The 123,673-nt window shown below is 46.4% G+C and overlaps 1 pseudogene; it reads right to left on the reverse strand.

Moving 5' to 3' along the window:
• Positions 1-14,815: 14,815 nt before the first annotated feature.
• On the reverse strand, positions 14,816-120,874 carry LOC141052985 (uncharacterized; annotated as a pseudogene).
• Between the last annotated feature and the right edge of the window lie 2,799 nt (positions 120,875-123,673).

The following is a 123,673-nucleotide window of genomic DNA, read 5'->3' on the forward strand; positions in this document are numbered from 1 at the left end:
GGCCAAGTATGACCAAACTGGGGGTCCTTATCTCCTATAGTACACTTATCCTCCCAGGGGTCTGTCAGGATCACAGGCGTGGCCGCGTAGAGGTCGCTGATGCGGCTGCCTTGACGCCTCGATACTCCGGGATGAAACAGGGCTCGACAGGCCCTTGAAGAAACGATGATGGTGTGGCGCAACAGGCCCTAAGAAGCGATGCTGGTGGGGCGCAACAGGCCCTGAAGAAACGATGACGGTGGGGCGCAACAGGCCCTGAAGAAATGATGCCGGTGGGGCGCAACAGGCCCTGAAGAAACGATGTCGGTGGGGTGCAACAGGCCCTGAAGAAGCGATGCTGGTGGGGCGCAACAGGCCCTGAAGAAATGGTGTCTGTGGGGCGCAACAGGCCCTGAAGAAGCGATGCCGGTGGGGCACAACAGGCCCTGAAGAAACGGTGCTGATGGGGCGCGGTGATGACGCAGTCTCTAAATATAACCATTCACCAACCTCTGCTCAGGGTCCCTTAGCAAACCGGACGGGGGCCTCTACTACCGCCTGTAGCGAGGTGGCGCCCCCTGGGGCTGGTGATGACAGGGCCGCAGCTGTGGGAGAAGGCAGGGGGGCAGTGTCCTGACCGCTGTAAAGGAATAGTCTGTCGTCGCAGCGGTCGCCCGAGGTAGCCGCCTTGTCACAACATGGTGGGAAACAGCGGGAGTCGCTGTATGGGACCGTATGCGGGGAGCGGCCGCCGGTGCAAGTCTCTCACGTGTCACTAGTCGGTGAGTCTGCAGCTTTCCTTTCACAGGCCCCTGTCGGTCTCTCCACAACACACCATCTGCTCCCTCGGTCCTCTCTGTCTCACACGGCTTCCTGTCTGTTGTCCTGCTCTCTGTCAACTGCCACTTCAGCGTGCCCCCTGCTCCTTTTAAGCTTGCCCCGCCCCCTGTTTCCCTGACAACTTCAGTCAAGTCTCTCCCTTTATTGTCCTCCCAGTATCGTTCCCTCAGGAACCCTGATGGCGGTACCCTGGGTACCTGTCTTTTCACTGTCTGGGAGTCCTCCCCACACTCCCCAACCCTGTAAGCTCGCCAGTCCTCGGGCGAGGGCCTTAGTCTACTGAGCTCGGTCTGTAGAGGTTTCAATGTTCGATGCCATATGAATTGATCTTGCTCATATCGTTCAGGAGGTTTACCGGCTGTTGACCGCTAGGAGCGTCTAAGTTCGACTGAGGTAGAGTCGTCTGGGGTGGTGGACATCGGTGGGCTGGTTGGTGCGGGCGGGCTAATTGTGTCAGATGATTCATTACTGAGTGGAGGGCCTCTGGGTCCTGGGAGACAATCTTCGTCGTCGTCCGGGTCCCAACATACGGAAGACGGTTCAGATGTCGACGGGATAGGCTCCGGTTGCTTCAGGTCGGAGGAAGTACATGGGCGTAACATATTACGATGCACAACACGAGTGGGCAGTGTTTCATCCTCCTCGGGTCGTATTTCGCACACCGGTCCGTCCGGATGGATATGGCGTAAGACCCGATAAGAACTTTCTTTCCAACGCGGCTCCAGTTTGTTCTGGGGGCGTTGATCTTGTACAAGCACCCGGTCCCCGCTTTGGAGGTGAGGAGGCGGGGTTGCATTTTTCTCTGGGTGCTCCCAGTCTCGGAACTTCGTGAGTACAATTCGGTGAAGAGTTTGCAGCCGATGGCGATGATTTCGGACCCAAGACGACACTCCAGTCCAGGACTGAGGCTCTTCGGGGTCTAACTCCACCTCCGTGATTCCTTTTCCTTCTCGCCCAAACAACAGGGAATAAGGGGTATAGCCAGTCACTCGATGTACCCTATTATTATAGACCCAAACTAATTTGGAAACATATTCGAGCTAACGGGCCTTCTTGTCACTCTCCAGAGTGCGCAACATCTGAATCAATGTCCGATTAAATTGTTCACAAGCCCCATTCCCTTGCGGGTGATACGGTGTGGTCCGGGATTTGTCAATTCCATAGAGGTGATGTAGTTCTTCCATGACTTTTCCCAAAAAACATGCTCCCTGATCAGAATGTATTCATTGAGGACAGCCGTATACTTGTATAAAGTTTCTACAAATGGCGGAGGCAGCTGACTCTGCGGTCTGATCCCGAGTGGGGGTGACCACAGTGAACTTGGTGAAATGATCTAACATAACGAGACAGTGTTCGAATCCCTGAAATGCGGGCCCAGTGGTCAGATAATCCACCGTCAGGAGTTCAAGGGGCGCTGAGGTCACAATAGTCTGTGTTGCGGCTCGCTGAGAGGGTGGTTTGGCTAGTTCACACAAGCGGCAGGTCTGGCAAATTTCGTCCACAACAGCCAGCAAACGCGGGTGGTAAGCTTTCTGTTGCAGCCATTGCAAAGTTTTTTTGTTTCGAAATGGGCCCCTTTTTCGTGAGCCTCCCGAGCCAGTACGTGAAGTTGGGCTTTTGGCGTAACCACCTGCCAAACCGTCATTGAGGTTGTTTGTGATGTTATTTTACGATACAATAATCCCTTTCGGATAACCAACCTCTCCCATTGTCGCAGCATAAGCAACAGGTCAAATTTTGCTATTGAGAGTCAGGGGGTAATTGCCCAGCGGCGACCCATGTCCTGAGAAGGCCAACCTCTTCTTCTTCTTGTTGCTGTTGTATCCACTTATCTCAGGATTGTTCTAATATGCCCCTTGGGGTCTCAGAGGAAGATATTTTTTTATTGTCAGTTGTGAGCACGGCAGCAGTGAGAGCAAACGGTATTTCCTCTCCTTCTAATTCTTCATCTCGATTCTGTCCTGGAGTTGTATGTCGTATCCTGGAGAGGGCGTCTGCATGGACATTCTCGGCCTCTCTTTTGTAGATAATCTTATAATTGTACTTCACCATCCGGGCTACCCATCGCTGTTCCAGAGCCCCCAATTTGGCGTTTTCCAAATGAGCCAGCGGGTTGTCAGTTTGCACTACCACCTTGGAGCCCGCTAGGTACTCTGCGAATCTCTCCATCATAGCCCACACCACTGCGAGGAGCTCGAGCTTAAAAGAACTGTAATTGTCAGGGTTACGCTCGGAGTCATGGAGTGAGCGACTTCCATATGCGATCACTCTCTCCCGGCCATCCTGAACCTGTGACAACACAGCCCCCAGCCCGTGAAGACTCCCGTCAGTGTGCAGGATGAACGGTTGGGAGAAATCCGCATAAGCCAACACTGGGGCATCTGAGAGCGCAGCCTTGAGGTCTTGGAAGGCCTCTTCCTGAGGGTGTTGCCACTGGATTTTTCGCCCATTGGCCCCAGTGGGAGCCCCCTTCAGCAGGTTGTGCAGGGCTCGAGCTCGACATGCAAAATTCTTTACGAAGCGACGGTAATATCCGGCTAACCCCAGAAAAGCCCGCACATCTTTCACCGTCTCAGGGGTAGGCCATTCCTGGATAGCAGCAACCTTCTCCCGGGATGGCCTCACACCCTCTGCCGAAATGACATGACCCAGATACTCAATCTGAGAGCCAAATAGGTGGCATTTCTGAGGCTTCACCTTCAACCCGTACTTTTGCAACCGGCTGAGTACCTGTCCCAACCGCTTCAGGTGGTCCTCAAAGGTGGCGGCATAGACGATGATGTCGTCCAGATGTTCAACGTAGCCTCAAAACTGAGATCTCCCAGACACCACAGTCCCATGGGCAATATGAACGCCGTCTTGGCTCTACCTTCTTCTGACATGGGCACCTGTCAGTACCCACTGGCCTAGTCCAGGGTTGAAAAATATGTTGCTTTTCCCAAGGCGGACAGGGATTCTTCTATGCGGGGCAGTGGATATGAGTCTTTAATAGTGCAAGCATTCCGTTTACGATAATCCACACAGAATCGTAGTGTACCATCTTTCTTCCGGACCAATACGATTGGGGCCGCCCAGGGACTATGACTTTCCCGTATCACCCCTTTTCGCAGCATTTGGGCCAGCAAAGTTTTCACCTCTTGATAGAGTTGTGGCGGAATCTGCGATATCGTTCCCGGATAGGGGCCGCTTCTGCTGTAGGGATTTCATGATTGATGGCGGTGGTACACCCAAAATCGTCCTCTTGACTAGCAAATACTTCATGGTACTGTCCCAGCAATGTTTTTGTCTGTGAGAGTTGGGCTGCAGTTAATCCAGAAAGCTCAGCCCGCATCTTCTCCAAAATCTTTTGGCCCTTCTCTTGTGCCGAGACTTCATGGGCCTGTAAGGTTCATATTGTTACTTCCCAAGGATCCTCGGGGTGTACTTGTAATTGAACCGCAGGAGCAGGCAGCACTTCTTCTAAAGGCCTTACTAATTTGGCCAGCACAGTCCGTGCTTTCAGAACGGTGTCTTGGTCTTCAAGGTTAACGCAGCGCACCAGGACGGCTCCTTTTTGCACGGTAGCCAGGGAACGGGCCACCAGTATGCCAGGAGGTAAGCGCTCCGAGTGACACGGCTCCACCTGCACCTCCATGCCCTCCAAGGGTATCGGGGCTCGAATGGGCAGGGCCACCACAGTCTGTCCAGGAGGTAACATGAGCAGGGGAGTCGCTGGCGTGATGACCTTACCCAGAGCCTCGCCTTCCTGGCAGTCATGATGTACCCGTGCTCCCCGCACCAGCTGCTGGAATACCTGTCCCTGGGCTGTGCGAGAACCCCACTGCTTCAGAATCCTCTGTGTAGGGTCATTAAGCAGTAGGTTGCTGAACTCTCGTAGAACATTCATGCCTAGGGTGACGGGGTGTTGCTTATCAGCTTCTCCTTGAGTCAGTACCACCCCTCTGCGACCAAGGGATTTACCTCACAGCGACACTTGCACCCACACCACCCCGGCAACTGGGACCGGCAGTTGGTTGGCAGCTACTAGTCTGATCACGGGCCCCCACTGAGGCCTTGCTGCTTCCAGGAAGTTCTGTTGAAAATACGTGGCGGGCATAGTGGTTACTTGTGACCCCGTGTCTACCAGGCACCGGACGGCCCGGCCCTCCACTTCTGCCCAAACCACCGGGCATTTTGCTGCCAAATCTTTGGGACTTCCACCACCCCTAGTTGTGGTTTTCGGCTCCGAGTGGCGTCCCCCCAGCCCGGAGTCCTTTAGTTTAATGGCGGCCGGGGTGGGTATCTCCCACGCTGCGGACACTCTCGGGCAAAGTGGCCTGGTTCTCCACACTCAAAACACCGGGCCTGTGTAGGTTGATCACCCCACGGGGAGCGTGATCCCCAGAAGCCGGAGTTAAAGCCAGGTCGTCCAGTCCCGGTCTCGGTTCTTCTCTTTACTTCGGCCAAATCGCCCTTGTGGAGGAACACACCCAGACCCGTTCCTCCCACGTCACCACCGTGATGTAACTACACAGGCACAGCTCTCCGGCGCCCCCTTTGTCTCTCAGGTCAGTAAGGGAACTGCACCTAGAGCAAATGGTCGCCGGGGAGGAGGTCCTGTTACCCGCTGGGGGTTGTAAGATTCGTGATCAGAGTAAAAGCATCAGCCCAAGATTAAGTTTATAGTTTATTTGCCTTAAGGGCGCACTAGATAATTACAGAAATATACAGTAAATTTGCAGTCAGAGTAAAATATAACAAAAAGGGTACAAGACTTAGAGATATTAAGCTGGAGGTCAATTTACCAGATTGTAGGGTCATGTGGGTGCTGGGGAGCTCTGCAGTCAACAGGGACAAGAATCTTAGTTGCCGGACAGACCCCCAAAGCATGGGCCGCTGCTCCCCTCGGCAGGTCTGTCCCCAGGTCCTTCTTAGATCGTCATCGTCTGGATCTTCTGTGTGAAAGAATGACTGTCTGCCTGGGGCTGCTAGTCATTAAACACGCTAGGTTCCTCCCCCTGTGTCAGAGGGTGGGCTAATAATCTCCACCCCTTTAGCCCTCTGCAGAACTTATTTCCAATATCTAAGAAAGGGGATAACTTTCTACAGCATGATGGGATCAGAACATGAGAGGTACCAGTGAAAGCGGTTTGTTTTGCCTGTCATGTGGAGTGCAAACATGGCCCCATTGGGCCACTGTAGAGGGCCAATCTCTATATCTCAGGAATCAGTGCTCTAATCGACTCGGTAGTCACACTGCCAGATGCACGATTTCCTCAGGGTCACCCGGATATTTTCATGTGTCCATAACTCGAAAGATGAGTTCATAATCCATGCTCCTAGGATGGAGCCAAATCATCTGGGACACACAAGGGACGTATATTCCTGCGTCTGCTAGCAGGTACATTCTAATTGAAGCTCTAGGTTTTTTTCTGGCCCCCTGCTGGCACGGCTCCATACCTGAGCTTTGAAGCTCTCTTTTGGGCCTATCCTCATTATCACACTAATGGCCCTGGCTATTTAGCATTGGAACACTAAATCCTGCTTGTATTTACTAAGTACACAGCACCTGGGGGTATAGAAGCCGTTAGCTGCCTGTAATTCCTGAACTTAGACCAAAATGGATGCCAAGCTGTTATGAATGAGTCACCGTAGGAGGCAAAAACAGAAATGCTAGCTAAGTCCAGAAAACCAGAGAAGTTGGCAGCTATCGGATTGCAGACCCCTGAACCTATCAACAACAACTAGCAGTAGCCGTGGGGGGTTCCTACGATGCCCTAGACCCCTCGATCACAGCCGGAGAACTGCCTAGCCTAAAGACAGAAAGGGAAATCTAAACTGCCCCAGAGCAGACCCCAAAGCAATAGGCAGCCCCCAACATATAATGACGGTGAAGCAAGAAGAAAAAACACTAACACAGATAGAAAGATAGACTGAGCAAATGATGGGGCCCAAGCTAACTAGGTAGGACAGGATAGGGAAGCTGCTGTCTGCAATCCGCGAAAAACCCTATCAAAATAAGAGCCAACAGACTGACAGGGAAAAAGGCCCTGAAGACGCTAGGCTTCAAAAAGACTATGTCAGTACTCAGGTATTTTCTGAAGACAGAGCAAAGCGACAAAAAGGAATTCAGCTCACCCCAGCAGGGAATGGCAGAATCCAGAAAAGCAAGGCAAACTAAAACCAAGACACAAATGCAAAAAGGCAAAGCAGAAAACTTAGCTTTTGAGGAGCAGGAATCAGACTGGTCTCCTAGAATTCCACAGAGAAATCACCAGCGAGGCAGAAGGGCGTCGACTGCCTTATATCCAGTCAGAGATCCCTGTCGCCCAGTCATCCTCTCCCAGCTCAGGTGCTTGGTAATCAGCCTCACTACCTTCCTTCACCAGAAGAGGGAGTTCATCAGACCTCAATGGTGAAGGGGAAAATGAACTCATAACACCAAGCTCAGACATGTGGCCCCATATCTAAGATGGCGGCTGCTCCTTCATCACAGCCCTTAATACTTTTCAGCTCTTGCTTCATCTCTTCCACCTACTGAGGCTCCTTGACCACATTCGCGGAGGCCTCCACACCTCGGACTTTCCCCACGGGGACCGCCATCCCCTGCTCTCGAGCACGTGCCTGACTTCCCACCTCTGAAAAATCTATTTGGGGATTCATCCTTATCTGTCCCCGCAGTGCCTGTTTGACTAATGGATCTCGCAAACCAGTCACCAGTAGGTCACGTAGGGTAATGTCAACAGGTCCTGCCCCTACCCCGTCCTTTCTTTCTATAGCCGTATGCAATTCTGGGAGTACATTCATATACTCTGTGATCGTCTCCCCCTCTACTTGCATCCGACTAAACAAACGGGTTCTTAACTCTCCCACATCAGTAGGGTCCCCATGGGTCTGTTCTACTATCTGTAACACTTTTTCAAAAGTGATGCGGTGACCCAAAGGTTTCAACATCACTGACCTCCGCGCCTCCCCGTCCAGTGCCATGAGGGCCACCTCAGCCTCTAGATCAGGGGTCATTGGGTGCATCCGAAAGAGCCCCCGCATCCGCTCTGTCCAGCTCCATAACATAGTATTGGAGCCGGAAAATCTAGACAGGTTGTTCAGCATGGCCCCCAATGATATGCTGGTACGAGGACCCTCATCATTTGTAGAGTTAACAGCTCTACCCTGATCTGGGGCACCACTGTCTGTGCTCGGAGACTGCATCCTGCCGACTACGCCAAGTGTAGGGTTCTAGCAGGTTCGCAGGATGCAGTGACGAGACATGAGACTGGGTGTGGTTTGAGAAAATAACTTTTATAAACTGTAGCCGCTCGGGCTATATTGAGCAAACAAAAAGTATGAACAAAACACCAGTCCACGCAGGGATTCAACAAACCTAACAACACTTCCTTGTGGTAAATGCGACTAACCCGGTGGGCCCGGGTGCTATAGGCCACGTATGACCAAACTGGGGGTCCTTATCTCCTATAGTACACTTATCCTTCCAGGGGTCTGTCAGGATCACAGGCGTGGCCGTGTAGAGGTCGCTGATGTGGCTGCCTTGACGCCTCGATACTCCGGGATGAAACTGGGCTCGACAGGCCCTTGAAGAAACGCTGACGGTGGGGCGCAACAGGCCCTAAAGAAATGATGCCGGTGGGGCACAACAGACCCTGAAGAAAGGATGACGGTGGGGTGCAACAGGCCCTGAAGAAACGATGCCGGTGGGGCACAACAGGCCCTGAAGAAACGATGTTGGTGGGGCGCAATAGGCCCTGAAGAAGCGATGCCGGTGGGGCACAACAGGCCCTGAAGAAACGGTGCTGATGGGGCGCGGTGATGATGCAGTCTCTAAATATAACCATTCACCAACCTCTGCTCAGGGTCCCTTAGCAAACCGGACGGGGGCCTCTACTACCGCCTGTAGCGAGGTGGTGCCCCCTAGGGCAGGTGATGACAGGGCCGCAGCTGTGGGAGAAGGCAGGGGGGCAGTGTCCTGACCGCTGTAAAGGAATGGTCTGTCGTCGCAACGGTTGCCCGAGGTAGCCGCCTTGTCACAACATGGTGGGAAACAGCGGGAGTCGCTGTATGGGACCGTATGCGGGCAGCTTTCCTTTCACAGGCCCCTGTCGGTCTCTCCACAACACACCGTCTGCTCCCTCGGTCCTCTCTGTCTCACACGGCTTCCTGTCTGTTGTCCTGCTCTCTGTCAACTGCCACTTCAGCGCACCCCTGCTCCTTTTAAGCTTGCCCCGCCCCCTGTTTCCCTGACAACTTCAGTCAAGTCTCTCCCTTTATTGTCCTCCCAGTATCGTTTCCTCAGGAACCCTGAAGGCGGTCCCCTGGGTACCTGTCCTTTCACTGTCTGGGAGTACTCCTCCCCACATCCCCACCCCCATGACTAAGCGTTTCTCAAGCCCTAAGCTGCTGTTGAGTCCTGAACTACTCCCCCTGCCATCTTGTGGTCATTTCTAGGTACTGCACTCTCTTGTCTACCTTTCCCAGCTGTCACCCTTCTATCCTGTCACTCTCCATCTCTAGTGCACAAACTGTTCCCTCCTACTACCAGTCATGTCTGTCCGTCAAGTCACCTTCCCCACATGTGGACAGGGTGGAGAATTATTACTGTGATGTGGATAAGGCAGAGTCATGTGTGTATGCGGTGATAAGATAGAGCCATGTATGAATGATTTGGATGGGGCAAAGCCAATTGGGTATGAGCTTGCGGGGCAGTGTGTGCGGGGTGGCACCATGTGAATACTGGTGTAACAACCCTGCTGGCATCACTGCATGGCCTCCCATCCCCTGCACACCAACTTACTTTCTGCTTCAAGCCATGCTGTGAATTCTGTCTGTTGCCAGCTCTGTGCCTCTGCTCTCCATGTTTCCAGACTGTGTGTATAGGGGGTGGCGCCTGAACTCTCTGGTTCTTATGCAGTCAGGGTGCACCTGTGTAATCTGTCCCTGACCAATCACCTGGAGGCCTTGACTATTTAGTTTCGCCACTCCCACTGAAACATTGCCTGTGCAATGTCTAAACTCAGTTAGCTCCTTGCTGCTGAGCTAGCCAGGCCCTGTCCTATGTCTTGCCTTCTCTGAAGGCTCTTAGTCTGTATTCCTGTGTCTCGGTACCTTGCCTAGCATTTCTCTGTCCGCCTGCCAGGAGGCAAAATATCCTGGTCCTTGAGTCTTGTTCCTAGTGCCTTGTCTGTTCTCTGCCCGCCTGCCAGGAGGCTGAATATCCTGGTCCTTGTGTCTTTGTCCCTGTCTCTCTGTCTGAACTCTGTCTTACCTTTGTCTATCAGTCTCCCTTTCTCCTTGTCCGTGGCTCCCTTCCTTGCTGTGTCTTTCCTTGTGTCCTCCCTGTCTGTGCATCTGCACTCTCGCAGCTATATCTGTGCATCTGCACTCTCGCAGCTATATCGGTGCATCTGCACCCTCGCAGCTTTATCTGTGCATCTGCACCCTCGCAGCTTTATCTGTGCATCTGCACCCTCGCAGCTTTATCTGTGCATCTGCACCCTCGCAGCTCTGTCTGCACGGCTCCCTAGCCGCTCTGCCTGCTCCGCACTCCTGCGGCTCTGCCTACCTGCACCTCCTGTGTGAACAGGTCCAAACCTGTTCCTTCATATTCCACTCCTTCCTGCCTATATTCATACCTGCACCTCCTGTGTGAACTGGTCCAGATCCTGTTCCAGCATACACCACTCCCTCCTGCCTACACCTGCTGTGTGAACAGGTCCCTACCTGCTCCTTCTCATACCACACCAATCCGTCCTGTGTCTCCAAGCCGTGCCCGCCTGTCCTGTGTCTCCAAGCCGTGCCCGCCTGTCCTGTGTCTCCAAGCCGTGCCCGCCAGTCCTGTGTCTCCAAGCCGTGCCCGCCTGTCCTGTGTCTCCAAGCCGTGCCTGCCTGCCCTGTGTCTCAGCCGTGCCTGTCGTGTCTACCTGCCTGCCTGTCTATAGGCTCTGTCAAAGTGACTTGTCCCCGAGTGGGACCAGCAGCCACAGCCAGACACCACCCTGGAGTGGCACCCGACAGCTATCTGACGCACAAGCCTGACCTCACCATCAGAGGCTCCAGTGAAGACCGAGGTAGCTGTTGTAGTCACGCCCCTTCCAGGGTAGTCTGGTTTGTGGCACAGTGGGGCCACAACTCCCCGGCTCGCGCCATTCAGCCAAGGCGCGAGCGTGACAACTGGGCAAGGTTTTATGTTTTTTTATCCTCTCTCTGACAAGAGAATTTCTTTGACTGGGACAAATTTCCTTTATTGATTTGAGTAAGTATAACCTGGAAAGGGGGGAGGAGAAGCAGCACTATCTATGTGTAGTAAATGTGATGAAAATTTATCAAAGGGTCACATCCTGTAAGATTTGTATGTATATTGTATGTATATTGGAGAAATTACTGTTCTTAGTTGGATATTTTAATTTTTCTAGACAAACAGTAAAATGTTATGATGTTCATCAGTTGAGTTATATTTACATGTATTTTTGTCCACTCTGAATGTTAATTACCCACCACATGAATACATAAGAGGATAACAATGATCGGATCCTCTTCTTGGGAAACTCCACTTATGTGAAATATGAGCAGGTATAAGTAGGTTATATGGGGCATTATTTTGTAGACACCTGATGAAGGCTTATCTAGCCGAAACGTGCTGTTAAATCTTATGTAACTATTGCACTTTTTAAATAAAATACTTTTACACGGCCCACATTGAGATATAAGACTCCATGATGATTATATTTCGCTATTCCTTGTATCTGGAGACCTCAAACAACCATCGGAAGCCCCTCTCTGGATCACCACTTACTCTCTTTATTGATGTGACGCAGAGATTTCTGGTCTCATAATAAAACCATTTCTCTGCTAGCTCCATAGATTGTAAGCTTGCGAGCAGGACCCTCACTCCTCTTGGTTTCTATTGATTTATGTGATTATTGTTATTCTGTAATGTCTTTCATTATCTGTACAAGTCCCCTCTAAAATGTTAAGCGCTGTGAAATATGTTGGCACTATAGAAATAAAATTATTTATTATTATTAGTGTGGGACCTCAAACTCAATCTCGAGGCACCAAGTACTTATCTGGTGAGCAACGTTTGTTTTCCAGCCTAGCTGGCTGCATTCTGGGCCAAGAGTATTTATTGTGGCAGCCTTCCATCAGGTGAAGAAGAGTTTGCCTCCTTATTTGGCATCATATCACAGTAAGAGATCTAAGCATATCTGACCGTTGGGTGTGTAGCTGTAAGGAGGACATATTGCCTGCGTTTACGCCTTGAAGAACAAGTGGTATTGTAATGTGAACTGTGACTTGCCTAAGTAATGCCGATAATGTGTGTTCTTTGACTGTAGGGACAGCAAGAGTTATTGATTGCTATTAGCCCACAGTGGGAAGGGGCTAAACTCAAGGAACAAATGACAGTTCCTGTCAGGAAGGCCGAAAGATCTAAGGTCTAATATGAGCAGTGCTGCATGACGTGGGTGTTCATAATGAGAGAGGAGACATGGGATAGTGAGATCCTGAGCAGTATAGCAAAACAGTGATCGATCAGACATGGGTCCTGGATAAGGACACCTATCAGTGTGGTCTAGGGTTTATAACTTAGAAAATGGGACACAGCAGGTGAGATGAGAAGAGATAAGCACCGGCCATATTGACAAAGTAGCTTTCCTAATGGGAAAAGGATGCGGAACCATGGGTTGAGCATAGACTCTTACAATCTGATCTGTAATACTAAGCTGGGCTGTGGTGAAGTGAAGGGGAATGGTAGAAATAGAGAATAAATGAGTAAAGATGAAGGAATTGAAACTGTGGAAAATGCTCTGTATTGTGAAGAAAACGTTAAAATTGTTGTGTACCCGCTGTCTATGCTATATATTGCCTACCAAGGTCCTGTTCAGTAAAATGTTTATTTTTGAATTATGGTCTCCGTCATTGAAATGTCAAACATCTGGTCCTGGCAAATCATTATCATTTGTTACATGTGGTCTGCACGGGCTACACAGCACAAGTCCACACACCGAGCCAGGACCCCCCACCTTCATGTAATGATCTGGGGTGCAAGAGACTAGTATCTTCCCAATGGCTACCACCCTGCACCACATGCACGGTGAAAGATGCTTGTTGATGGGTTTAGGAAGCGACTGCAGTTATTTATACCAAAGGGTGTGACACGAAATATTAAGTAGAGGGTGCCAACAATTTTGTCCAGCTAATCTCCCAGGTTATGTCCAAATTGTCTTTTTTTTGCTATGATGATTTTGTTGTTTGTTCCAATACACACAATAGGAAATTAACACGTGTATAACAAAATATGTCATTGCAAAAATTTTTAGGGAGAAACACCATTTTCTAGAATGTGCAAATTGCCTCTTCAGAAAGAAAGAGGACTTTTGCGATCCTACTACCAATAGGTGGCGCTGTAGAGTAAAAGTCCTCTTTCTTTCTGAAGAGGCAATTTGCATATTATTTTCCTAGAGGAGCATTGCACGGCGAATAAGTCTCCTTACCTTGACAAGCCACAGCTGGCATGTCACTCTCCGCAAGGAGAAACCTTACCTCTTAGACCATTTTCTAGAACAATTTTAAGGGCATCAATACTTTCGGCCATGGCTTCATGTTGAAACGTCTGATTTTCTGTGTACTGAATCTTTTTTAGTAGAATTGTTACTAGGTCCTACTCAGTAGATTAAAGTTAGGTGATTTATTACAGGTAGGCGATTTTGCCTTTGCGTTATGTTCTAACAACAGGTGCTGAAGTAATCATGGAACTACAGATTAATGTCCTGATATGTCGTAAAATAATAACTTACAAGGATACTGGATCATTGAAAATTTCCATATCCATACATAGTATTGGCCTTCTTTCTGGAACATTGTCAGATCACTCTTCTAATCGTAGTCCTCAGTTTCCGAGATATATGGGGTTATGATACCTAAACTTTGGAAATTAAACCTTTTTTGGTTACCAGTGATTGATAGTGGGGAGCAATAGGGAGTCCACCTTCTGAATGCTTTCGGATGCATGAGGGGAAGGCCTCGATGCATAGAGCATGTGGCACAGTGAAAGAAGATTTTAGGGGATCCCTTAAAGAATATAAATAAGACAAATGTGAGCCCTTAGATAATGGATTGCACCAGACACTGAGGGAGGCTTAAGACAGATTTGTACAAGACCCTTTAGTGAGAACCTAGGACAGATTACACAGAGCACAGACTAAACTAAAACTAGATGGTCATGGCCGATAAGTAGTAATTCTTCTTTAAACATTTTGAAGAATGGGAAAATGTAACTCATCTCCAACAAGGAGTTGTACATATCAGCTCAACTACATGATTCACCTTCCATACTGAAAATATACTTCTACAGTATCGCAAACAATGAACGAGATCACGTAATTTCTCCATCAGGCCAATCTGGCAACACCATCTACGGAATCAAGAGACTTTCCTAATGTGGCTCTAAGCTTGGAAACATTGAAACTATAGGATCTATGACCACTGAAAAGCCTCCTTGGGTGGATGGCCTTTCAAGGAAAATATACAAAAGAAATAAAGATATTTTGCACCCAAGCTAGTGGACGTGTTTAATAAATCTCTGGTTCGGGAATCTTTGCCACCATCAGTGCAGTACACCATTGTTGTCTTGCCAAAGTCTGGGAAAGATGCCTTCTTACCAGGTTCATACTGGCCTGTCTCTCTTTAAACAGCTTATGTCTAGATATTGGGCAAAGTACTGGCCAATAGATTGGATATAGTATTATCCACTATCATACATCAGTAGAAAACCATATTTATGTCTGATAATTCCACCTCCATAAATATTAGGCATCTCTTAAGCCTTCAGATCCCATCAGATAATTACAGAGGAGGAACCATATTCTCATTGGATGCCGCACAAAGCAGCTGACAGTGTTGAGTGGCCCAACCTAGAGTTGTAAATATACCATAATCAGCAGGTTTGGTCGGAGACCCCAAGCTTTGTTTGTTAGGGTTTGTAAAAGAAATGACACTACACACACGGTAAAACTGCGGAAGGACGTTTATTGTTTCTTGCACATAAATTGATAACATTTAGTTGGATTCAGATTAACCCTCTTACAAAAACGTGATTAACATAGTTATTACTACAGGACTGTATGAGAAAGGGATTTATTCTACAAGAAATGCTAGAGCCAAAAATGAGAGAATCCGGGTCCCGTGGCTGGATACTCCGGGCCTGGCCTCCAGTGTATAAGACCGGGATGGGGTCATTGTTTCTAGAGCTTCTCTGCTCGGTATAATAAGACTCACCGATCTTATTCATATAAAGAGCGATTGAGAATAATAGAAACTGCCTGAATATGAGGACCTTGTCTGATCTTTATGTCCTTGTATAAAGAACCATGGAGATAGCGCTATAGCTCTGTATAACATATGATGTTGCTGTAGCCCAATACTTCTATGCAGGTGGTCTCTTTATAGATAGTTGTATCCTAGCATTCCAGGTAGGGAGAAAGGAAAGGTATGGAAGTTGTCTTATTGTAATTTCTCATTAAAATTTGTAATAAAAATATCCAATTAAAAAAAACTCTTCCCAGCATTTTGTTTGTGCTTTCAGATAGCCCAATAGGGATACCAAATAAGTATTTAAAAAAAATAAAATTACAAAATTTATTCCAAAACCGTATTTGGAGAAGCATACAGCGTACGCTGATGCAGATATATTTCCAAAAGAGGGGAAATTGCTAATTCCAAATTCCTTTGTGTTTTTCATAGCTATAATTGCAGTTGCAGGGCTCTTTAGTTGTTGTCCCCTGGACAAAGTATATTTTAATCAAGAGAATTTGGAGTAATAAAGTTCCACAGTTGAACATGTTAAAATAAATATATATATATAGCTGAGCTGAGATAATTGTATAAATGTGCCCATGCTGTGCACTGTGTAATGTCTGTGTCTGACCATGGAGGAAAATTATCTCAACAGATCACAGCTCCTGGGCAGGTGAGGAAGTAAAAGCGTATACAGACAGGACAGTATGGGATCACCGCTGATTTTGTTAGGTCAAACATTTCCATTCCTGTTAAATACATATTTTACCTCACAGAAAGAATCCGCTGTGATCCCACCCTGTCCTGTCTGTATCCTCTCGCCATTACACAATACACAGCAGGGACACATTTTTAAGATTATCTCAGCAGTGGGGTATTTTTTTAAACCTTCAATTGTGGAAATTATTTTTATTCCAAGATCTATTGATTCAAATGCACTTTGTTCACGAGACAGACAACCCCTTTATGGAAAGAAATATATGAAAAAAAACTGTTACTGAGTAATTGTAGAAGTAAGATAATATTATCCTGGCTATTTAATGTCATAATGAGGGAACAGGAAAAGGTAACTGGGAGAATGTAGTTGGATCAATGAATGAATCACATTCATCTTGTGTACTTTGGCAAAGTATAACATTTTGCAAATGTTCATTATACATAGGCTTTGATAGCAAAATTAATTGTCAAATTTGGCCAACAAAAGGGACCCTAGATGTAGTATTAAGTTAGCAACACCTATCATATGATATGAATATGCTGTATTGCGGTATAGTCAGCATGGAACATTCTCATCTGTCTGTCATCTCATGTCTTACAAGACTTAATTTAGAGCTAAAATCTTTCCCACATTCTGAGCATGAATATTACTTCTCCCCTCTGTGAATTATCTGGTGTGCAATAAGATGTGATTTCTGCTTAAAATATTTCCCACATTCTGAGCATGAATATGACTTCTCCCCTGTGTGAATTCTCAGGTGTTTAATAAGATTTGATTTCTGGTTAAAATATTTCCCACATTCTGAGCATGAATATGGCTTCTCTCCTGTGTGAATTATCTGGTGTATAACAAGAGAAGATTTCCGTTTAAAATCTTTCCCACATTCTGAGCATGAATATGGTTTCTCCAATGTGAGAATTCTCTGGTGTTTATCAAGATAAGATTTCTGCTTAAAATCTTTCCCACATTCTGAGCATGAATATGGTTTCTCCAATGTGTGAATTCTCTGGTGTTTATCAAGATAAGATTTCTGCTTAAAATCTTTCCCACATTGTGAGCAGGAATACGGCTTCTCCTCTGTGTGAATTGTTTCGTGTGCAACAAGATGTGATTTATACTTAAAATCTTTCCCACATTCTGAGCATGAATATGGCCTCTCCTCTGTGTGAATTCGCTCATGTCTAACAAGAGTTGATTTCTGGTTAAAATATGTTCCACATTCTGAGCAGGAATATGGCTTCTCCCCTGTGTGAATTCTTTCATGTGTAACAAGACGTGATTTATATTTAAAATCATTCCCACATTCTGAGCATGAATATGGCTTCTTTTTTGTGTCAGTGCTCTCCTGTCTAACAAGATTTGATTTCTGTTTAAAATATTTCCTGTGTTCCGAGCAGGAATATGGCTTTTCCCCTGTGTGAATTTTCTTGTGTACAGTAAGATGTGACTCAGATGCAAAACTTTTCCCACATTCTGAGCAGGAATATGGCTTTTCCAGTGTGTGAGTTCTCATCTGTTTAACAAGAAATGTTTTGTTGTTAAAATATTTCCGTGATGAATCAGAAGATAGGACCTTTTTAACAGAATCAGGTGATAGATCATTACTGTGACAAGATGAAGTACTATCTGGAAAATTCTCTCTCTCTTCAATTGCATCTTGTGTGCGATCAAGGTCCTCTGATTTAATAAATGAATTTGTCAGATGTCCCTGTGAGCTCCTGCTACAGTCATCTGCCAAAAAATAACAAAACATTTTTGAATAAAATATTGTTAATTATAATTTTACAACATTTGTACATAAAATGTTGATAGCAAATCTCAATTCAAATTATTCAGTAAGACAATAATAGTTTACAATTAAACAGTAGACCTTAAGCCATGAGCCAGTAGACCATGATGTTCCACTGTCTTTGCTCATTCTGCCTCCAAAATATTGGAATAAAAAGCCATAAAAACAAACACATGATGTAGCCAAAAATGATACCAATTAAAACTTCTACTCATCCAGCAAAAAGCAAGCCTACCACTTAGGACCATGATGGAAAGTCTTAGTCACTCACCGGTTAACGATATTTTTTGGAGTCCATGACAGCACCACATGAGAGAGGGGATCCGCCCTTCTGGAACAGGAAATCCTACAGATACATAAGGGTGGCACCTCTCCCACGCATCAGTTGGTTTACAGAGCACAAGAAGACCACCAAGGTTAATAGCATGGTTTATGTACAATACTCTACTTAACTATTTATTACCTGTGTACATATAAGAGGAAGAAGTGCACACCCAAACTAAAAGAAAGGGAGTAAATCTACGGGTGCTGTCATGGACTCCGAAAAATACCGTTAACCGGTGAGTAACTAAGACTTTATTCAATCGTCCATGACAGCACCACATGAGAGAATTACAGAGAGTAATAATTACTTAGGGAGGGATTACAGCCTGCAGAACCCTGACACCAAAAGAGGTCTGAGGAAGCACCCAGGTCTAGCCTATAGTGGTTGTAAAAGGTGCTCGGAGAGGACCAGGTAGCTGCCTTACATATTTGGTCGATCGAGACTTCCAATCTCTCCGCCCACGAGGTTGCCATGGCTCAGGTGGAATGCGCCCTCAGTTTGCCAGGAGCCGACCTGCCCTTCGAGGTGTATGCTAACGAAATGGCCTCCCTAATCCACCTAGCTAGCGAGCTTTTTGAAGCCCTAAGGCCTTTCCTAGTGCCCTGATAGGAGATAAACAAGGCATTATCTTTTTTCCAGGGATCGGTAACTGTCAGGCATTCCAGGAGGCATCTCCTAACGTCTAGAGTGTGTAGTTTCCTTTCCTTTTCATTCACTGGATAAGGAAGGAAGGATGGAAGGACTATTTCCTGCGTTCTATGGAAACTGGAGGCTACCTTAGTCAGGTATGTTGGATCAAGTGTAAGTATTACCCTGTCATCCCTGAATTGTATGCAAGGAGGAAGTCTAGATAACACCTGGATGTCACTTACTCTGCGGGCCGACGTCAGTGCTACCAGAAAGGCTGCCTTGAGGGTCACATTTTTTTGTAGAGGCTGATGAAATAGGTTCAAACGGGGCCTCTGTCATGGCCGAGAGGACTAGGTTAAGATCCCATAACATAAACCTATCTTTCACTACCGGACTGGACCTGCCTGCTGCTTTAAAAAAATCTATTGATCCAGTAGTTACTGGCGATGTTGCAGTTAAAAAGGGCACCCAAGGCTGACACTTGTACTTTAAGGGTACTGGTGGAAAGCCCCATGTCCAGACCTCTTTGTAAGAACTCTAGAATCTGCGCTATCAGTGTCGACTGTACAGCTACTACCCCTGAGTTCTCAAGGAATCTTTTCAAGATCCTAACGTAGATTTTGGTTGTGATTGGCTTTCTGCTCTTAAGCAGGGTGTTAATCAAGGCTGGGGAGAAACCTTTCTCTTTCAGCAGTGACCATTCAAAATCCATGCCATCAGATGTAGGCCAGCCACCTGAGGATGGTAAACTGGGCCCTGGGATAGGAGATCCGGGATGTCTGGTAGGACTCATGGTTCGGACACCGACATGGTCCTGAGGCATGAGAACCCATGGCCTCCTGGGCCAAAACGGGGCGATCACTATAATCTTCGCCTTGTCCTTCCTGACTTTCCTCATCACCGGGGGTAGTAGAGACAGGGGAGGGAAGGCGTATGCTAGCCTGAAGTCCCACTTTATCAGAAGGGCCTCTACTGCCAGAGGGCCTTCTCTGGGATTTAGAGAACAAAACTGAGGCACCTTCCTGTTCTCCCTGGTGGCGAAAAGGTCCACTTCTGGCGCCCCCCCCATTTTTGTACAATCAGGTCGAAGATGGAGGTTTTTAGGGACCATTCCCCTTGTTTTAGCAGGTTGCGACTTAAGAAGTCTGCCATGGTGTTTTCTCTTCCTTTTATATGCAGAGTTGTTAAAGACAGAAAATGCTGCTCTGCCAGTTGGAACAGCCGCTCTGCTACATTCATCAGGGGTCTGGAACGAGTCCCACCTTGGTGATTGACATAAGCCACGGCGACCTGATTGTCGGAGAATATTTGAACATGATGAACCTGTAGATACACAAGAAGGCTTTTAACTGCCTGCTCTACTGCTGTTAGTTCTTTCAGGTTAGAAGACATTTCTTTTTTTTTTTTAAATTCGTTTATTAAGCACAGGATACAAAGAATGTACAACGTACACAATGACTTTATACAAAGCACATGTCCATAAAAAAATGTAATACAAAAAAATTGCACATTCTTATAGATAAACAAGGTAACATGTATATTTCCTTCTCAGCATATGTAAAGGACAATTGCTTATGTATTTTCCCACATGTGTATCAACCCAGTTTCACAAACCTTGTCATATCATGCAACCGTAGGAACTAACTAAAACTCCTAAACTACAACTACTGCTACATCAACTAATATCTACTATTTCCGCAGCCTGGCTTCCTATATCACACTATGTCACATGTGACGTCTCAGTCTTGCAAAGTGAGGCGAGAGGAATTCCACCTCTCCCAGATTTTTTAAAATTTACCCGGGCATCCCCTGTTTTGGTATAACGTGCGCTCATATGGGACAATTGAGTTCACCAGCTTGATCCAAAACCCAAGGGAAGGACATGAGCCGCCCATCCACCGCAGTGCCAACACCTTTCGTGCCATAAACAGCGTCTCGCACAGGAAGACCTCAGTATAGCGATCCCAGATCTCCTCCTCCCACACCCCAAACAAACAGACCAATGGCTCTAGAGGGACAGGGGCTTGAACCAGGGATGTCAGCAGTGCAGTCACCTCTTTCCAGTAATGCAGGATAGTGAGACATTGCCACACCATATGAATAAAGTCAGCATCTGGCGAGTGACATCGCATACATTCTGACGACTGAAGCCGACCCATCCTAAAAAGTCGCACCGGAGTTAAATATGATTGATTAATTATACACAGTTGTATCATTCTGTTGTTAACCGATGGTGATACTCCAATCGGAGACTCCAGAATCTCCTCCAACTCCTCTCCTTGCACTTCAGGAATGAGTCGTTCCCACTTCGTCTTAATAGAGCTTATGACTGATTCTGCCCCTACTGACAGCATATATGGGTACAGGGAGGATATGAGACCCTGGGGACCCTGCGAATTAAGAATTCCTATTAGAGGTAACGATGAAATAGTATGGTCCACACCCCCATCCCTCATGTGTGACTGAAGAGCCGATCTCAGCTGCAGATAGCGAAAAAATTGAGATCTCGGAATATCATGTGTGGTCTGCAATTGTTCATAAGACTTTAAGGTCCCCTGATCATACAAGTCTCCCACTGAAGAGACGCCACACTGGGTCTAAAAAAAAAACAGCGGACGGGTGATTCAGCAGCTCGGGAAAATAGTTATTACTCCACAGGGGCATTTCAGCTATAACATCTTTAAACCCTATTACATTCTTTATTTGTCTCCATATCAATCGAGCCACCCGGAGCCGGGGTAATAGACGTGGAGCATTAGTTCTTTCCATCTCAAGGAAACCTAATGGGCAATCCGCTTGTGCAGCGTGAAGCAGGTGGCTTTCAGAATTAGGGAGGCAATTACCAGGCATCCAGTTATTTAAAGCTTTAGCCTGCCTAGCTAAGTAGTATAGGAAAAAAAATCTGGTAACGCCGCCCCACCTCCCCTCTTTGGTCTTTGTAAAGTGGACAATTTAAGTTTGGGCCTAGTTTTCCCCCAAATAAAGGACGTGACTAGAGAATTAAGAGTAGCAAAAAAGGACTTGGGCACCGCTACCGCACTGTGTTGAAGCGAATAGCTAAATCTAGGGAGTAATATCATTTTAATCAGATTAATGCGTCCAGCCACAGATAATGGGAGCCTACTCCAAGACGCAAACTTAGCTTTAATTAGTTCTAACAACGGGTGGACATTAAGTTGTAGATCAAGCGTACTATTATTAGAAATATGGATGCCCAAATATTTAAAACTAGACACAATGGGCAGCGTGGAGAGAGCATCCAACTGGGGCATCGGGGTATGGGAAAGGGGTAACAGGGCAGACTTCTCCCAATTTATATGTAAACCTGAATATTTACTAAATCCATCTATAAGGGATATCACCTGCGGCAAAGTTTCTTCCACGTCACTCAAGAATATCGCCATGTCATCGGCATATAGGCCTATGGTATCTACCCGACCTGCTATATCTATACCTCGGATATTAGGGAAGGACCTTATACATATTGCTAGTGCCTCTATCGCAAGAGCGAAGAGAGTCGGGGAAAGAGGGCAACCCTGACGGGTTCCTCCATGCAATGCGAAAGACTCAGATATAGAATTATTTATTATAATACGGGCCATAGGTTTCATATATAATTTTTTGATCCATGTTATAATTTTAGTACCAAAACCATATCTTTGCAAACATGCGGAGAGGAAAGGCCATTCAAGGGAGTCAAAAGCCTTGGCAGCATCTAACGATGCTAATGCCCATTTATTATCTGGCACTAGGGAGCTATACTGGACTCTTCTGATGTTAATGGAAGTACTTTTATCAGGCATAAAGCCCGTTTGATCAGGATGTATGAGATTCAATATATTGGAGTTCAACCTGGTGGCTAGAATCTTGGTAAAAATGTTATAATCCACATTCACTAGTGAAATGGGACGGTAGGATCCACATTCTAAAGGGTCCTTCCCCTCCTTCCGAAGCACTATGATATTAGCCCCGTAAAAGGATTCAGGCATAGAGTTCCCTTCCCATAGTCCCCGAAATACCTTCACCAAGAGTGGCATCAATATATCCCGATACTTCCTATAAAGTTCAATAGGGAACCCATCAGGCCCAGGTGCCTTCCCAGAGGCCATGTCTGTTATAGCCTTATCCATCTCCTCTGCGGTGAACTCAGCGTCCATAAGGGCCCGTTGTTCCAACTCTAATGTGGGGAATGATATATCTGACAGTCTAGACAGTCCAAAACGTCAAAGTCACTTTTAGATTCGTATGGCGACCTGTAGTAATCCTGAAAACAGCCAAGAATATCCTCTGTCGAAGACACCTGTATACCATCCGCCCTACGAATCTGTAATATCGTATTTGAGGTGCTGTGCTGGCGTACCAGATAAGCCAGGAATTTGCCAGTCTGGTTCCCCAATTCGAAATAGGATTGACGGGTGAAGAATAGCTTGTGTTTAGATTTAGTATCCACATGTTGAGTGTATAACCTTTGGGCCGCCAGCCACTCAATCCTGTTCCCGCTAGTTTGGTTGGATATATATGTTTTCTCTGCGTCTTTCAGTCGTTGCTCCACTTCGTCATCCCTCCCTGCGGTTACCCGCTTAATATAAGAGATCGTGGAGGACAAACAGCCCATCAGGTATGCCTTAAGGGTGTCCCAGAATAGATTAATATCTTGGGGTTCCGGGTGGGACGCAGTGAAACAATTCAACTGATCGATCGTCCTGTCCGGAGACCCTATGAGTTTTAACCAGAAGGGATTTAACTTCCAAGCTATTCCACTGTTGACTTGCCCATATTTGAGTTTAAGGATGACCGGACTATGGTCTGAGATTCCCCTACTTCCATGCTCTACATCAGCCACCCACATTGCCAGACCGCCAGAACCAAATATATAATCTATGCGCTATAGAGAGTGCCTAGTGGATGAGTGACAAGTGTATTCTCTTAACTCAGGGTGATGCACCCTCCACAAATCCAACCACCCACCACTCCCCATGAATGATGACAACGGGGTTGTGGTCGTTGGAGAGGACCCCCCAGTCGCTTCATCATCCAGCCTCAATTTATCCAGGTGATTGTTCATGACCATATTAAAATAGCCCATACAAATAACATCTGCGTCTGGGTAGTTAAGGGCAAAACTCATTGCCTTCTGCAGGAGGGATATTCGAGCCGGAGGGGGGTTATAAATACATAAGACCACATACTTCCTGGTGTTTATCAATGCGTGGACAAAAATAAAACGACCCTCAGGATCCCACTGAGTCTCCCTGGCTTCCCATCTGATGTCTTTATGTACCCACAGCGAGACCCCCCTCGAGTAGCTGGTATGAAATGTATGGGCAGACCATTGTACCCAGGGTTTTTGCACGCACCTCATCCCTAGTCAGGTGCGTCTCCACCAAGGCCACAACGTGAGGGTGAGTGTCTGACCTGTGAAAAGACCTTGATCTTTTTCCGAGGAGTTTTTATTCCTCTTACATTCCATGTCATACATATTAGCTCCGACCCCATATTTCACTCCGCTGGACATGGTACATAGGATTACCCGGGCAAAGTTTAGAGACATCACCTAGAGATTGAAATTGTTGCCAACTGCGATTATAGCCTAAAAAATACCAAAAACCACTACGGAAAGAAAACAAAGTGAAAAAACAACAAACAACATAGGAGCAGAGTCCTGTACTCCCATCACAAAACAAACTTGAGGATACCATCACTGATCGCAGTGTCCGGTATTGTTGGTGAGCTGGACGTCCTCGAGTAGAGCTCCAATCAGCCGATTAAGAGAAAATACCAACAAGAGATACATTAGGATTCTTTTCCAGCAAACCCTCCGTGGGACCGTAGCCACTCCTTCGCCTCCATCGGATCTGTAAAAAACAAAGTAGAACCTCCGTGGACCACCCGGAGCTGGGCCGGGTAAATCATCATGAGTATACAATATTCCTCTCCCGTAGATGTCTTTTGACCTCCGTAAACTGCGCCCGTTGTTTCTGGAGTTCCGCAGAGAAATCCGGGAAGATCGAGATTGTGGCATTATTGAATTTGATAGGACTCTTTTGCCGCGCCAGTCGTAGAGCCACGTCTCTATCCCTGCAATTGAGGATGCACGCTAGAAATGGTCTAGGTGGGGCTCCCGGAGGAAGAGGCCTAGTGGGGACCCTGTGAGCCCTCTCCACCGCAAAGATTGAGGAGAACTCATCGCCCAAAGTAGTTTTAAGCCGGTCTTCTAGGAACTGCTCCGGATGTTGTCCTTCCGATTGCTCTGGCAGGCCAATAATTCGGATGTTGTTCCGACGCATTCTATTCTCCAGATCACCTGCTTTTTGCTTCCATGCATTCATGGAGCCTGCCACTTTCGTTAGTTTAGCTTCCATGGGTGTGACGGTGTCTTCTACCTGGGATACCCACGTCTCCACCTCCGTAATGCGACCCTTCATGGTCTGCATGTCTTGTCGGAGGCGTCCCATCTCCGTGTATACGTCCTCTATCTTCCCAGACAGAGACGTCCTGTTTAAGGAGATGGCCTGCATGAGCTGCTCAGACGCCTGCTTAAGGGTGAATTCCTCCTGCTTATTCTCCTCCCCACCCTTACGATGAGCTTGAGAGGGATTATTTTTATTGGGTCTTGAGCCCTCAGAATGGTCCAATCTGGTGTATTCCTTCAGCCTTTTGGCCGCTGTTCCAGACCCCTTAGAACGATTCATTTCAGCACGATGGGGCACAACTGGGTAGCAGAAACAGTGCACTCAGAGCCCCCTGAGTCAGGGCTACAGATGGGTATAATGGTCAAATGGTGGCCGCAGGGTCTCAGGAGCAGTGCAGACCCGCAGCGTTACTCAGGGAGGCAGTGTCCAGATCCAGGCAGCAGATAAGGGCCACTATAGCCCAGGGAGAAACCCCCAGAACCCCACAGGGACACCGGCCAGAAAGGGATCCAGATCCCTGCAATGATGATGCTGGCAGGGCAGGCTATATAGCAGAGGGGGGAGCGCGGGGCCCAATTTTCCAGGGCTCACACCGCCTGCTCCCCTAGATCAGTCAGAATGTGCTCTCACCTTCCTGCTGCTCCTCCAGCGCTGCAGCAGGGGAACCCGGCGCCGCGTCTCTTACAAGCTGAGCACGCACCTCCAATATGGCCGCCGCTCCATGCAGACCCCGCTGGCCGTCCAGATTCTCACAGACGTGCGCTCTTAGAAATCCAGCCCCACACTCCCATGGGGGGTCCAAGAGTGTCCCCAAGTCTTGAAGGGCCAGAGGACAGAGAGATATCAGCAGGGGTAAGGGTCTGCTGACCGGGTAATGTTCAGAATGGCAGGAGCTCTTAGAAGTACGTCCTCTTTGCAGCGCTACATAGCCACGCCCCTAGAAGACATTTCTACCTGATGATGCTCCCATAGGCCCTGGACTAAGACCTCCCCCATGTGGGCCCCCCAACCAGTAGGGCTTGCATCCGTGGTGACCACACGGGTTATGTTATATTCCCAGGGCACCCCCCTCGCTAGATTGGTGGCTAGAGGAACACAATCAAGGGATTTTATAGTATTTTGGGACAAAGTCAACTGACCTTCTAGGTAACCTCCCAGGATTTTTTGATGAAGCAAAACCTCGCCCTGTAGTACCCTTGTATGAAACTGGGCCCACCGGACTGCGGGGACGCAGGATGAGAGAGAACCTAGGAGAGACATGGCTTTCCTAAGGGACATGGTGGGGTTATCGGAGGCGTTCAAGACCTGATGACGTAGGCAAATCAATTTTTCGGGTGGCAGACACTCCTGATTCTGAGAATCTAGGATTAGGTCCAAGAACTGTTGAATTTTCATGGGCTGTACTCAGGATTTTTTAATGTTTAGTAGCCACCCTAACTGTTCCAGGGCCGCCTTTGCTTTTTGCAATTGATCCAAACAATGGTCTGCTGTTTTGCCTACAATAAGAAAGTCATCTAGGTAGGGAACCACTAGGATATCTGCTTCATGCAGATGGGCCATAACCTCAGCTATGACCTTAGTGAACACTCGGGGGGCGACCGCAATACCAAAGGGAAGGGCAACATACTGGAAATGCTGTACCGACCCCTCTAAATGAACCGCCACTCTAAGGAAATGCTGGTGAGACGCATGGATGGGTATATGGTAGTAGGCGTCCTTTAAATCCAACACCACCATAAAGCAGTTTTCAAACAGTAATTTTATTGTGGAATTGATTGCTTCCATTTTAAATGGGCGAATGACCAGAAATTTATTGAGTGTCTTCAGATTGATAATGGTCCTGTAAGAGCCATCTGACTTACGGACCAGGAAGAGAGAGGGGAGTAGAAGCCTTCGCCTTTTTCAGCCTCCGGTACCTCTATCAGGACCTTTTTATAGCATAGGTCACGGATTTCGGATTCTAGGGCAGTTTGTTCCATTAGGGAAGACCTGAGAGGGGTGATCTTAAAACTGTTCTGGGGGATACAGGAGAATTCTAGCCGTAGACCTGAGGCTAGCAAGCCCCAGGATCCAGCGACTGTTTGAAATCAGTGACCAGGCCGGGTAGAGGGCAGATAGTCTACCTCCCACCGGAGCCGCTAGTCATTGGGGGGGGACTTCTTGGACTCACGGGATAATCCTTCCTGACGTCCCCCTCCAAACATAAACCCGGTACCTTTCTTCCTCTTATCTTCCCATCTGCCTCGATCTCTGGACGACCTTCTACGGAAAAATCTCTTCCTAGTGAAGGGACGCCTATAGGAAGGGGTTGGCAGGGTAGGGAATTTCTTTTTATCGTCCCCGGCTTTCTCCAAAAGTTCATCTAGAACTGGGCCAAAGAGATATTCTCCCTCACATGGGATGGAGCAAAGATGGGATCTGGTCTGGATATCTCCGGTCAAGCACTTCAGCCATATAGCCCTTCGGGCTGCATTTGATAGACCTGTGACTTTGGCCGCCATCCTTGCCGAATCATAGGCTAAAAAGGATGCAGCATTCTGGATTGTAGGAAGGGTCTTCAGGATGGACTCTCTTGAGGCTCCGTCTTTTAACTGTGACTCAAGCTGGTCCAGCCAGACCATCATAGATCTGGCTGTGCAAGTAGCCACTACCGCCGGCCTTAGGGCGCCAGCTGACATTTCCCATGTCCCTTTCAGATAGGAATCTGCCTTTTTGTCCAGCGGATATTTCAAGGAGGCCATGTCATGAAAGGGAATAGCAGATTTTTTGGATGCTTTAGCCACTGCTGCGTCCAATTTTGGGACTTTATCCCATCTGTTCACCAAGGGGTCCTCAAAGGGATATCGTTGCTTAAAAGCCAGCGGTAGGAAGCCCTTTCTTTCTGGTTTCTTCCACCTGTTCTAGACTCAAGCAGAAACGATTGGAGTTCTCCTCTGAAGAGGACGCAGAATAAGAAGTTGAGGGCTCTGACCAATCTTCATTTCCTTTAGGGCCAGCTGAGGAGTCCGAACCTGAGAAACTCGCTCCCTTTTTCTTCTTAGAGGATTCCCCTTGGGATAAAGACTTTAGAGCCTTAACTTCCGTCCTGATAATTTGCCTTAGACTCGTAGTGAAGTCAGGGGTGTCTACCGCCACCTGCAGAAGTGGGGAAAGTGTAAGGAAGTATGTATGGTAATTAGAGACTACCGCCCCCTAGCTTCTCTTTTTTTTTTTTTCCCAATCCCCTACCATCTGCCGTATACATGACTGACACAGTTTTTTAGGGTAGGCGTCTGGCAAGGGACAACTGCAAAGGGCGCACTCCCTGTTTTTCGCTTTAGCAGAGCACTTCCTCCCCTATAGGAGAGAAAAATATAAGGGGAACACTACATCAGGGCACATTCAGGAAGATCTCTAACCCGAGCTGTAGGAGTAGGTACCGGATCACGGGAGGGCGAGCTCGATCCTTCAGCCTGGAGGAACTTCTGTGGCTGGATTGCCCAGTTGTTTTTTCAGCTGGGAGCTTGCCTGGGGCCTCTCTGAGGCACGTTGCTGCTCTCGGTCTGGCTGGGCCACAGGAGCTTCCGGCTCATCCATTGCTGCAAATGGGCCAAAAGCAGCCCTGCAGCGTTTCTGTGGCTTTTTATGGGCCTCCCCCCGGAAATCCGGGTCAGCAGGCGACGTGACCAGGGGTTCCATTTCCCCCCTCACCCTCTTCGGGATGTCCATGCTGGCACATGCGCCGCCGCGACCCGGCAACGCACAAAAGAGAAAAGCCGGCCGGCATCTGACCTCTGGCCCGGCACCACTGGCCCCGTGCCCCCGACTGCGTCACTTCCGGCGCTTCAATGAACGCGCGGGGACGCGCAGGACGACAGCGGCACGGCGCCGTCCGACCCGGCACGGCACTCCATGCACGCCACCACACCACAGCAGCCAGCCCCAGACAATGACCCAGATGGCAGGACGACCACACCAGGAGGACCAGGATCCAGGGGTTCGGGGGAAAAAAAAAAAAAATACGTGCCGGCGCTGGCCCTGGAGACGGGCATCCTCCAGACCCTGCTCCCACCTGCTCCGCACACCGTCGTGGAGCCCTGCCCGGGCCCACCGTGGCACTTCCAGGGGACCCTGCACTGACCGAGGTAGGAGACCCCCCTGCTACTTGAGTCGGTCAGCCGGCCAGGGGATTCCTCGTCCATGATGGTATGATCTGTAGGGAATCCTGTCCTCCAGGAACATGAAACCAACTGATGTGTGGGAGAGGTGCCACCCTTATGTAAATGTAGGATTTCCTGTTCCTGAAGGACGGATCCCCTCTCTCATGTGGTGCTGTCATGGATGATCGAATAAAAATAGATTTTCACATTACTAGTGACTCTCGATAAGCAATATGGCCTCTATAAACCAATACAGCAATTCCCCCTTCCGAGCCTTGCAATGTGCCCAAACCACACTTAACATCCACATGTTTAGCATTGCTGTAGCAGGATGAACTTTACTCTGCAACAGCCGCTGTATGCCAATTACCAAAAAGTGCCTATGGGCTCAAAATAGGCATTCTGACCACTGTCCCTTTATGAAGTAATAACTCTGAAACGCTTCAATGCATCCAGGTGATTCTGAATTTTTTTTTATGACATACTGTACTTCTCAATAGTAGTAAAATTTATTTGACTTGACTTGTGTGTGAAAAAAATGGAAATTTGGTGAAAATTTTGCAATTTTCCAACTTTGAATTTTCATGCCCTCAAAGGGGTTGTCCGGGCTTTTCACATAATCTCAGTAAATATCTGGGCTGCAGAATTATAACAATAAGTAATTAACTTTCTGTCACTAGTTTGCACGGTTTTCTAGATATTCTGAACAGAACGTCCAAGGGGGGTGTGTTATGGCATTGAAATGAGAACTAGTCGTAACCTCCTACTCTACTCCAAACATGCCCTCTATAGCAACAACCCCACCCTCCATAGCTACAGGCCCTCCCCGTCCACATGAAGAAGCCGTCATCACACAGTAACGAATTCTTCCCCTCCAGCAGCCTCAGTGCAGAGAGCAGCTGCTCCTCACCCAGACACACACTGAACAGTTATCTATGAAAAATGAAACTAGTGAGGAGGAGGGAAAATCGTCCTGTTTTCTGGGCCACTCCATGATTACAATACATAACTCATCAGTATTTCCTTCCCTCACTGTCCCAGGCTGCTGGCAGCAGTGAGAACAGACTGTGTGATGGCCAGTGATGGTTGTCTGCAGCTTCTAATCTGCACAGGGGATGGCAATCTGTTCTGTGACAAAGCCTCTGCTGTGTGAATGAGACAGCTCTGTGTCACTGATGTCTTCACACAGCAGCAGATTTGGTGCAGTGTTTTTTTTTATTTTGACAAGGGAACAGGAAAAAAAGGGAAGGGAAGGCGCGCCAATTGACTTTTTGAATGCAAGATTTGCTGGAACAATTGGTTTTAATTATTTTATACGCCGTTCCTCATACGGTATAAGTGATTAGGCGACTTTATTCTTCGGGTCTGTGCGATTACAGCGATACCAGATTTATATCTATATAATATATATATTTATATTTATATATATATAATATAATATATATAATTTTTCCATATGTTGGCCCACAGAGTCATGTTATATTGTTTTTTGCAGGACGAATTGACATTGTTATTGAAAAACAAGCGTAGTCAGCTTACCGCAAATGTCTGATGTCTCCTAGAACAAAAGCCATCTTCCTGCAAGGATCCAGGCAGAGCAACCAGAAAAAGTGCACAAAATAGAGATATCCAGTGTTGAATTGATTGGCTAAAAAATAACTTATTATGTGGTTACTTAAAAAAGTAGTCAGATCTTGACAAAGACTCAAGTCGAAACACGTTGATCTGTCATCACCTATATGGAGCTTTATCTGCATTTATAAAATGTGTGGAAAATTTTCCCTTTTTTAAGTAACCACATAATAAAAGTTGCATTGATCCACTCTCGCCTGGATTACTGCAACGCTCTATTAATTGGCCTCCCCGTCACTCGGCTATCCCCTCTCCAGTCCATACTCAATGCAGCAGCCAGGATCGTCCATCTGGGTAATCGGTACTCGGACGCGTCCGCTCTTCGCCAGTCCTTACATTGGCTGCCCATTCATTATAGGATCCAATTCAAAGTACTTGTTCTCACCCACAAAGCTCTCCACAGTGCGGCACCCCCTTACATCTCTTCTCTCATTTCTGTCTATCGGCCTAGTCGATCGCTGCTCTCTGCAAACGACTTTCGACTAACCTCTGCACTAATCCGTACCTCCCACTCCCGACTCCAAGACTTCTCCCGTGCTGCTCCTATCCTCTGGAATGCTCTACCCCAAGAAATCAGGACTATCCACAATTTGCATAGTTTTAGGCGCTCCCTCAAAACACACCTGTTCAGAGCGGCCTATCACATTCACTAATCAAAGTCATTCTCTGTGTAAGTGTGCGTGCGTAGCCCATTCACTATCTCCATCCATCCTTCACTCCCGCAAGATGGCTGGACCTTCATTGTAAATACACCATTGTAAATACACACCTGTACTCTGTATCTCCCTCACCTCATTGTAGATTGTACGCTCTCACGAGCAGGGTCGTCTTATTTCGTCTTATTTTGCTTTAATTATTGTATTGTTAGCGTTGTTACTTATGACTTGTGTTTTGAAACTGTTAAACTGTAAAGCGCTGCGGAATATGTTGGCGCTATATAAATAAAGATTATTATTATTATTATTTTTTAGCCAATCCATTCAACGCTGGATCTCTCTATTTTTTGTCATTTATATTGGTACCATTTTCGGGCACATGGCGTTTTTTGATCACTTTCTATTCCGATTTTTGCGAGGTGGAATGTACCAAAACCAGCAATTCAGGGATTTCTTTTTTTTTTTTTGGGGGGGGGGTGTTGCTGTTTAGTGTGTGGTAAAATTGATAATGCAGGTTTTTTCTTCGGGTCAGTATGATTACAGCAATAGCTTATTTATGTCGTTTTTTATGTTTTGGCGCTTTTATACAATAAAAACTATTTTTTAGAATAAATGAAAAATTCTTATAAAAAACACTTATAAAAAACAGTGGCGCTGCGTGAGGGTATAACAGCTGCAAATTAACAGATAATGCCACCTTTTATCTGAATGATATTAAAAAATTACTTAATAAATGTTTATTTGCGCTAGTGATACCCACAATATTGTCTCTCTTCAAGAACAAACATATAATATAAAAATATATGTGTGTAATTAACTTCCCCTTATAATCTAAAAAACCGCACAAATAGTGCAACTAAATAACGCAAAATGAACAATAAATTAAGGAGGAAGTGGATAAACTACTATAAAACCCAACCGCTCCCCCACATAACAATGTGTAAAATTAGGTACACATAAATGCACCTTAAATTGGCAGAAAAATTAATCTCAATTCAAATAGCGCACATACCTATTCTGCTCCCCTGCTTGACTTCCTTGTAATCCAATAGTGAAGCGGCGTGGATAGAAAAAATTATAATCACGAAAGGACCTGGGTAAATGTTGCAAGATGGTCACCTTTAGTGATGTCCAAAATACTAACGGGCGATGCTGTTTGGAGCCGGCAAGGTACAGGACCTTGCGTGACGTCACTCAAGGTCCTGTACCTTGCCGGCTCCAAACAGCGTCCTCCGCTTCTCGCCCTTCTGTCAATGGGTGGAATATTAGCGGTGGACAGGGCGATTGCTACCGGCCGGAGCATCGCCCATTAGTATTTTGGACATCACTAAAGGTGACCATCTTGCAACATTTACCCAGGTCCTTTCGTGATTATAATTTTTTCTATCCACGCCGCTTCACTATTGGATTACAAGGAAGTCAAGCAGGGGAGCAGAATAGGTATGTGCGCTATTTGAATTGAGATTAATTTTTCTGCCAATTTAAGGTGCATTTATGTGTACCTAATTTTACACATTGTTATGTGGGGGAGCGGTTGGGTTTTATATTAGTTTATCCGCTTCCTCCTTAATTTATTGTTCATTTTGCGTTATTTAGTTGCACTATTTGTGCGTTTTTTTAGATTATAAGGGGGAAGTTAATTACACACATATTTTTATATTATATGTTTATTTTTTAGAATAAATCGTTATTTTTGCATCAAATGAGGGACAGACACCAGGAAAGTGGCCTCAATTCACCCACAGTACAAATTGCAGCATGGCACTGCAGCAATCAGTCAGGCATGAGGTATCGGGGTCTGGGACAGCATTTGCAGCTTTCAATTGAACGACAAGGTGGGTGAGGGATCAGAGTAGTAAAATAAAATTTATTGCAATCAAGGTAAACGTTTCGGTCAAAAAAATGACCTTCATCAATACATTGCAATGATCAAGGTATCACTAAGTAAACCAATTATTAATAAAAATAATAACTACAACAATTTCATATATAGATATATCAAGATAATATCACTAATTAATATAAGGCAACCAGCAGTGCACAAATGGTGAGGAACGAGGGTAAGAAGGAGAGGAAAGCGAAGGGAAGAACACATACCAAACTGCTCCTGGGGTGTCCGTATAAGCAGAGTCTATGATAATAATCAGTGTGTGACATTTAGAGGATTTCAACCATGAATTGTGGTCTAGTACATCTATAGGATAAGGTAACTTGCACTAGGAGAATTCTCCAGGGCTAGGTCCTTATATGAAACATGGATTTTTGTGATAAACTCACTGTAAAATTCTTTTCTCCGAGAAGTTCATTGGGGGACACAGGACTGTGGGTGTATGCTAATGCTGCCAGGAGGCTGACACTAAGTGAATGAAAAAAAGGTTAGCTCCTCCTCTGCAGTATACACCCTTGCCTCGATTGCCGGTGGAATCAGTTCATGCTTAGTGTCCTAGGAGGCACACACGTCTGGTCTTTTTTCCCCAGACTTTTTTTTGTCTTTTTACTTTCCATGAAGATGAGACAGGGGCAACGGACCCTACTGAAAGGGTCCGATTTCACCAAACCAACAACAGGCGAGCACGTGCGAGTGTCGCCTCCACGTATCCTCTCCCTCAACGTGGGACACGTCTGGTCTTTTATCCCAGACTTTTTTTGTCTTTTTTACTTTCCATGAAGAGGAGACAGGGGCAATAGACCCTATTTAAATGGGGTTTTCAGATAGATTTTTTGGACGTCAGATTATTATTGGATAACGGAGTTTTACACACAGAGGTTTTTCGAAAACCATCTGCAACTAATTCCCTACTGCACTATAATAGCGCACACCCTCATTATGTAAAAACTCTCTGCCTTTCAGCCAATTCCTCAGACTGAAAAAAATCAACAGTCACGAGGAAGGCTTTCTTAAACAAGCCGGTGATTTACATAGCAGGTTCAGACAGAGAGGTTACCCTGCGTCTGTCTTAGATTCCGCTGTACAAAGGGTCAATGATGCAGCTGCCATTGATGAGCAGAACAAGAAACAAAAAAAAGAAAAACGTTTTGTCTTTAGTTTTACTTTTAATTCGATGGACAGAAATATTAGAACAGTAATCAGACAGAATTGGCACCTTCTAGAAAGTGATAGGGATCTTTTGGACGTGGTTAACAGGGGTCCTTTACTTGCGAGTAAACGGGGCACTAATCTCCGGAATTTATTGGTCAAGAATAGATATCTAAATAAACGAGATAATTAGTTGGAAACTAGTAGTCCAATAGGGAATTATAAATGCAAAAATTGTTCCTTGTGTCCTTTCAAATTGAGTGGAAAAACTGTGAAAATGGGATCAGTGTATCATGAGGTCAAAGAGTTTATTTCAGTAAAACGGCTTTTGTGGTTTACGTTTTATTCTGCCCATGCGGCTTTTTTTTTATATTCGAAAGACAATTCGGCCTCTTTATATCAGGTTCAGGGAACATTTCAATTCCACTAGCACAGGAAAGGGAGTCCCCAGATTAAGAGAACATATGAGGAAATTCCATGGTGGGAATGCTGAGGCATTGCGGTTTGCCGGTATTGAAAGAGTCTCTGCACCACAGCATGGGGGGAATCATGGTAAGCGTCTATTACAGGTGGAAGCTAGATGGATCCGTCATACCAAAGCCACAGGTCCACTTGGTTTAAATGAAAAGGTAGATATAGCTGTTTTTCTTTGAATAGATGAGATCAAATATTTTTAGGTAATGCCGTGCTGTCAGGAATATTATATGTTTTTTTGTTTGTCTTTTTTATCAAAATGTTTTTATTGGTGAAAGAGTGAATAGACACGCTCAGGTGAAGGGGTGGAGTTAATGTGCACACATGTGTTAAAATGTTCACTACCCACAGTCTGAGCATAGGACCTGTTGAAGCGCACTTAGCGCGAAACGGCTGTTGTCCATCTATCAGCACATTGTTCCCGTGCCAATGCCTATGCCCGATGTACATGAAATAAAGTGATTTAATGAACGGTGAGTGCCATCCTATTTTTTCTCCATTCATTATGAAGTTTGCTGTTTTTTCCACATAGGATTGAGCACCCGTTCCACCAGGGATTAAGGTGTTGTTTGCAATTGTGGACTAAGGATTACATGTGCAAGCCATCAGGGTAATTTTTCGACATAATGGTGCCGGATATCTATCTTCTTTATTGTGGACCAGTCTATGGATGGGATGTGGTGATTCCGCATGTGTTCAATGAGCACATGCGGTATCACCGCGAGTACAACAGGGGGAGGTGCTTTGGGTGGAGCGGGGTTTCCTCTGCATCCAAAGCACTGCAAGTGCGCAGCATGGAAGCATACCCTTACAGCTATCAGAATAAAGTGGTGCAAAAACAATTTTTTTCTATAAAATAGTTTTTATTATATAAAAGCGCCAAAACATAATAAAAAAAATGATATAAATGAGGCATCGCTGTAACTGCACTCACCTGAAGAATAAAACTGCCATATCAATTTTACCACACGCAGAACGGTGTAAATCCCACCCCCCCCCCCCCCGCAAAAAAAGAAATTCACGAATTGCTGGTTTTTGCTCATTCTGTCTCCCAAAAATCAGAATAAAAGGCCATCAAAAAATGTCATGTGTCTGGAAATGGTAAATAAAAACGTCAACTCATCCTGCAAAAAACAAGACTTCACATGACTCTCTGGGCCAAAATATAGAAAAATTATAGCTCTCAAAATGTGGTGATGCAAAAACTATTTTTTGCAATAAAAAGCGTCTTTTAGTGTGTGACAGCTGCCAAACATGAAGACCGCCATAAATAGTAAATCAAACTTCACTTTAAAATAATTTAAAAAAAATATATATTTTTATTTCCATTTTCCCATTAAGGTTAGGGTTGGGGCTAAAGTTAGGGTTTTCTGTAAAAAGCAAATCAAAATAGCAAAGATTGAGACAGAGAGACTCATTGCCAGAGAAAGTAAAAATAATCCCAAAATATTCTTTAACTACATAAATAGTAAGAAGCTAAAAAATGATAGTGTTGGCCCCCTTAAAAATAGTCTGGGTGAAATGGTGGATGAGGATGAGGAAAAAGCCAATATGCTAAATGACATTTTTTTCAACAGTATTTACACAAGAAAATCCCATGACGGATAACATGATCAGGGATAAAAATTATCCATTAAATGTCACCTGCTTAACCCAGCAGGAAGTACGGAGGCATCTAAAAATCACTAAAATTGACAAATCCCCGGGCCCGGATGGGATACACCCCCGAGTACTGCAGGAATTAAGCACAGTCATAGATAGACCATTATTTTCAATCATTAAAGATTCCATAGTAACAGGGTCTGTACCACAGGACTGGCGTTAAATGTGGTGCCAATATTCAAAAAGGGGAAAAAACTGAGCTTGGAAATTATAGGCCAGTAAGTTTAACCTCAACTGTGGGTAAAATCCTGGAGGGTTTTCTAAGAGATACCATACTGGAGTATCTGGAGAAGAATAACCTCACGACCAAATATCAACATGGGTTTACAAGGGACCGTTCCTGTCAGACTAATTTGATAAGCTTTTGTGAAGAGGTAAGTTCCGGACTGGACTAAGGGAATGCAGTGGACGTGGTGTACATGGACTTTTCAAAAGCTTTTGATACAGTGCCACACAAAAGGTTGATATATAAAATGAGAACAATGGGGATAGAGGAAAATATGTGTAAGTGGGTTAAGAGCTGGCTCAGGGATAGGAAACACAGGGTGGCTATTAATGGAGCACACTCGGACTGCGTCACGGTTAGCAGTGGGGTACCACAGGGGTCAGTTTTGGGCCCACTTCTTTTTAGCATATTTATTAATGACCTTGTAGGGGGCATAGAGAGTAGAATTTCAATATTTGCAGATGACTCTAAACTCTGCAGGGTAATCAATACAGAGGAGGACAATTTTATATTTACAGGAGGATTTATGTAAACTAGAAGCTTGGGCTGATAAATGGCAAATGAGCTTTAATGGGGATAAATGTAATGTCATGCACTTGGGTAGACCGAACAAGATGTATAATTATGTGCTTAATTGTAAAACACTGGGCAAAACGGTCACTGGAAAAGACCTGGGTGTATGGGTGGACGACAAACTCACATTTAGTGGCCAGTGTCAGGCAGCTGCTGCAAAGGCAAATAAAATAATGGGATGCATTAAAAGAGGCATAGATGCTCATGAGGAGAACATAGTTTTACCTCTATATAAGTCACTAGTGCGACCACACTTAGAATACTGTGCACAGTTCTGGTCTCCGGTGTATAAGAAAGACATAGCTGAACTGGAGCGGGTGCAGAGAAGAGCGACCAAGGTTATTAGGGAACTAGGGGGGTCTGCAATACCAAGACAGGTTATTACACTTGGGGTTATTTAGTTTGGAAAATCGAAGGCTTAGAGGTGATCTTATTACAATGTATAAATATATGCGGGGACAATACAAAGACGTTTCTAATGATCTTTTTACTCTTAGACCTGTGACGGGGACAAGGGGGCATCCTCTACGTCTGGAGGAAAGAAGGTTTAAGCATACTCACAGACGCGGATTCTTTACTGTAAGAGCAGTGAGACTATGGAACTCTCTGCCATATGATGTTGTAATGAGTGATTCCCTAATAAAGTTTAAGGAGGATCTGGATGCCTTTCTTGAAAAGTATAATATTACAGGGTATATCCACTAGTTTCCTTAATATTGCGTTGATCCAGGGAGCTAGTCTGATTGCCGTATGTGGAGTTGGGAAGGATTTTTTTTCCCCAATGTGAAGCTTACTGTTTGCCACATGGGTTTTTTTTGCCTTCCTCTGGATCAACATGTTAGGGCAAGTTAGGATAGGATATGGGTTGAACTAGGTGGACTTAAAGTCTTCCTTCAACCTTAATAACTATGTTACTATGCTTGTTGGGGTTAGGGTTGTAGTTAGAATTGGGGGGTTTCCACTGTTTAAGCACATAAGGGGCTCTTGAAACGCAACTTGCGCCTGATCTCTATTCCAGCCAATTCTGCATTGAAAAAGTCAAACGGTGGTTCTTCTCTTCCGAGCTCTGCCTTGTGCCCAAACAGTGGTTTACCCCCACATAAGGGGTATCAACATACTCAGGACAAATCGAACAACTTTTGCAGTCCAATTTCTCCTGTTACCCTTGGTAAAATAAAACAAATTGGATTTGAAGTAAATTTCTTGTGAAAAAAAGTTAAATAATTTTTTTTAAACATTCCAAAAATTCTTGTGAAGCACCTGAAGGATTAATAAACTTATGGAACGTGGTTTTGAGCACCTTGAGGGGTGCAGTTTTTAGAATGGTGTCACTTTTGGGTATTATCCATCACATAGACCCCTCAAAGCGACTTCAAATGTGATCTCTAAAAAAAAAAAAAAAAAACTTTTAACCCCCTAACAAAAAAAAATTTTGGTTCTAAAATTGTGCTGATTTAAAGTAAACATGTGGGAAATGTTACTTATTAAGTATTTTGTGTGACATATCTCTGTGATTTATGGGCATGAAAATTCAAATTTGGAAAATTGCAAAATTTTCAAACTTTTCGCCAAATTTCCATTTTTTCACAAATAAACACAAGCCACAGTAAAGAAATTTTACCACTGTCATAAAGCACACTGTCATGAGAAAAAAAATGTCAGAATCCCTGGGATCCATTGAAGCGTTCCAGAGTTATTACCTCATAAAGGGACAGTGGTCAGGATTGAAAAAATTGGCAGGGTCATTAACGTGCAAACCACCCTTGGGGGTAAAGGGGTTAAAGAGAACTTACTAACATAGTACAATCCTAACGTGTCCTTAGTAAAAGTTCCCATTGCCTCTGCCTTATGTCTGACATCTAAATGTGAGACCACCAGGGAACTGCAGACTCCTAGAGAAGGCAGTGACACATCCCACAATCAGACATATTAGACATAGGAAATCTGTAGAAATAGAATTCAGGGTAAAAGAAACAAATGGTCATAAAAGCGAAGTTTGGCCAGAAACACTGGACTTGGTCTTGTAGGGACCCTACGAGCAGATTCAGAAGCACAGAAGGGAGAGAAGGTAGATTTATTCAGTAAGATGCCAGGATTCTAGGAATGCAACAGTGTCATTACCCTCCGCTTTCTCTTAGGGGGATCACCATGTAGAGTAAACTTTTCTCAACAAGATTTTCTAAATGGTCAGCACTTTCTACATACACCGTCCTTTGACTTTGTAGTTTAGAGATCTGAGCAGCTAAGGGACTACATTGTCTAATTCTTGAAGGTAGCGTGGATTCTGCAGCTTTTACATTCTGACTGAAATGGATTTCACTCCAGAAAAAGCTCCATCAATGCCCAAAGCAACAGGGCCAGTTTAGGATGGAGCAGGAAGAAGTGGATTAGTGGCAGCATGGTGACTAGAGTTGAGCGAAACGAGTCGAAAAATTTCAAAAGTCGCCGACTTTTGGCAAAGTCGGGTTTCATGAAACGAAACCCGACCCTAGGATGAGGTCGGCCACGAGGTCGGCGACTTACGCGCCAAAGTCACGTTTCAAAAGTTTGTTTTGCGCTCTTTTTCAGCCAATCAGGATCCACGGACACTGTGGGCAACGTGATGACATAGGCACGGGTCACCACCATCTTTCAGAAGGGCATGCAAGTGATTGGCTTGCTTTGGTGGGCGTCACAGGGGGTATAAAAGGGCGTGCACGCCGACCGCCATGTTACTCATGCTGATCTCAGAATAGAGAGAGCTGCTGCTGCTGCTGATTTTGTAGGGAGAGCGTTAGGCAGGGAAGAAGACACCAAAAACTGCTTCTGGTGCTAGCGATTTTGCCTGTACAACACACCAGTCACTGTGCAGTGCAAGGGGAGGCTATATAGTGGTGTATCAGTGGTGTTGGTTGTTGGGCTGCCTTCTAAGGCTTCCTGACATTCCTGCATTGCTGTTTACCCACTGCTCCGCAAACTGCTTTTTTAAAAGCAATCCCAATTTTTTTTTTTGTCCTGCTGAGAAGAAAAAAAAACTGCTTCTGCTGCTAGCGATTTTGCCTGTACAACACACCAGTCACTGTGCAGTGCAAGGGGAGGCTATATAGTGGTGTATCAGTGGTGTTGGTTGTTGGGCTGCCTTCTAAGGCTTCCTAACATTCCTGCATTGCTGTTTACCCACTGCTCCGCAAACTGCTTTTTTAAAAGCAATCCCAATTTTTTTTTTTGTGCTGCTGAGGTACTGAGCGTGCATTTTTTCACACCATACAGCGGTGTACGCTCCTCACACAGTACCGTGTAACGGCTGTTATCACAGCCACAGTGAAGCTATCAGTGTGTCACTCTGTGAGAATAAGTCGAGGACATGTTCCGTTCTTACAGACCTGCACTCTAGGGAGATTCCTATTCTGCCCAATTCTACATACACCTTGTAGTTTGTGATACACTAGCCAATTTCTGCCTGTGACACAGCGCTCAGATATTCAGTGGGCCTCACACAATCCATAAGTGTCCAGTGTCCACAAGTGTGTGCACAAATTCAAAATCTCCCTTATCCTCTAGTGACTTTGGTCACAGCTCTGCCATCGAGCCTGTGACAGAGCGCTCAGATATTCAGTGGGCCTCACACAAACCATAAGTGTCCAGTGTCCACAAGTGTGTGCAGAAATTAAAAATATCCCTTATCCTCTAGTGACTTTGGTCACAGCTCTGCCATCGAGCCTGTGACAGAGCGCTCAGATATTCAGTGGGCCTCACACAATCCATAAGTGTCCAGTGTCCACAAGTGTGTGCAGAAATTAAAAATCTCCCTTATCCTCTAGTGACTTTGGTCACAGCTCTGCCATCGAGCCTGTGACAGAGCGTTCAGATATTGAGTGGGCCTCACACAATCCATAAGTGTCCAGTGTCCACAAGTGTGTGCACAAATTCAAAATCTCCCTTATCCTCTAGTGACTTTGGTCACAGCTCTGCCATCGAGCCTGTGACAGAGCGCTCAGATATACAGTGGGCCTCACACAATCCATAAGTGTCCAGTGTCCACAAGTGTGTGCAGAAATTAAAAATCTCCCTTATCCTCTAGTGACTTTGGTCACAGCTCTGCCATCGAGCCTGTGACAGAGCGCTCAGATATTCAGTGGGCCTCACACAAACCATAAGTGTCCAGTGTCCACAAGTGTGTGCAGAAATTAAAAATCTCCCTTATCCTCTAGTGACTTTGGTCACAGCTCTGCCATCGAGCCTGTGACAGAGCGCTCAGATATTCAGTGGGCCTCACACAATCCATAAGTGTCCAGTGTCCACAAGTGTGTGCAGAAATTAAAAATCTCCCTTATCCTCTAGTGACTTTGGTCACAGCTCTGCCATCGAGCCTGTGACAGAGCGCTCAGATATTCAGTGGGCCTCACACAAACCATAAGTGTCCAGTGTCCACAAGTGTGTGCAGAAATTAAAAATCTCCCTTATCCTCTAGTGACTTTGGTCACAGCTCTGCCATCGAGCCTGTGACAGAGCGCTCAGATATTCAGTGGGCCTCACACAAACCATAAGTGTCCAGTGTCCACAAGTGTGTGCAGAAATTAAAAATCTCCCTTATCCTCTAGTGACTTTGGTCACAGCTCTGCCATCGAGCCTGTGACAGAGCGCTCAGATATTCAGTGGGCCTCACACAATCCATAAGTGTCCAGTGTCCACAAGTGTGTGCAGAAATTAAAAATCTCCCTTATCCTCTAGTGACTTTGGTCACAGCTCTGCCATCGAGCCTGTGACAGAGCATTCAGATATTCAGTGGACCTCACACAATCCATAAGTGTCCAGTGTCCACAAGTGTGTGCACAAATTCAAAATCTCCCTTATCCTCTAGTGACTTTGGTCACAGCTCTGCCATCGAGCCTGTGACAGAGCGCTCAGATATTCAGTGGGCCTCACACAATCCAAAAGTGTCCAGTGTCCACAAGTGTGTGCAGAAATTAAAAATCTCCCTTATCCTCTAGTGACTTTGGTCACAGCTCTGCCATCGAGCCTGTGACAGAGCGCTCAGATATTCAGTGGGCCTCACACAATCCATAAGTGTCCAGTGTCCACAAGTGTGTGCAGAAATTAAAAATCTCCCTTATCCTCTAGTGACTTTGGTCACAGCTCTGCCATCGAGCCTGTGACAGAGCGCTCAGATATTCAGAGGGCCTCACACAAACCATAAGTGTCCAGTGTCCACAAGTGTGTGCAGAAATTAAAAATCTCCCTTATCCTCTAGTGACTTTGGTCACAGCTCTGCCATCGAGCCTGTGACAGAGCGCTCAGATATTCAGTGGGCCTCACACAATCCAAAAGTGTCCAGTGTCCACAAGTGTGTGCAGAAATTAAAAATCTCCCTTATCCTCTAGTGACTTTGGTCACAGCTCTGCCATCGAGCCTGTGACAGAGCGCTCAGATATTCAGTGGGCCTCACACAATCCATAAGTGTCCAGTGTCCACAAGTGTGTGCAGAAATTAAAAATCTCCCTTATCCTCTAGTGACTTTGGTCACAGCTCTGCCATCGAGCCTGTGACAGAGCGCTCAGATATTCAGAGGGCCTCACACAAACCATAAGTGTTCAGTGTCCACAAGTGTGTGCAGAAATTAAAAATCTCCCTTATCCTCTAGTGACTTTGGTCACAGCTCTGCCATCGAGCCTGTGACAGAGCGCTCAGATATTCAGTGGGCCTCACACAATCCATAAGTGTCCAGTGTCCACAAGTGTGTGCAGAAATTAAAAATCTCCCTTATCCTCTAGACACTTTGGTCACAGCTCTGCCATTGAGCCTGTGACAGAGCGCTCAGATATTCAGTGGGCCTCACACAAACCATAAGTGTCCAGTGTCCACAAGTGTGTGCAGAAATTAAAAATCTCCCTTATCCTCTAGTGACTTTGGTCACAGCTCTGCCATCGAGCCTGTGACAGAGCGCTCAGATATTCAGTGGGCCTCACACAATCCATAAGTGTCCAGTGTCCACAAGTGTGTGCACAAATTCAAAATCTCCCTTATCCTCTAGTGACTTTGGTCACAGCTCTGCCATCGAGCCTGTGACAGAGCGCTCAGATATTCAGTGGGCCTCACACAATCCAAAAGTGTCCAGTGTCCACAAGTGTCTGCAGAAATTCAAAATCTCCCCTGTCCTATAGACACCTTGTACCTTGTTTTACATTACTATATAGTTTGTTGGATTTTGTCTACATTTCTACCAAAAATGAGGAAGGCTGGTGGAAGAGGCCGTGGAATTGGGCGGGGGTTGGCAGCTGGTAATGATGGTGTTGGTGGTGGATCTGATGGTAGTGGCAAGAGCAAAATAGGACCGAATGCAGGAGGTGTTGAGCCTGAGTAAAAGCACTGAGTCGTCATTGGAGGCTCATGTTCATGAACCACACCTTTCCTTGTGTCCTTCACCCCAACCAAGATTGAAGGATGACGCAGGCCATACTACTGATTACTCCATGGAGCTGTTTTCACATACCATGCCTTGATTATCAAGTGAAATGGTGAATTACCCAGGCCAAGATGAATCTGACATGGAGTGCACTGATGCACAGCCGCTGGTGGATGATTCTACTGGTACATTCACTCAGAGCACTACATTGTCCTCGCAGTGTACAGAGCCAGATTCTGACCCTGATGAGACTCAGGTGCCCCTTCCCGCACACTATACCACCATACACGGTGACACAGAGGAAGGTGCACATGACATAGAAGAGGAGGTGATGGATGACCCAGTTGTTGACCCAGATTGGCATCCATTGGGGGAAGAGGGTGCTGCTTCCAATAGCTCAGATGAGGAGCATCCACAGCAGACATCGACATCGCAACAGCTGTTATCTGGCAGGCCCGGAGCACTCCAAAGACAGGTTCCAAACATCAAAAGAGTTGCTGGACAGCTTGTCCAGAGGGTCAAAAGATCACAGCGTGCTAGGCCGCAAAATGTCTGCCAAAGTAGGAAGAGTGCAGTGTGGCACTTTTTTGAACAAAATCCTCATGATCAGGCCAAGGTTATCTGTAAGAAGTGCGCAAAGACCTTTAGCCGAGGGAAAAATCTGAAAAATTTGAATACCAGTTGCATGCTTAGACATTTAACCAGCATGCACTTGCAAGCGTGGACACAACACCAAACCTCAAGTGCCACATGTGCAACTGATCACAACAAAGGTAGTCAGCAACGCTACATTGTTTCCCCCACTGTAAGCCCACCGGATAGCACAGCAGCAAATGTTGAGGTGTCGTTGCAAGGCCACAGCAGTCAGGGAATCCCACTGTTATATCAACGAAAGACTGATTCTAGGCCATCAGAAAAAACACCAACTCCATCACCATCATCAACCCTCTCTCAGTCCGCCCTGTCCACCGCTACTTCCACCATATGCAGCTCTCAAGTCCAGCTCACCCTCCCAGACACTATGAGTAGGTCAAGAAAGTACTCAGTCTCTCATCCGCGTACACTGGGTTTGAACGCCCACATTGCCAAACTAATCTCCTTTGAGATGATGCCCTTTCGGTTGGTGGAAAGCACAGCTTTCCGCGAACTCATGGCCTATGCAGTACCACTCTATGACCTACCCAGTCGCCACTTCTTCTCTCGCAAAGCCATCCCAGCCCTCCACCATCATGTGAAAGACCGCATTGTCCATGCACTCAAGCAGTCAGTGAGCGGAAAGGTGCACCTCACAACTGATGCATGGTCCAGTCGGCATGGCCAGGGCCGTTACGTGTCCACCACTGCGCACTGGGTTAATGTGGTGGATGCAGGGTCCACAGGGGACAGTGGTGGTGGGACAGTGCTGCCTAGCCCACGGTATAGGAAACAGTTGGCTGTAGGCGTTCGACCCTCCTCCTCCTCCAGAAGCGAAAGCTCGTCCACAGAGCGCAGTCGTGCGAGCACTCCATCTGCAGCTGCCACTGTTGCACACGATGTGTCCCCCTATCGAGCAGCTAGTGGAAAGCGTCAGCAGGCTGTGTTGCAGATGATGTGTTTGGGCGACAGATACACCGCTGAGGTGCTGGCCGAGTACTTTCAGCGACAAACTGAGTCATGGCTGGGCAGTGTACATCTTGAGGCAGGCAAGGTAATTAGTGATAACGGCCGTAATTTTGTGGCAGCCATAGCCCTTTCAAAACTCAGCCACATACCTTGCTTGGCTCACACCTTGAAACTGGTGGTGCAGTGCTTCCTCAAAAATTATCTGGAGTTAACAGCCCTGCTCCAGAAGGTGCGAAGACTGTGCGCGCACATCCGCCGGTCGCCTGTACACTCCGTTCGTATGCAGAAGCTGCAGCGATTGCTCCACCTTCCCAACCACCGCCTCATTATCGACATTGCAACAAGGTGGAACTCCACCCTGCACATGGTGGAGCGGCTGTGCGAGCAGAGGCAGGCCATAATGCATTTGTGGGAGGATACACGGCCAGGCACTTTGAGAGCAGACATGGAGTTGACAGGCGTGCAGTGGTCGAAGCTGAAAGACCTCTGTAAAGTCCTTCAGTGTTTTGAGGAATGCACACGGCTGGTAAGCGCAGACGACGCCATCCTAAGCATGAACATCCCACTTATGCGTCTGCTCATGCAAACTTTGACGCACCTTAAGGAGCAGGCGTCTGCAGCCAATGTTGATGAGGAGGAAGAGGAGGAGGGAATCCTTGATGACATTCAGCCATTGTCTGCTCAGGGACCTCTCCTGGACGAGGTGGAGGAAGAAGAGGAGGAGGAGGATGATGGGGATGATTACTTAGGGGAGGAGGATGCATCTCGTGGGGCAAGTGAAAATGTTGGCGTGGCAAGGTCTGGTACAGGGTTTGTGCGTGACTGGAGGGATGTGGATTTGCCAGAAAGTGCTCCTCCAACCAGCACTCGCAGTGCATCATTGACACCGGGAACATTGGCCCACATGTCAGATTATGCCTTGCAGATCCTAAAAAGGGACCCCCGCATTGCCAAAATGATGAACGATGACGACTACTGGTTGGCTAGCATCCTGGATCCACGCTATAAAGGCAAATTACAAAACATCATGCCACAGGAGAACCTTGACCTAATATTGGCTAATAAACAAGCAACTCTGGTAAATCGGTTGCTTGAGGCATTCCCAGCACACAGCAGCGGTGATGGTTCTCACACGAGCCGTATGGGCCGGGGGCAGCTTGGCAGAGGTGTTCGTGGTGCACACAGCAGAAGTGGAGTTGGAGACAGGGGTTTCATGACAATGTTGTGGACTGATTTTTCAAATACCGCTCACACAACTGGTAATACTGCATCGATGGAAAGTGACAGGAGACAGCAGTTGTCAACTATGGTTACAAACTACTTTTCCTCCCATATCGATGTTCTCCCACACAGGTCATTCCCCTTTGACTATTGGGCCGCTAAACTGGACACCTGGCCTGAATTGGCCCAATATGCCTTACAGGAGCCCGCTTGCCCAGCTGCAAGTGTCCTATCGGAAAGAGTCTTCAGTGCAGCTGGATCAATCCTGACAGAAAAAAGGACCGTCTGTCAACCCAAAATGTGGATGATCTAACCTTCATTAAAATGAACCATGCATGGGTTTCCAAGGATTTTGTCCCACCTTCCCCTCATGACACATAGGGTGACAGAAAAATGGCTTGCTTTGGTCCACCTCTTCCTGGAACTTCACCTATTTCGCCTTTTGCATCAGCTGAATGTCCAACATCAACATATGCCACTTTCTAAAACTCCCTAACTGTGCTGCCTCCCCCCCCCATGGCCGGGGTCACCACCTAGCGCACGACACCGTGCGAGTGCTGTTGCCCTGGACAGGTGGGTAGGCCGACTCTTGGGCGCGGGCACTGGCACAGGGTCCCTCATAGTGCAATCAAGTGTCTCTGACGGTGGTGGTGCACACCCGCCGTCAGACACACCGCTGTACTATGAGGGGCCCAGTGCCAGTACCGACGCCCACGAGTGGGCCCCCCTTGCTTGGGCAGGGCCCCAGCATTTGCAATCTTTACCTCTCCCTGCTCCTCCGCTGTGTAATCTGGGCCGTCAAATCCATACTGTGCCTGACACCGTCTGAGCCTGCCTCCTGATGTATAGACATATATTTTGAATGTGTACGCTATCCATACATGTTATCCGGGGATACGGTACCCTTTCTCACCTTTGTGCAATCACCTGCAAGCCATACTGGGCCTAACACCGTCTGAGCCTGCCTCCTGATGTATAGACATATATTTTGAATGTGTACGCTATCCATACATGTTATCCGGGGATACGGTACCCTTTCTCACCTTTGTGCAATCACCTGCAAGCCATACTGGGCCTAACACCGTCTGAGCCTGCCTCCTGATGTATAGACATATATTTTGAATGTGTACGCTATCCATACATGTTATCCGGGGATACGGTACCCTTTCTCACCTTTGTGCAATCACCTGCAAGCCATACTGGGCCTAACACCGTCTGAGCCTGCCTCCTGATGTATAGACATATATTTTGAATGTGTACTCTATCCATACATGTTATCCGGGAATACGGTACCCTTTCTCACCTTTGTGCAATCACCTGCAAGCCACACTGGGCCTAACACCGTCTGAGCCTGCCTCCTGATGTATAGACATATATTTTGAATGTGTACGCTATCCTTACTTGTTATCCGGGGATACGGTACCCTTTCTCACCTTTGTGCAATCACCTGCAAGCCATACTGGGCCTGAGAACGGCTGGCGAGCTGTTAAGCAAGCTACAGCACCTGTGGTTTGCACACGTAAGTTTTTCATTTTTTCAGGAATAACGGTTAGGCCTAATTCCGGAACTGCGGTTGACCTGCACTTACTGGGAAATCAGCATTCGCGGGTAATAATTGTAATCACAGATCCCCATCACTAACGTTGTTCAGCGGGTTATCTTCACCTGTAAGCGACAAACGCTGGCCTTTTCAGTGTAGCGCACATGCAGCCACGGACATGTAAGGGCATGACACACCAGTTATTGGCCAATCTCATGTGCCAGAGCCTCACGTGTCCCTCTAGTAAGCCGGACTCGGACCGCGGGGCATGACGGAGTCTCGTTCGTTAACGGAATTAAGCTTGCAATCTGTGCATCTTTTCTGTAGCTTGCATGGTTGAGGTTTCCCAGGTGGAGTCGAATTAAACCGTAGTCTCCACTCCTGGTGGTGCCCTTCTGGACATTCCTTTAAGGTTCAGCTTTGCAACTATACTGCCCACGTAAAACAAACACTTTGCCTTCATGAACGCTGTTTGGAGGGTCATGACTCGTGGGAATAACGCCGCCCAATCAGTTAACCTGCTAGAGAGATCCTTCGTTGCTCCCAAGCATGACATCACACTCCCTAGGAGGAAGGTAATGCCACTGTGGCGACCGTACTCCTGGGGGCGACACAAGTGCACTGATGCCCAGCCACTGCTCGATGAATCTGCTGGTACATTGACCCAGACCACTACATTCCCCTCGCACGCTACACGGCCTGAATCTGACCCTGATGAAACTCAGGTTACCCTTCCCATATACAGTTCCATCTTACACGGTGACAAAGAGGAAGCTGCAGATGAAAGTGCAGGTTCGGCCCACCCGCCATCAGACACACCACCGTACTATCAGGGGCCCTGTGCCAGTGCCGTCGCCAACGAGTGGGCCCCCCCTGCTTGCTCAGGATCACAGCACTTGCAAGGTTGAAATACTGTGCAGTGAGATGGAAGATGGGGACGACGAGGAGTCCAGACTAGTACAGGGATTCCCTAGCGAGGAGACTTATTTGATTGTTTTCAATGTTGGGACAGCAATTTTTGAGGAGCACTATACTCTGGAGAATGATAGATGGGGCCCACCATACACTGGAACATTCCAAAGGTGGACATCAGACACTGGAGCAGCATTTACAGGGCCCATTATACACTAGAGCATTAGAAATGGGGCCCATTATGTTTGGAGCATTATTTGGGCCCATAAGACAGTGGAGCTTCATCCATGGGGACCAACATATACTGTAGCATTATGTGGAGCTCATCATATACTGTTTCAAACATTACATGGGACCAATGATTCTGTATGGAGAAATAGATGGGCCTCGTCATGAGATGTAAAAAGTGAAGTATTTTTCATTGTACTATATCGCCATTTCTCTGCCGTATCGGAGCATGATGAGTTGTGGTATGTGTTAAAGGGGCGCTCTTTCGCCCAGGGCACATGAAAACCTGGAGCCAGCCCCCCCCCCCACAACAAGTCTCCAGGTCCAGATGAATTACACCCCAGAATACTGAAGGAGATAGCAGAAGAAATTTTTGAACCCCTCTCCATAATCTTTGAAAATTCTTGGAGAACAGGAGAAGTCCCAGAAGACTGGAGAAGAGCAAATGTTGTTCCTATCTTCAAAAAGGGGAAGAAGGTGGACCCAGGCATCTATAGGCCGGTGAGTCTGACTTCTATACCAGGATAGATCTTTGAACAAATTATTAAACGACATGTATGTCAGTACCTGGATAAGAATGAAGTGATTAAACAGAGTCAGCATGGGTTTGTAACTAATAAGTCATGTCAGACTAACTTAATTTCCTTCTATGACGGAATCACTGATTGGGTGGATCAAGGAAATGCTGTAGATATAGTATATCTTGACTTCAGCAAAGCATTTGACAAAGTATCTCATACAATCCTTATTGAAAAAATGACTAAGTATGGAATGGACAAGGCACTGTTATGTGGATTCATAACTGGCTTAGTGATCGGACCCAAAGAGTGGTCGTAAATGGCTGCACATCCAGTTGGAAGAATGTCTCAAGTGGGGTACCACAGGGCTCTGTCCTGGGCCCTGTATTGTTCAACATCTTTATCAACGATTTAGATGAAGGAATTGAGGGTAAACTGATTAAATTTGCTGATTACACAATGCTAGGAGGGATAGCTAATACTAGAGAAGAGAGAGAGAGAGGACTCAAAAAGATATAAATAAACTGGAGAAGTGGGCAGCAACTAACAGAATGGTTTTTAACATGGAAAAATGCAAAGTACTACATCTGGGCAATAAAAATGAAAAAAGCATATACAGAATGGGAGGAAAAGGGCTAAGAAACAGCACATGTGAAAAAGACTTGGGTATACTAATAGATCACAGACTGAATATGAGTCAACAGTGTGATGCAGCAGCAAAAAAGGCAAATGCAATTCTAGGATGTATTAACAGAAGCATACAGTCTAGATCACATGAAGTCATTATTTTCCTCTACTCCTCTTTGGTCAGACCTCATCTGGAATATTGTATCCAGTTTTGGGCACCACATTTTAAAAAAGACATCAACAAACTGGAGCAAGTTCAGAAAAGAGCAACCAGAATGGTGACCGGTCTGCAAACCCTGTCTTATGAGGAAAGGTTGCAGGATTTGGGATTGTTTAGCTTGCAAAAGAGAAGACTGAGAGGAGACTTAATAGCTGTCTACAAATATCTAAAGGGCTGTCACATTGTAGAAGGATCAACTTTATTCTCATTTGCACAAGGAAAGACTAGAAGCAATGGGATGAAACTGAATGGGAGGAGACACAGATTAGATATTAGGAAAAACTTTTTGACAGTTAGAGTGATCAATGAGTGGAACAAGCTGCCACGAGAAGTGGTGAGTTCTCCTTCAATGGAAGCCTTCAAACAGAGGCTGGACAGACATCTGACTGGGATGATTTAGCGAATCCTGCTTTGAGCAGGGGGTTGGACCAGATGGCCCAGGAGGTCCCTTCCAACTCTACGATTCTATGATTAATTTTTATGCCTTTCTCCTTATTTGATGCGTTTTTGGTAAAGATTTAAAGCAGTGTTTTTAATGTGGTTTTCAGGGTCCAGAAAAGCTTTTGGTTCTGCAGTTTCTTACAGGTGTTTCTTGTGTTTTTTTTTGTTTTTTTTTAGACTTCACGTAGAAGTCTCTAGAGGGGCAACTAGGTTTCCCCAAGGGGCCTCATGAGAGACCATGATTGTTGTGGAGACCGAACCAATAGGCGGAAATTAATTCTGTTCTTTAGTAATATTAACATATCAATTATAGTATATTAATATTAATTGTATCACTTAATAATGGGAGAATTCACATCTCCCTATTTACAGTATAAACCCACACAGCTCGTTATACTCAGTATGAGCCCCCGCACAGCCACAGCCCCTGCTATATACAGCATGAGCCCCGACAAAGCCATAGCCCACCTTTACACAGTATAAGCCCCAAAACCCCTACATACAGTATGAGCCCATAGACAGCTCCGTATACACAGTATGAAACCAAATCAACCCCCTATATACAGTATGAGCCCCCATTCAGTCCCTTTTATATACAGTACTAGCTGAAGAGCCCGGCGCTGCCCGGGCATAGTAACTAACTGTGGTTAGTTATAACAAATTATAATTATCCTCCATCCCATAGTCCCGTGCCCATATACCCATCAAACATATCCACCATCCCATAGGCCCGTGCCCATATACCCATCATACATGTAAAGTGCTGCGGAATATGTCGGCGCTATAAAAATAAAATTTATTATTATTATTATTATTATTACATATCCACCATCCCATAGTCCCGTGCCCATATACCCATCACACATCCTCCATCCCATAGTCCCGTGCCCATATACAACCTATGATGAATCAGCGTCGCCATGGCAACCATTATGACATCATAATGAGGGGCGGGGCTTCATACGCACACAGTTTCCACATTATGCAAATAGGGGCATTATGACATCATAATGAGGGGCGGGGCTTGACATGCACACACTTTTTCCCCATTATGTAGATAGGGGCAAAATTGGTTGGTGAATTGGAATGCATAGGGTTAAAATTTCGCTCTCGGGGTCCAGACGTGTGACTGCCAAATTTTGTGGCTGTAGCTGCGACGGTGCGGATGCCTATCCCGGACATACTCACTTACATACATACACACACACACTTTGAGCTTTATATATTAGATAAGTCTCCCTATGTGCAGTACTAGCCTCCATGTAGGCTCTTATTGACAGTGTGAGTCTGATGGCAGCGGATTATTCAGGATACTCTCCAAGCATGTGACAACAGAGCTTCTTTATTCAGGAACAATATATGATAAGCTTAATAGATCAGGAATAAATCATTTGTGTGTCTCTATCTGTGCATCATCTACAGCAGGCTGCTTCTCTCATACACAGACACATGAAAAACAGGAAATACAGTCACATGCTCTCCCTGTGTGAATGTATGAGAGTTTTTTTTGTTCTAACTTTATAAACAGCATACGAATCTAGCAACTAAACACTCAGACTGGAACGGAGTTGTAGCACCAAACATATTCCAACACGGCCTAAATGTCTAAGCAAAAGTGGGTGTGATTCCATGAAAATTGCTGCAATGCTTTGTCTAGAGACGCCGCTGACCTGTGCAGTTCTGGGGCATTTTCTCTATAGATTTCTATGTGAAGACTGAAAAATAAAAACCACCGCTGTATTGTTAGTGCAGAAGCCAAGCTGTTCTGTGCTATTAAATACGCTGCTTCACATCTGCACCAACATTAGAGGAAAAGACACAAAAAAAGTTATTAACATTCCCCCAAAATCCAAGAATTAACGCAGCAACAGGGGAAAACAGCATTTACCTGCCGAGATCTCAGAACTAATGCACACGATGAAGCAAAGCCATATAATAAAGATGGCGGCAACACAGGAGCAAAATACTGAGGAGACAACCACTCCCAGCCTGCCGACTCATGGAGTGGGATTGCTTAGGAGTAACAACCTACCAATACCTCATATATATTATATTTAGGTTTTTGCACGATAATTTTATTCCGGGTGCAGCCGAGCCCATCAATGTTGGCCTTGTAAACTCGGGTGTCTGTCCTCATGGGGTGCACTTATATAGTGCTGGGCAGTCACCTAATCTAATAATATGGGTGTCACTAATAGGTTGTAAGCCAGACACACTGCGCCACCTATGTGTGACCAGCGCCCTATACAAGCCTTTCTGGTGTGTAATTTTAACCCCTTCATGACATGCACTACCTTTACTTCATATGCTGCGTCCCCAACTTTGATGTTGAGTCTGGCGATGAGCCAACATTATTCCCTGCACAACAGCTGATTTATACTCATATTAAACTGTGCGCATGGGGTACGGCGGTACTGTAGGAATATTATACTGTGTGTGGGAGGGATGATGGTACTGTAGGAATATTATACTGTGTGCGGGAGGGATGATGGTACTGTAGGAATATTATACTGTGTGCGGGAGGGATGGCGGTACTGTAGGAATATTATACTGTGTGTGGGAAGGAGGATGGTACTGGGGAACATTATATTGTGTGTGGGGGGATGGCAGTACTGGGCGAACATTATACTGTGTGCGGGGAGATAGCGGTACTGGGGGAACATTATACTGTGTGCGGGGGTATGGTGGTACTATGGAAACATTATACTGTGTGTGGGGGAGATGGCGGTACTGTGGGAACATTATACTGTGTGTGGGAGGATGGCGGTACTGGGGGAACATTATACTGTGTGCGGGGGTATGGCGGTACTATGGAAACATTATACTGTGTGTGGGGGAGATGGCGGTACTGGGGGGAACATTATACTGTGTGTGGGGGGATGGCGGTACTGTGGGAACATTATACTGTGTGTGGGGGGGATGGTGGTACTGTGGGGACATTATACTGTGTGTGGGGGGATGGCAGTACTGGGGAATGTTATACTGTGTGAATGGATGACGGTACTGTGGGAACATTATACTGTGTGCGGGGGGAATTGCAGTACTGGGGGAACATTATACTGTGTGTGAGGGGATGGCGGTACTGGGGGAACATTATACTGTGTGCGGGGGGATGGCGGTACAGTGGGAACATTATATTGTGTGCGGGGGGGATGGTGGTCCTGGGGGAACATTATACTGTGTGCGGGGGGATGGCGGTACAGTGGGAACATTATACTGTGTGCGGGGGGGATGGTGGTCCTGGGGGAACATTATACTGTGTGTGAGGGGATGGCGGTACTGGGGGAACATTATACTGTGTGCGGGGGGATGGCGGTACAGTGGAAACATTATACTGTGTGCGGGGGGGATGGTGGTCCTGGGGGAACATTATACTGTGTCTGAGGGGATGGCGGTACTGTGGGAACATTATACTGTGTGTGGGGGAATAGCGGTACAGTGGGAACATTATACTGTGTGCGGGGGGATGGTGGTACTGTGGCAAAATTATACTATGTGTGGGCATGGCTTTACTGTGGAAATATACTGTGTGTGGGGGCCAAGAAAGTGGCGCTGTACTATGTGAGTAATACGTGTTTCCTTTTTCCTGTCTTTAATAATTAGCTCAAATGGAATAGGAACAAAATGAGAGATATGATTCTTAGATAATGGCAACACAAAAATACGCTCAATTGTCTCAGTACAGAAAGGGTTACTGCCCCCTGTGCCCAGTAATGAAGGGGTTACTGCCCCCTGTGCCCAGTAATGGGGAATCTCCAGCACCTACCTCCACCTGCAGAGCCGCACTCCACATATATGGCTGCTCTGTGCGCACAGGACCTGGGATTGTGTCATGTGATCGATACAAGAAAGCTCAGAGCCCGCTCCCCGCACTATGAGGCCACGTTCACACGATGAATATTCGGCAAGTTTTTTACCTCAGTATTTGTAGGCCACAACCAGGAGTGGGGGATAAATACAGAAGTGGTGACGTGTTTCTATTACACTTTTCCTCTGACTGTCCCACTCCTGGTTTTGGCTTACAAATACTGAGGTAGAAAACTCCCCAAATACTCACTGTGTGCATGTGGCCTTATCTGTACAGGTGCAAATACGCTATGGCCAATATACAGCCATATACACACGGTGCGTCAGCACACTGTGAATAATGAACACATGGCCGCCACTATTACTATACCCGTATAACACATGAGGGACTTGGGTAATATTTTTGGGGTGATAGAGCCGTCCGACCACCACAAGCTGTGCCCCCAATGTGGAAGGTCCCGGACCCCAGTGACTCACCTCTCTGTGCTCACCAAGGCCTCATATTGGCAGGAGAAGAGATAGGAGCCATGTCTGACTGTGATTAACACCAGTCTGGGGTAAGCTGGGTGGTAAAGGTGCACAGCCCCGGGGGGCCACACCCGTAGTGTATTAACACAAGATATCCAAACAAGGACCCACAAACCTCTAGTGGTAAAGTGATATGTAGGTGCCCATACACACTGTGCTCAGTAACAGACAAACAGAAAAACACTAAAAAAAAAAAAAGAAAAGCCGTGTGTGAGGTGGATGAAGAGGAGCAATTTGGTTGTGAAGTGGATGGGGCAGAACAGTGTGTGTGCAAGGAGACCATGGATGAGCCATTCATGAACTGGGTGGAGCCGTGTGTGTACAAGATTGACAGGGTCAGATCTGTATGTGAACGAGATAGATAGGGACTATGTGTGGACAGGGTGGAGCATTGTACGTGTGATGTGGTGGAGCCATGTGTGGACAGGGTGGAGCATTGTAAGTGTGATGTGGATGGGGCGGAGCCATGTGTGGACAGGGTGGAGCATTGTTAGTGTGATGTGGATGGGGTGGAGCCATGTGTCGACAGGGTGGAGCATTGTAAGTGTGATGTGGATGGGGCGGAGCCATGTGTGGACGGGGTGGAGCATTGTAAGTGTGATGTGGATGGGGCGGAGCCATGTGTGGACAGGGTGGAGCATTGTAAGTGTGATGTGGATGGGGCGGAGCCATGTGTGGACAGGGTGGAGCATTATTAGTGTGATGTGGATAAGGCAGAGTCATGTGTGTATGAGGTGATAAGATGGAGCCATGTATGAATGATTTTGATGGGGCAAAGCCAATTGTGTATGAGCTTGAGGGGCAGTGTGTGCGGGGTGGCACCATGTGAATACGGGGCAAGGTTTTTATGTTTTTTCTTCCTCTCTCTGACAAGAGACTTTCTTTGACCGGGACAAATTCCCTTTATTGATTTGAGTAAGTATAACCTGGAAAGGGGGGGGGGTGAGAAGCAGCACTATCTATGTGTAGTAAATGTGATGAAAATTTATCAAAGGATCACATCCTGTAAGATTTGTATGTATATTGTATGTATATTGGAGAAATTACCTTTCTTAGTCGGATATTTTAATTATTCTAGATAGAGTTGAGCGACTTCGGTCGGATCGGGTTTCGTGAAACCCGACTGAAACAAAATTTGAGTCAGATGAAACTGGTCCGACTACTAGGGCAAAAAAAGTCGGCGTTTCGTCCGAAACCCAACCCCAAAGCAAGTCAATGAGGAATAAAAGTCGGCATTGAGTGGATGAATGTCATCTGCTCAATGCCGACTTTTATTTCCCATTGACTTGCATTGGGGTCGGGTTTCGGACGAAACTCCGACTTCTTTTGTCCTAGTAGTCGGACCAGTTTCATCTGACTCAAATTTTGTTTCATTTGGGTTTCACAAAACCCGATCCGACCAAAGTTGCTCAACTCTAATTCTAGACAAACAGTAAAATGTTATGATGTTCATCAATTGTTATACTCATGTATTTTTGTCCACTCTGAATGTTATTACCCACCATATGAATACATAAGAGGATAGCAATGATCGCATCTTCTTCTTGGGAAACTCCACTTATGTGAAATAGGAGCAGGTATAAGTAGGTTATATGGGGCATTATTTTGTAGATACCTGATGAAGGCTTATCTAGCCGAAGCGCGCTGTTTAATCTTGTGTAACTATTGTACTTTTTAAATAAAATACGTTTACACGGCCCAAGTTGAGATATAAGACTCCATGATGATATTTCACTGTTCCTTGTATAGACCTCAAACAACCATCGGATGCCCCTCTCTGGATCACTACTTACTCACTTTATTGATGTGACACAGAGATTTCTGGTCTCATAATAAAATCTTTACTCTGGTAGTTCCATAGATTGTAAGCTTGCAAGCAGGGTCCTCACTCCTCTTGGTTTCTATTGATTTATGTGATTATTGTTATTCTGTAATGTCTTTCATTATCTGTACACGTACCCTCTAAAATGTAAAGTACTGTAAAACATGTTGGCGCTATAGAAATAAAATGTTTTATTATTATTTGTGTGGGACCTTAAACTCAATCTGGAGGCAACAAGTACTTATCTGGTGAGCAACGTTTGTTTTTCCATCATACATGATGGCACCATGAGAGAGGGGATACGCCCAACAAGGACAGGAAACTTTCAAGATAAAAGGGGTGGCTCCTCTATCTGCATCAGTTGGTTTCATGTCCTCGATGGGGAACCCTCAAGATGAAACCTCTTGAAGATTATGGAAGAAAGAAGAATGAAGAGGATGCCTGGACCTGGGTCGGGTGGTTACTGGCAGGCACCGGTCTGCTACACCCATCACCAGGTACCGGTAGTCGCCTCGGGGGCCATATATTCCTATGCCCCCCCCAAGCGAGTGCATGGCCACAGCCCGTGAGGCAAATGCCTGGGTGAAGTTTGAGCCTTGGAGACCACATTCGTTGTGTGGTTATAAGTTAGTTTTCCCTTTTTCTTGCTTTAGGCTTATTTAGTCCTCCGGCTGTGATGAAGCGTCTAGGATCATCGTAGGTATGCTCCACGGCTGCTTCTAGTTGTGTGGTTAGGATCAGGGATCTGCAATCTGCATAGTTACCAACCTCTCTGGTTTTCTGTGACTTAGCTTGTTTTGTTTTCTCCTCGGTGACCCATTCATAACAAGTAAGGAGTCCCCGAAGCAGGCTACAGCTGTCTGCCATACAAGTATGGTTCTTGGGAACATCTGTCAGGAGGAACTCCAGTGTAACTCAGTACTAGGAGTACTTCACACCAAAGGCGCTATAAGAGGATCAGAAAGGCACATGTTGGCGGAGTGCTGGAAGGGAGCATTCCATCTGACCTGAAGGTTGACTGAGTCCCTGACCCGGTGGACACAGCATGGAGGCAGGCACCTGTGTGTACTACAGACTGTGAGTAAAGCTTTGGAACTACATGCCCTGGTGTCCTTCAATTAATCCTGCGCTAACACACCCTGTACCACTACATCGGGTTAACAGCTTCTACACCGCCTGTGCCTCTCCTCTACCCCTAGATCTACACTGCCCAGGGACTACAGCTCCACCTGTGGGGAGCTACACCATCTTGGCTGCAACACACCACCAGTCCCAGAGGATCTGCATGCAGCGTTGGCTTAACACCTCACTTGCCGAACACCACAGGTGGCGTCACGAACTATTCATTTAATCAACTACATTCCACCATTCAAATCTCCTCCATTACTTGGGCGCCCAGGGCCACGGACCGGGTCACTGCTGCTGTGACACATCCCGCTGACACCGGCCCGGTACCGAGTACCCCACAGCCCTGGGAGGGCGACCCAGTTGTACCCTCCCTGATGCTGACATACCCCATAGAAGTCCACGGAGGCCATTTTTGTGCTCCCTCCCTGTTGACATGTGGTGGCCATGCAGCCTGTGAGACACATCTGTGCCCGGGCAGAGGTAAAACTCCTCGGAGGCCAGATTTATCTACCCTCCTTGTTGAGCCCAAAACGCTAGGCACCGTTTTGGCCATTCTAAAGAAGAGAAGCAGTACCTGCAGGAATCAGTGGTGGCCAGCAGCATGATTGCTCCCTCCAGGTGAAGCCCAGACTCATAGGTATGAAGGAGGTGGCGGTGCCAGGTGTCATGATGGCCAGGCATTATGGAACGCCAAGATGGTGCAGCGTCAGTTCTCCCTCCGAGCAAGTCCAGGTATGGAGGGGGCGGTGGTATTAGGTGTTATGGCGGCCGGTTGTGCACCGGAAGTGAACCAGGCGCATACCGAAAGTAGAATCTGGGGACGCAGAGGCAGCACATACACCCGGGGAGCAGAGGTTCCAGCCGGACACCTGAAGGGAGCGCGCACCGAAAGTATGGGGCGCCCCTGAGGCTCAGTCGCCACAGAGGTACTGCACCTCCTCCTGAGGTGTGTTGCTCCACCATCCAGGTAAGGTGGAGTCTCCTGACCACACTCAAACACCTGCACCCCACACCACAAAGTAGTGTAGCAAAGCACCTTCGGCAGCTCCCTGCTTGGAGTATAGCAAAGCACCCATTGGTGACTCCCTGCTTGGAACACGAAACGTGCAGGGAGGTGGGTGGAGTTTACATTAAAAGAGCGGGAAGAGTTTAGGATTCAGTCATGCAGTCATGTAGTGATGCTGTGAGTGAGGATGCAGAAGGACAGAAAGTGAGAGAGAAGATCCCCGGGAGAGGGATGGATGAAGGAAGAGCTGCAGCAGGCCACAGTGACCTGGGCCTGCTGGCACAAGAAAGAGACACAGAAAGGAAACCTGATTTTCCATAGAAAGAAAGGATTAGTACGGAACGTGAGGAGTAAAAGAGAACATCGGACAGGAGGAACTCCAGTGTAACTCAGTACTGGGAGTACTTCATTTATAGGCGCTATAAGAGGAGACGTTCAGAAAGGCACATGTTGGTGGAGTGTTGGAAAGGAGTATTCCATCTGGCTTGGAGGTTGACTGAGTCCCTGACCCAGAGGACATGGCACGGAGGCAGGCACCTGTTTGTGCAACAGACTGTGAGTAAAGCTTTGAACTACATGCCCTGGTGTCCTCCACTCATTCCTGCACCAACACACCTGGCACCGCTACATCCCTGCGCCTATCACTGCACCATTCCCACAACGTTTTTCTACACTGCCCTGGGACTACAGCTTCACCTGTGGGGAGCTATAACATCTTTTCTGCGCCATACCATCAGTCCCAGAGGATCTGCATGCAGCGTCGGCTTAACATCTCCCTTGCTGAACACCACAGGTGGCGTCACGAACCATTCAACTTTATTCCATCATTCAATCTCCCTTTTACTTGGGTGCCCAGGGCCACAGACCAGGTCACCGCTGCTGTGACACCTTCCCCCTGAGACACCGGCCCGGTACCAAGTACCCCACAGCCCTGGGAGGGCGACCCAACTTTGGCATCACGAACAGGATGACAAGGCCCGATGCCATCGGGTTCTGTGTGCCTAAGACTCGAATCTTTTTGAAAATGTGCAGAAGACCCAATTTAATAGACTGTAAAATGAACGCTAAAAATGGCCGCCGGTGCGGTGAAGAAGGGCGTGACAACATGGGTGGTCCTAAGAAAAGGCCGAGAACTGTCCTGGGCCTCCCCTGTCTGAACTTCTATGCGACAGCAACATGGCCCACCCCCCGAGGGGTTCGTAACCTGGCCTGGTATGGAGGAGTTGGAAGAAGACGCCACCCCCAGAAGGAGGAGCGGAAACCAGTGGCAGGAAAAGAGCCCAGGCAGGAAGAAGAAAGCCAGAACGCCATGATGGAAGGAGAGAAGAGGCCAGAAGAATGTGGGGAGGAAAGGCTGACCCTATGGAGCATACGACCGCTGAGATGCCCTCTGCAGCGCCCGTCACCACCTCAAAGCAGATATTGCCACTTGATGAGGCCTGCCCGGAGGAGGTATATGAGGGTCCCGGAGCAGAATGGAGGACAGGGGCCGCGTCCCCGTCCGGACCTGGCGCTGCTGCGCAGGCCCCTACCGACGGCCTCGGCAGAAACCAACCTTGCCCCTGCTCGGATCCAACTGCGACCTGCCCCACAGGCAACTCCGGGAGTCACGACCACCACTGTTCACTACCATGTACCCATACTGGGAGAGGAACCTCATCAGGGAGCGCAAGGTATGATTACCGCTCCCGCCATGACCCTAGTCTTAGGAGCGGAGCCAGCGAATAGGAATGGTCTAATTGTCCCCCGCCGGCAACCCCAGGTTACAGTACCACTAACTGAGGTCCCGATGGAACTGGAAGAACAAAACTCAGTGGTACCAGTGATAACACCTGCTGATTTGTTGGCAGCAGCAGAGGTACCCCCGGCAATCGCTGACACGTCACCCCCACAGGCAGTCAACATCTCCGTTGCCCTTTCATTTACCACGACCGGTCCCAATCTCACCCTTTGGGAAGGAGAGTACCTGCGATTGGTAGGCAATCAACAACAGGATGAGGACACCCCGAGAATCTCAACTGGAAGCAGCCCAAGCAACCAGGTTCCAGAACCCCGGGAGGGGACAACCAACATTGAAGAATTTACAAACTAACTTTTGTTGCCCAGGAGGGTATTTGCACCTTTGTGCCTGTTTTTCTATTTTGGCTATTATGTTTTTGTTTTTCTTGTTTTTCCCATTGGATCCAGTTGTTGCCTAGTTTGATTGGCAGCCTTCACACTTGAACTGTGGAGATCAAGGACGCTGAATTATCCAGAACTGCTAATGTACATAGTTTGCACCTCTTTAGGTGCTTTCTCTTGGTTTTACATAGGAACCTCCCCTTGGAACAAGGACTACCTCGTTATAGGGACATTTCCAGACATGATGGCTGGTCCAGTGTCTACTCTTTGCACTTGTGGCGCCCCCAAGAGTATGGTCGCCACAGTGGCATTGCCTTCCTCCGGGGAGGGTGATGACAGGCTTGGAAGCAATGAAGGGTCTCTCTGGCAGTTAACCATGTCATGCAACACAGTTCCCACTCCAGGCCAGCAGAGGGAGCTCTGAACCAGAATTGGGGGAGGAGTGCTCTCTGAGGGCCAGGAAGGGAAATTAGTTAGTTAGTGTGAGGAGGGCAACGTGTGTAGACGTGTGGAGAGAAGCTGGAGGTTGAGCTGAGAAGAGAGAGCTCCCTCCTAGTGATAGTGCATGATCTGGAGCCTGGTCTCCATGGTTGTATGGATACTGAAGGTCCTGCAATTGAAACCAGAGGAATAGGAAGCTGTAAATGCTCTATTCCCAACTAAGACTCGGAGGCACAATAGCGACGGGTGAGCCAAGAGAGATAGAGGGCTACAGCTGTCTGCCATACAAGGTAGTTCTAAGAGAAGAAGGAGGAACTTCAGTGTAACAGTACTGGATGTACCTCAAGCCAGCGCTAGGAAGGGGACTACACAACCTATCTGCATAGAGAGATTCCTGAGTTGCTTCCAGGCTAGCCTGCTCCTGTGCCATCTGTAATCGGGACCCTGGACTGCATTTGCCAAGTAAAGGTAAAGAAACTGCACCCTGTTGTGTCCTTGCCTTCTTCCTACAAACTCTCCGGCACTGCTGCATCCTTGTGCCATACAATGCATCCTCGTCCCCAACACCTATCTGCACTGCCCTGGGACCAACGGCCCTGCCTGTGGAGGGCTATAACATCACTGCTGCACCCCACCATCTGTCCCAGAGGATCTGTCTGCAGTGTCGGCTTAACACCTCCCTTGCCGAACACTACAGATGGCGTCACGAATCATTCATACCCCTGTTGCATGGGCGCCCAGGGCTACGGACCGGGTCACCGCTGCTGTGACATTCCCCTCTGAAGGACCGACCCTGTACCGAGTACCCCACAGCCCTGGGAGGGCGACCCATTTTGGCGTCACGAACAGGATTTACGAAGCCCGGTATCCCCGGGTCCTGTGTGCCAGAGACTGTTGTGTGCTATAGACTGTGGGCGAAATTGGCGCCATTGCCGCCATTATCCCACTGCTTGGCGTGCGCGGGAACCCAAAGAGGCGGGTCATCGTGGGCGGAGCCTGCCGCAGAGTGCGAAGAAGTGAAGTGCCGTGCGGGAAGAGAGGACAGCGCAGGAGAAGGGGAGGAGCTGAGGCATACAGCCGGGTAAGCCGCTCAACCCCGGGGCCTGGCAACCGTTAACTAGGGGGGAAAGAGAATGTCTGAGGCAAGCGCCGATGCAGCGGCGGATGCCCCCGCCAGCCCCTCCGCGCCGCAAGATGCAGTGCCCAACGTGGCCTCCAATAGCACCCACCGCAGCGGTCCCCATAATGCCGCTGTCTATGCCTTACATACCAGGAGCAGCCTGGCTGCCGCAGTATGCAGGGGAGTCCCATACCCTGAGTGAATTTAAAGAGAGACTGTGCAGTTTGTTTGAGGTGTATCCGCTCTCTGAAAGCCAGAAGGTGAACATCCTTATTTGACAGCTAACAGGTGCAGCACAGAGTGAAGTGAAAGCCTGGCAGGACACTGACAAAGAGACTGTTAAAAAGATTCTGGCTAAGCTGAGAAGCACCTTTGACACTCGCACTGCAGCTGAAATCAAGATGAGGTTCTTTGGATGTAAACAGAAAGCGCAGGACAATATAAGGGACTATGCTCTTAACCTGCAGGAGGCGCTGTGAGCCGTCAAGCAGATTGACCCTGACAGTGTGAAAGATGGAGACGGACTGCTAAAGGAGCAATTTATTGAAGGACTCCTATCCAGCACCCACAGAGCACAGCTGCGCATCAGACAGAACCCTGATCTAGACTTTGCTGATTTCAAGGACAGGGCTATCTGGGTGCTGCAGGAACCAACTGTCAGCTGTCCAGTGCCCCCTAGGCGCCCAGCGATCACCTACCACCAGGAAGCAACATCTTTCCCTTCCATCCCTGTGGAGGCTGATGCACAGACTCTGGATAAAGATCCAACGGAAGAGCTGCATCTTCAGGTCCAGGAGTTGACCAAAGGTATGGCTGCACTTACTAAAACCGTGCAGTCCCCTCCGGATGTACTTCAAGGAGAAGATCCAGCTCGCTTCCATTGCAGAGGATGTCCCATGGCTCCGGAAGAGGAGAACCCCGCCACTCCAAGGGAGGAACAAGGACCGCTATGACCAGGTCGGACGTCCCATCTGTCGTCGCTGCCACAAGGCAGGTCATCTTGTAAAATTCTGTCCTTTAAATGAGTAACCCCTGGGGCAGAGGGCCAACCCCCAGGAGTAGGACCACAAGGCCCAAGGAACTGGCGAGCTAAGTATGTTGGAAGGAGACCGATCCTTCCAGTGGTGATTGACGGCATCCCCATGAATGCTTTGCTGGACACTGGCTCCCAGGTGACCACTATGCCCAATATCCTCTACAAGCAGTATTGGACTGACTCTGAACTCACCCGTGGCCCAAGTGATGAACTAACAGTAGTTGCCAGTATTGGTCAGTCTTTACCACAAGTGGGATGTAAAGAAATTACTGTTAAAGTGGAGAGTGTGGAGTTAAAATCTCAAGGTCTGATAGTTGTGGATATTGATCGACGAGAATGTAATCCCATGATGACTCTTGGTACAAATGTAATTGAAAATTGTCTTTCCGAGGTTATTGTCTTGTTGCAACAGGTAGCCGAGACTGCTTGTTCCAGTGAACAACGAGTCCTGCAGAAGGAGATCAAGGCCCTGATGCAAAGACAGCAGGTAGAACTCTCTGGGGGAGAAATTGGCAGCGTCAGAGTGAGTGATGCTTTCCCCATTGCAATACCCCCCAGATGTGAAATGTTGATTTGGTGTCGGGCAGCTATAGGTCTTAGAGGAAAGGATTATCAGGCATTGGTAGAGCCAGTATACTCTGATAGCAGGCCCACTGTCCTGACAGCCAGAGGGGTAGTTGATGTACGTAAAGGGAGAGTACCTGTACGCCTTTTGAATTGTGGGGAGGAGGAGGCCACAATACCTCGGTATGCCACAGTTGCTAAGCTGCTCACTGTCAGTAATAATGCAATGCAGGCAGCAGAGCCCTTGGTCTCATCTGACCAGGTGGAGGACAATGGCTCTGTAAAGCAGCTGGAGGAGTGGTGCCAGCAACTGCAGGTGAGGACTGACTCCACCCCTTCATACCAAAAGAATGGGGTTTACAGAGTGACTCAGGAGTATGAGCGGGTATTCAGTAAACACCCTCTAGATTTTGGGAAGGCAAAAGGGGTTCAACATCATATCCCCACTGGAGATCATCCACCCATTAAAGAAAGGTACCGGCCTATACCCCCAACACAATACCAATGTGTCAAAGGTATGTTGATAGAGATGAAGGAAGCAGGGGTTATCAGAGACAGTTGTAGCCTCTGGGCAGCTCCAATAGTTTTTGTAAAGAAAAAAGATGGTACCATGAGAATGTGTGTTGATTACAGGAAAATTAACAGCATTACACATAAAGATGCGTATCCATTACCCAGAATTGAGGAATCATTAGCTGCACTTAAAACTGCTAACTACTTTTCCACCTTGGATCTCACTAGTGGGTATTGGTAGGTTCCCGTGGCAGAGGCAGACAAGGAGAAAACGGCCTTCACCACCCCAATGGGACTCTGCGAGTTCAACTACATGCCATTTGGGCTCTGCACCACTCCTGGGACATTTCAATGGCTAATGGAATGCTGCCTGGGACACAAGAACTTCGAGACAGTCCTGTTGTACCTTGATGATGTCATTGTTTTCTCCAAGACTTATGAAGACCATCTGGAGCACTTGGCTGAGGTGTTTGAAGCCTTGTCCAATTTTGGCCTAAAGGTGAAGCCTTCCAAATGCCACCTCCTAAAGCCCAAGGTACAGTACCTCAGTCATGTAGTGAATGCAGAAGGTGTGGCACCAGATCCTGACAAAGTCACAGTCATCCGGGACTGGCCGAATCCCAGCAACCTCCACGAAGTACGCCAATTCCTTGGACTGGTAGGTTACTACCGAAGATTCATCAAAGGCTTCACTGAAATAGCCACCCCTATGCAAAATCTTCTGGTGGGACAGTCCAAGAAAGCCAAACAGAAGAATTCCACATTTGAATGGACTGAGGAGTTGGAGAGGTCCTTCACCCAACTGAAGATGGCTCTCACAGGAGATGAAGTTCTGGCCTACCCAGATTATGACCAACCATTTGTGTTGTATACTGATGCCAGCAACGTGGGACTGTGAGCAGTACTGTCACAGGCACAGAATGGCAAAGAAAGAGTGATCTCCTACGCCAGCAGGAAGCTTCATCCCACTGAAAGGAACTCTGACAACTACAGTTCCTTCAAGCTGGAGTTCCTTGCCATAGTCTGGGCTGTGACTGAAAGATTCAAGCATTACCTAGCTTCAGCCAAGTTTACCATATTCACGGACAACAACCCGTTGACTCATTTGGAAACTGCAAAACTAGGTGCACTGGAGCAGCGATGGATGGCTCGGCTGTCTAACTATGAATTTACCATCAAGTACCGAGCAGGGCACAAGAATGCCAATGCTAATGCGCTGTGCAGAATGCCTAATCTGCCAGATGCAGGAGAAGACCCTGAGGCTTTTGAAGAAATAGAGTTACCTCCCTTCCACCGGCCAATTGCGGCCCAGCGTGCTCATGGAGTGAGAAAAAGGCGGTCTGGCTTGAAAGAGGTCACCCTAAATCCATTGCCCCATCACGATTGGGCAGAGACGCAGGATAGTGACCCCGCAGTCCACATGGTGAAGGAACTACTGTCACAAGCTGACTCACGCCCAGAGTCGAATGCTCCTGAAGAAAGCAGCATTTATGGAAGGAAAGAGGTTGGCTGTTCATTTATGAAGGAAAGCTGTGTCGGAGGAGTATCAATGCCCGCACTCATGAGCTGGTCTGGCAGGTGGTAGTCCCAAAGAGAGAGGCATCAATGGTCTTGGAAGCATACCACAATGGAGCTGGCCACTTCGGATGGAAGAAGTTGGAAGCATTGCTCCGGGAGAGATTCTACTGGGCTGGTATGAGGAAAGCCATTGAAAGGTGATGCCGGGAGTGTGAACAATGTAACCTGTGCAGAAAGGATCGAAACAGCCAGAGAGCTCCTCTACAGCCAATAATAACCAAACAGCCACTCGAGTTGGTCGCCGTGGACCATGTGAAGCTGGTCCCAAGTCGTTCAGGCTACATCTATGCTCTTACCATCGTTGACCACTGCTCAAGATTCCTGGTAGTTGTGCCTGTCAAGGATCAAACAGCCAGGACAGCAGCCAGAGCATTCCAACAGCACTTTTGTCGACCACATGGATATCCTGAGCGAGTGCTTACAGATCAAGGTCCAGCCTTTGAGGCGGAAGTGTTCCAGGAATTCTGTAACTTGTACGGTTGCAAGAAGATCAGGACAACACCGTACCATCCACAGACCAATGGCACGTGTGAAAAGATGAACCAGGTGGTGATCAACCTGCTGAAGACCTTGCCTTTGGAGGAGAGGAATCTGTGGCCAGAAAAATTGCCAGATCTGGTAGACCTTTACAATCACATCCCTGTGAATTTCACCAATTGTACTCCAGCCTACCAAATGAGAGTGAGGCCTGGCAAGTTGCCTATTGATTTGGATATGGGAGTCCTTACACCTGAGGTGACGTCACCAGATGCTGACTGGGATACAGAAAGACAACAGCAGTACTGTAGAGTACAAGAGTGTGTGGAGAAGAGTTTAGCACAAGCAAGACAAAAACAAGAAAGGCACTACAATCGACATGCACCTGCAGTTCCCTTGTCACCAGGAGAACAAGTCCTAAAGGGGAAAAGAAGACTGCATAAGTTGGATGACCAATGGGAAGCTGAACCCTACACTATTCTACCCTCAAACTTTGACAATACCAAGGTGTGCCGTATTAATAAAGATGGAGGAGAAACCTCAGCAGCAATATCGAGGGATCATTTGAAATTATGCCTTGACCAGTTAAAAGAAAGAATGGGAGAACAAAATAACATCCAACCTAAAGAAGAAGAAGCAAAGGTCAGCACTATACTTGGAGAACTCCCTGCAAATTGGACTAAAGTAAATGATGCTATAGTGGTGCCGGTGTTAACATTTCCCCAACTGGTAGAACAAGAAGACGTGACTCAAGAGAACTCTGAGTATCAGGAAGTTCCGGTAGCAGATGCCATAACAGCAGTGGAGCCAGAGAACCCTCGCCCTGCCAGTGGTGAATCTGTCATGCCCACAGTGAGTAGAAGTGGTCCTAGGAAATCTATTATCCCTGTGCTACGCAGAACCTCCAGTAGTGTGTCCAGTACATCACACACTACACCAGTAGTTAGCATCAGGCAACCAGTAAGATCCTCAACCACGCCAGTGTTACGCAGGACCATGGACAATGATGCTTGGACTTATCATCATAGGACTATTTTTGGAGCTTTTGGTTTTTGTAATTTTTCATTTTTCTAAATCTTGTACAATTATATTTGTTTATTTGTTTATATGTCGTATATGTTTTTCATCAGCCCAGGAGGGCTGAATTGCACTAGGGGGGAATGTGGTGCCACCAGGAGTATGGTCGCCACAGTGGCATTGCCTTCCTCCAGGGAGGGTGATGGCAGGCTTGGAAGCAATGAAGGGTCTCTCTGGTAGTTAACCATGTCATGCAACACAGTTCCCACTCCAGGCCAGCAGAGGGAGCTCTGAACCAGAATTGGGGGAGGAGTGCTCTCTGAGGGCCAGGAAGGGAAATTAGTTAGTTAGTGTGAGGAGGGCAACCTCTGTAGATGTGTGGAGAGAAGCTGGAGGTTGAGCTGAGAAGAGAAAGCTCCCTACTAGTGATAGCACTTGATCTGGAGCCTGGTCTCCACGGTTGTATGGATACTGAAGGTCCTGCAACAGAAACCAGAGGAATAGGAAGCTGTAAATGCTCTATTCCCAACTAAGACTCGGAGGCACAACAGCGACGGGTGAGCCAAGAGAGATAGAGGGCTACAGCTGTCTGCCATACAAGGTAGTTCTAAGAGAAGATAAGGAGGAACTTCAGTGTAACACAGTACTGGATGTACCTCAAGCCAGCACTAGAAAGGAGACTACACAACCTCTCTTCATAGAGAGATTCCTGAGTTGCTACGAGGCTAGCCTGCTCCTGTGCCATCTGTAATCGGGACCCTGGACTGCATTTGCCAAGTAAAGGTACAGAAACTGCACCCTGTTGTGTCCTTGCTTTCTTCCTACAAACTCTCCGGCACTGCTACATCCTTGTGCCATACACTGCATCCTCGTCCCCAACACCTATCTGTACTGCCCTGGGACCAATGGCCCTAACTGTGGAGGGCTATAACATCACTGCTGCACCCCACCATCTGTCCCACAGGATCTGTCTGCAGCGTCGGCTTAACACCTCCCTTGCCGAACACCACAGATGGCGTCACGAATCATTCTTAAACTTTATTCCCATCACGCAAACCCCTTTTGCATGGGCGCCCAGGGCCATGGACCGGGTCACCGCTGCTGTGACATTCCCCTCTGAAGGACCGACCCTGTACCGAGTACCCCACAACCCTGGGAGAGCGACCCACACTTACCAATAATGCTTAGTATTTTTGAACAAGAAGCTAGAAAGTGATAGTGTGTATTGGAAGTATTAATGACAGATTTTGTAGGGTTTAATTAAGAAAGAAATACAGTGAATGTTTTATAATGTTTGAATAAAGATGTGAGAATTGAATAAAAATATGCAGATGACAAATCCGGCAATAGCGGTTGTCACTCTTAAGACAAAAAGAAAATGAAGAGAGTAGAAAATGTGAAAAAAAAGAAAAGAAATGTGTTGCTAGAAAATGTGCTACTCAAGCTGATAGTGAATTTGCTTTCAGAGTACTTTAAATTAGGTAGCATAACTTTAAATATAGATGGACAGTTAAATTGTTTGTAACGTTCAAGAACCAGTGCCTCCCATATTGGGAAGTTTAGTATAAGACATGTTCATTATGCAATATAAACATTTTGCATGTTCCTGTATTGTCAACTTTGGTTTCTTTGCAGCCTGCGGACGTGCTGTGTTTAATGGGGGGGTATGTGGCGCCCCCGAGGCTCAGTCGCCACAGTGGTACTGCACCTCCTCCTGAGGTGTGGTGCCCCACCATCCAGGTAAGGTGGAGTCTCCTGACCACACTCCAACACCTGCACCCCACACCACAAAGTAGTGCAACAAAGCACCTTCGGCGGCTCCCTGCTTGGAGTATAGCAAAGCACCCATTGGCTCCCTGCTTGGAACACAAAACGTGCTGGGAGGTGGGTGGAGTTGAGTTTACATTAAAAGAGCGGGAAGAGTTTAGGATTCAGTCATTCAGGCATTCAGTCATTCAGTCATGCAGTGATGCTGTGAGTGAGGATGCAGAAGGACAGAGAGTGAGAGAGAAGATCCCCGGGAGAGGGATGGATGAAGGAAGTGCTGCAGCAGGCCACAGTGACCTGGGCCTGCTGGCACAAGAAAGAGACACAGAAAGGAAACTTGATTTTCCATAGAAAGAAAGGATTAGTACGGAATGTGAGGAGTAAAAGAGAACAGAGGACGTGGGTTAGAGGAAAACCCTTCCTAGAAGTTCTAAGCGCAAGGCGGGGGCCCAGTCCCCAAGGTTGTATGGATACTAACAGTCCTGCAGCAGACACCGGAGGAATAGAAGTTGTTACCACTTTATTCCTACACAAGACTTGGGGGCACAACAGCGTCAGAGGAGTGAGCCGGGACTAGGTAGCAAGGAGTCCCCGAAGCAGGCTACAGATGTCTGCCGTACAAGTAGAGTTCATAAGAACATCGGACAGGAGGAACACCAGTGTAACTCCGTACTGGGAGTACTTCATTTATAGGCGCTATAAGAGCAGACCTTCAGAAAGGCACATGTTGGCAGAGTGTTGGAAAGGAGTATTCCATCTGGCTTGGAGGTTGACTGAGTCCCTGACCCAAAAGACACGGCACGGAGGCAGGCATGTTGTGAGTTCATTTTCCCCTTCATTACTGAGGCCCGAGGAACTCCCTCTTCTGGTAAAGATAGGTAGTGAGCCTGATTGTCAAACACCTGAGGCTGATGATGATGATTGGCTGAGTGGAGTTACGGACTGGATATAAGGCTGCCGACGCCCTTCTCCCCTGCGGGTGATTTCGCTCTGTCTTCTGAAAATACCTGAGTGCTGATTCAGTTTTTGAAGCCTAGCTGCTTTAGGGCCTTTTTCATATCAGCTGGTTGGCTTATGTCTTTGATAGGGTTTTGGCAGATTGCAGACAGCAGCCTTCCTGTCCTTTCCTATCTAGGTAGTTTTGGGGCCCCGTCTTTGCTCAGTCTGTCTTTCTGTCTGTGTTAGTATTTTCATCTTGCTTCACCGTCATTATATGTTGGGGGCTGCCTATTGCTTTGGGGTCTGCTCTGGGGCAGTTTAGATTTCCCCTTTCTTTCTTTAGGCCTTTGTATTTCTCCGGCTGTGATCGAGGGGTCTAGGGCATCGTAGGAACCCCCCACGGCTACTGCTAGTTGTGTTGATAGGTTCAGGGGTCTGCAATCTGATAATTGCCAACTTCTCTGGTTTTCTGGACTTAGCTTGTATTTCTGCTTTTGCCTCCTACGGTGACTCATTCATAACACAGGCACCTGTTTGTACAACAGACTGTGAGTAAAGCTTTGTAACTACATGCCCTGGTGTCCTCCATTCATTCCTGCACCAACACACCTGGCACCGCTACATCCCTGCGCCTACCACTGCACCATTCCCGCAACGTTTATCTACACTGCCCTGGGACTACAGCTTCACCTGTGGGGAGCTATAACATCTTTGCTGCGCCATACCATCAGTCCAGAGGATCTGCATGCAGCGTCAGCTTAACATCTCCCTTGCCGAACACCACAGGTGGCGTCACAAACTATTCAACTTTATTCCATCATTCAATCTCCCTTTTACTTGGGCGCCCTGTGCCACGGACTGGGTCACCGCTGCTGTGACACCTTCCCCCTGAGACACCGACCCGGTACCGAGTACCCCACAGCCCTGGGAGGGCGACCCAAGTACTCCAGAGCACTCCGGAAATAGCAGGACACATGCCAGCGGTAATTCAGGTCGCGTTATACACCCGGGAAATAAACGGGGCACTAGATAATGCAGCGCGCATCGGATATGGTTACTGGGAGCACACATAGGCCAGCTGTAGTGCGCATGGGTGGGGGCATATCCAGGAAGCACAAGCGGCCGGCAGGTGCAGGATCAACCAGGTGATCACAAAAAAAATGGGGTTTTGCTGTCAGAAGTGCTGGCATGCATCACCAGCCATTCTAGGTTGAAGGTGACTGCTCTCATCTGGAAACGGCAGCAGCAAAACAGCTTGTAAGATTGAGAGCCTTTTGCCAGATCACTTACAGCCGCACCAGGAGGTGCAGGAGAGGTGGTCTCACTTAGATGAGAAGAGCTACACACACCATAACTACAGTGGAAGCCGCTCGGACAGCGTGCGGGCGGATCGTCATGGTATTAAAAAAGGAGGGGTCCATAGTCCCGATGGGAGACAAGTGAACAGACCAGTCAACCTCCAGATCCGGTACCCGTTCTGTGATGCGTCCGAGTGGTAAGTGAGCTTCGAGAAAGTCCAGTACGATAATGTCTGTTCTCTTTCTCTCTTGTCTCCTCTCTCCCCTCTTTTTACATACATTGGTGGTGTAGAGCATTGGAAGTCTCTAAAAAAGTGGTAAATTAAAAGCTAAGAATAAAAAATATTCCTTATGCAAAAAAGTCCCTTAGGAATAAGAGGTTGTGTCAAGCCTGTATTGATAAAACAGTAGCAGAAGAGACACCCTCTTTGCTGAGAGCCTGAGATCCCTGATCCAGTCAGAAGTCTGTAAATCAGGAAGTGCTTTGCAGTCAAGGAACACGGATAGCAAAGCAAAGGATAGGCCAGCCCCTCATTGATCTCTCAGGAGGACTCCATAGGGATCAGAGGAGGACTCAGTTAAATCTCGCTACTGAGAAAGTAGCTCAGATGAGAAAGAAATGTTCCTAGTGGAGGATACAGTACAGACAAGCTTATTAAAGCAGTCCGGCCTGCCATGGGTCTGGTAGATGCGAAAGCCATAGAACTCATGTTCGACAGCTTGCTATAAAGAAAACGTAGAGCCTTCCCTATTAACAGTGGCAAGGACTCATTAAAAAGGAATGGGAAAAACTAGAGGCGAAGTCCCAGATAATCAATTCCCTCAAAAGGAGGTACCCTTTTGAGGAAGAGACATCCTCATCCTGGTATGGGTGTTATGAATGGGTCACCGAGGAGGATGGCAGGAACAGGCTAAGCCACCAGAAGATCAGAGAGGTTGGGAACTAAGCGGATTGCAGACCCCTGATCCTATCCGCACAACTAACAGTAGCCGTGGAGCATTCCTACGATGCCCTAGATGCTTCGTCACAGTCGGAGGACTAACAAAGCCTAAAGACAGAAAGATGAAATCTAAACTGCCCCGGAGCAGATCCCCAAAGGAATAGACAGCCCCCAAACATATATTGTCGGTGAGACAAGATGAGACACAAACACAGACAGAAAACAGTCTGAGCAAATGGTGGGGCTCAAGCTGTCTAGACAGGACAGGATAGAAAAGATACTGTCTGCAATCATGCACAAAACCCTGAAAAAGTCTAACACTTCTGATATACAAAAAACCTGAGGTCACACGATCTCACCCCCCGCTAGATCAGCACTCTGGTATAAACTGGCAGCAAAGCAAAAAGATACTAACATAACAGGGGACTGAACAAGCTGCAACATATGAAGCAGGGCACAGCGCTGCTCCCAGCAGGGAGCACGCTGAACCCTAGCAGGAAAACAGAAAGCAAAAAAAAGACACAACCAGATTAGATGCAAAGGATTAGCAAAAGAATCTCTTAGCTGAACCATGCAGATCAGGCAGGGGACAAAAGAGCTCCAAATGCACACTGAGGAAAAATCACCAGCAACCTTCAAGAGCAGCCAGCTCCATTATATGCTCCCAGCCAGCAATCCCAGATTCCCAATTATCAACGTCAGGTGGAGAACCTCCATCCACCTGACCAGCTCCACTACTCTCAGTAACCACCAGAGGGAGCTTCGGCTCAGAAATCCGAGCAAGGGAGTTCACAACAGATGGGGCTCCAAAGATTAACGTAGTGATTTCAAAGGTCACCAGAAAGTCCTCCCTGCTCGTTGAGGATTTAGGTTCCCTGAAAGAACCTCTGACAGACAGATAATTGTCTTAAAACAGCCTGGGAGGCCTCAGCTGGAGCACTTAGGCCGCCCATTATGGCCACTGGTGTGGTTAGATCCCTTAAGATATGGATTAATAACCTGGAGGATGGGCTAGAGCAAAGAGTCCCCAGGGAGACTATCCTAGAAGCAATACCGGCCATAAGAGCAGCGGCAGTATTCCTAGCTGAGACTTCAGCAGGATTCAGCAAGGCAAAGCAACAAAATTAGCAGCTTTGGCTAATGTGGGAAGTCATGCAGGATGGCTTAAATGCTGTCCGGGGGACACACAGGCAAAGATGGAACTCTGCTCTTTACTGTGTGAGGGAAATTTCCTATTTTGGGCAGACATTGGATGACGTATTAGGAAAAACAGACAAAAAATAATAATTTTCCTTTCAGAAGGCCCGGAAATCCAGGAGACATAATATAAAGATCGAGACAGAAACTACTCTGACAAGCGATCCAGAGGTGGGAGAGGCTTCTACTTCGGTAAGCCCTCCAAAGACACCAAAAAACCCTCCCAGTAACAGGTCTTCTCAGGTGCACTCTCTCCCAGCTTGGGAGCGGATCTCATCCCACACCTAGATCCGGCAAATTGTGGGATCAAGTCTGGAGTTAAGGATCCACCACTGGCTTCCACGAGGATATGTGCAGTCCTCTCGAGAGAAACAGTCTGGAAGGGGAAGCAATTTCACTCCTAGACAAACATGTCCTGGAAGAGATTCCGGTAGAAGGATAGAGTTTTACTCCCCCCAAAAAAACACCCCAGACAATTCCTGGAGGACAATTATAAATCGGAAAAGACCTCAGCAGGTTTTCTGATAATCCCATCTTCCAAGATGGAGATGATAAGGTCAGCAATAGAACTCCTCCTTCCTCAGTGTTATATAGCAGTCCTGGACCTCAAGAACGCTTATCACCACATTCTTATCCAGCAATAAGGCCGCAAATGTCTCAGAGTGGCAGTCCAGATGAATTTTTTTTAGGAGGAGATGGAAAAAATTCTTATCTACCTCAGGCCCAATACGGGAATGGGAAGTCCCGATAGTGGCAATACTGGAAGGTTTAACGTTGGGGTTAGCTGTCAGTACCCTCAAAGTACATGTCTCAGCCCTGGCAGCCTTATTCAACTGCGACCTGGCAAGCAATATTTGGGTGGCCAGGTTTATCTGGGCCTGTACTAGAACTGACTCTGTCCCGTCCCCTACTCCTCCTCCTTGGGATCTAAATTTAGTCCTATCCTCTGACAGAGAATCCGTTTGAACCACTAAACACAACATGAGATAAAGATTCTAACTTTAAACAGCCTTATTAAGGGCGCTCACATCAGCCCGTAGGTTGAGGATTTATTCACACTATCAACAAGACCCTCCCTACACTCAGGCCATGGGCAATAGAGTTGTGTAAAAATTAGATCCAGCATACCTTCAAAAGGTGGTATCAAAATTCCATAGGGCTCAGGAGATAATCTTGCCATCACTTTGTTATAACCCTAACTACCAGAAGGAGGAGAGGCTTCTTTGCCTAGATGTGAGATGTCTCCTGCAGTATTTAGAGATAACGAGACCTTGGAGAAAAACAGACGGCCTTATTTGTCTCTTTGCAAGGGGAAAGAAAGGAACGTAAAAACCACTAAACAGACTATAGCTAGATGAGTGAAAAAGGCCGTTATGTAGCATATAGCAGTGTAGGCAGGGCTATTCCAGAAGGTATAAAAGCCCACTCCACGAGGGCCATGGCGACGCCTGGGACGGAGAAAGCAGGCGCTCTTATTGGCCAAATCTGTAAGGCGACCATTTGGTCTGCTCCGTATACCTTTGTCAAACATTATAGGTTAGACCTATTTGCTACCTCTGATCTCACATTCGAGAGAAAAGTGTTACAAGCAGTGTTCCCTCCCTAAGAGAATACAAATCTCTAACTCTCTCGTGGTGCCGTCATGTATGATGGAAAAACACGGGTATTACATACCTGGTAATGTGTTTTTTCATGAGACATGACGGCACCCTTATATTCCCTCCCTATTGATCACATCATTAGTGGGATGCATTATTAGCATTATACACTCCCTTGAGGATTGGAAATTTAGTAGTATAAAGGATGTATTATTTATATGTACACTAACCTGCGGAGTTCCTCTCGTTCTCTGTAAAACAACTGATGCGGAGAGAGAAGCAGCCCCTTTTATCTTGAAGGTTTCCTGTCCTTGTTGGGCGGATCCCCTCTCTCATGGTGCATCATGTCTCATGAAAAACACATTACCAGGTATGTAATACCCGTGTTTTCCAGCCCAGCTGGCTGCATTATGGGCCAAGAGTATTTATTGTGGCAGCCTTCCATCAGGTGAAGAAGATTCTTCCTCCTTGATAGGCATCATATCACAGTAAGATATCTAAGCGTGTCTGACCATTGGGTGTTTAGCTGTATGGAGAAGGACATATTGCCTGCGTTTACGCCTTGAAGAACAAGTGGTATTGTAATGTGAACTGTGACTTGCATACGTAATACCGATAATGTGTGTTCTTTGACTGTAGGGACAGCAAGAGTTATTGTTTGCTATTAGCCCACAGTGGGGAAGGGGCTAAACTCAAGGAACAAATAACAGTTCCTGTCAGGAATGCTGAAAGATCTAAAGTCTAATATGAGCAGTGCTGCATGACGTGGGTTTCCCTAATGAGAGAGTAGACATGTGATAGTGAGATCCTGAGCATTGAAGCAAAACCAAGTGATCGATCAAACATGGGCAGGGCCGCCATCAGGGCTTGACTGCCCTTACTGGCGTATGGGGCCCGATCAGCAGAGGGGGCCCACATCGGGCCCTGTCACTTCTGCCCATCGGGCCCCACTGCCCCTGCGGCAGGTCTATGCACTGTTCCAGTAGGTCAGCTCACTGGGCTGTGGGAGGAGGTGAGGACTCGGGGAGCACAAATGCATGCAGGGGGAATGGAGCGGCAATGACCTGTGAGGCTACTCGCTATTGAGTCATGCACTGCTTATGATTGGCTGGTCTGTGCACATGATCAGTGACATCATTATGTCCTTCAGTAAGTTGCTGATGTCTGTAAAGTGTAGGTGTCGCTGTCCTAGATGTCCCTGCAAAAGCATCAAGGGGACTAACTTGGCAAACCTCCGACTCACAAAGAGTCATCCTACAGTGCTCAGGAGAGGAAAAAACCCCTGTGGAGGAAACCTCTAGGGAACCATGGCTGAAGGATGGCCCTTCCCTTGAGCTTAGAAGGTTAATGCTGTTAACTCTTTATAGCCATGATAAAATTGAACCTGGAACAAAATATACAATGGTAATTTCAAAAATACAATAAAGCATTCATCATACAAGCAATAATTAAAATGTTTTAGGACAATTATTATAAACAGGGCGGGAGGGCGGGAAATGCTTCCTCCTGTTCATCCTGTGCATGAAAGAGGGAGAGAGACAGATTTCCTGCTCTATATAAGCCCACCCTCCTCACAGTAACCCACCAGGCAGACACAGACATACTGTGCTTCTTACTCTGAAAGCAACATCACTCTTGCTTAAAATCTATACCACTATACCAAAAAAGCTGCAGGAGTAAAGGTCCACCCATCCCCACTCATGTCCTCCTCCGCCTATGGCTCCAGTGGTTTCTTTTCTGTTTTTGCTGCCATGTCTACTGTGGGTGAGAAATGCAAAGTGATCTGAGGCTGACTGTGCACATATATAGGAAGACCTAAAATAACTGTAGTCAGTCAGCAGTGAGTACAAAACAAATGGCTCCTACCTGAACTGGCAGTGTTTAACCCCTTAATCCCTTCACCCGTGGGCGATTTTCCAATTTTCCTTTTTTGCTCCCCTTCTTCCAAGGCCATGACTTTTTTATTTTTCCAGCCTTATTGCTGTGTGAGGGCTTAATTTTATCGGGACGAGTTGTACTTTTGAATGACACCACACATTCTACCACATAGTGTATGAGAGAACAGGAAAAAAAAATTGAAATTGCGAAAAAAGCGCAACTGCATAAAAGTTTTTTGGGGTATTTTATTCACCATGTACACTGTATGGTAAACCTGACCTGATAATACGATTCCCCTGGTCAGTACGAGTTTGTAGATATGTGGTGCTAATAAAAATATGGATATCTTATAGCCTACATATTGTAATATATTGATTAGTCCATATTGAAATTAACCTGTAATGTCAGCATTTGAAGGCCCCATATCCAGTTCTTGGAAACCAGGGTTCATGAGATCAGACCCACGATGCAGTTTTAGTGTTGAGTATACTAAAAGACAAGGTCTGTTGAAGCAGTATGTTTAATCTGGATTACTGGAAAGGATTATCCTTTGTGTGCGCTGTTGACTTACTTGAATTTTAAGAGCAGTGAATGGTGTGAGTATATTGACAAGGCATCATCTGATATTTGTGTCATATGGGGGTTAAAAGTGGACTAGGCATATAGACAATTGCAGATTATTATACATAAGGCTATAGAAATATGGCTGGGGAAGCCTAATGTAGAAACAGGAATATAGTTGGCGACCTGAAACCATTATAGTGTATTCAATCTTAAACATCTCTTTAACTGTAGTCTGAAATATATATATATTTTGTGCTAGGGTTCTGATCATAGCATGTTGTTGGAAACTCCTGTTCTGGTGTATGATTTACTCTTATCATATGTAAATGTTAGGGCAAGAGTAAATAGTCCGAAGAGGCAAGTTTTGTTTGATGTGATTTATTCATGATAGCTGGCCACTGTCATGTGATTGGAACATCAGACAACTAACTTGTGTATTTTCATGTTTACACAATATTATATTGTGTAGACCTTTGTTTAAAGCATATAAAAGCTGGGGAGGCAGTCAGAAGAGGCAGGAGCTTGTGGACCTGTGTGAGAGGACGCTCTCCACAGTGTAGATCCTAGGAAAGCATTCTCTGTCTTCACTGACTGCTCCTCCAGTTGAAGTATTTCTGGACAGATAACGTAAATGACGTAAATGCCCCTAGTGAAGATTCTTTTCTTTCCTTCTTTCTGATGTAAGTATATGTACTAAAATCTTTGTAGTTTGAATATATAAGTATACGTAATATCATACTATTTTCTATTTCCCGTAATATTATATAATTGTCATATATTTCATTAATTTGGTGTTTCATCATTTAAAATAATCATTGTATAATAAAATTGTGTTATATCCAAGTAGTAGCCTTCTTTAAAGCCGTATCCGAACCTTATTGCTAAACAGTTGGCAATACATTAATTGGCGTAGTTGGCAGGATATGCAGAAGGCTCAGAAGTTTTTTTTTCTTTGTTGGGATAAGAAATAATCCTCATGTCCTAACTTATTTTAGAGTAAGAGAATAATTTGTCGGCACTAGGCCAAAATGTTTGTGTTTTTGGCACAAAGTCAGAAAAACAAAATGTTTAAGAAAGGGAAAAGGAAAGAGGATGGTTGTGTGGAGATCCCTGGCTGGACCAGGGCTCCATACAATATTATAGCGCAGGAAATGCATTGTTGAGGATTGGCAGAACCCTTGGAGAATAAGCTCAAAGGGTCAGCACCCACTGATGATGTTGATGTACTCAGGGGTGTCCCTGCTCAGGCAGGTGATGTAGTGTCTTTAGGACGGCGTATGTGGATTTTAATCAGTGCATACCAAGATATGCATGAGCAAAACACCCATATGCAAAGAAAGTTGTCAGAAATGGAACAAAAAGAGGTTGTGAGTGAGCCTATTGAGACTCCAGGGTGGGAGGAAACCCAAACCCCATATGATATGTTGGTGACTATGTGGTTGCACAGTGTTGGTTCAAGTGAACATTGCGACAAATATTGGCAAGATGCAGAGCCTGCTGAGGTAGTAGAATGCTTGCAGAAACTAAAAGTAGAAAAAGGGAAAGAATTTTGTGCTCTTGGTAAGTGTGGCTGGATCCGGCAAAGAATGTTAACTAAAGTGCAGAAATTGGAAATACAGCTATGTTAGGCCCAGAATGCATTGGTGGCAGCACAGGGTCAGAATAAGTTAGTAATGGACAAATGTGTTGGAACTCAGCATGATGCAGAACAGGCTGCTGCATGTGTAAAACAGTATAAGCGCAGAAAGAAGAGGGGGGAAGGTGAACAGGAATGAAGCTTTGGCCAGAGCAGAGATGGAGAGGAACCCAGATCAGTGGAATGGCGATGCACAGGAGTCAACTGGCTCCAAAACTGTCACCAACCCAGAACAGGGGGATGATCATTTTAATGGGGAGATGGAAATGGATCCTCTTCTTAACCCATTTAAAGCTCATCATATTTGCCAGACCCAGGTGGTAGAGACAGCTACAGGGAAGCAAAACCAGAATGAGGTAGAAGATTGCAGTGTGTCTAATAGATCTGAGTTGCAATCTACCTTAAGTAGAAGAAATACTAGGGGTGGCAAGGCCCCGGCAATGTTCAGATTCAGGCGATTTGATGATCCCATGTTGTTCTGTAGTAATTATTTGGCATTGTAAGAAATGTTTGCAATCATCCAGATATGTCTCAGAATGATCCTAGTTTTCTATTTTCAATGGCAAATCATTGTAATGTAGATTATGCCACAAGAGTGTCTCTAAGAAATACCAGTTCATATGAAAGATTTGTAAAACTATTAACTGATTGGTGTCTTAAGTCAAAAGAGCAGGATGAAGTATCCGAGAATGTTTCTGCTGTTTACAGGCCTAGGTATTGCTTTAAATGTGGGAAGATGGGCCACATTAAACGTTTTTGTAATACCAGACCAGAGAGCCATTCATTGCACCAGAATATTGATAGTATGGAGAATAAGGAAGAACTTGCCATCTGTGATACTGAATTTACAGACTCACGTAGAAAAGCCGACTTTGCTACAATTGCACAAAAGTCGCAAGAAATGCAGATCCCAATGGTGAATAAGAGTGAGACTGGGAAAGAGCAGAATTTGTCATATTGTAGACCCCAAAAAGACGGTGCTACTATTCCTGTGTTCTGTCTATGGGGCTGGATCATTTTACATGGGTCACCAGTCATCATTCCTGGGTTATTTTTTAAGACAATCCAGTGAGGTTGTTTGTTTGTTTTTGTCCAGATAGGATAAGGACAAAATGCAGTTTTTGACTTGTACCTATTATAACCTTTTCTTATGTTTTTTTTCTTCAGACTGGACAAACCAGTTTTCCAGAGGAATCGGATTCAATATATTTATCTATATATAAGACATGGGGTTAGGCAATGAGCTTAAAGGTTAAAATAATTGTTTGCAAACAATTAAATAAGTAATCATCCCATTGTGGTGAATCGGACTGTATTTAGCTAAAAGTTGTGGTTTATTTTTATGTATGTCTTTAATCTTTATTTTAACATAATAGGTTTGTAAAATCCATTTGTAAGATGTATCTTGAACAGTTATGTTTGATATTTCAATGAATGGAGGTAATGTGATAGATCAGATTTACCCAGGAGAAATGTATGAATATTGACTAAAGTGACATGTCAATAATACAGAGAGAAGCTAGAATAGCTCAGCCAGTGGATTTCTAAAATTTGGTTGAATCAATTAGGTGTCCTGCATCTGCTCAAGTCATTTCTCAAGTAGCAGTCAATGTGATCTCAGATAATAATGTTTTCCCTTTAGATCAAAATCTGATCTGTAAGTGTTGCATTATTGCTTACATCTTGTGCGACTGCTTTCAAGAGCCAAGCAATCTTCAGACAGATGCCAGCTATGGAAAGTGTGGATTTCTGAAAACCAAACAGAATCTATGGCTTTACTTGGCTCAGTGGACACTAGCCATTTTTGAAGGGCAAAGACCAAGAAGATGTGACCCAAAGTGTGAACTGTACTGAAGAAAATGTCTAATGGGAGAAATGATTAACAGAAGGATTCCAAGAATAATGCCAGCTGATCCATGCTGTCAGTGGACTTGTGATAAACATTTAAATATGATGAATCAGACTGGGGATGGGGAGAGGGCTATTATATGTGGCTCCAGTTATGAGGGCGGGCAATAGTGATCTCTCCATCATTTACAAAACATGTAAGATTGCCTAGAGGTGGGATGTTTTCCTTTGGAAATATCACTTTTCGTTATATTCCAACTAATATAACTAGTGGGTCAGGTGTTAGCTCTAGGATAGCTTTAAGGAGTAATTTGTATTATGCATGCATTGGTTTGTTGTTGTTGGATAAATAATGTGTGGCTATAAGATATCCAAGGGTGGATTGTGGTGCTAATAAAAATATGGATATCTTATAGCCTACATATTGTAATATATTGATTAGTCCATATTGAAATTAACCTGTAATGTCAGCATTTGAAGGCCCCATATCCAGTTCTTGGAAACCAGGGTTCATGAGATCAGACCCATGATGCAGTTTTAGTGTTGAGTATACTAAAAGACAAGGTCTGTTCAAACAGTGTGTTTAATCTGGATTACTGGAAAGGATTAACCTTTGTGTGTGCTGTTGACTTACTTGAATTTTAAGAGCAGTGAATGGTGTGAGTATATTGACAAGGCATCATCTGATATTTGTGTCATATGGGGGTTAAAAGTGGACTAGGCATATAGACAATTGCAGATTATTATACATAAGGCTATAGAAATATGGCTGGGGAAGCCTAATGTAGAACCGGGAATATAGTTGGCGATCTGAAACCATTATAGTGTATTCAATCTTAAACATCTCTTTAACTGTAGTCTGAAATATATATATTTTGTTCTAGGGTTCTGATCATAGCATATTGTTGGAAACTTTGTTCTGGTGTATGATTTACTCTTATCATATGTAAATGTTAGGGCAATAGTAAATAGTCCGAAGAGGCAGGTTTTGCTTGATGTGATTTATTCATGATAGCTGGCCACTGTCATGTGATTGGAACATCAGACAACTAACTTGTGTATTTTCATGATTACACAATATTATATTGTGTAGACCTTTGTTTAAAGCATATAAAAGCTGGGGAGGCAGTCAGAAGAGGCAGGAGCTTGTGGACCTGTGTGAGAGGACGCTCTCCACAGTGTAGATCCTAGGAAAGCATTCTCTGTCTTCGCTGACTGCTCCTCCAGTTGAAGTATTTCCGGACAGATGACGTAAATGCCCCTAGTGAAGATTCTATTCTTTCCTTCTTTCTGATGTAAGTATATGTACTAAAATCTTTGCAGTTTGAATATATAAGTATACGTAATATCATACTATTTTCTATTACCCGTAATATTATATCATTGTCATATATTTCATTAATTTGGTGTTTTATCATTTAAATTAATCATTGTATAATAAAATTGTGTTATATCCAAGTAGCAGCCTTCTTTAAAGCCATATCCGAACCTTATTGCTAAACAGTTGGCAATACAAGATACCAAACATGTTTAGGTTTTTTTTTTTATTTCAGTGGTGAAAAAAATGAGAAGTTTGTCCTCAAAATGCTTTCTTGTTTTGTCTCCATTTTCTAAGACCCGTAACATACTAATTTTTTTTGAGCCAGGGATGGGTGGTGGCTTATTTTTTGCGCCCAGATCTGACATTTTTATTAATACCATTTTGGGGCAGATACGATGTTTTGATCGCCTATTATTGCATTTTATTGCGATGTTGCGGCGACCAAAAAAACTTAACTCTTGCATTTTAATTTTTTTCCTCATTACACCGTATACCAATCGGATTATCTTATGTTATATTTTGATCTGATGTTTCTTTACACGGCAATGCCAAACTTGTATTTTTTTTTAAAGTGTGTAATTTTAATGCCTTTTTTTCTTCATGTGGTGTAGTGTAGAGATTGGGAAAAAAATAAGTAATGTGTTCTGCAGGCGGAGCTCTAGATAGCTGTGTTATTTCCTGCAGAGACGAGCCCTGGCTGGAAGAAGTGACGGTGGTCTGTGCTGGATGAAGATAAAAGACTTCATCTAGAGATGTCACTGGTGAGTCAGTGGTTTACCTATACACTGACACTATACACTATATACAGTGGTCCTGTGTACAATGTCACCAGTGATCACTGTATTACCTGTACACAGACACTGCATACTAAATACAGATCTCCTGTGTATAATGGCACTTAGGGCTCATACTCACTTGCGAGAGACTCACACGATTCTCATGCGAGTCTCTTGCATGAAAACCTGGCACTGCCGCCGGCACTGGGATCGGAGTGTGCGGCTGCATAGAAATGCATGTAGCTGCACGCTCTGGTCCCAGTGCTGGCGGCAGTGCCAGATTTTCATGCGAGAGACTCGAAAGAGAATCATGTGAGTCTCTTGCAAGTGAGTATGAGCCCTTATGGTGATATTAGTATTGTGTTTTTTTTTTATTACTGATCAGTATTGTAGTATTCAGTCACTATGTGGTGGTAATATTTTGTCGAGTCATGGTGTAGTGATATTTTTCCTTGTATGTGCTATTATTCAGTCACTGTGTTAGTAATATGAGGTCTGGTCATGGTATGGTGGTATTTGTCCCTTGTATGTGATATTATTGGTCATTTTAAAAATTGAAAACTAAATAAAAATATATCTAAATTGTATTAGATATTTTAGCAAATGTTTAATAGGTTAGAGTAGAGTGGGGCCCGGCTAAAAGAGTCTACTTTGTCGTGGTGGCGGCTTAAAAAAATCTTTTGGCCAAAACAAAAGCTGCTGACTATATGTGTGATCTGCTGATGGGAACTGTTAATGTGTGATTGGTGAGAAGTTTTCCAAGAGAGAGCAGTGGGACTGTGGACAGTTCGAGGGGTGGAGGGCAGGGCTGGAGTGGAGCCTGGGCGGAGTCTCAAGGGGGCCCCGAAAATGTTGCCAGTATTGGCCCTGAAATTCCTAGTGGCAGTCCTGGACATGGGTCCTGGGCCAGGACACTTATCAGTGCGGTCTAGGGTTTATAACTCAGAAAGGTAATGGGCCTAAATGGGACACAGTGGGTGAGATGAGTAGAATACCCCAGGTGGGAGTTGTAGAGCATCAGAGACAGAAGAGATAAGTACCGGCCATATTGACAAAGCAACTTTACTAATGGGAAAAGGATGCGGCATCATGGGTTGAGAATAGGACTCTAACAGTCTGGTCTGTAATACTGAGCTGGGTTGTGGTGAAGTAAAGGGGAATGGTAGAAAGAGAATAAATAAGTAAAGAAGGAATTGAAACTGTGTGGAAAATGCTCTGCATTGTGAAGAAAACTTTAAACATAATAATAATACATTTTATTTCTGTAGCGCCGACATATTCCGCAGCACTTTACATTTCAGAGGGGACTTGTACAGACGATAGAAATTACAGCATAACAATAATCACATAGATCATAACAGATACCAAGAGCAATGAGGGCCCTGCTCGCAAGCTTACAATCTATGAGGAAAAAAAGGTAGACACGAAAGGTTGGTGGTAACAATTGCCCTGATTGTATGGACCAGCCATAATGTTAAGTGTGTAACAGTACAGACACAGAGGGCTGATAGACGCATAAAGCATGTGGGAACATGATATGGGGAACCTGGTTATGGTAAAACTTTTGACTGTGCCACACAGGGATAGTTAGGTTAATGTGTTGAGGCGGTAGGCCAGTCTGAATAATTGCGTTTTCAGGGCACGCTTAAAATTGTAGGGATTGGGGACTAATCGTATTGACCTGGGAAGTGTATTCCAAAGAAATGGCGCAGCACATGTAAAGTCTTGGAGATGAGAGTGGGAGGTTCTGATTATTGAGGATGCTAACCTGAGGTCATCAGTACAACAAAGGGCACGGGTAGGGTGGTAGACTGAAACGAGGGAGGAAATGTAGGGTGGTGCTGATCCATGGAGTGCTTTGTGGGTGAGGGTAATAAGTTTGTACTGGATTCTGGAGTGGATGGGTAGCCAGTGTAAGGACTGGCACAAGGTAGAGGCATCAGTGTAACGATTGGCGAGGAATGTGATCCTGGCATTCAAGACAGATTGAAGGGGGGAAAGTTTGGTAAGAGGGAGGCCGATTAGAAGAGAGTTACAATAGTCAAGGCGAGAATGAATAAGAGAAACAGTAAGAGTTTTTGCGGAGTCAAAAATAAGAAAAGGTCGAATTCTAGAAATGTTTCTGCGATGCAGATAACAAGATCGAGCCAGTGATTGGAAGTGGGGGGCAAAGGAAAGCTCGGGTCAAGTATGACCCCAAGACAGCGGGCATGTTGCTAGGGAGTAATAGTGGAACCACACACAGAAATGGCAGTGTCAGGTATAGGTACATTAGTAGAGGGAGGAAACACAAGGAGTTCAGTCTTTAACAGGTTCAGTTTCAGATATAGTGAGGACATGATGTTAGACACAGCGCTTAGACAATCTCTGGTGTTTTCTAAAAAGGCAGGTGTGATGTCAGGAGAGGAAGCGTATAATTGGGTGTCATCACGATAGAGATGGTACTGGAAACCAAATCTACTACTATACCCGATGTCTTTGGTATATGATGCCTACCAAGGTCCGGTTCAGTAAAATGTTTATTTTTGAATTATGGTCTCCTTCATTGAACTGTCAAACTTCTGGTCCTGGCAAATCATTATCATTAGTTACATGTGGCCTGCATGGGCATAGCACCCTCATAGCACAAGTCCACATACCGAGCCAGGACCCCCACCTTCATGTAATGATCAGGGGTGCAAGAGACTAGTATCTTGCCAATGGCTACCACCCTGCACCACATGCAAGGTGAAAGAAGCTTGTTGATGGGTATGGCAAGCATCTGTAGTTATTTACAGTTATTTATACCAAAGGGTGTGACACAAAATATTAACTTACAAGAATACTGGATGTATGCAAATTTCCATATCCATACATAGTATTGGCCTTCTTTCTCGAACATTGTCAGATCATTCTTCTCATAGTGGTCCTAAGTTTCCGATATATATGGGGTTATGATACCTAAACTTTGGAAACTAAGCCTTTTTGTTTACCAGTGATTGATAGTGGGGAGCAATAGGGAATCCACCTTCTGAATGCTTTCGGATGCACGAGGGGACGGCCTCGATGCATGGAGCATGTGAAACAATGAAAGAAGATTTTAGGGGAGCCATTAAAGAGTATAAATAAGATAAATGTGAGCCCTTACACCAGACACTGAGGGAGGCTTAAGACAGATTTGTGCAAGACCCTTTAGAGAGAACCTAGGACAGTTTACACAGAGCACAGACTAAAACTACCGGATGGTCATGGCCGATAGGAAATAATTCTTCTTTAAACATTTTGAAGAATGGGAAAATGTAACTAATCCCCAACAAGGAGTTGTACATATCGCTCATCTACTACATGATTCACCTACCATACTGAGAAAATGCTTCTACAGTATCGCAAACAGTGAATGAGGTCATGTCATTTCTTCATCAGGCCAAACTGGCAACACCATCTATGGAATCAAGAGACTTTCCTAAAGCTTCTCTAATCTTGGAACCATTTTAACTATAGGATCTATGACCACTGAAAATCCTCCTTGGGTGGATGGCCTTCCAAGGAAAATATACAAAAGAAATAAAGATATTTTGTCACCCAAGCTAGTGGACGTGTTTAATAAATGTCTGGTTAGGGGATCTTTGCCACTAACAGTGCAGTACACCATTGTTGTTGTCTTGCCAAAGTCTGGGAAAGATGCCTTCTTACCAGGCTCACACTGAACTGTCTCTCTTTAGACAGCTTATGTCTAAATATTGGGAAAAGTACTGGCCAATAGATAGTGGATAATACTATATTCTATATCCAATCATACATCAGTAGAAAACCATATTTATGTCTGATAATTCCACCTCCATAAATATTAGGCATCTCTTAAGCCTTCAGATCCCATCAGATAATCAGAGAGGAGGGACCATATTCTCATTGGATGCCGCACAAAGCAGCTGACAGTGTTGAGTGGCCCAACCTACAATTGAAAATATACCATAATCAGCAGGTTTGGTCGGAGACCCCAAGCTTTTTTTGTTAGGGTTAAAGAAATGACACTACACACATGGTAAAACTGCGGTAGGACGTTTATTGTTTCTTACACATAAATTGATAACATTTAGTTGGATTCAGATTCACCCTCTTACAAAACGTCATTAACAAAGTCATTACTACAGGACTGTATGAGAAAGGGATTTATTCTACAAGAAGCACTAGAGTCAAAAATGAGAGAATCCGGGCCCCGTAGCTGGATACTCCGGGCCTGACCTCCAGTGTGTAAGATCGGGATGGGGTCTTTGTCTCAGGAGATTCTCTGCTCGGTATAATAAGACTCACTGATCTTATTCATATAAAGAGCGATTGAGAATAATAGAAACTGCCTGAATATGAGACCTTGTCTGATCTATATGTCCTTGTACAGAGAACTATGGAGATAGCGCTATTCTTCTGTATAACATATGATGTTGCTGAAGCCCCAATATTTCTGTACAGGGGGTCTCTTTATAGATAATTGAATGCTAGCATTCCAGATCGGGAGAAAGGAAAGGTATGGAGGGTGTTTTATTGTAATTTCTCCTTAAAATTTGAAATAAAAATATCTGATTAAAAAAAAATATACAGTATATTCCTAGTATTTTGTTAGTGCTTTCAAATAGCCCAAAAAGGATACTAAATAAGTATTTAAAATAAAATCACAAAATTTATTCTAAAACCATATTTGGAGAAGCATCCAGCGTACACTTAGGCTGCTTTATCTCTAGAAGAGGGGGATTGCCAGTTCTGAATTCCTTTGTGTTTTTCATAGCTATAATTGCAGTAGCGGGCTTTTCAGTTGTTGGCCCCTGTACAAAGTACATTTTAATCAAGAGAACTTGGAGTAATAAAGTTCCACAATTGGATATGTTAAAAAAAAATATATTCCTGTGCTGAGATAATCGTATAAATGTGCCCCTGCTGTGTACTGTGTAATGTCTGTGTCTGACCATGGAGGAAAATGGTCTTAACAGATCACAGCTCCTGGGCAGGTGAGGAAGTAAAAGAGAGTATACTGGCAGGACAGTGTGGCATCACAGATTCTGCGAGGTAAAACATCTCAATTCCAGTTAAAATATTTGACCTCACAGGTAGAATCAGCTGTGATCCCACCTTGTCCTGTCTATATCCTATTGTTTTTTCCCCTTCCCAGGACATGTGGTATGTTCAGACCATGTCCCTGTACGGTCAGACACAGCCATTACACAGTACACAGCAGGGGCACATTTATAAGGTTCTCTCCGCACAGGAGCAATCTTTTAACACATCCAATTGTGAAACTTATTTTTACTCCAAGATTTATTGATTAAAATGTACTTTGTTCATGGGGAAAAAACCCTTTAGGGAAAAAGAGATATTTTTAAAATAAAACCTATTTGTTACTGTGTAATTGCAGTAGTAAGATAATATTATCCTGGGTATCTAATGTCATAATGATGGAACAGGAAAAAGTAAATAGGAGAGTGAAGTTGGATCAATTAACAATAAACAAAATCTTATACTATTTTTTTCTTCAAATATAGAGTATAGAATTTTACAAATGTTCATCATATGTTGGATCAAATTTGGCTAACAAAAAGCACCCCAAGTGTAGGATTAGGTATGCAACATCCATCATAAGTTATGATTATGCTGTATTGTATACCCATCATGGAACATTCTCACCTGTGTGAGTTCTCTCATCTCTTACAAGATTTAATTTAAAGCCAAAATATTTCCCACATTATGAGCATGAATATGGCTTCTCCTCTGTGTGAGTTCTCTGGTGTCTAACAAGATGAGATTTCAGTTTAAAATATGTTCCACATTCTGAGCAGGAATAAGGCTTCTCCCCTGTGTGAATTCTTTCATGTGCAACAAAATGTGATTTATACTTAAAATCTTTCCCACAGTCTGAGCATGAATATGGCTTCTCCTCTGTGTGAGTTCTCTGGTGTTTAACAAGATGTGATTTCTGGTTAAAATATGTTCCACATTCTGAGCAGGAAAATGGCTTCTCCCCTGTGTGAATTCTCTGGTGTTTAACAAGATTTGATTTCTCACTAAAATATTTCCCACAATCTGAGCATGAATATGGCTTCTCCCCATGTGAGTTTTCTGGTGTATAACAAGATGGGATTTAAGCTTAAAATCTTTCCCACATTCTAAGCATGAATACGGCTTCTCTCCTGTGTGAATTCTCTGGTGTGTAAGAAGAATTGATTTCTGGTTAAAATATTTCTCACAATCTGAGCATGAATATGGCTTCTCCCCTGTGTGAATTCTCTGGTGTCTAGCAAGATGAGATTTCAGTTTAAAATGTGTTCCACATTCTGAGCAGGAATAAGGCTTCTCCCCTGTGTGAATTCTTTCATGTGCAACAAGACGTGATTTATACTTAAAATCTTTCCCACAGTCTGAGCATGAATATGGCTTCTTTTTTGTGTCAGTGCTCTCCTGTCTAACAAGAGTTGATTTCTCTTTAAAATATTTCCCGTGTTCCGAGCAGGAATATGACTTTTCCCTTGTGTGAATTTTCTTGTGCACAGTAAGAAGTGACTCAGATACAAACCATTTCTCACATTCTGAACATGAATATGGTTTTTCCAGTGTGTGTGTTCTCATCTGTTTAACAAGATTTGTTTTGCAGTTAAAATATTCCCGTGATGAATCAGAAGATAGGACCTGTTTAACTTTATGGAAAAAGGGAGATTTAAAAAAAAAAACAAAAAACATCCGATTTGTTACTGAATAATTGCAATAGTAAGATATTATCCTGGATATCTTATGCCATAATGAGGGAACAGGAAAAAGTATATGGGAGAATGAAGTGGGATCAAATAAACAAAATCTTATACTATTTTTTGCTCAAATATAGCATACAGAATTTTACAAATGTTCATCTAATGTTGGATCGAAATTGGCTAATAAAACGGGACCCAAGTGTAGGATTAAGTATGCAACATCCATCATAAGTTATGATTATGCTGTATTGGGGTATACCCATCATGGAACATTCTCACCTGTGTGAGTTCTCATATGTCTTACAAGACTTAATTTAGAGCTAAAACATTTCCCACATTCTGAGCATGAATATGGCTTCTCCCCTGTGTGAATTCTCTTGTGTCTAACAAGAATTGATTTCTGGCTAAAATATTTCCCACAATCTGAGCATGAATATGGCTTCTCCCCTGTGTGAATTCTCTGGTGTACAACAAGATGCGATTTCTGGCTAAAACATTTCCCACATGCTGAACATGAATATGGCTTCTCCCCTGTGTGAATTTTCTGGTGTCTAACCAGATGGGATTTAAGCATAAAATATTTCTCACATTCTAAACATGAATATGGCTTCTCTCCTGAGTGAATTCTCTGGTGCCCAGCAAGAATTGATTTCTGGCTAAAATATTTCCCACAATCTGAGCATGAATATGGCTTCTCCCCTGTGTGAATTCTTTCATGTGCAACAAGACGTGATTTATACTTAAAAACTTTCCCACATTCTGTGCATGAATATGGCTTCTTTTTTGTGTGAGTGCTCTCCTGTCTAACAAAAGTTGATTTCTGTTTAAAATATTTCCCGTGTTCCAAGCAGGAATATGACTTTTCCCCTTTGTGAATTTTCTCGTGTACAGTAAGATGTGACTCAGATGCTAAACATTTCTCACATTCTGAACATGAATATGGTTTTTCCAGTGTGTGAGTTCTCATCTGTTTCACAAGATTTGTTTTGCTGTTAAAATATTCCCGTGATGAATCAGAAGATAGGACCTGTTTAACAGGATCAGATGATATATCTTCACTGCGAGAAGATGAAGGTCTATCTGAAAAATCTTTATCTTCTTTTGTTTCTTGTGTGCTACAAAGGTCATCCGATTTTAAATAAGATGTCAGATGTCCCTCTGATCTCCTGCTACTGTCATCTGCTAAAAAGTAGAATGAAATATTTTTGAATAAAACATTGTTAATTATAATTTTACAATATTCGTACATGAAAGATGGATAGCAATATCTCAATTCAAATTATTCAGTAAGACAATAGCAGTTCACAATTAAACAGTAGACCTTAAGCCATGAAGCAGTAGACCATGATTTTCCACTGTCTTTGTACATACTGCCTCCCAAATATTGGAATCAAAAGCCATAAAATCAAACACATGGTGTATCCAAAAATTATACCAATTAAAACTTCTACTCATCCAGCAAAAAGCAAGGCTCCTACATAGGTCCATGATGGTAAAATAGGTTTCCACATTTCTACTGACTCTTGAAAAGCAACATGGCTTCCATAAACCAATACAGCAATTCCCCTTCTGAGCCTTGCAGTGTGCCCAAACTGCACTTAGTATCCACATGTCTAGTATTGCTGTAGCAGGATGAACTTTACTCTGCAACATCCACTGTGTGCCAAATACCAAAAAGTGCCTATGGGGTCAAAATAGTCACTACCATATAAATTCCAATTGATGGGATTTTCTATTGTTCTAGTTTCTGCATGGTAAGGTGTCTGAACAACCATTCCAGCAAATGTGTGTTTCAATATCCAAATGTCCTTCTCTTCTGAGCACTGCCATGTGGCCAAATAATCGTGTACAACCATAGTTAGAATATTGTCATATTAAGGAGAACACCCAGAGTAATATATCATTGCCATCAGTGTTGCTCAACATTTTTATAAATGATATAGCTAAGGGAACTGAACGTAAAATAATCAAATTTGAAGACAATGCAAAGCTAGGAGGGACAGCTAACACTAGAGAAGACAGAAAACGGTAATTAGACCTACCGGTAATTGTGTTTCCAGGAATCCATCCTGACAGCACACCTGGAGGACATCCTTCTCCTCCGTAGTGGGACAGGAAACCACGAGAGTCTAAAAGGACCCTCCCTCTACCATCCCACAGTGATTTCACAAAGTAACACCTCTGGATGGATTTAGACAAAAAATAAATTTTATTCAAACCAACATTTTCCATACACATGTTACATCACAATTGCATGGACACGTTTAACGGGAGGGAACTAATAGTGCTGTCAGGATGGATTCCTGGAAACACAATTACCGGTAGGTCTAATTACCGTTTTCCAGGTCACCACCTGACAGCACACCTGGAGTAGTACCAAAGAATATTGGTCCTAGGGTGGGACTACCGCGTGGAGTACCTTTCTCCCAAAAGCCAACTGTGCGGAGGCCACGTCTAATTTATAATGTTTAGAAAACGTACTGAGACTGGCCCAAGATGCGGCTCTGCAGATTTGTTCTGCCGAGGCTCCGTCCCTCTCTGTCCATGATGTGGCCATGGCCCTAGTTGAGTGGGCTCTAAGTCTCCCTGGGGGGCTCTGACCCTGTGCTCTATACGTTGTGCTAATAACGGATTTAATCCACCTTGCTATTGTGGATTTCGATGCCTTTTTCCCCTTATTAGGGCCTCTGAACTGGACAAAGAGATTATTATCCTGCCTCCAAGGCCTGGTTGCGTCCAGGTACCTGAGCACTGTTTCCCTAACATCCAAGTTATGGTAAGCTTCCTCCTTGCTATTTTTAAGAAACTGACAAAATGAGGGGAGCACTACCTCCTGATTCATGTTTGAATCTGAGATCACCTTGGGGAGAAAAGCCGGGTCGAGTTTCAGGACTAACCGGTCGTCGAATATTTGTAAGTAGGGATCCTGAACCGATAGGGCCTGGAGTTCCCCTAATCTTTTGGCTGACGTAACAGCCACTAAGAACGCTGTCTTCAGAGAGAGGTTACCGATAGTTATTTCTACTCCTAGCTGGTATGGCTGTCTACATAGCGCGTTAAGCACTAGATTAAGGTCCCAAGGAGGGACGGTCCTTCTTATCAAGGGCTTAAGTCTCTGCACAGCCCTTGAAAACCGGGCTATCCAGGGGTGAGATGATAGGGTTGTGTCATAGAACACGCTTAAGGCCGCAATCTGCACTCTCAGGGTGCTAGGTCTGAGGCCCTTTTTGAACCCTGCCTGTAGGAAGTCAAGGACCTTCGGGATGTGAGGTTGGTCAGTTTCAACTGTCGCCTCTCCACAGAAGCTGCAAAATTTTTTCCAAATTTTGTTATATATTGCTGCTGTTACGGGTTTCCTACTTGCTTGTAGAGTGGATATAACTTCGTCCGATAGACCCTTCGTTCTTAGGAGCTGCCGCTCAGGATCCAGGCTGATTGTTTGAGGGCTTCTGGCCTTTTGTGGAAGACTGGACCCTGGTGAAGAAGGTCTTCTCTTCTTGGCAGGAGAATGGGGTCTTCCCGTGATATCTTCCTGAGTAGAGGAAACCAGCTTCTTCTTGGCCAATAGGGAACTACCAATATGACCCTGGCTCCGTCCTCGTAGATCTTCCTGAGAACTCTTGGGATGAGAGCTAGAGGCGGGAAGGCGTACAGTAAGCCCTTGTTCCACGGCTGCGACAGAGCGTCTATCCCCGTCGGGTTTCCTGCCGGGTTTAGGGAGTAAAAGGCTCTGACCTTTGCATTCCCCTTGTCCGCAAACAGGTCTATTTCTGGTTGTCCCCAGCGATCGCACAGGCTGCTGAACACTTCTTCGTTGAGTTCCCAGTCCGTTGCGGTTATTCTTCTCCTGCTGAGAAAGTCCGCAACCTGGTTGCTGGTGCCCTCCAGATGTACTGCTGAGATTGAGAGGACCTCTCTTTCCACCCATCTGAAGATCTGGTCTGCTAAGCCCTGTAGTGCCGGGTGTTTCAGTCCGCCCTGATGGCGGAGAAAGGCTACTGTTGTGGTATTGTCCGAAAATATCTTGACGTGCCTGTTCTTCACCCGAGGCCAGGTGACGAGTAGTACCTTCCAGACCGCTTTTAGTTCTCTGAAGTTGGAGGACCTGTTGCTGTCCTCCCGACTCCATCGCCCCTGATAGTACTCTTCTCCGATGTATCCCCCCCAGCCGTACAGACTTGTGTCCGTGGTTACTACGACCTCTGGGGACTGAATCCATGACACTGGTTTTTAGGTTTCTCGGGATGGTCCACCACAGCAGCATCCTTCTGACCTGGGGAATTAATTGTATCTTCTTGTCTAGTGAGCCTTGACTTTTGTCCCAAGCTGCTAGGACTGCCTGTTGCAGTCTGCAGGAGTGGAACTAACTCCATCTGACACAGGAGATACACGAAGTCATCAGTCCCAGAATCCTCATTGCGTCCCTGATCGACACTCAGTTCTTTGAGAACTGGCGGATCTTCCTTGGTATGTTGGTCTGCTTTTCTTCTGGAAGATAGGACATTCTTCTTTCTGAATCCAGCATGACCCCTAAAAATTTTATTCTGGGCTTGGGTATAAGATCTGATTTCGAACAATTTATTATCCAGCCCAACTTTTGCAGTGTGGCGATCGAGGACTGACAGTCGACTCTGAGCTGGGCTGCTGAATCTGCTACAATCAAGAAGTCATCTAGGTACGGGATCACCGTGATGTTTTGGGCTCTTAGATAGGCCACAACCTCTACCATTATCTTCGTGAAAACTCTTGGGGCTGATGCTAGGCCGAAGGGGAGACAGCGAAACTGGTAGTGGTGAACCCTGCCCTCCTTCTCGACCGCAAACCTGAGATATTTTTGCTGGTCTGGGTGGATGGGGACGTGGTAATATGCGCTTTTTAGATCTAATGTGCACATTACCACCGCTTCTCCCAGGAGTGGAACCGTGGATCTTATTGACTCCATGTTGAAGCGTTTGTATGATACCCACTTGTTTAAGGGCTTGAGATTTATTATGGTCCTAGTCTCCCCCGACGGTTTTTTTATCGCGAAGAGGCTCGAGTAGTGTCCCCTTCCCTCTTCTTGCGTGGGCACTGGTCTGATTGCCTCCATTTCTAGGAGGTCCTGGATATCTAACCACATGGGGGAGGCCGGACAGAGTCGAGAGCTGGTTACTAGGAACCTGTTTGAGGGTAGGGAGCTGAATTCTATCCTGTATCCTTGAGAAATTATCTGCAGTACCCAGGGGCTGGTGGTAACCTCCCGCCATTCTTCCTTGAACCTGAGCAGTCACCCCCCTACACTGGTGGCGTCATTTCTTCCGGGAGCTAGACCCTGGGCCGGAGAAGATGGCATCTCTGCTCCTATTCCTACCCTCACCCCCTTTGGGGTAGCTCCATCGACCTGACTTCCCCTTCCCTCTGTAGTCCGTTCTCTGATTGTAACGGGGTCTACGAAAGGGCTGATACCTCTTACGCTTCTCTTCGGGGAACCCCTTTTTTTCGTCTGACGCTTTCTCTAAGATATCATCAAGCAGAGGTCCGAAGACTCTGCCTCCCGAGAAGGGAATTGAGCACAGTTTATTCTTGGACTGCATGTCACCCGACCAACTTTTAAGCCAGATAGCTCTTCTGGCTGTGTTGGACAGTGATTGGGTTCTGGCCGTAAATCTAACGGACTCTGCTGAGGCGTCAGCCAAAAACCCCGTGGCTAACTTTAACAAGGGAAGAGATTTTAGAATAGTTTCCCTCGGAGTTCTATCTGACAAATGCTCCTCTAAATCATCTATCCATAGATGCATGGAGCGTGCCACTGATGTCGCGGCTATATTTGTTTTTATGACTGCCGCTGAACTCTCCCAGGCCCTCTTCAAGAGCCCGTCTGCCTTCCGATCTAGGGGCTCCTTTAAGCTTGAGGAGTCTTCGAACAGAATTGCTGTCTTTTTTTATACCCTTGCTACTGGGATATCGATTTTAGGGACCTCTTCCCAGACCTTGACCTCTTCTGGGTCAAACGGCAGGCGAAGCCTGAAGTCTCGGGGGATAGTCAATTTTTTCTCTGCTTCCTCCCATTCGTCCAATATCATGGCCCGTATATGGGTATTTACTGGGAAGACCATTGAGGTCTGGGAGCGCAGACCCCCGAACATCTCATCCTGTATTGAGAGGGTAGTCTGGGGTTCCTCAATCTGCATAGTCTGCCGGACTGCCCCCAATAGCTCATCCGTATTACCGGATGCAAAGAGATACTTTCTCCCTCTTTCCGGGTGCTCTCTGAACTCCTCCTCTGCGTCTGATTCGGACAGGATGTCCTCAGAAGACGTGCCTGACTCCCTCTGCCTCTTCCTGGATACCTGAGGGTTCTGCGGGGCTTGGGACATGGCTCCGGACACCGAAGCTTGTACTTCCTCTCTAATTATTGCCCTCATGTTAGACATGAGCGTAGCCTGTTCTTCCCCCATTATGCACTTTGTACATGCGTCGCAGAGGGTTTTTTTGCCATGTGTCCTTTAGCTTCTTAGAGCAGACGGGACACTTCTTATCTTTCTTCTTCCTTTCTGAGGTGGAGGTTCCCCCCTGGAACACAAAGTACGTGTTCTGTTTTACTGGGGCCCTGCCATGACCTCATATGAGGCTACTCACGTGTCCCTGGCTTTCCATTCCTGTCTCCGTCTTTGCCTGGTCCTCCATCATCGATGGATAAGGTTCCCTGTGGCTGTCTGCCTGCGGAGACATCAAACCTTGTAAGTGGCCGGGAGGTGGTGTCCGGCCCTTACACCGCAGGGCCTGCATACCGCTGTTGCGTCTTCTGTCCTGCCGCGCTGCCGATCCGCTCCACTGTACAGAGTCTGCCCCCTTCTCAGCGATGCCGGCATTTCCTGAATGCAGGGCGGTCGTCTTTAATGACGCGACCGGAAGTGACGTTCGGGTCCAGTGACGTGACCGGAAGTGACGTCCCAGTCGGAAGACCCGCCTCCTGGATGGCGCGCGCACACGTGCTCTGTATGGCCGAAAGTAGCGCGCCTCTGGCTCCCCAGGCATGGCGCTGTTACCGCTTACAGCGGGAAGGGGGAGAGGTGCGGCGATCCTTCGCCGAGGTCCACTTGCGGGGCACGTGGAGTCCGTAGAGGCGGCCCCGGTACCTACATCGGTGGTGGCAGTGGCGTCCGGGGTCGAGAGCCCCCCGTCGGGAGGAAGCGACCCCTTCTCCAGGAGCAGCGCTACACTGGAGGGGCTGAGGGACCCTGTGCTGGGTTTCAGCTTGCAGAGTTTTCCCGGTAGGAAGGGAAAGGCTGGGCTCCCCGATCCTGACCCTCTGCGCAGAACGGCTGGATCTCCTCTCGTCGTTCCTATCCGCAGTGGGACAGGAAAAAACACTGTGGGATGGTAGAGGGAGGGTCCTTTTAGACTCTCGTGGTTTCCTGTCCCACTACGGATGAGAAGGACGTCCTCCAGGTGTGCTGTCAGGTGGTGACCTGGAAAAAGGATTCAGAAGGATCTACAGGGTGGGCCATTTACGTGGATACACCTAAATAAAATGGGAATGGTTGGTGATATCAACTTCCTGTTTGTGGCACATTAGTATATGGAAGGGGGGAAACTTTTCAAGATGGGTGGTGAGCTTGAGCAATGGACAGTAACTCATATAATGGTATTTAACAGGGAGCAATGCAAAATTCTACAACTGGGTAAGAAAAGCAAAAATGATATGTACAGAATGGAAGGAATATAACTAAGCAACAGTACGTGTGAAAAAGACTTGGGTATACTAATAGATCACAGACTGCACGAGTCAACAGTGTGATGCAACAGCAAGAAAGGCAAAGACGGTTCTGGGATGTATTAAGAGAAGCATATAGTCTAGATCACGTGAAGTAATGCTCCCTTTCTAATCCTCTTTGGTCAGACCTCATCTGGAATACTGTGTCCAGTTTTGGGTACCGCATTTAAAAAAATTGCTTAGTTACTTACCGATAACGGTGTTTCTCGGAACCCATGACAGCACTACGGAGAGAGGGGATCCGCCCTTTAGGGACAGGAACCTACAGATAAAAAGGGCGGTACCTCTCCTCCGCCTTCAGTTGGTTACAGAGCATCAGAGGGTCTCCAGGTTAGTTAGACAACAGAAATATATACACAATATTATAATACTGCTTATTTATCAAAGCACCGTGCCTAAACAGAAACACTCTACTAACAGTAAAAACGTGCCCACCATACTCGTGAAGGGGAGGGGAATAAGAGGGTGCTGTCATGGGTTCCGAGAAACACCATTATCAGTGAGTAACTAAGCTATTCTCTCTCACCCATGACAGCACCACGGAGAGAATTACAGAGATTGGTAGCTTAGGAAGGGACCACCGCCTGAAGGACCCTTCTCCCGAAGGTCAGGTCAGATGTAGAGGTTAGATCTAATCTATAGTGCCTAAAAAAGGTCAAAAGGTGATGACCAGGTGGCCGTCTTACAGATTTGTTCTATTGATACCTCAGATCTTTCAGCCCATGAGGTCGCCATTGCCCTTGTGGAATGAGCTCTCAGCCCCTCTGGGATGGTATTCCCGCTGGATGAATATGCCAGGGCAATCGCATCCCTTATCCATCTTGCCAGGGTACTTTTGGATGCTTTGAGCCCCTTCCGAGGACCCTGGAAGCACACAAAGAGAGAGCCTTCCTTCCTACATTTTTTGGTGGCCTCTTAGTACTGTACTAGGCACCTTTTAATGTCTAAAGTGTGGAATTTTTCTTCTCCCTTATTTTTTGGATTTGGGCAGAAGGACGGAAGGACTACCTCTTGGGACCTGTGGAAATGTGATGATACTTTAGGTAGATAGGCCGGGTCAGGTTTTAGGATGACTCTATCCTCTAGAATTTTTGTAAAAGGAGGCCTTGCTGACAAGGCTTGAATATCGCTCACTCTTCGAGCTGATGTTAGTGCCACCAGAAGCACCGTTTTAAGTGATAGGACTTTTAGGGGTGCCGAGTGAATTGGTTCGAATGGAGGGCCTGTCAGTGTTGAAAGTACAAGATTCAGGTCCCATGACGGTAACCTTTGACTAGCTATTGGCCTAGATCTGGTTGCGGCTTTAATAGACCGTGCTACCCAGGGGTCACCTGCCACATCATGGTTATAGAGGGCACCTAACGCCGCTATTTGTACTTTTAATGTGTTGACCGCCAGACCCTGTTCTAGGCCTTTTTGTAGAAATTCTAGGATCTTATCAATCTGAACCCCGTCCTGAACCTTTGCCCTAGAAATGGATAGGAATTTTGTCCATGTTCTGCCGTAAGCTCTCATGGTAACCGGTTTCCTACTTTTTGTAGTGTAGTCATCAGGTTCTCTGAAAATCCCCTGTCCCTCATCAGTGCCCTCTCAAATTCCATGTTGTTAAATGGAGGTTCGGTGCCTGAGGATGTAACACTGGGCCCTGCGATAGCAGGTCCGGGAGATCCGGTAGGATCCATGGGTCGGTTACTGAGAGCATTCTTAGTCAGGAAAACCAGGTTCTTTTGGGCCAGAAAGGGGCTATCAGTATCATTCTTGCCCCGTCCTCCCTGACTTTCCTTAGGACCACTGGAATGAGCATGATTGGGGGAAAGGCATATGTTAGACTCTGTGTCCAAGGGAGCATAAACGCGTCCAGAGTTAGAGGATTCCCCCTGGGATCTAGGGAGCAGAAGGTGTCTACTTTTTTGTTTTTGAAATCGGCGAACAGATCTATGTCTGGGGTTCCCCACATTTTTACAATCTGCTGAAAAATGGACCACTTTAGTACCCATTCCCCCTGTCGTAATTGGGTGCGGCTCAGAAAGTCTGCACTTTGATTCTCTGTACCCCGAATGTGTAGGGCTGTCAGAGATAGCAGGTTTGCCTCTGCCAGTTTGAGGATTTTGGCGGATGTGTCCATTAGGGCTTGGGACCTGGTTCCCCCCTGGTGATTTATATAGGCCACTGTGACTCGATTGTCCAAAAGAATGCAGACATGGTGATTCTGGAGCTGGGGTAGGAAGTGTGTCAGGGCATAGCCTACTACTTGAAGCTCTTTTTGATTTGAGGAGGCTTTTAGTTCTTGATCTCCCCATACGTTCTAAGTCACCTCGTTGTTCATGTGTGCTCCCCATCCCGTGGGACTGGCATCCATTGTCACTATGTGTGTTATCTTTGTTGCCCAGGGGATCCCTTTGGACAGATTTTCCTGGTTTCCCCACCAAGCTAGGGAATGAATAGTTCTTGAATTTAGGGTAATACGACCCTCTAGGTGTCCCCCTATTGCTGCCTGGTGGACCAATACGTCCCACTGGAGATCTCTCGTGTGTAACTGAGCCCATTGAATTGCTGGCAGGCAGGCGGATAGGGAACCCAGCAGTGACATAGCCTTCCTTAGTGTCAGAGGGATTTTGGATTGCTCTTGCTGTAATTTGAGCGATCTTCTTTTTGTCGTCTGGGAGGCGACACTCCTGAATGTTTGAGTCTAGTGTTAGGCCCAAGAATTCTTGTACCCTGCTGGGCTCCAATCTTGATTTTTTTAGATTTTGAAGCCAGCCTAGGCCTTGTAGAGTGTTCATCACCCTGTCTCTCTGTTCACTGCATTTTTGAGCCGAGCTGCCTGCTATTAGGAAATCGTCTAGATACGGTATTATTATTATTATGTCTTGTTCCCTTATATGAGCCATCATTTCCGCTACTATTTTGGTGAATACCCGCGGGGCTATCGATATTCCGAACGGCAGGGCTCTGTACTGGAATTCTTTTACCTTGCCCTTTATTGAGACGGCTAACCTGAGATATTTTCTAGAGTCTTTGTGGATAGGGACGTGATAATAGGCGTCGCTGAGATCTAACACAGTCATGTAGCAGTTTGGGAACAGGACTTTGGTGGTAGACTTGATCGACTCCATTTTGAAGCTCTGATTCCTGACATATTCGTTTAGCTTTTTTCAGATTTATAATTGTACGAAAGAATGGGACAAGCTCCCATCCTGCATCGCGCTGGTCGGGGAGTGCGCTCCTGTGCATGCGCCTGATTCCGGGACCCGGAAGCCGCTCCTCTACTTCTGGGGCAGCGGCCATCTTGGTATTCTCTGTACCATGGTGCTGCCCGCGCTCCACGGGTCCCGATGAGCCCCAATCTCTTTCCAGAGCGGCGACTCCGGCGTCTCCCCCCCGCTCACCCAGCAGCCCGCATCGGCCCCAGCGGTGGCGGCTTCGGGCACCGTTCCTGCCGCGACAGGGGCCTCCCCGCTGCCGATTACCGGACAGGCCGACCCCGGACTCTCCTTGGATACGCAGGTATGCCGTACTGTGGGTCCCCCGTCAGGGACAGGAACCCAACTGAAGGCGGAGGAGAGGTACCGCCCTTTTTATCTGTAGGTTCCTGTCCCTGAAGGGCGGATCCTCTCTCTCCGTGGTGCTGTCATGGGTGAGAGAGAAAACACATTAACATTGTTACAGTTTTTCAGAGAAGAGCTACCAGGATGGAAATGTTTAGCTTGCAAAAAAGAAGGCTAAGAGAAAAATTAATAGCAGTCTATAAATATCTCAATTGATGTCACTTTCTAGAGAGATCATCATTATTTTCATATTCACTCCATGAAACAGACAGTGCCACTGCTTTCTACAATGCCACTTTTGCATTAGCTATTGACTCAGTCGCCCCTCTCGTGCATGGCAGAGTGTGACAAATCAATACACAACCCTGGCACAATAACCTCATTAAATAGCTTTGGCAAGTGTCCAAGGTTGCGGAGTGGCATTGGAAGAAAACACAAGATGACTTCACTGATTTCGAACAAGCTACACTCCGTTTTCAAACCAGTCCTCACCTCTGCTAAACAAGCCTTCTTCACAACCCTCATACCTTCCTTATCCTACAATCCAGTTATTCAACACTTTTAACTCCCTCCTCCAACCTCCATCATCTCTGCTTAGGACTTTTCCACACACTTCAAAAATAAGATTCAACTAACCATACTAGTCTATTATTCAACCACCACAACCCCATTGAACACCAGACCAATGCCCTTTCCCCATAACCTCCCTCCCCAACATCACTGAAGGAGGGCCTACTCATCTCCTCACCAAATCACACCTCTTGTACACTTGACCCTATCCCATCGCATTCCACTTCTTTCCCAACCTCACCTCCTCACTCATCCCATCCCTACCCCATCTCTTCAACCTGTCACTAACTTCTGGCCATCCCTCGACCCGACCTCTATGTCCAGCTATCACACCATATCACTGCTCCAATTTGCTTCCAAACTCCTTGAGCAGTATGTCCACACAGAACTTTCCTTACATCTCTCATCTAACTTGCCCTTTGACAATCTACAATCTGGCTTCCTTCCCCATTATTCCACTGAAACTAAAATCACTAATGGACATACTTACAGTCAAAGCTAACAGAAAATTCTCTGTAGTCGTCCTTCTTGACTGCCTTTGCAATAGTTGACCACTGCCTCCTAATACAGGTCCTCTCTTCTTTTAGCATCAAAAACCTTGCCCTGTCTTTGATCTCCTCATACCTTTAAAACTGCATATTTAGCATCTCCCACTCCCATACTGCATCCCCACCCTACCCTCTCTTTTGGAGTTCCTCAAGGGTCTGTCCTAGGAACCCTACTCTTCTCCATCTATACCCTTGGCCAGAGACAACTCATGAAGTCCCATGGCTTCCAGTACCACCTATATGTTGATGACATTCAGACCCACCTCTCTGGCCCAGACATCACTTTTCTGCTGTCCAGAATCCTGGAGTGTATCAGCCATATTCTCCTCCTCCTCTCGCTTCCTCAAGCTCAATGTGGACAAAACTGAACTTATCTTTCCTCGATCTCACACATTTTCCCTACCTGATCTATCACAATATATAACACCATGCTTTCCCCTGTACCAGAAATCTACTACTTTGGAGTAATCCTCAACGCTGCCATTTCTTTCAAACCACACATCCAAGCTCTCTCCACCTCCTGTCACCGCCAACTCAAAAAAATTTCCAGAATCTGTTCTTTCCTCAACCCTCACTCAAACCTCATAAAATGCTTGTGCATACCCTCATTTCCTGCCTTGACTACTGCAAAATCCTCCTGTATGACCTCCCTGCTAACACTCTCGCACCTCTCTAGTCCATCCTTAACTCAGCTGCCCGACTAATTATCTCTCCTCAATATTCCTGTGCTTCTCCTCTCTGCAAATCCCTTCATAGGCTTCCATTTCCCAGTGTATCCAGTTCAAATTACTAACACTGAGCTTTAAAACCATCCATAACCTGTCTTCCCAGTATATTTCCAAACTAATTTCCCTGATATATTCCCTCACATAATCTCCTTCTCCCCTCCACACTTATGTATTCTTCACCTATTCACCTCCAAGACTTCTCCCAAATAGTCCCCTTTGACACTCCATAACCTTTCCTAGCACCCTGGAAGGCTACGAATAGGGACTGGGACCTCCTCCACTGGCTGGTTATAGACATATACTCTACTAGGGTTCTTTTAACGTCTAGGCTATGAAATTTCTCCTCCACTGGGTTTTTCGGATTCTCACAGAAGGAAGGGAGGACAATTTCTTGGTTTCGGTGAAAGTTAGTTACTACTTTCGGCAAGTAAACAGGGTCTGTTCTCATAACCACCCTATCCTGGTATATCTGGGTATATGGTGGGTTGACTGAGAGGGCCTGCAAGTCACTAACTCTACGTGCCGACGTTAGAGCTACCAAAATGATGGTTTTTAGGGTGAGATTTTTAGTTGAAATCTGCTGTATGGGTTCAAACGGCTCCTTCGTAAGGGCTTCCAGCACCAGATTTAGATCCCATGGAGCTATTTTTTGGTAAGGAAACTGGCCTAGATCTGTGGCAAGATTTTATGAACCTGGCTACCCATCTGTTTGCCGCTATATTGCAATTGTATAATGCACCCAGCGCTGAAACCTGTACCTTGAGGGTATTAACCGCCAGGCCTAGCTGTAGACCTGCCTGCAAGAACTCCAAGATGGACTCGATTGGGGGTTCTTGACCTAACGGTTTTCCCAGGAATTGTAGAAATTTCTTCCACGTCCTGCCATATATGTTGGTTGTTATTGGTTTTCTACTTTCATTAGAGTAGTCACCAACCCCGGGGAAAAACCTTTATCTCTCAAAAGCGCCCTCTCAAATTCCACGCCGTCAGATGGAACCCCTTGACTTGTTTGTGGAATATCGGCCCCTGAGCTAATAAATCTGGAATTTCTGGCAGTACCCACGGGTCCGAGAGAGACATCATTTGCAGTAGTGAAAACCACGGTCTTTTTGGCCAGAACGGGGCTATGAGGATTACTCTGGCTTGCTCGTCTCTTATCTTTTTTACCACTGCCGGGATTAACGCTACTGGGGGAAAGGCATAGCTCAGTTTGAACAGCCACGGGATTTGCAGAGCGTCTACTGCCCACGGGTTTTCCCCTGGGTTTAACGAGCAGAACCTCCTCACCTGCCAGTTGTTTTTGGTGGCAAAGAGGTCGATCACTGGCTGCCCCCATAACTGTACTATCCTCTGGAATATTACACGATTTAAGGCCCACTCTCCCTGTTTTAACTTGTTGCGGCTTAGAAAGTCGGCTTGAACATTTTCTGTCCATTTGATGTGTAGGGCCGTCAGGGAGGTTAGATGTTGTTCTGCTTTGAGAAAGATTCTTTTGGCTTCGTCCATTAGGGAGTTTGACCTTGTCCCTCCCTGGTGGTTGACATACGCCACTGCCACCCTGTTGTCTGACATAATTCGGACATTTTGACCCTGTAGCATGGGAATGAATGCCCCCCAAGGCTCTGTTTACCGCTCTTAACTCTCTTAAGTTGGAGGAAGCCTTCTGCTCTAGGTGACCCCAGGACCCTTGGGCTATTTGTTCTCTCAGGTGTGCCCCCCATCCCAAGGAGCTTGCGTCCGTCAATATTACATCGGACACGGGCCTGTGCCACAAAGTTCCCCCTGCTAAATTTGTGCCGTCTAGCCACCAAGTGAGAGAGTTTTTCCCCTTTTCGGAAAGTTCCAGCTTCCCTTCTAAACGCCCTTTCAATCGTTTCTGGGCTGACAAGATTTCCGCCTGCAGTTGTCGGGTATGAAACTGTGCCCAGTTGACCGCAGGGATACAGGCTGTTAGCGTGCCCAACAGGGACATTGCCCTTCTTAGGGTCATGTGAGGTTGTTGTATTGCTGTAAGGGTCATTTCTCTCACTTTCTCTAGTTTTTTCTCTGTCAAGAGACAAACTTGACGGTCGGAGTCCAAGACGAAACCTAGAAATGTTTGTTTCCTTAGGGGTTGAAGTTTTGATTTCTTTAAGTTTACCATCCAACCCAGTCTTTGCAGGGTTTCTGTTATTTTCTCTACTTGATGTGCGCAGTGATGTTCTGAATTGCCAATGACCAAAAAATCGTCCAAGTAAGGCACCATAATCACATTGTGGATTCGAAGGAAAGCTGTCATTTCCGCTATTACTTTCGTAAAAATCCTTGGCGCTATGGAGATGCCAAACGGAAGAGCTGTAAATTGAAAGTGCCTGAGGTCGCCCTGGATGTATAGGGCTACCCTCAGGTATTTCTGGTATTCTGGGTGCATCGGGATGTGGCGACCAGAAGCTTGCGATGGGGGCAGGGACAATGGGGACGGTGAGCGATCCTCCTGAGACGCCATTGTCACCCCAGCAGCCGCTTCTGCTCCTTCTTTTATGCAGTGAGTGAGCCCCTCATTACCCCTCCCCCCGGCGACCGCTAGCCGCTTCTCCTGGCCGGCGTCGCGCCCGGCGCCATGACCGTCGCGTCCTGATGACGTCAGCGGTCGCGCTCCCACGTCAGACGCCGGTCTCTGCCCCCGGCTTCCCCTGCATGCAGGGGAAGGAACGGGCGCGCGCGCAGGGGGAGGGCTGCACAGGGAGGAACCTCCAAAGGGAGGACATCGGAACGTGCCCGCACGAACCCGGGGCCCGTATGAGGAAAAACCCCTGGGACTGCGCTACCAGCTGCCGACGGCCAGCGTCGCAGGTAAGCCAGCCCTGCCTTTTTACACACCGGGACGGCCCTGGGTCTTTTCATCCTGACAGGCACCGCCGCTGTCAGAGGGATTCCTTTCCAGGACAGGAACCCAACTGAAGCGGGGGAGAGGTGCCACCCCTTATGTTTCAGTAGGTTCCTGTCCTGGCGGGGCGGATCCCTCTCATGTGGTGCTGTCATGGGTGAAGGGAAAATCTTTTTTTCTGTTTGTCTTTTAAATATGTGTGTATGTGAAGAGTGACACAATAGGGGATATAAAATATGGGAACATAACTACAATATGGGTACGTAGATGGGGACATAACTACAACATGGGGACAGAAGTACAATATAGGGACCTGGATGGGGACATAATTACAATATAGGGGTTAGAATAGACAACATTACTACAAGAAGGGATCATGATGGGACATTACTACAAGAAGAGAACCAGAATGGGGGGCATTACTACAAGATGTTTGCCAGAAATACTATATGATGCAGATTGTAAGACAATATGACTGTATGTGGCCAATTGGGGAAAAAAATTGTTACCATTTAAAAATAAAATTCAAAGTAAAACGCATGAAAAAATATTTTGCCACTAAAAATGCTATTTTATATATAAACTAAAGTAAACCAAAACAAAAAAAGTGCACTTTTGTTATCGCATTCACCAATTATGACCCAAACTATAAAAAAATAAAATTAACCCTACAAAAATATTCAAAAGGTTTATTAAAAAAATGGTATCACGAAAAATGTCACTTTGTCCTGCAAGGAATGCAGCCCCCCAAATTCTAATTTTTTTCTGTGTCGGGCCCCTACGCCCAGCTGAGCTTGAGACCCTTGATCTAGATCTAGAGTTGAGCGACTTTTGGTTTTTTAGGGTCGCGTTTCGTTTCGTGAAACCCGACTTTTCCAAAAGTCGGGTCGAGCAAGATCGTCCGATTATAGGGAAAAGTCGGGGTCGTCCCGAAACACGAAACCCAATGTAAGTCAATAGGGAATAAAAGTCGGCAGTGAGAGGAGGACAGGAAACACACCTACAGTGCCCATTTGAATGCCAAAAGCATCAATTCCTCTTACTTAAGCTTGTCAACCTTAATTAACTTCATAATACAAGTTACGCACTGAAAAATGGGGGTTATTTGGCTAAATTTGTGGGGGGGGGGGGGAGGGCTGGCTGCAGGTTTTCATGTGCCCTGGGCGAAAGAGCGCCCCTTTAACACATACCACAACTCATCATGCTCCGATACGGCAGAGAAATAGCGGTATAGTACAATGAAAAATACCTCACTTTTTACATCTCATGACGAGGCCCATCTATTTCTCCATACAAAATCATTGGTCCCATATAATGTTTGAAACAGTATATGATGAGCTCCACATAATGCTACAGTATATGTTGGTCCCCATGGATGAAGCTCCACTGTCTTATGGGCCCAAATAATGCTCCAAACATAATGGGCCCCATTTCTAATGCTCTAGTGTATAATGGGCCCTGTAAATGCTGCTCCAGTGTCTGATGTCCACCTTTGGAATGTTCCAGTGTATGGTGGGCCCCATCTATCATTCTCCAGAGTATAGTGCTCCCCAAAAATTGCTGTCCCAACATTGAAAACAATCAAATAAGTCTCCTCGCTAGGGAATCCCTGTACTTGTCTGGACAGGTGCTGTAGCTTGCTTAACAGCTCGCCAGCCGTTCTCACGCCCAGTATGGATTGCACGTGATTGCACAAAGGTTAGAAAGGGTACCGTATCCCTGGATAACATGTATGGATAGCGTACACATTCAAAATATATGTCTATACAGCATGAGGCAGGCTCAGACGGTGTTAGGCCCAGTATGGATTGCACGTCATTGCACAAAGGTTAGAAAGGGTACCGTATCCCCGGATAACATGTATGGATAGCGTACACATTCAAAATATATGTCTATACAGCATGAGGCAGGCTCAGACGGTGTTAGGCCCAGTATGGATTGCACGTCATTGCACAAAGGTTAGAAAGGGTACCGTATCCCCGGATAACATGTATGGATAGCGTACACATTCAAAATATATGTCTATACAGCATGAGGCAGGCTCAGACGGTGTTAGGCCCAGTATGGATTGCACAAAGGTTAGAAAGGGTACCGTATCCCCGGATAACATGTATGGATAGCGTACACATTCAAAATATATGTCTATACAGCATGAGGCAGGCTCAGACGGTGTTAGGCCCAGTATGGATTGCACGTCATTGCACAAAGGTTAGAAAGGGTACCGTATCCCCTGATAACATGTATGGATAGCGTACACATTCAAAATATATGTCTATACAGCATGAGGCAGGCTCAGACGGTGTTAGGCCCAGTATGGATTGCACGTCATTGCACAAAGGTTAGAAAGGGTACCGTATCCCTGGATAACATGTATGGATAGCGTACACATTCAAAATATATGTCTATACAGCATGAGGCAGGCTCAGACGGTGTTAGGCCCAGTATGGATTGCACGTCATTGCACAAAGGTTAGAAGGGGTACCGTATCCCCGGATAACATGTATGGATAGCGTACACATTCAAAATATATGTCTATACAGCATGAGGCAGGCTCAGACAGTGTTAGGCCCAGTATGGATTGCACGTCATTGCACAAAGGTTAGAAAGGGTACCGTATCCCTGGACAACATGTATGGATAGCGTACACATTCAAAATATATGTCTCAGGAGGCAGGCTCAGACGGTGTCAGGCACAGTATGGATTTGACGGCCCAGATTACACAGCGGAGGAGCAGGGAGAGGTAAAGATTGCAAATGCTGGGGCCCTGGCCAAGCAAGGGGGGCCCACTCGTGGGCGTCGGTACTGGCACTGGGCCCCTCATAGTACAGCGGTGTGTCTGACAGCGGGTGTGCACCACCACCGTCAGAGACACTTGATTGCACTATGAGGGACCCTGTGCCAGTGCCCGCGCCCAAGAGTCGGCCTACCTACCTGTCCAGGGCAACGGCACTCGCACGGTGTCGTGCGGTAGGTGGTGACCCCGGCCATGGGGGGAGGCAGCACAGTTATGGAGTTTTAGAAAGTGGCATATGTTGATGTTGGACATTCAGCTGATGCAAAAGGCGAAATAGGTGAAGTACCAGGAAGAGGTGGACCAAAGCAAGCCATTTTTCTGTCACGCTATGTGTCATCAGGGGAAGGTGGGACAAAATCCTTGGAAACCCATGCGTTGTTCATTTTAATGAAGGTTAGATCATCCACATTTTGGGTTGACAGACGGGTCCTTTTTTCTGTCAGGATTGATCGAGCTGCACTGAAGACTCTTTCCGATAGCACACTTGCAGCTGGGCAAGCGAGCTCCTGTAAGGCATATTGGGCCAATTCAGGCCAGGTGTCCAGTTTAGCGGCCCAATAGTCAAAGGGGAATGACCTGTGTGGGAGAACATCGATATGGGAGGAAAAGTAGTTTGTAACCATAGTTGACAACTGCTGTCTCCTGTCACTTTCCATCGATGCAGTATTACCAGTTGTGTGAGCGGTATTTGAAAAATCAGTCCACAATATTGTCATGAAACCCCTGTCTCCAACGCCACTTCTGCTGTGTGCACCACGAACACCTCTGCCAAGCTGCCCCCGGCCCGTACGGCTCGTGTGAGAACCATCACCGCTGCTGTGTGCTGGGAATGCCTCAAGCAACCGATTTACCAGAGTTGCTTGTTTATTAGCCAATATTAGGTCAAGGTTCTCCTGTGGCATGATGTTTTGTAATTTGCCTTTATAGCGTGGATCCAGGATGCTGGCCAACCAGTAGTCGTCATCGTTCATCATTTTGGCAATGCGGGGGTCCCTTTTTAGGATCCGCAAGGCATAATCTGACATGTGGGCCAATGTTCCCGGTGTCAATGATGCACTGCGAGTGCTGGGTGGAGGAGCACTTTCTGGCAAATCCACATCCCTCCAGTCACGCACAAACCCTGTACCAGACCTTGCCACGCCAACATTTTCACTTGCCCCACGAGATGCATCCTCCTCCCCATCATCCTCCTCCTCCTCCTCCTCTTCTTCCTCCACCTCGTCCAGGAGAGGTCCCTGAGCAGACAATGGCTGAATGTCATCAAGGATTCCCTCCTCCTCTTCCTCCTCATCAACATTGGCTGCAGACGCCTGCTCCTTAAGGTGCGTCAAAGTTTGCATGAGCAGACGCATAAGTGGGATGCTCATGCTTAGGATGGCGTCGTCTGCGCTTACCAGCCGTGTGCATTCCTCAAAACACTGAAGGACTTTACAGAGGTCTTTCAGCTTCGACCACTGCACGCCTGTCAACTCCATGTCTGCTCTCAAAGTGCCTGGCCGTGTATCCTCCCACAAATGCATTATGGCCTGCCTCTGCTCGCACAGCCGCTCCACCATGTGCAGGGTGGAGTTCCACCTTGTTGCAATGTCGATAATGAGGCGGTGGTTGGGAAGGTGGAGCAATCGCTGCAGCTTCTGCATACGAACGGAGTGTACAGGCGACCGGCGGATGTGCGCGCACAGTCTTCGCACCTTCTGGAGCAGGGCTGTTAACTCCGGATAATTTTTGAGGAAGCACTGCACCACCAGGTTCAAGGTGTGAGCCAAGCAAGGTATGTGGCTGAGTTTTGAAAGGGCTATGGCTGCCACAAAATTACGGCCGTTATCACTAACTACCTTGCCTGCCTCAAGATGTACACTGCCCAGCCATGACTCAGTTTGTCGCTTCAAGTACTCGGCCAGCACCTCGGCGGTGTGTCTGTCGCCCAAACACATCATCTGCAACACAGCCTGTTGACGCTTTCCACTAGCTGCTCGATAGGGGGACACATCGTGTGCAACAGTGGCAGCTGCAGATGGAGTGCTCGTACGACTGCGCTCTGTGGACGAGCTTTCGCTTCTGGAGGAGGAGGAGGAGGAGGAGGGTCAAACGCCTACAGCCAACTGTTTCCTATACCGTGGGCTAGGCAGCACTGTCCCACCACCGATGTCCCCTGTGGACCCTGCATCCACCACATTAACCCAGTGCGCAGTGATGGACACGTAACGGCCCTGGCCATGCCGACTGGACCATGCATCAGTTGTGAGGTGCACCTTTCCGCTCACTGACTGCTTGAGTGCATGGACAATGCGGTCTTTCACATGATGGTGGAGGGCTGGGATGGCTTTGAGAGAGAAGAAGTGGCGACTGGGTAGGTCATAGCGTGGTACTGCATAGGCCATGAGTTCGCGGAAAGCTGTGCTTTCCACCAACCGAAAGGGCATCATCTCAAACGAGATTAGTTTGGCAATGTGGGCGTTCAAACCCAGTGTACGCGGATGAGAGACTGAGTACTTTCTTGACCTACTCATAGTGTCTGGGAGGGTGAGCTGGACTTGAGAGCTGCATATGGTGGAAGTAGCAGTGGACAGGGCGGACTGAGAGAGGGTTGATGATGGTGATGGAGTTGGTGTTCTTTCTGATGGCCTAGAATCAGTCTTTCGTTGATATAACAGTGGGATTCCCTGACTGCTGTGGCCTTGCAACGACACCTCAACATTTGCTGCTGTGCTAACCGGTGGGCTTACAGTGGGGGAAACAATGTAGCGTTGCTGACTACCTTCGTTGTGATCAGTTGCACATGTGGCACTTGAGGTTTGGTGTTGTGTCCACGCTTGCAAGCGCATGCTGGTTAAATGTCTAAGCATGCAACTGGTATTCAAATTTTTCAGATTTTTCCCTCAGCTAAAGGTCTTTGCGCACTTCTTACAGATAACCTTGGCCTGATCATGAGGATTTTGTTCAAAAAAGTGCCACACTGCACTCTTCCTACTTTGGCAGACATTTTGCGGCCTAGCACGCTGTGATCTTTTGACCCTCTGGACAAGCTGTCCAGCAACTCTTTTGATGTTTGGAACCTGTCTTTGGAGTGCTCTGGGCCTGCCAGATAACAGCTGTTGCGATGTCGATGTCTGCTGTGGATGCTCCTCATCTGAGCTATTGGAAGCAGCACCCTCTTCCCCCAATGGATGCCAATCTGGGTCAACAACTGGGTCATCCATCACCTCCTCTTCTATGTCATATGCACCTTCCTCTGTGTCACCGTGTATGGTGGTATAGTGTGCGGGAAGGGGCACCTGAGTCTCATCAGGGTCAGAATCTGGCTCTGTACACTGCGAGGACAATGTAGTGCTCTGAGTGAATGTACCAGCAGAATCATCCATCAGCGGCTGTGCATCAGTGCACTCCATGTCAGATTCATCTTGGCCTGGGTAATTCACCATTTCACTTGATAATCCAGGCATGGTATGTGAAAACAGCTCCATGGAGTAATCAGTAGTATGGCCTGCGTCATCCTTCAATCTTGGTTGGGGTGAAGGACACAAGGAAAGGTGTGGTTCATGAACATGAGCCACCAATGACGACTCAGTGCTTTTACTTTTTACAACTGAAGAAGAGGAGGCGATAGAGCTGGAGGCTGAGTCAGCAATGTAAGACAAAACTTTTTCCTGATGCTCTGCCTTTAAAAGCGGTTTGCCAACTCCTAGAAAACTAAGCGTTCGAGGCCTTATGTAGCCAGACGATGACGCAGGGTCAGCACCTCCTGCATTCGGTCCTATTTTGCTCTTGCCACTACCATCAGATCCACCACCAACACCATCATTACCAGCTGCCAACCCCCGCCCAATTCCACGGCCTCTTCCACCAGCCTTCCTCATTTTTGGTAGAAATGTAGACAAAATCCAACAAACTATATAGTAATGTAAAACAAGGTACAAGGTGTCTATAGGACAGGGGAGTTTTAGAATTTCTGCACACACTTGTGGACAGTGGACACTTGTGGATGGTGTGAGGCCCACTGATATCTGAGCGCTATGTGGCACGCTCGATGGCACAGCTGCCTGTGACCAAAGTGACGAGAGGATAATGGAGATTTTGAATCTCTGCGTACACTTTTGGACACTGGACACTTGTGGATGGTGTGAGGCCCACTGATATCTGAGCGCTATGTGACACGCTCGATGGCACAGCTGCCTGTGACCAAAGTGACGAGAGGATAATGGAGATTTTGAATCTCTGCGTACACTTTTGGACACTGGACACTTGTGGATGGTGTGAGGCCCACTGATATCTGAGCGCTATGTGACACGCTCGATGGCACAGCTGCCTGTGACCAAAGTGACGAGAGGATAATGGAGATTTTGAATCTCTGCGTAAACTTTTGGACACTGGACACTTGTGGATGGTGTGAGGCCCACTGATATCTGAGCGCTATGTGACACGCTCGATGGCACAGCTGCCTGTGACCAAAGTGACGAGAGGATAATGGAGATTTTGAATCTCTGCGTACACTTTTGGACACTGGACACTTGTGGATGGTGTGAGGCCCACTGATATCTGAGCGCTATGTGACACGCTCGATGGCACAGCTGCCTGTGACCAAAGTGACGAGAGGATAATGGAGATTTTGAATCTCTGCGTACACTTTTGGACACTGGACACTTGTGGATGGTGTGAGGCCCACTGATATCTGAGCGCTATGTGACACGCTCGATGGCACAGCTGCCTGTGACCAAAGTGACGAGAGGATAATGGAGATTTTGAATCTCTGCGTACACTTTTGGACACTGGACACTTGTGGATGGTGTGAGGCCCACTGATATCTGAGCGCTATGTGACACGCTCGATGGCACAGCTGCCTGTGACCAAAGTGACGAGAGGATAATGGAGATTTTGAATCTCTGCGTACACTTTTGGACACTGGACACTTGTGGATGGTGTGAGGCCCACTGATATCTGAGCGCTATGTGACACGCTCGATGGCACAGCTGCCTGTGACCAAAGTGACGAGAGGATAATGGAGATTTTGAATCTCTGCGTACACTTTTGGACACTGGACACTTGTGGATGGTGTGAGGCCCACTGATATCTGAGCGCTATGTGACACGCTCGATGGCACAGCTGCCTGTGACCAAAGTGACGAGAGGATAAGGGAGATTGGATTGCTTTTAAAAAAGCAGTTTGCGGAGCAGTGGGTAAACAGCAATGCCAGCATGACAGGAAGCCTTAAAAGGCAGCCCAAAAACCAACACCACTGATACACCACAATATAGCCTCCCCTTGCACTGCACACACAGTGACTTGTGTGTTGTGCAGGCCAAATCGCTAGCAGCAGAAGCAGTTTTTTTGTCTTCTTCCCTGCCTAACGCTCTCCCTACAGAATCAGCAGCAACCTCTCCCTATACTAAGATCGGCAGAAGTAAGATGGCGGTCGGCGTGCACGCCCTTTTATACCCCCTGTGACGCCCACCAAAGCAAGCCAATCACTTGCATGCCCTTCTGAAAGATGGTGGTGACCCGTGCCTATGTCATCACGTTGCCCACAGTGTCCGTGGATCCTGATTGGCTGAAAAAGAGCGCAAAACAAACTTTTGAAACGCGACTTTGGCGCGTAAGTCGCCGACCTCGTGGCCGACCTCATCCTAGGGTCGGGTTTCGTTTCATGAAACCCGACTTTGCCAAAAGTCGGCGACTTTTGAATTTTTTCGACCCGTTTCGCTCAACTCTAGTCAGCACTTTCTACATACACCGTCCTTTGACTTTGTAGTTTAGAGATCTGAGCAGCTAAGGGACTACATGGTCTAATTCTTGAAGGTAGCATGGATTCTCCAGCTTTTACATTCTGACTGAAATGGATTTCACTCCAAAAAAAGCTCCATCAATGCCCGAAGCAACAGGGCCAGTTTAGGATGGAGCAGGAAGAAGTGGATTAGTGGCAGCATGGTGACTACTTGATTGTGATACGGCCGGACTACAGCACTAATAAAGCAGCCGCAGCCAGTGACCGAGAAGAATCTGTGACTTCTCTGTATTTAGTGGATCCTACTCACCTGGGCAGTTATCTGTAGGAATCCCCTCATTCTGCCGCTCATCACTCCTCACATATGTCTCTGTAGTTTTATTATGGGTCAAATCATTATCCTGAAACAAATATTGTAAAAGTCACAGACAGATGGAGAAGTCACATCTATCATTAGCTCTAATCCTGCCATCTCCACCGTTCTCATTACACAAGTATAAAACATATAATACTGGTGGATAAAAGAAGACTGAGCACAAGACCTTCACAGCCGTCTACACATCATAGGGGACATCTCATGACACCTTCTCTCCATCTACCTGATGATCCTGAGGAACATTGGGATCTTCTTGTTTACAGTGCTGTGGAAGAAGAGGACATCTCTCTGGTGTTGTCCTCTCACTGGATAGATCTGGAGGAAACACATACAGGGACTGAATTCATTCTTAACATACAGAATTATAGGCCGTGCGTATTTAGTCCTGTCATTTACCTGGTGATGTGAGGGGCTGGGGAACCTCCATCATGACGTCCTTGTACAGATCTTTGTGTCCTTTTAAATACTCCCTCTCCTCCATGAAGTAATGTATGGTGACATCCTGACACGTTAAAGGAACTTGACAAGTACAATGATACTGTCGTCTCCAAGATCTCCTGATAGGGCTACTGATTAACAATAAGGGTTACAGGTTCGTTGGGACTCACCAGGAAATAAGAGACAGGCAGGGAACCTAACCAAATAAAACATATTTTGGAACACAGACAGCAAGCAGTTTCTCCCTCGGAGTCGGCAGCTGAATACGTTTCTCATAGACTCATCTTCCATAACGCTAATTCTCGTCTCATTTACCGACACTGGAATCGGCATTAGCAATACTGCAGGAGATATTCATTACACGTGACATGAGAAATAACTACTTCATGGTGAGGACGACATCTTCATCTCCTACTACGGCTCTAGAAACATATCTGGCCAGAGTCCGTCACTGACTCCATCACCACATGCATGAATGTCTCCCGTGTTCCCTGGGCTGTAATTTTTGTGTGTCCGATCAGGCATATGATGTCTGTGTTACACAGCCGACATCTATGTGTAAGTGCAGCAACTGGAGCTAGCTCCGATCACTGCAATTTAATTATTTAAATATTGCCATTGACTGTGTGCTGCTGATACACCAAACTTTTATAGACCAAAAAGAGGGACAAACCATGTGGCTGCGACCTTTGCATTTATTTTTTGTTTATTTACCGGCACAGCAGTCAGAACTTTCTCATCTTGAGGGTATGTGCACACGTTGCGTATTAGCCTGCGGATTTGGCTAAATCCGCAGGTAAAATGACCTGCGTTTTACCTGTGGATTTAGTGCTGATTAGCCTGCGGAGTTCCCCCTGCGTTCTGACACCTGTGGATTCCTATAATGGAGCAGGTGTCAAAACGCTGCGGATCTGCACAAAAGAATTGACATGCTGCGGATTTAAATCCACAGAAAATCCGCGCTGAAAAATCTGCAGCATGGGCACAGCATTTTTCATTTCTCATAGACTTTAATGGTACTGTACAATGAAGCAGAATCTGCTGCGGAACCGCAGGGCCAAATCTGCGGATCCGCAGCAGAATCCACAAGTGTGCACATACCCTTATGTAGCGTCACTATATGACATCCAGCATTTTGGCGTCTGTAAGGTCGTGTTCACACGCTGAAAAATGTGGTGTTTTTGTTCTCTACAAGATCCGCACCAAACTACACAATAACAATCTTCTCTGATTATTCATTTTTATGCCTGTCTCCTTATTTAATGTTTTTTTGGTAAAGATTTAAAGGGAATCTGTCAGCCCATTTTTGGACTATCAGCTGCCGGTACCGCCATCAGGGGCTTATCTACAGCATTCTGTAATGCTGTAGATAAGCCCCCCGATGTAACCTGAAAGATAAGAAAAATGAGATAGATTATAATCACCCAGGGGCAGACCGGTTTTGGTCCGATGGGTGTCGCGGTACCTCCCATCTTGTAGCGATGATGTCATCTTTTTTGCTTCCCGTCGCGGCTCCGGCGCAGGCGGAGTACTGCGGTGCGCAGGCGCCGGACCAGGTCAGAGAAGTCCGGCGCCTACGCACAGCAGTACTTCACTCTGCCCTCAACAGAGCAGATAAAGTACGCCTGCACAGGAGCCGCGACGGGAAGCAAAGAAGAGGACGTCATCGCTACAAGATGGGAGGTGCCGGACCGGACCGCGACACCCATCGGACCCAAATCGGACCCGCAGTGAGTATAATCTAACTCGCTTTTCTTCTCTTTCAGGTTACATCGGGCGCTTATCTACAGCTTTACAGAATGCTGTAGATAAGCCCCAGATGGCGGTGCCGGCAGCTGATAGTCCAAAAATGGGTTCACAGATTCCCTTTAAAGCAGTGTTTTAAATGTGGTTTTCAGGGTACAGAAAAGCTTTGGTTCTGCAGTTTCTTACATGTGTTTCTAGTGTTTTTTTTTTTTTTAGACTCCACATAAAAGTCTCTAGAGGGCAACTAGTTTTCCCCAAGGGGCCTCATGAGAGACCGTATTGTTGTGGAGGCCGAACCAATGGGCGGAAATTAATTCTCTTCTTTAGTAATATTAACATATTAATTATAGTATAATAACATTAGTTGTATCACTTATTATTGAGCAGAATTCACATCTCCCTATATACAGTATAAACTCACGCACAGCTCGTTATTCTTGGTATGAGCCTCCGCACAGCCACAGACCACAAAGCTACAGACCAATTATACACAGTATGAGCCCCTGCACAGTCAAAGCCCCTCCTATATACCGCATGAGCCCAGACAAAGCCACTGCCCACCTATACAAAGTATAAGCCCCAAACACCCTACACACAGTATAAGCTCATACACAGCTCCCTATACACAGTATGGACCCCAAACAACCCCCTATATAAAATAAGAGCCCCCATTCAGTCCCTTTTATATACAGTATGAGACGCCCTATGTGCAGTATTAGCCTCTATGTAGGCTCTTATATACAGTGTGAGCCTGTTGGCAGCAGATTATTCAGGATACTCTCCAAGCGTGTGACAACAGAGCTTCTTTATTCAGGAACAATATATGATAAGATTAATAGATCAGGAATAAATCTCGTGTGTCTATCTGTGCAGCATCTACAGCAGGCTGCTTCTCTCATACACAGACACATGAAAAACAAGAAATACAGTCACATGCTCTCCCTGTGTGAGTCTCTGGGAGTTTGTTTTTTATTTGCTCTAACTTTATAAACAGCAAACAAATCTAGCAACTAAATACTCAGACTGGAATAGAGACATAGCACCAAACATATTCCAACACGGCCTAAATGTCTAAGCAAAGTGGATGTGATTCCATGAAAATTCCTGCAATGCTTCGTCTAGAGACGCCGCTGACCTGTGCAGTTCTGGGGCATTTTCTCTATAGATTTCTATGTGAAGACTGAAAAATAAAATCCACCGCTGTATTGCTAGTGCAGAAGCCAAGCTGTTCTGTGCTATTAAATACGCTGCTTCACATCTGCACCAACATTAGAGGAAAAGACACAAAAAGAGGAATTAACATTCCCCCAAAATTCAAGAATTAACGCAGCAACAAAGGAAAACTGCATTTACCTGCCGAGATCTCAGAACTAATGCACAGGATGCAGCAAAGCCATATAATAAAGATGGCGGCAACACAGGAGCAAAATACTGAGGAGACAACCACTCCCAGCCTGCCGACTCATGGAGGGGGATTGCTTAGGAGTAACAACCTACCAATACCTCATATATATTATATTTAGGTTTTTACACGATAATTTTATTCCGGGTGCAGCCGAGCCCATCAATGTTGGCCTTGTAAACTCGGGTGTCTGTCCTCATGGGGTGTACTTATATAGTGCTGGGCAGTTGCCTAATCTAATAATATGGGTGTCACTAATAGGTTGTCAGCCAGACACACTGCGCCACCTATGTGTGACCAGCGCCCTATACAAGCCTTTTTGTGTGCAAGTTTAACCCCTTCACAACATGACGTATTTTTACTTCATATGCTGTGTCCCTAACTTTGATGTGGGATCCGGCGATGAGCCGACATTATTCCCTGCATGACAGCTGATTTATACTCATATTAAACTGTGCGCATGGGGCAAGGCGGTACTGTTGGAATATTATACTGTGTGCGGGAGGGATGATGGTTCTGGGGGAACATTATATTGTGTGTAGGGGTGGCTGAACTGTGTGTGAGCATAAAACTGTGTGTGGGGGAGAGTGGTACTATGGAAACATTATACTGTGTGTGGGGGGATGGCGGTACTATGGAAAGATTAGACTGTGTGTGGGGGGATGGGGGTACTGGGATAACATACTGTGTGCGGGGGGATGGGGGTACGGGGGGGGAACGTTATACTGTGTGCGGGTGCATGATGGTACTGGGGGAACATTACACTGTGTGCAGGGGGATGGCGGTACTGGGGGAACATTACACTGTGTGCAGGGGGATGGCGGTACTGGGGGAACATTACACTGTGTGCAGGGGGATGGCGGTACTGGGGGAACATTACACTGTGTGCAGGGGGATGGCGGTACTGGGGGAACATTATACTGTGTGCGGGGGGATGGTGGTACTGTGGGAACATTATACTGTGTGTGGGGGGATAGCGGTACTGTGGGAACATTATACTGTGTGTGGGGGGATGGCGGTACTGGGGGAACATTATACTGTGTGTGGGGGGATGGCGGTACTGGGGGAACATTATACTGTGTGTGGGGGGATGGCGGTACTGGGGGAACATTATACTGTGTGTGGGGGATGGTGGTACTGGGGGAACATTATACTGTGTGTGGGGGGATGGCGGTACTGGGGGAACATTATACTGTGTGTGGGGGGATGGCGGTACTGGGAAACATTATACTGCGTGCAGGTTGATGGTACTGTGGGAACAATATACTGTGTGCGGGGGGATGGCGGTACTGTGGCAAAATTATACTATGTGCGGGCATGGCTTTACTGTGGAAATATACTGTGTGTGGGGGCCAAGAAAGTGGCGCTGTACTATGTGAGTAATACTTTTTCCTTTTTCCTGTCTTTCATAATTGGCTCAAATGAATAGCAACAAAATAAAAGATATGATTCTTAGATAATGGCAACACAAAAATACGCTCAATTGTCTCAGTACTGAAGGGGTTACTGCCCCCTGTGCCCAGTAATGGGGAATCTCCAGCACCTACCTCCACCTGCAGAGCCGCACTCCACATATATGGCTGCTCTGTGCGCACAGGACCTGGGATTGTGTCATGTGATCGATACAAGAAAGCTCAGAGCCCGCTCCCCGCACTATGAGGCCACGTTCACACGTTGAATATTCGGCAAGTTTTTTACCTCAGTATTTGTAGGCCACAACCAGGAGTGGGTGATAAATACAGAAGTGGTGACGTGTTTCTATTACACTGTTCCTCTGACTGTCCCACTCCTGGTTTTGGCTTACAAATACTGAGGTAGAAAACTCCCCAAATACTCACTGTGTGCATGTGGCCTTATCTGTACAGGTACAAATACGCTGCGGCCAATATACAGCCATGTACACACGGTGTGTCAGCACACTGCGAATAATGAACATATGACCGCTACTATTACTATACCCGTATAACACATGAGGGACTTGGGTAATATTTTTGGGGTGATAAAGCCGTCCGACCACCACAAGCTGTGCCCAATGTGGAAGGTCCTGGACCCCAGTGACTCACCTCTCTGTGCATACCAAGGCCTGATATTGGCAGGAGAAGAGATAGGAGCCATGTCTGACTGTGATTATCACCAGTCTGGGATAAGCTGGGTGGGTAAAGGTGCACAGCCCCGGGGGGCCACACCCGCAGTGTATTAACACAAGAGCTCCAAACAAGGACCCACAAACCTCTAGAGGTAAAGTGATATGTAGGTGCCCATACACACTGTGCTCAGTAACAGATAGAAACACAGAAAAACACTAAAAAAAAAAATGAAGAAAAGCCGTGTGTGAGGTGGATGGAGAGGAGCAATTTGTTTGTGAAGTGGATGGGGCAGAACCGTGTGTGTGCAAGGAGACCATGGAGGAGCCATTCATGAACTGAGTGGAGCCGTGTGTGTACAAGATGGATGGGATGGAGCCATGTGTGGACAGGGTGGAGCATTGTTAGTGTGATGTGGATAAGGCAGAGTCATGTGTGTATGAGGTGATAAGATAGAGCCATGTATGAATGATTTGGATGGGGCAAAGCCAATTGTGTATGAGCTTGTAGGGCAGTGTGTGCGGGGTGGCACCATGTGAATACTGGGCAAGGTTTTATGTTTATTTTATCCTCTCTCTGACAAGAGACTTTCTTTGACTGGGACAAATTCCCTTTATTGATTTGAGTAAGTATAACCTGGAAAGGGGGGAGGAGAAGCAGCACTATCTATGTGTAGTAAATGTGATGAAAATTTATCAAAGGATCACATCCTGGAAGATTTGTATGTATATTGTATGTATATTGGAGAAATTACTGTTCTTAGTTGGATATTTTAATTTTTCTAGACAAACAGTAAATTGTTATGATGTTCATCAATTGAGTTATATATACATGTATTTTTGTCCACTCTGAATGTTAATTACCCACCACATGAATACATAAGAGGATAACAATGATCGGATCCTCTTCTTGGGAAACTCCACTTATGTGAAATAGGAGCAGGTATAAGTAGGTTATATGGGGCATTATTTTGTAGATGCCTGATGAAGGCTTATCTAGCCGAAACGCGCTGTTTAATCTTGTGTAACTATTGTACTTTTTAAATAAAATACTTTAACACGGCCCACGTTGGTATATAAGACTCCATGATGATTATATTTCGCTATTCCTTGTATCTGGAGACCTCAAACAACCATCGGAAGCCCCTCTCTGGATCATCACTTACTCTCTTTATTGATGTGACGCAGAGATTTCTGGTCTCATAATAAAACCTTTTCTCTGCTAGTTCCATAGATTGTAAGTGTGGCGCCCCTGAGGCTCAGTCACCACAGAGGTACTGCACCTTCTGCTAAGGTGTAGTGCCCCTCCATCCAGGTAAGGTGGGAACGCCTTTCCAGACTCCAACACCCGCACCCCACACAACAGGGTAGTTCTGCACAACCACAAGCGGCTTTGTACTTAGAGAGTAGCAGAGCACCTTTGTGGTTCCCTGCTTGGAACACTGGACGTGCTGGGAGGTGGGTGGAGTTAAGAAACATAAAAGAGTGGGAAACTGTAGGATGACAGGTCAGTCTGACAGAAGGTCAGGCGGGTAGGAGCTCCCTTGGGCGGGAGTGAGGATCCCTGGAAGAAGGGATGGAGGAAGGAGTGCTGCAGCTGTCTCAGTGACCTGATCCAGCTGGCACGGGAAAGTAAAGCAGGTGGAAAGACGTAGAACTGAACCCTAAGCTTCCATAACAAAGAGAGATTAGTACGGAACAAAGGAGTAGAGAGAACAGAGAGGACGTGGGTTGGAAGAGGAACCCTGCCTATAGGTTCTCAGCGCAAGGCCAGGGCCGGGCCCCGAGGTTGTATGGACACTTATGGTTCTGCAGCAGACACCGGTGGAGTAGTTGGCTGTAAATGCACTACTCCCATCTAAGACTTGGGGAACAACAGCAACTGGATAGAGAGCTGGGACTCAGGAGAATGGAGTCCCCGAAGCAGGCTACAGCTGTCTGCCGTACAAGTAGAGTTCTTGGGAACATCAGTCAGGAGGAATTCCAGTGTAAGGCCAGTTTCACATTTGCATTTAGGGCCGCAGCGTCGGCCTGCGCACGGCCACCGCTAATCCCCGCCCCTGCCACGTCTACGCCGGTAGCTCCGCCTCCGGCCGCATGACACTGCATGCGTCATGCGTCCACTATCTTTATCACTGAGGATGCAGGCTGTGCGCAGTATGCGTTTGGCGGTGCCTGCGTCCTTTTGACGGTGCGCCGAGCGCAACTAAATTGCAACAGGTTGCGTTTGGCTCTGGTCGGCGCACCGTCAAAAGGACGCAGGTGCCGCCAAAATGCATACTGCGCACGGCCTGTGTCCTCAGTGATAAAGATAGGAAAATCTGCAGATAAACCACTGGTATTTTGACCTGTGGATTTACCTGCGGATTTTCCCGAATCCAAGCGGACAAATCTGGGTCG

This window comes from Dendrobates tinctorius, unplaced genomic scaffold, assembly GCF_039654945.1.
Source record: "Dendrobates tinctorius isolate UK_male_01 unplaced genomic scaffold, ASM3965494v1 ptg000164l, whole genome shotgun sequence".
NCBI lineage: Eukaryota > Metazoa > Chordata > Amphibia > Anura > Dendrobatidae > Dendrobates > Dendrobates tinctorius.